Source organism: Drosophila navojoa, chromosome 4 (assembly GCF_054131105.1).
Source record: "Drosophila navojoa isolate 15081-1374.11 chromosome 4, UAZ_NAV_1.0, whole genome shotgun sequence".
Classification (NCBI taxonomy): domain Eukaryota; kingdom Metazoa; phylum Arthropoda; class Insecta; order Diptera; family Drosophilidae; genus Drosophila; species Drosophila navojoa.
Genome location: NC_142892.1, coordinates 22,208,552 through 22,330,447, shown reverse-complemented (window position 1 = coordinate 22,330,447; position 121,896 = coordinate 22,208,552). Strand labels below are relative to the sequence as shown.

Here is a 121,896-nt window from a genome sequence, read left to right as displayed (position 1 = left end):
TACTCGCATTCATTCATTGTTTGTTTTGTTCCACGCATTTGCTGTAGCCGCTGCTGCTTCTGCTCTCTGAACCGCACACGCATCACAGCAACAATAGCAACAACAACAACAACTGTGTCTTATCAACTACCGCACACATTCACATTAGGCGTTGCCGGCGCCGCCAATAAGTGGAAGTGCACAAGTGGTTGCTGCATCGGCATTTGTCTGCGATGATTTTGTTGTTCTCGTTTCCGTATGTGTACATGCCCTATACTCAACACAGGCTTGTGCATGGCATGCTCGACTTGTATTAATAATAATACAGGCGTAATGAATGCCAGTAAATAAAATTCAAGTATATAAACATTATTTAAATAACATACGAATAAACATACCCTTAAATGATCAATATACACACATTTGAAATTATTTACCTTGCATGCACATATATATATGTATGTATATGTAGCGTATTCGTATTTAGGGCATTTTATAGTGTACCCTTCTAGTTGCTAACTGAAGTTCGTGCGTACGAATGTCATTTGCATTTTCATCATTTCGCTTAACGAAACGTAACCAACGTGGGAAGTTGGACCGGACCGTCTGCTCGTCAAGTGCTCCGGCGCCCAGCTGTCCGTCCAGTTGCTTTCGCCTTCCTTTTGCCCGCTGTTCGTTCCAAGGTGCATTCGTCTGCATCTGTGATAAAAATAGAGTTTTCTGTTGGTTTGTCTTGTTATTGTAGCTGCATTTATTTCGATGAGTGTTGGCGTCATTTTCGGTTTTCTTTTGATACCCTTTGTATGGGCTAAAGAGGGGTATTATGATTTAATGTGTAGCTATATCTATTGTTATCGATTTCATGCTCTCAATAAGTATCGATCAACAATACTTGAGTGAATATGTGACTCTACGTAAATATGAACCTTCGAACATTTTTTTTACGGTACATGGTATACCTTAGTGAAGCATTCACTATTTATACATCATTTAACTGGTTTCATCTCTCATTCATTTATTAGGCATATATTTGATGTTTTCGATATGTGTTTGGGACTGTTCGTCTGGTCATTTTCTTTGGCTTCCGCTGTTTTGTTCAAAACTCCATTTCCCTGAGATTTTGTTTCATTTATCACATTTATTTCTGTAACTTTTATTTAATTACACTCTGGTGAATACATCAATTTTCAAATTTAGGTACATATATATTCATATGTGGGCTTTTATTATTTTTACATTAGTTTTTTAAGATTTGTGTGTGTGGTTTTCGGATCGCTTATCTACAAATTTATTGGCGTTTACACATAAAATCACTAAATTATGGATTTTTTGATATATGAAATTTTAGTTTTGTATATTTAAGTGCTTTATTTAAATAGATATTGGCCTAGTGAAATCGAGGGTATATTATTTGTACAGTAATTGAAAAATTTGATCATCGTTTTACTTATGATTGTTAAAAGAGATTTTCTTTTAGCCATTCTAATTAAATTACGCTAAGTCAAAGTTTACCTTATCGTGATAATATATTTATAGATAAATTTTTTTGGTAGATATTTAAGAAAAGATCGTTGACTCCTTATAGAGAAAATGTACATAGAAGAACAAACAAAAATCGTATCTCATTATGTGTATATAGTTTATATATGTGTTTATATATACGACTAGACTTGTGCTGAGATAATGTTATACAATTAGCTAATGCATACATACATATATTACAAATATAGACTGGCTAGCAACATTGATCTCTACGGACTTAGATCTGTATGGTAATTAAATAGTTGTTATATCTATTAGGACACCAGTTCCGGTAGCTAGGTCGACTAAAAACTCGAATACTGGAATTAAATCTACAGTAGTGTTTGGCAATTGATGATCCTTAAACCCAATTGGTGCGCATGCTAGGCTATAAAGCATCATTGTGGCTTTTCGAGATAGTCGTCTCGATCTGATCGATCCGCCGGAATGAGGGCATATAGGTGGAGCTGGCCTGCGTGACTATTGAATTGTTCGACGAGCTCTGCGGGAAGAGGATGAGAGGAAGAGAGCGAGAGATATAGATGCAATTGGAAATTGGCTTGATCAAACAGTAATACCTTTTTCTGTCGATAGGATCGTCCTCGCACTCGGGTTGTGTTACGTCGCACTGGATTAACAGTCGTCGACTTTTGCGACAGACGCACCGAACTGAAGGTGCTGCCCCGGTGACCCCGACGTATTTGCGGAGAGGGCGTACCGGTAGCTGGAAGGAGAGTTAGTTGGTTGGTAAAGATTAAAGAGCAAATAAACTCGTGTTTCTTAGTTATATGAAGACATTCGCTGTTTCTCTCTCTTGCTCGCTCTCTTGGTCTGCATGGTACTCACGTGTGCCGGGTATTGCGGTGCTGCGTTTGGTGGCCTGCATCATGCCGAAGACAACCGCACTGAAGGAGCCATGATGCGAGGTCTGTCGCTGCAGATTGGGCGTCTGGGCGAGAGGGATGCCCGCCGGCATGCGCACAGGTGAGATCAGTTGGCTGTCCGAGATGCCCTTCGGATGCACATAGTAGGTGGTCATCATGCCCTTGCCCTTGACGTTAATCTCTCCGCGTTTCTGCAGATCACCGAGAAGAATCAATTATTTGCGCCACCTTTAGCGCAACAACAGTTCAGTATTTACCACACACGTATAGCCGCGTGAGCAGAGAAACTCCGCCGTATTGGCTGGCACCTGGACGCGCCAGTTCTCGCCCGTGGAGTCCATGCGTGAGGCCACGTTCACCGTGTTGCCCCAGATGTCGTAGACGGGCTTGCGTGCTCCAATCACGCCACTGACCAGAGGTCCGCTGCAGATGCCGACACGCAGCTGGAAGTTGTTGAACGCGTCGCCGTTGATCTCCTCCAGCTTCTTCTTCATGGCGAACGCAAACTCCACCAGGTCGCACACGCTGTCCTCGGGCGTTTCTCCGCGAAGGCGCAAGTGCTCGTGATTGAGTCCAGCTGCAGCCATATAGGTGGCGCCCACTGTTTTAATTTTCTCGACGGATGCAAAGCGTGGCTCCTCCAGCAATTCATCAAAGTCACCTGGGAGGGGGAAGCGGAAGCGGAAGAGCGGGTGAGCCGGGCGTCATTAGCCATTTGGACATTTGGATTTAATCAATCAACTCACAGATAATCTCATTTAGAATGCGTATACACGCCTTGCCATTGTCGATGTCCTCCGAGTAGAAGTCCTGGAAGTTGGGTATGGAGGCAAACATAACGCCGCACAGATTATGCATCTTGGAATAGAGCTCGTCCGTATGCTCGTCGGACAGGTAGTACTCGGCCACGTGGTCCGGCAAAACGTTCTGCGACAGCATTTAAATCAAGCATTTAATTAATGAGTAATCACGGGGAGTGTGCTGAGGGAGGGGGACTGAGCAACTGTTACCTTAATTAATGTGTCATTAAGAGCACGATTCGATTTCATGTTGCTCAGCTCTCGTTCCGCTTGCTCCTTCCAAATAAAGTCCAGTCGGGAGGTAACCTGCAAATGAACAAAGAAATATGGAATGGAAATGTATACAACGAATCGATTTATCCATAGACACTAATGCTCTTAGAACAAGACAGATTCGCCTCTGTTTCTCGGCATACCCTTTATAATCATTGAAATTGGGAAATTAGGGTATATTGGTTTCTCTACGATATATGTAACATGCCGGAGGAGGCGTGGCAGATAACATAAATACGTATATGTAGTATGAACAATCCGGTAAGCTTTAGCGATTTAACGAATCGATCTCAAGACCTATAAGATCTACAGATTTGAAAATCCTTTTGTAGCTGTTTATTTTGATTTCTGTTATATTTTGAATTCTGGGTTTTGGATCTATGTACTTTAAATGATGCATTCGTAGCAAACATACCAGATATTTGAATGAGCTTGCATTTATTTTGGCATGCAGTCAAAGTCAATTATCTAGACATACCTCGACGAGTCTGGCATGATAGCAGACCATGATGAGAAAGGTGATGAGCAATATTAGCATTTGTACGCCCAGAGGCATGCCATGCTGGCGCAGTTTGGCCAGGCTGAAGCTCTCCTCGGTGCTGAACCTGATGAAGATCAGGGTGGTGTAGAAGGCGACCATGCCCAGCGCCATGATTGCCTTGATCAAGTAGTAGAGCTTGAGGGCGGTGGCCAGCGAGACGAGGCAGAGCACCCAGGTGAAGACAATATACTCGCGATGCACGCAGCGGAAGGTGTCATCCGGTGGGATGCTAATCGGATTGCGGCTGTTTCTGATTAGGGTGTACGGTCGATGCGAGAGCTCGAAGGACTCCAGCGGCGAGCTCAGATTGGCAATGGACTCTATGGACAAGCCACCGATAGCCGGCGTGCGTATTGTGATATTCTGCTGAATCGTATGCGTGATGGAGAGCGTCGCCTCCCTGTCCCAGGAGTCGTTAGAGAGCTTCATGTCAGTCGTCGTGCCGTTGTAGCTCGAGGATGGGCAGAGCACCAGGCCGATGGCGCTCAGCATGCACATGGAGACGATGACGCCGCAGATGAAGAGTGTGCGACGTCGACGCTGATGAACCAATTTGGCCGAGTTGATTTTCAGGCAACTGGGCAGGCCTGCAAGTCGATCGAGTTGATTGATAAACAATGTCGGCTGTTAGTAGGCAATCGATTTACCTGGGAACTCCTCGGCCATCACCAGGACGCAGCAGAAGGTGAGCACCACAGTGCCAGCCGCCAAGCAAATGATGACTGTGGTGCAGCGCGGTATAATTATGACCTGGCACAGCACCATAAATATCCAAATGACAAACACACACAGCATGTTGGAGCTGATGGTAGAAATCAATTAGCAACAGTTCATTAATTAACGCCCAAGCACAGACAGAGACAGAGACAGAGACAGAGACAGAAAGAGAGAAAAAGTGAATTATTGGCTACTGAAGTTGACCTTTCACATTCAATCCGCTCCATACGCACCGAAACATGTCCTCGCGCAGCTGACAGAACTTCTGCTCCTGGCTTTTGTCGATGAACTTCAGGGTCCAGGCATTCAGGTACTCGCGCCGTATTTCCTTATTCGAATTGATTTGTATATTCTGCTCGATGAACTCGTCAATCTGTGGGATGCTCGATCAATAGGAGAGCTGTCAACATAGATCATATGAACACTTACCTCCTCATCCATGGGGGTTACCGAAACGCGATGATCAAGCTTGGGGTCTACCAATATGGAGTCTGTCCGATTCAATGTCTCCTCGGGACTGGTTAACTGAAAATGTTGATTGATTTATACTATGCTATTCTATTAAACACTACGATCGTTCATTAATGTGTTGACATTAGCTATAGCTCGTAAGCAGTAACTATTCTAACTCAGTTAGTATGATCTTGTACCTCAAACCCAATTCTGAGCTTTCCTACTTAGCGAACTTAGACTATTTAAATCTGTTGTAATGAATCATTTCCCCTAGCATGAATAGACTTTAACATGCAACATGTCATAAATATCATTCAAAATATATTTATTATAAATGAAATAATTGTATGTTTGCAACATACAAAATTCTGAGACCTTTAAATCTTTCATTATGTGCATATAAATCGGTAAACTGTAATATCAAGTATTTAGTGAAAAGAGAGCTCAAGACTCAACTAAAGATATTGATTAAAATAATTTTAAAAAATTAAATTATGTCTCAGTTTATTAACTGTTAAGCCCATTTATTCTGCCATGGACCTTGGCTGTTATTAAAAACTCCCCCCAAAATTTTATAAATTTTCGTGACTCGATATACTATCGAAAATCCTAAGATCTTAAGTTGCTTGTCCTAGTCTTGTCTTCTATAGTTTATTTTAATCTTTTTAGATTAAACCCTTCTACTTTCATAATCATATGTCCTATAAGTTAAGATCATTCAGATTACTTACATTTCGAAATGGTATTTCCGGAATCCACTCGGTCGTGCTCTCGTCCTCTATGACCAGGCCCTTGGCGCTGATTGAGTCCGCTAGATTCTGTATGCTGGCGCCGTTGCGCGGCCTCAGCTGCTGCTCCAGCGTGCTGGACATCATGGCCGTGGGAGAGGAGACGGTGGACAGGCCGGCAGGGGCTCCGGCGCCACCGGCACTCGCATTGCCGGCGTTGCCGCTGGCCATGCCGTTGCGCAGACGGCGGCTGTCCAGGGCCACGCCCTCGACTACGTTGGGCAGCGAGTTGAGCGAGATGTTCTTCTTCTGCTGCTGCTGCAGCAGCTGGGACGGCTGCACGGCCAGGGAGACGTCCAAGCTGCGCCCGTCGATGCTGCTGCCGTCGCCAATGGCCCCGGCTGTGGTGCTGCCGATGCTGCAGTCGTTGCCGCTGCCGCTGGCCGAGATGGACTTGGGCAGCGGCGCAGTTCCCGGACTGGGGACAGCGGGAGCGGCAATGCTGCTGCTCTGATGCACGCTGCTGCGGGTGCCAAAGCGTCGCTTGGGTCTGTGCGGGGAATGCAGAGTGCAGAGAGTTTGCAGTGCCGGATAAAGGGGATGGCCATGGAGCACTTACCTCAATGGCTCCGTGCGCTTGATTAGGTAGGTGGTCACGTTCAGCTTATTGAGATGATTATCTCGGCTGCCGCCGTTGCCCGGCTCCACCTCGTAGGCGTCGTTGAGGCAGTTGAGAGTCGCCTCCGAGATGTGGACGCGCCTGAAAAGGTGGTGCGGCTCGGTTAGTGGGCGAAAATTAAATTCAAATATTTGTCTACGTTTTCTGCGATTGTGCGTAAAGTTTGCCTGTCCGCACCGCCCTTCACCCGCCCCTGTGTGCCCTTCATAATTGGGATGCCCTTGTGGTCGATGCTGCTGCTGCCGCTGCTGCCTTGCTTTATGTTTATATTTCTGTTTCTCCAGTTCTCTAGTTCTCTGGTTGCGGCTGTGTTGCTCTGGCTCTGGGTTTTGTTTTTGCCTAGGCCACAATTAAATCAAAACATTTTGCAGTAAATGGAACCTTTTGCTTTTCATCTTGTTCGGCTTGTGGCTGCTCTCTGATTTGTTTTGTCCTCTCCTGTTGTTGCCTTTCCCTGCCTCTGCCTCTGCCCCTGTCCTCGTCTCAGTCTTTGTCTCTGTCTCTGTGGCTGGTTTCTTGTGTCTGAGCACGCTGAGCTAGCAAAAATTACGGCAGCAATTGTTGGTTGCTGCCAGCTTTGGACATACCCTAATTGGCCAATTAAAAATGTGGCCAACTTTGAGTTAAAGCCAAGACAGCCAAGCACAAGCACAAGCCTAAGCCCAAGCGCAAGCACAGCCAAAGTTATTTGGCAGCTCGTTTCGGCTTGCAGCAATTCGAGAATTTTGCATTCCGGAATTTTTGCCAATCAACTTGAGCTGCAATACGATCGAAATATAATTACAAGCCAAGTCTCTTGCACAGTTGAAAGCGAAGTATTTTGCCAAATTAAATCCAAAATTCTGCACAACTTTTAGCATCTTTCTGGTGTACCAAAAATATAGCATACTTCTTGGGGCAGCTCAAGCAGAACCTCAATTCGTTAATAAACTTAAAGAGTAGAATAAATAATTGATTTTAAAAGCTAAAATTTACATTTGAAATGTAGTGGATTAATTTCATAATTAAACAATAATAAAAAAATTAATAACAATTATAGGGAATATATTTTTATAGATATGGCAAAGATTTTCGATTTCGTTAAATTATAATAATGTGTCACAGTTTTACTTAAACTGCATACTTCTATAGGTGAATGAAAATTGCATTTGTGACAATTTACAAAACAATCGAATTTGAGGATTACCACAGCTGTGCTAAGGTATTCAGAGGGATTGAGCAGTGCAGAATAAAGTGTAAAGTGTTGCTTCATAATTATAGATTAGCACAGCTTGGCCATAATGTTTATGTTTGTTCTTGTAATCGTACGTCTATCAACACAAACAGACTCCTTAGCACACGCCTTCCTTGCGTGCCTTATTTAACTACTTCTGTATTTTATTCAAAAATTCTCGTCCCGTATTAATAAGGTACTCTCAACAATTTCAATTCATTTAAATTCATCCCCTGTTACAAGTTTGATCATTTTAAAAGGAAAATAATAATATATACAAATATGTATAATTTATAATGAATCTAATATTTTGTTTTGATCTCGAAAGACAGAACAGGCCTCTGAATAATCTCAAAAAGAAAATTGCTATAAGTGGAAACCAAACTCAATGATAAATTCCTTTTCGCTATTACGGACTATCAATAAAAATTGATTCTGTGATTCAGAAGAAATTTATCTTAGATCATCAAGATTTTTTATCTATTTTATATATTTTTTTAATGATATTCAATTCCCATCTGAGCTACTCATACAAAAAAAAAAAAAAAATATTTAAATCAAAGTTATACTTAAATTATAATTATGCCTGATTTCAAATGAATGCACTTGAATACGTCTGATTTTATATGAATATTCTGCGGTTTTTGCTACTGCACTTTGTTTGGCGCACGTGTTGTTGTTGACAAGCGAGCTAATTAGCGAGCCATAGAATTGTTCTTGGTGTAGCTAATTCGTGACTGGACTTACCCGGGAATGCCGCCAGATTCCATGTGATTTGCAATGATAACGTCATTTGACCAGACATCAAAATGCCATTTCTTGTTGCCCAGCACGCCGCACATCACGGATCCGCTGTGGATGCCGATGCGCATGTTGAGGTCGACCTGCAAAATTAACGAACGCAAAATACGCAAATTATGCAAAGCACGAATTTAACTGCAACTGCAACTGCAACTGCAGCTGAAACTGCAACTGCAAAGGCCGCATGTTTTTTTTGGGTCGCTGCAGTCGTCAGTACGTCTGTTGGACTGACAATGCGTCGGCCAATTGTCGTTACTCCACGGCAAGTTTTGCATTCATTAAATGCGCTTAAGGGCCCCACAGGCCGAAGAGAAGCTGAGCTTTTGCTCGAATCACAAAAATATCTATTAAGTTTTTGTTGCAGTTGGGTCATGAGAATGTAGAACTCTTTTCTTGCGGTTGTTTTTTTTTACCCTGTAACGCCAGCAGATCTTTAAAAGGGGGCTCATACTTTTGGATTACAAAAAACCCCACGGATACAATATCTACTCAATTTTATTTGCATCAATATGCAACTCTGTTTTTATAATTTTATTTAAATGCCAAATATGATTACTGTCTTTTTTTACAGGGTATCTGCGTTTCAGCAAACCAAGCACGAGCATATGTTATTGCTGCTGCTGCTGTTGCTTTCGCTGTCATTGGCCGTTTTCGGCTGCCTTTTGCTCTGCTGAGATTTGCATACAAATGAATTGTCAACACGTCCAGCAACGTCCAGCGACCAGGCAGTACACGGACGGGGCCACATAAAACGACGCTGCAGCCATAGCAAAAACAATGTGCAAAATTTGTAAAAAAAACACGCCAAAATGGCTGACGGCTGAAAAATCTGTGGCATTAAATTCAAAAAAAAAAATGTGCCACTCCGCAAACGCTTAAAAGTTTTCAGCAGTTTAACTGTTGACTGTCGCTAACAGCGTGCTGTTAACTTTATTAGTTTAGTTACGCTGACAGAATGGGCGCTGCATGGCAGTTAATTCAACCCAACAGTGCTATGTAGAATGTTGGTATAAATGATGTTAGCAGTGCTATTAAAGTACTATGCCGCTTAACAGCGCTTTGTAATAGCCACATTCTGTTAGTTGTATGAATTTACTGCCTATCGCTCTGTTAAGTCTTTTAAAGTATTTCAACGTCTAACAGTCACTGTGAGCTCAATGCACTAACAGCATTCTGTTAACTTCCTCTGATTTCAACAAGCACCTAAAACTATGCAACAATATGTAAATTCGCATTGCAATCGCATTTACGCCCGCTTAAAAGGCTTACACGCTAGCAAACAAATAAAAATCTGTTGTCTGCCTTCACGCATGAAAAAGCATTCATTAACTGGCAGCCGATAGGAAAGGGGAGATTTCCTGTCACTTACGTGCGTATGCAGCCGTACATCCTTGATGGCTTTTATCATGTGCAGCCCAGTTTCGACGCTACACACCGCATGATCCGGTCGCGTCTTCCAGTTGTCGCTTTCGAATTGCGAAACGCAGTAGTAGCAATCGCCGAGCAGCTTCACGCGCAGGCAATGATTATCCTTCAGGTGGCAGAAAACAATGTGAAAGAGATATTGCAAAGGAGAAGGAAACTTACCTCCGCAATCCGATCGAAGCGAGCGAAAAGATCATTTAGAATCTTTACCAATTGCTGGGCCGAAGTCTTGCTAGCTAGCTCGGTAAAGCCCTTTTGAGGGTGATTTCATTTTTAATTACAGCAATTTATTCACAACACACCTCGCTTACCTTTATATCTGCAAACAATATGCTCACATTGTCCATGGGGTATACGTACAGCTTGTTGAACTGCGTCTCCACAGTGGGGTCCGTGCCCTTGTACATCTCGCTGCGTATTTGATTATTCACAATGTTGGGCAAAACTGCAAACCGATTGATTACACAGATTACAAATTCAACTCGCGTATTGTAGTGTATATTGAAATCGGTATTTAAGTAACTACGTTGATGCCTGATGTCGTTCAGCAACTCAAACTAACTGAGCGAGGCTCAAATCTGTGAATTCTGCTTAACTATGCAATGTTTACCTGCACGCCTGCATAGCTACCTGTGACTGAGTTTTCAGGAATTGAAATTCTCTACTGAGTGTAGCTAATGCAGATAACTTTTGAGTATGTAGACTGATAGAGACATACATATATGGATAATTATATACATATATATTTTTAGATTTTAAAATAAATTTATAATAATTTATATTGATATGAAATATATGTTGAATAAATACTAGAATTAAATATGGAATATCTCAGATTATTCAAGATTAATTGATAATATTATTATAATTCATATTAAAAAAAATATAAATATAAAAAGTTGTAATATTTCAAATATGATTCATAAATTATGAAAATTGACTTAATATATGGTATTATTATTATTTAGTTAATATTTATCAAAATTAAGAAAATGCATAAGTTATTTTATGCTTATTTATGAGTTTCATCATATATATCATATATTATATGCTTAAAAATCATTATATTTGTAAATAAATTTTTTCAATTTAGCTTAGCTAGTTCCGGCAATTATTATTATTTATTTTTTTACATTTTAATTTTTACAAATATTAAATATATACTTGCTTAAAATGCTTTATTGTATTTAAAACTAATAAATTGCTTTAAAGTGCTTGTCACTTACTTGAGTCAAGAAGCTTTTGAGTGCGCTGCAATTCCTTTTCGGACTCTTTCTTGTGCTCCATGGCCTTGTGGGTCTCGATGAAGGCCAGTCGCTGGCCCCGATCCGTCAGGTATTTGGTGTACATGCCAGCCACGTTAATCGCCGTGTACAGAATGAAATTGGCAATGATTTGGAATAGCACGCAGTTCGTGTCCAGTGGCGTCTGCGAATATTTATATTAATATGTGCGTATACACACGCATTTATATAACTCGCAAAAACAATATGGTCTAGTATGTGATTCGTACCGTCTTGTCCTGCAATTTGTTGATGGTGATTACGGCCAGGTGGCAGCTGGCTGTGATTGTGCCGCCCACGACGCACCATTTGAGCGGCAGCGGCAGCATGGCATAGGGCACAAATATGACGAACAGAATGTACCAGACCAGGTACTCCCGATTCTCGAAGCCGACGCCTTCGCTGATGAATCCTGTCGCAGAGGCAGTAAAACATTTATGACGGCCAAAGGATTAGCAAATTTAATGGCCTGCGCATGTGACGCATGATTTATGCCTTATACGAGCCATTCTCCCTCTCCCCTCTCACTCCTCACTCTGCCCACCCACGCACTCACCTTGTATATTGAAGAGCACCCACGTGCAGACCGCCGCCCAGTGCAAATAATTGTTGGCAAAGCAGCGCCAGTACCCGAGGAAGCAAATGGCCAGATTGGCAATGCCACAGCAAACAGACCAAGTAATGGACGTGGCTGTGCTCGCATAGCTCGAGCTCTGAACGGGTTCACACTTGGATTAGATACTATTTGGTCCCTGTTACGGCAGACACTTACCGTGTCTAAGCGATCCTCCCTCGGCTGCAGCATCCAGATGAGCGCCATCACAATCTTCAGCACAAAGTCCACCACGTTCACGATGATGAGCGACTTCTGCCGTTGTCTGTGCGTGTAGGTCAGGTAGCTTCTCTCCAGCGAGCTCTGCTTGAAGGAGTTGGTCAGCGAGGGGCAGAGTATGCCCTTGACCACGTTGCCGCTCTTAAAGGCCGAATAGGTTTCATTATTCAGCGGGCGTTGAGGGCCCGCCATGCTGGCAATCGATTGGCCCGACTCCAGTTCATAATCTATAAAAATTAAAGATATTTGGTCTGTTAATAAAAAGCCAACAATCATGGAAATTATATGAAGTGCTTAAAAATAAAATATGATTATCTAACTGCATCCATTTTGGCTTGACTTGAAGTCCTACAGTCGATCAATGAAACATGACTAAAAATCTGCGATGGCGTGATAATATCCTTTAAGTTTTAATGTCTTTATTTCTTACAAGCATAGTTCACTGGACTCGATTGATTTCGATCCATGTGTAACTTACGTACAGTATTATCATTTTTGAATATATACAGGATTATATAATATATAATATATATTCATTAAGTATTTTCTTCTTATACGTTTTTCCTATAAGTATTCCTTTTACGTATTTCCTTAACGTGTTTCCTTTACGTCTTTCCTTTACGTATTTTCTTTACGTATTTCCTTTATGTATTTCTACGTAGTTGAGCGATCACACACTTCACTTCACTTTATTGCACTGCAGGACTGAGCTCCACCTGGCCTGGGCGACTGAAGAAGACTGAAGAAATGCTGCAGCTGTTGCCCTTTATATAGGGCGACTTTCACTTAAAGCCTACGCCGCGCTCAATTGTTAAGTCCGTCGTCGTCAAGCAGCATTCTAGATTCGTTTTACTCAATATAAATACCACAGGAATACTGCTGCATACACATAGACAACTTAAATGATCTTCTGCTGCTAGTCTTTGTCCATTTTCTAAGGCTGACAGCCAGAGAGACAGACAAGAAGATAGATTGGAAACCGACAGAGAGACTGTTATACAATCAGACGAACATATATAGGAAAAACAGCTGGCATAGTTACACCGGATTAAATCATTACGCTGCTCAAGAATATACATATATGCATTCCAAGGCTAAATGTATTTATAATACTTGTAATTATTCTTCTCTTCTATAGTTCTCTTAAGGACTAGAACTACAGCATGGTTTGCTTTAATTTTTGGCTATTCAATCCCATACGCATTTTCGATGGAGAATGGCTAGACAACTTTCAAATAGGTCAGATCTAGCCTGAAGAATGGTAAGCTAGATCTGTGTTACCACTGATTGCAGCCTCATGAGCAAACGGATATAACCAACTGTTTATTAAGTATAAAATAACTTTAGGTGTATGAAAGTAACCCAACGAACTAATAGAGCATATTTGAACACAGAGATATGATTACATTCAGCAGCAAGAGGAGGAGCCGGTTCCGTATCAATGTGCTGGCATTCCGCTTTGTAATTGCTATGATCCAGCTCAAGTGATACCACACATTCGTATAGACCGATGGGATTTGCTTGTGCCCGCAGCCGAGGCTATAAATAACGATGCCATAAATTGTGGTATTGTCCATGAGGGGACTGCCAGTATCGCCGGGGCAGGGATTCTGATCGATGGTGGTATCCAGATGGCCGGCGCACAGCATTTCGGGCTCGTAGTTTTCCAGCAACGAGCTACAGGTCTTTTGCGTCTGTAGCATTACGTCTATGTACAGGATTTTCGCTGGCAAGAAGCCGCCCTGCAAGCAGTGGGATATGACGTGAGCTCAACCGACAACAAACACAATGAGAGACCTAGTCAGACTAACGGCATACATGCGGCCCCAGCCCAGGACCCTGTACTGTTGTCCAGGAATCGGCGGACTTGTGGGCAACTCGAGTATTCCGATGTGTGGGTTCTTTGAGGGCAGGGCAAAGCCCAGCTTCACAAGCGCGATGTTGAAAGTGTGGTAGAGGGTATAGTTGACCGGCACAAAGATCTCCCTTATCGGAATATTGATGGTGTTGCCTCTAAGCACCCTCAGTCGGTCCGGGGCTCCTGCCACGATCTGCAGGAGTCGGTTACTATGGGGTATCTTGCGTTCGCTGTTGCAACACAAACTTTCTGTAAGCCCTGATCGTTAGTCAATATGGTCAGCATATTTACGTACTCCATAACGCAGCTTGCAGCAGTCAATACGAACACTGGCGATATTATCGATCCGCCGCAGTAGTGATTGTCGCCGAAGTGTTTTACCGGCGTGCGCGACCTGAAGGACACCACGTACTTGGTCAGCTTCGTGTATATTTCAGCATTAAATTCTGGTGAGGAGAGACGCTTTGCTCGTCGCACACTCGACTGGAGGGCGGTGCAGGAGCCGGAAATTAATAGCCAAAATACAAGTAGCTTCAGCACTGGGGGAAACCACATTTTCTTCATTCTATATTTTCGGCCGATTGTCACAACTGACGTCGAGTGAAAGGGCATATATTTTCGAAAACTATTTTTAACAGCTTAAGCTTTGTCGTCGTGGACCTCAATTACACTAAATGAAGTCTAAAATTTATGGATTATCATCAGTAAATCGTCTTCTTCTTGTTTCAGAACATAATGCTACGACAGTGTTATATCAAACTATAACTTAAATGAACCTCTGCCCAATAAACCGAATGCAAAACGGCATTAGCTGCCTCACACTTTTCCTAATATTCAATTTATATATAAAATAAAATCGAAATATTAAATACTTTTTAGATAATTGTATGTACTGTCTAATACAAGTGCTTTTATATTACTTCAGATCTCAAATGCAAACGAATAGTTCAACAAACCATCATAAGAATTTGGCTAGATTGACTGTTTTTCTTCTGAATAAATATTATGAAACGAAACAATTATTAACATGAACAGAACTTATACTGTTTTTTTTTTTCAAGCCCAGGTCAGAGTCCACAACCCATTGCTCTGAATTATTTATGGCCTAGGAAACCTGGAAGGCAGAGACTGATGGAGTGTTATAGAAAGCATCTGATGAAGATGAAATGCATGTATATTTATAGTTGAGTACCCAACTCCAATTCGAACAAAGCTCTTCTGTTTCATTTGATTCAATTTTGCCTTGAATGTCTTTACCTAGCAATATCCATGTGAAAGCTCTTCACTTTCAATGCAATGCAGATGTTACACTTGATTCTTTTCACTGTCATTTGTGGTCTTATAGAGAGACTTGATAAGGACTTGACTGTCATTGGGCTTACCGAAATTACTGTTGCCGAATATGCTGCAGCTCTCGGTGCGTCGCTTGGGTCCATAGCCAGATTTGTCCTCGACGATGCGCACGGACTGCACTCGACGCGGCGTTTGCTTGGCCATGGCTCCGGCGACAGGTCGGTCAACGTTTATGCCGGCGCCGCTGCCGACGCCGACGCCGACGTTGCTGCCAACTGCGAGCATTGCCTGCTGTTTCTTGCGCAAATTGGATAAAATTGAAGCTGCGGAGGCCTGCAGCGAGTGGGGCAGATCGCCGCTGTCGTCCATCTGTGCCCCGTCGCCGGGTAGGCGTGGTATTTTGGACATGTCCAGAGTGGTTGGCGTACACGTTCCGCAGCCGGCCGCTTCCTGCTGGTTTTTTTGTTTCAGTTTAGCTTTTAATTAGCCCTAAGTGCCTCCGCACATTACGCTTACCTCTGCTGCTGCTGCTGCTGCTGCTGTTGTTGTTGTTGCTGTTGCTGCTGCTGCTGCGGTGGTTGTGGCTGTGGCTGTGGCTGACATAGTTGGGGCCGTAGCTGCCATTGTTGCCGCTGTAATCTGCTCATCATTTGTGGTCTGCGCTGCGGGATTGCTCAAGCCCTGGCCACAGTCAACGTCGTCGTAGTCGTTCACGTCATCCTCTTCGTCGTCGTCGCCGTCGCCGTCGCCGTCGTCGTCGCTCTCCAGTCTCAGATCGTCTATTTGTGCCAAGGTAATGGCCCCCTTGTCCATGGCCCGTCGCAGCACCACGCCCTGCTCCGCCTCGCTCTCCGGCTCCTGCACGCTGGGGCCACGCTGCGTCAGTTCGGGTGGCGCGGAGCGAGTCACGCTGTTGCTCTGGCGGCGCTGCTGCAGCGCCGAGGCCGGCGTTGAGCTCAGTTGGCGTAGATGCACTTCGTCCGAGACCAGTTTGTCGTCGTCGTCGTCCATGCTGCGTTCCGGCTCCTGCTTCTGTTCCCTTTCCCTTTCCCTTTCCCTTTCCCGTTCCTGTTCCTGTTCCTGTTCCTCGGCGGTTCTGCAAGAAGTAAACATTTGCCGTGGTTGGTTATTGAAAAACGAGCAAGGGAAGTAAGGGACTCGCATATTCTCAGCATCAGCATCATCATCATCATCATCATCATAATCATAATCATCATCATTATTATCGGGAGGCTTTAACTTTCAATTTACGCTTTGAAGTTGTCAACGATTTTATTCTGCTTGCGTGAGCCGACTCTGATTGCTGGGACCGAACACGTTCGCTATTCCTGGGCCTTTCAAGGCGGCGCCACATCTAATGAATGCAAACATTCCCCCTCACAGCCAACAATCAGACTCGAGGCAGGCCAGGCCAGGCACAAAATGTAAATGGTCTCCAAGCGCCAACATTGCCGCCGAGGCGTGAAGTCATTTGCCATGTCTGCCAGCTCTTGGGCCTTCAGAGGGGAGAGGACGTCATAGATTGACTGAATAGACTCTCCGTGCAAAATGGTTAATACGAGTATAAAGTTTTGCCGAAATTAGCAGCTGTTAGTTCTCCATTCATACGCCGGGACATGAGTATATCATGTCAACAATAATCTTAAAGGGAACATTTAATTGCAATTTGCCAGAATTTTATATTTAGCTTAGCAAACGTTTCTAAAGGCAACCAGCTCTAGCTACAGCTCCAGCTCAATGAAATACAAATTTAAAAGTGCCAGAAATCTGCCTGGCGGTAATCGACTTTGTAATACTCGCTCACGGCTGCAGTATGAGGGGAACTTGTCGTATATAAGAGAATTAGTTCAATTGAGCGTGTCAACTAACTGAACTAGTTCTGAACTTCTTCAAGTTCAACATGAACCATTCGATAGGAGAGTCTCACATTCTATTAAGTTATTGTACTTTCTATTGAATTTCTGTTTTATAAATTAATGAACTAACCAGTTCGAAATCCCCATTTAAATCGAAATTAAATGTTCTCAAATTTTCGCACAGGCCAACTAAAAAGATTTCTTTAGAAATTGCGTTGAAAAATTAAAACTCGTTGGTTCATAGAGGCTATCCCCACGGAGTAAGATATTTGATTCACACCACTTGTCTGAAAAGCTCCAGTAAAACAAAGTGCTAAACGGCTATTTAATGGCTTAAAGTAAGTCTTTTGAAAGTATGTATGTACACATTATGTAAGTACATATATATGCATTAACCGTAGAGACGCTTTTAACGCAGTAATTATATCCGGATTCTAATGTATATTTATTATCTATAAAAGTAGCCATTTATATATGATATATTATAAATGATATACATATATATAAGACCTATGTATATAATATAAATTCTTCTTTGCCACCTGAGAAATTGTTATGGTGCTTTTCATGGCATTGATTGTATCATGGGAGTTTTATCATGACATAGTTTACAAAGGCCTGTAATAGGTGTAAGGATACAAATCGTTTCGGTCTATTGGCCTGTATACACTCTGTATACGTATATACAAAATAAAAATGTGTATCGTATATTAATCAATACTTACCCTATACTTTATTTACATGTATAAAATACAGGGTAAAGCCTAAAGGTATGAGAAAATTGGAAAAGCCAACATATAAAGCAAGTGAGGTATTTCCGGGGGCTCAGCTCTTAAGAATTGCTGGTGACTCTTTAAATAATATTTAGGGATGATGTGCCCAACGTCTCTAGTGTGGCAGTTCACCTGCATCGTTTACTGATTTGTCTATTACTCGATCTAATATTCTATGTAATGTATTCAAGTTAAATTCACAGTGGCCCAGAGGCAGCCCCGGGCTGAGGCAGGGGAAGCGTTGACAGTGAACAACTAGAAAATGCCGCGATGATGTCGTTGTCATTATTCAAATTAGCATTTAGACACACGCGGTTGCACTCACACTTACACTGACACACGCACACTAGCACACACATTGACACAGGCGCACACACACAGGCTCATTCGTATGCGACGTGTAAGGAAATCGTAGCATACTTTTGGGCATAGCAAACACTGCCTCGAATATTGTAGACGCAACAGAAAATTCCAATAAATCGCAGCAGCCAGGACAATGTGTACGTAAGTATGTGTGTGTGTGTGTGTGTATGCAAATACTTTCTATGTAAGCCACGAAATTAAATTTGGCAAATGCTGACATAAGGCAGCTGCTACATGTAAAAAATAAAAATAATCATATTTACTTTTCGCACTTTTAAATACAATTTGGCCTCTATGCTTGCTGTGTGTGTGCGTGTGTGTGTGTGTGTGCGTGTTCGTTTGAGTTCTTTAAGCCGCAACTGGAAAAACAAGTTGCAAAAGTTGTTAAGAAGTTTATAGAAACTTTGTCAAAATATAAAAATAATTATATTGGAGCGAAACGCGATCTATTTCTGTCTCCCTTGCGCAGTTGGCTATCATATAGCGCTTTTCTAGGCGCTGCGAATGTCGCATTATTTTCTATGCTCGAGCTCGATGTTCGTGCTTGTATTGGTGTCTGGCCGCGTTATCAGTTGCCATTTGGCAAATGAGGCAGACAAATGCTGGATAAGGCAAACGACTCGCAATCGCGGCTCGATTAATGTGTAGATAACATGCGAGTGAGTCGATTGCATCAGATAAATAATATGCTATAATGATGAGTACACATATCTCAAAATTCACAATTTGTGTCAAATGGACTCCAAGTATTTGAGCCACATTCAAATGTGTGAACGTGGCAACGTGTAAATTTCTAGTTTATAATTTGAGGGTTTTAACACTTCCACAATGCGTACAATTGGCCTTTGTGGGGCGTATTGGCTTTTGGCGAGTATTGGCATTGTTGCTGCAAATGCACAATCCGCTCTCCACACACCTGATGGCTCGATTCGAGAGACGCGATCTCACATCACATGGCACACAGCCGCAGTCGCAGAGTTGTTTTTGTTTTTGTTTCTCTTTTCATAGGCGATTAGCACATTTTCTAAGTTGATTTTCATGCGTACGCGCCACGACTGAGCTTGAAAGCTGCATTGTATTTGCGGACTAAACCAGTTGGTTACCTCTATTTTGTTAATTTGTTGTTTCTTTTTGATTGCTGATTCGGGATGAGTAATCCGACAGATAAACACACCGAGCACCGAGCAGCGAGCACCGAGTACAGAACAGAACAGAAACGCGCTGTTTATCAAGCGAGCCGCGTTCGGCTCGCTCTGCAGGCAGCAGGCAGACAGCGCGCGGGGGAGAGAAACGTCTAATATAATTATCACTTATATAAATGCGTTGATAATGGCGCAACACTATTCAAAACACAAAACACAAAATCGATTCGCTGCCCTGGCATTGGCCCTGATTTACCGTTGCGGACGGAGTTAGCCCCGAGTTCAATCTGGGCAGCAGCTGTTGGCTGAGCGAATCTAGTTTTCCTTATGGAGCCGTGACTCAGACTAATTTCGGACTTGCACCACTTTATTTGACCAGCAAATATGTGTGTTTATCACAATTTGAATATTTACACATTTATTTATCCGGTATAAAGTCAGGGGAGCGCTCCGCTCTCCACTTATTTCGCGTCTTTCGCATCGAACTGGCGTTGGGCAACTGAGCGCCAAGAGCGCCATTCGACTGCCTATAAAACTGAGCATCAAATGTACATAATATAAATATATAAAAAACAATATATGTATATATGTGTGTTCGTATATTTAGTGTCAAATATGAAATATGACACTCGCATATGAAACAGCAGTTACAGTTCTCATAGAGAGCGAGAAATCTGTTGGCCGTTCGCTAAGCCAATATTTTGCTCAATTTAGCATATTTTAGTAGCCTTTCGCGTTCTCTCTAATTACATAAACAGTTGGCTGTTAACGGCTATCATCAACCTGTAGTAACTCGACTGATTGAAGAGTTGAAGCAATTGAATGCATGACATGAAAATACATAAACTTCTTCTATAGTAAATCGATCTATTAATTTGTTTACTTTACCTTAAAAATAGTTATTTTGCTTTAATACTTGGAGTCTTGTTAGTTTCTGTCATCATGCTGGGCTGGCATATATGAGAGCAATCGAGTCCCAATAATTTGCAATGACGTTAATTTTTAATTCAATTGACGAGGTGCGAATAATGTGTACAAATTCGATTGTTTAATACGTTGAGCATATAATATTTTTGAAATTTAAAACAAGTATTTTCTATATATATTTAATTAATTCGCACATCTTTCTAGTGCCATACAACATTATATAATTATATATTTGTATGAAATACGTTGATTCTTATCAATATAATTATTTATTTATTATGTATTATATGTATGTATTTTGTATATTTCATTAATTTGTTCATTTTTTCTAGTGCCACACAACATTATATTGATTTCAATCAAAATAATTATTTATGTACATATTATAATTATGTTTACTATTTATTATTATATATTATATAATGCATATATAATAAATTAATAATTAATAAATTATAAATTTATTATATTATAAATTATTATTCAGTCTTTATTTTTTTAAATTTAATAAATGATGTAGGGCATTTTTCAAAAATGTTGCCATTCATTATTATTATTTTGCGTTAATTATTACTTTTTATACCCTGAACCCATTGAAAATGGGAAATCAGGGTATAATGGTTTTGTTAAAAGTATGTAACAGTCAGAAGGAGGCGTGGCAGACCCCACAAAGTATATATATTCTTGATCAGGGCGACAAGCTGAGCCCTGTCCGTCCGTCCGTCCGTCCGTCCGTCTGTCCGTATGTATGAACGCGTCGATCTCAGAAGATATAAGAGCTAGAGACTTAAACTTTTTTTTAAAATGTCCGTACATATCACGCGCTTATCGAGTTTATCACTAAAAAACGATAACTCATTCCGATACTTTTTTATCGATAAAAAACCTTATCGAAGATCACTCAAAAAATTATATCTCCTACATCTTTTAAGCTAGAGTCTCCAAATTTAAAATGTATAGTAAGATGTATTTTAGACAATTTCGCTTTTTGTTAAAATTTACCCCCCACCCCTAAATCCACCCCCTCACCCTCATCTTTGTAAAAGTCGTATATCAAATACTAGAGACTTGTGATTCGGTATACACATACATTTTAACATTATGATTACGTTCTGAAAGTTTCATTACGATCGTACGTCTAGAAATTAAATTATTCAACAAATAAGTTGTCATTATATTGCCACTGCAGCGCAACCCAAGCGCAATCGCCTGTATATGTGAGTGTGTGTATATGCGTGTGTTTGTTTGTATGCGTGTGTGTGCGTGTGTTTGTTTGTATGCGTGTGTGTGCGTGTGTTTGTTTGTATGCGTGTGTGTGTTTGCTAATTATTATTGAAATATCAGTTGCTTGTAGGGTTCAGGGGATCTCGTAGTCGAGCTGTCTCGACTAGAGCTTTCTTACTTGTTTTTCTTATATTTATGAATTATAAGCTTTTTAACACATTCATATATTTTTATACCCTGAACCCATTGAAAATGGGAAATCAGGGTATAATGTTTTTGTGTAAAAGTATGTAACAGGCAGAAGAAATCATCGTAGACCCCATAAAGTATATATATTCTTGATCAGCACGACGAGCTGAGTCGATATAGCCCTGTCCGTCCCCGTCCGTATGAACGCCGAGATCTCAGAAGATATAAGAGCTAGAGAGCTTTGTGTGCATACTCGTGTATACCATACGCAGTACGAGTTTGCTTTATTTTTTCGATAACTCATCCGATAACTTTATTATCGAGAATAATCGAAAAATTGATTTTGTTTTTTGAGCCTCATTGGAGTACTTTTAGACGTGGAGACTTCAGATTTACTGTGTATATATATATGATGAATACAAACATTTTGTAATCAACAGATTTTGGATACCACGCCCCCTTCGCCACCAATTTGTAAAAAACGTATTTCAAGTACTAAAGACTTGTGCTTTGGAATGTACACACAGTTTGACCATATGATTACGCTCTGAAAATTTCATTAAGATTGCATGTCTACAAAAAAAGTTATTCATCAAATAAATTCTCATACTATTGCCCACTTCAGCGCAGCCCAAGCGCAGTCGCAGCTTACTGCGCAGTTAGCAGAGCGCGGGCGCGTGAGGTTGGATGCATGTTTATGTATGTGTGCGTGCATAAAATTAGTGCAGAATGATCAGAATATCAGCTTGGAGGGTTCAGGGTATCTCCTAGTCGAGCAGTCTCGACTAGAGTCTTCTTACTTGTTTTTTATTGTTATTATATAATGAGTTATTGAAATCCATTTTATCTAAAAATATGTACTGTATTTAAATATTATTTAACAGGGAAAATAATAATAATAATAGAAAATTAACATATAAAAAACATGTCTAAAATACATATAATTGAAATAATATGTAACAAATTTATATGAGGTAAGTTTTATTTAAATATTATTTAACAGGGAAAATAATAATAATAATAGAAAATTAACATATAAAAAACATGTCTAAAATACATATAATTGAAATAATATGTAACAAATTTATATGAGGTAAGTTTTAATTCGTGTGTTAATAATATTACGAATTATTACATTGACCACTTCCACTTCGATCCCACTTCGTATTTACAAAGTGTAAAGTTCCCAGTTTCTAGATATTTATACCTCTAAAGATGTATTTATGTAGATAAAAGACAGCAAATCTAAAAGTACTTTTAGTTAATTATCACACCTATGTTAAAATCCACTTCCCTACACTTTTAGTCTCTATTAAATATAAATGCTTTAAGTTTGTAATTTGCTCACATCAGAGGCAACGTCATCTGCGACAATTCACCTGTCAGAAGCCAGAAGGAAGCCAAGGGAAGTGAGCTGAGGACAATCAGCCACGACCCAATATATATGTATGCAGGGAGTAAGACATTTAAAATAGGAAATGAGCTGACTTGGTCGATAAATATGTTTGATAAGCTCATTATTCAGAGCTCATTGTTGCGTCCACATCGGAGTCCCCTTGTAATGCGTGTTAGTTGCGTTATTAGTTGAGGCGCCTCCTGTGCCCTGGGTGCAGTTTAGTGTTTCTTTTTTTTTTTTTTTTATGTGCAGGACATTCTTTTTTCTTTGCAATGAGTGTACCTATGTGTGTGTGTGTGTGTGTGTTTGATATTATATGAAATGTCAAGGCATGTCTGCAACGTTCGCTTTTATATAAGTATGCGGGCAGGTGCTGCTGTCGGGGCTAGCTGCAAAGTCGCCAAGCAGCAAGCCAGCAATTCATCCAGCAAAGACAACCAGCCAGCCAGCCAGACAGCCAGCCATTCAGGCATTCAGGCAGTTAGCTCATGGGCCGGAAGGGTATTGGCTCTTTTTATGAGCTTCTGTTGGCTTGTTGAATTTATGGCCATAAGGAACTTGTTAAAGCGTATTATTGGGTGTGTAACAAGTGTGTGTGAGTGAGAGAGAGAGAGCTGTGTGTGTGACTTCTATGAGTTGTGTTTGTTTTTCTTTTCATATTTTGTGCTACGGCGTGTAAACTCTTCAGCTAGAGGCGGAGACAGAGGCAGGCTGCCTTGGCTACTCATAAGTGGATTAAAGTCAAATTTATATGCCGTACATACCGTATGTATGTGTGTGTGTGAGTGTTTAAGTTTGTGCTCTGCGTTAAGTGGCAGCAATTAACACTTGACATATTTATGTTTGGTCCCGAGGCGAAACGTTGTCTTCTCAATTGTGCATTATGCCCTGCTAGGCAACAACAACAACAACAACAACAACAACAACAGCATCAGCTAACGGGAGGAGCAAGCAGCAATAAAAACAACCACAATTACAACAACAACAATAGCAACAACAGTAACAGCAACAGCGACAATTAAGGCAAGGCCAATCCCAATCGATATGACAACAATGTTCCGCAAGCTGCTTATTTTATTTATTAAGCGCTTTAGCCTTGCGGTGGGCGTGGCAACACTTTGAGTCATGTGTCGACCACAGGCAGGGGAGCGGAACAGGGGGGGCTCGGGATAAACGTGCCAAGCAAATATTTAAAGATAATTAACTGCGGATGCCAAGACTCAAGAGGAAGCAACTGGCCGAGATGAAGAGGAAGCAGAAGCCATTAGATAACTAGTCTAGACTGGGAGCAGGGCCAAGCGATGAACATGTTGTATTGGCCAATAATAAAGTGCTACAGTGGCATAATAAAGATTGATTTGCCTATTGCCTTAATAGTCCCCCAGTTTCCATAACATAGTTGAGGAGGCAAGGATTCGAGTGCCCCAGTACCCATAGAGCTTATGAAAATACTTTGCAAAGTATTTTTTTGAACATCCCAACAAGGAATTTTCTCCTATGCAGGCAACTACATATTTGACCGCCTAAGTGGACCCAAAATGTTTGACCATAGAATGAAAAGGCCAAAAGGACGAGCTGAGAAACATTTTGAAGTCCCATTTTTAATTAATTTCAATTAAAAGCCTCAGTTTTAATTAATTTAATTTTGAAATAAAACACCATAAACTCTAGTCAGAGATATTCGACAAGTATATACCCCCATTTGAGCCAGAGCTCTCTAGTTTGACGAATATCCTGACTATAGAAGAGGCTGTCAAATATATCTCTTAGGACAATGTGAGGTATGCTGATTCCCAAAGTCTATTTAATCAGTCGGAGTAATGGGAAGAAACGAGTCTCAAGTTATTTTAGATAGTTGAATATATATCTATATATTATATCCATATATGTATATATTAGATTAGTTACGATCCAGACTGCGAGCTTGGCTTAAGCACGAGTCAGATCCTTCCGATTGTAGCCATTCTCAATGAGAATTTCATGAGTATCTGACTCATTCAGTATAAATACAAACAAATATAAAATAAATCATATTTGTAATATCATATGTGAACTGAATTGCATTCAATTGATGATAGAAGTATATTGGTTTTTCGTGCTGCTCAATTCTTGTTCGCATCCTCGTCTATTTGTCATCTTGACGCTATTAACAATTATAATTAAGAAAGGCCATATCAGCTTAGGTCAGTTGGTAAATCAAAAACAACATTTATTTATTTATTTGTGCAGGAAGATTATCTTCTCAGTTAGATCATTGGCCAGCCTTGCCGTGCCGTTCGTATAAGTCTACGTGGCAACAGAGTACGGCACAGTCGCTTGCCACCAGCCGTAAGGATTTAACTTGGTTTTACGGAAATATGCAATGGATTGATAAATATGAGTAAACATTACGTATACCACCTATTTTTGGTATGTTTCAACTTAATAGTATTCGTTTACATATATTTCTATCAGGAAGGAAACTCGCATTCTCATTATGAGAAATTCTTGACCAAGTTCATTCCTCGAGCATACCTGCGTATATAATCAATTAATGTATTTTATGTAAATGTTGATGATGAGTCGGCATAATTAATTTCCGGCAGAGCCTTGAATGGTTCCCAAATGATGGCCGCAGGAAACGCAGCAGGTGGAAAATTCGCCAAAAAAAAAAAAAATTTTTTTATATTTCCTAGGCTTCTGTGCGCTGTGTGCTCGCTGTGCGGCTGATTCATTTGGCTAAAAGTCTGAGAACGAAACAATAAAACGCTGAAAGAGACAAGCGGGCGAACCGGCGTCTTACGCAGTGCCATTGACCCACGTGCCGAGAGCCAGAGAGTAAAAGACAGAGAGAGAGGGAGAGAGAGACATAGAGAAGTACCTGGTAAAGTGGCCAAGTTCATTGTAGTTGTGCGTGTGAGTGGAGTGTGTGTATATCTTGCGGATTTGGGTTAATGTTGTAACGTTGGTCAACATGGGTGCGCATTTGAAAGGGCGCAATAAAGCAGAAAATAGAAAAATTACTCAGCGGCACACACAGAAAAAAGGGATGACCAAAGGCGTTCCGGTTCACCCTTTCGCTCGCAATCCACGCAATAGATGGCCCACCATTCAGTTCAAATTAGACAAGCTAACGGGTTATTCTAAACTAGTGGTAATTAAATTTTTGACTTGGTCTAGAGTTAGTTGAATGTGTTTTCGGGAACATTTGATGCTTGGACCGGGAGCTAGTACGACTTGGACTTGAGTAAGAAACTCATGCTTGAACCTTTTTGTTTGTGTTACGCATTATTATGCATAAAATGTGCCCAAGTTGCCCCACAAGCCAAGTCAGCAAGCGCTTTGATGTCCTTTGCCAAGGACTATTTCGCTTAAATCAAAGCATTTACATTGGCCGTCGTCTGTTGATTTGACTGAATGCTGAAGTGCTGAGCAGTCAGTCGGGTCGCAAATTCTTGAAAGCCGAAAGCCGAAAGCCGCAAAGAAAAAGGCAATAAGCCGTATAAGTGGACACTTTATAAGGCGCACCACCAACCGCTACCCTCACCGCCCACCAGTACAACAACAATGGGAATAGAAAACAGCCTTTTGCAATAGGCATTTGGTCAGCCATTCAAAAGGCATTAAAATTGATAAATTGCCATTGCATTCAAGTCTCTTAAATCTTGATATAACATTCGAGCAATAAAACTGGAAAACCTCAATTTATTTTTGATATTTGCCATAAGAGAGGTCAGCTCGTTCTCCCTTCTTCTCTTCCTCTCTCTCTCTCTCACTCTATCTCTCTCTCTCTCTGTCTCTCTCTCTCTCTGACTGTAGATTTCAGCAACTGGTCGACCCACGCAATCGGAATGCAACTTGTTTGAACTTTTTGATAAGAACTTTATGCAAACTTCTGTGCCATAAGCGATATTATTTAGCTCACGCTAATGCAAACTGACATTTAATCGGCCTAACCGCTGAGCCGCTAGACCCAGTGCAAAGTTTTCTTTAAGTCAAAATTCACTCTCATAAAGCCAAGCGTATTGCGGACGCTGTCAACAGAGCTAGGAGCAGACAGCGGACGTCGAATAGCGGACAGCAGAGCTAAGCAGTTTAAGTTGCGACGGCGATATACCCTGTGCATACAGCGAATATGTCCACTTTGACTTTTCCGATTTATAGATAAACAAATCGATCATAATGTGGAACATAACTATATTTCAATGATATCTTGAAATCGATGGAGGTATATATGGTTTAACTATGATAGAAAGTGTTAAAGAGCACAGATTAGCATAGAAAGGTGGGACACCTAAGTGCAGCATAGAAAGCTGTTTGCATTCAGTGACTCATTCAGTCACTAACCATAAAACATAATTTTAAGTAAATTGTATCTGTTTTTTTATTTATTTTTTTTTTTCAAAGAGAGAGATTTTCCAGATCTATATAATCCATACATGGTTATCAACGAAGTGAAGTGTGGTGCACTGAGAGAGTTGGGGACTCTAAACTGTAGTTGGGTTTCGAAAAGTGCAAGTCATTCTAGGATATTGCCAAGCCAATCATCAGTAAATATATTAAGCTCCTATTTGCCGCTGCTGTTGTTGTTGGCTTTGCAGTTTGTTGTTTACTCCTCGGAATTAGCATAGCAAAAAGAAATTAGCATAAAATCAAATCAACATTGTGAGGTCTTGGCTGTTGTCTCCTGTCTCCTGTCTCTTGTCTCTTGTCTTTTGTCGTCGGCTGGTGCGCACAGCTGCTCTGTGGGAAATTGTGAAATCGAGATGCCGTCAGATGAAACTGAAAAGTTCACATTTCTTTCACCAGTTGGACAGTTGTTGAGCAGACGAGGCGAGTGACACCTCAGCCCGTACAGCTTGTTGATCTCTCTAATTTATTCAATTGAATTGCTCAGCCACGAATTAAGGCCTGACTGCTCTCTCGTCGATTCGACTGGGTGAGAGTTCAGTTAGCTTGTCAATTTCAATTTGATTATTATTCAATAGCAGTTAGTTAATAGAGACAACAGGGCGTATACGCAATCCAATGAGCGTGACATTTCTGTTGCATACTTTTGGCCGCCACTGAGGTGGCTCCACGTAGCCCGGAATAGAACTGTTTGCCTAAGCTATTTTCGCTTTAAATTCGGTGCCCATTCCCCAATATGGGCGTCGAGTGGCGAGCTGGAGAACAAACACCAACAAATATAGAAAGCGAACCGCCAGTCTGTCTGCTGCCATTTATAAAACATAATTGAAATATGAGATTGACATTGAATAGCAACGCTTTGTTGCTGCTGCTCCATTGTTGGCACTTTTGTTGTGCTCGTGAGCCTTTCACAGTGGCATTGCGACAATATTTTTGTTATGTCTCGGCGCTTGTTGCTGTTGTCGCCAGCATCTAATTGATTAATGTTAATAGACGAACAAACAGCATTGCGACTCTCGCTCATATTTAATTTCTCAGCATAACGACTAGAAAATGAAGGCAAGTGCAGTTTGTTGATCTCGCATTATGTGTGCGTGTAATGGACACTTATTTATCGTGCCCACTGTGTCCCTGTGCCCCGCGCCTCGGGCCATATGTCGAATATGAAGACTAAATACATTAGCTTGAAGCGTTTATTGTACGCTTGCCGAGAATATTTCAATTTTGTTACTTAATGTGTAACGCCTGGAAATAGATGTTGCTGACCTAATAATGTGGTAAGTTTATATTGATTAATATTACTGGACGATTCAATTCGCTGTCTGTCTCTATAATTCTATAAATATAATTGAACGATATTTCTTATCAAATTTCTTCACCTCTCTCCTTCAAGCAGAGCGTCCGAATATTTAGTGAAATTCGTTGGATCGCAGCTTTTTGATATATTTCTATAAAGTAAACATTCTGTGCATTGGGACATTTCCGGGTATTATTTTTGCCCGATGTATGAGTAGGATTTATGGCTACTGCAGTGAATAGGTTGTTATTGTTAAGTCAGTGGTAATAAATAAAAGCGGTTGGCTGGACGCTGTCCTTTGTGTAAGAAGCGCGGAAGAGCTTATGCAGTAGACTGAAAATGTGGTACCTTAATTCCACTCCATTTTCATTTTTATTTTACTTATTGTGTCTCCTTGTAATATTCAATTTAAATCAAATGAAACCGGTTAATAATACGGGATGATTACTTAGAAATACATAAATAATACATATGTATATAACTTTCTAAAAACGAATTAATGGTAAACTTGGTATTGAATTTACTAAAATGCGACTTTGCTATTCAAATTCGGGTTCAGAGCATAATATTTAATGGAAATATTTAAATTGCATCTCTTTGAGATTCAAGGAAAGAAGTAAATTTTCTCAGACGCCCTCTGTTAACTCCTTACGCTTAACATAATTGCGTCCTGTTATGGGCAACATCTCACGATTCTGTGATACATATTGTCTCTTAACAGTGGGTAACAGCTATGCTAAGAGCATTAGCAGATTTATGTTATAAGCACGTGCTTACATGTTATGTCGGCTGTTAAATGATCAAATTTAGTTGACTGCGAGGCGAGTGTAAATGAAATGAAATGGCCAGAGTTCTGCTGTCAGAGGCTTAACTTTAAGATCGTATTATTCCGCTTGCAATTTGGATATTTATTGAATGGCCAAATTTAATCAAAGCCAAGGTGAGAGCTGGTGCAATTGTCAAATTATCGCCAGCTAAAGAACAACAATGCCAGCCACACACATTTAATACACACTCGCACACTCAGCCAGAGTCGAACTCACCTAAGGCAAACACGTTCCTCCTCCTGCTCGGCGTTCATTGTTTTGTACTGTGTGGCGGGGGCCCTGCCTCCGACCTGTGCCCTGGTGTCTGTTTTTTTTGGATTTCCACTCCTCGTCAAGTGCGTGGGTGGGGTGGGTGGATTTTTTCGGATGCCAGCAACTGACAGCTGGCAGCAGTTGAGAATCCTCGAGTTCGACAATATTTGCCGGGCTTTAAGGTGCTGAAAGTCGTTCTAAGCTGTTGTCGATTTGCCTAACACCGCACAGCGACGTCGAGCAGCGGCAGATGAGGTTGTCTATTACATGATTTGGGCGCGGCCTGCAGAGAATTGCCGAGCTGTAAGCAAATAAACAGGAAATCGCATATATTTCATAATACTTGAATACTTGAAAAAAATGACTGTCACAGTCGAGTCTATAAAAGCTTAAAATTCCACAAAAAGCTGTCAGCAGGACTATCAAACGGCAACACTGAGTTGGCCGAGACACTTGCTGCTTGTCTGCTGTCTGTCCCCGTTCCCTCCACTTAGCCAAGCCAAGCCATTCGCATTTAACAATGCCAGTATATAATTTAATAAATAGTTGCAGTTGACAGATTTCAAGTGGAAACGGGGCAAGTGTGGCTGCCACTACATGTCCCCGACAACAAGAGCCACCACGACAGCAGGCCCTGCAACACTACTAACAGCCACAGCAACAACAACTACGCCAACAACAACAGCTTTGACTGAAAAATGAGAAAACAACAAACACAATGTTTCTACAAAGCAATACTCGTATATCAACGACGACAAGTGCAAAAGCGTGTGCAAGAAGTGCCAAGCAAACGGGAGTTTCTAAGCCTAGCCTCGCACCGGGAATACTCTTTTATATGGAGTACTGACATGGATTTGATATATTTAAATATATTTGCAGTCGAGTTGCAACAAGCCTAGAACAATACGCACAACCTTTTATCGCTTTGATACAAACTTATAATACCTAAGTATTCGATAGCTTTTAGTTCCCTTCTTACCCTGTACGTGCCACAAATTGTTCTTTGCTTATTGTTTTTGCTTAGTTTAATGATTTCTTTCTAGTCAAAAGTCAGATAAACTTAATAATGAAGCCTTTGAAGCCAAATTCGTTTCTAAAATGTAAAATCCTTGTTCACTCGAAATAAATCTCGCTTAATAATAATTATATAAAAATAATGAAAAAAGGTCTGATCACATGTCATTTAGAACTATAAAGATTTGAGTTTATACATAATTAGTTATCTAGTAATACCAGTGGCTCTATTTAAATGAGCTTTGGCGAGTCGAACCCGAACGACAGGTTAATACAGCTACTATTGAACATGTTGTGAATAATCATAATGATTGTTTCAATTAAGAACTAATTAATGAATGCCTTCGTCTATAGGAAAATCAATGTTGCAATGGGCTCCAATGGGATAGCCCACCAATTTACTTTAGACCTACATTTCAATTGGCGAAGATCATTAATGATTGATAATTGATTGATAATATCACACAGTCAACAGATGATGATACTATAAACATTTTCGAATTGTACTTGTCCAATTATCCAATGGTAAGACAACAATATCGTTTTTTATACGTCAATGCTTATTAAAAAATATTTTTAGTTACTATTAATATGATAGATATTATAAATTATTAATTATTATTAATTATTATGATAATGAAAAAGACTCAATACATCATTGCAAGATGATTAATTCTTGTATAGGAACATTGAAATACTTGGAAGACTTCGTTTTGACTTTAGAATGTGAATTTTAGAGGCTGCTCAAATTATGAATGATTTTTTTATGTCTTTAAAACTCGAATATCAATTATTTGTTAATCATACACGTTATGTGATAAATTTTGCAGTTTTTTAAGAACCGATAGGTACCAGGTAAATATGCATTAATTTAAAATTACTTTAGTTTCAATGGCAATCCGTGGCTTAATATTCACACAGGCAGCCAGGCAGGACATTGAACAAAATCAATAATACTTGCCTCTTTGTGAACGAATATGAAAACTCTGTTAGCACAACCTTTGTAGATCGAGTTGAAATAATAATCTAATTAATTAGTGCATTCTGCAGTTGGTCATTTATAAAGAGTTTCAGCTACTGAAGCCGCGACTCGTTCGCAGTTTAAAGCATTCGCATGACACGCGAAACCTTAAAGGCAAAATGAATATACATACATGTATGCACATGTATTTTTATATGAATGTATGTATATTATATTTGTTTGTTGGGAATGTGGGGCACTTTGCATCCGGCTTCATGGGCAGAGCAACCAGCAGCCGGCATGTGATTCCCTGCGGCCACATTGCCAGCCAAGCGACATCCACATCAGCTGCAATTCAATCAGTGCGTGCCGCTTGGTGGCCACTTGGCGATGCTGTTTGTGGCGGCCGGAGCTGGGCCCTGGCAGCAGGCGAGCAACTGGGAGCAGGCGGCAGGCGGCAGGCGGCGACATTTACACTTAATTGGAGGGCCGTGTTCTGCGCCTTGGCGCATTATTAAGTCATAAAACTCAATTTGAGGCGCTTCAGCAGGATGCACTTACGCGTAATCGCATTTCTGACGGGGCTGTCTATTAGCCCGTTGGCATTTTGAAGCGATTTTTCATGGCAGTAACTCGCTCGCACTCGCCATAAAGCACCGTTTAAGGCCGGCGCTTGGCAGTCGCAGGGGCACACTTTAAGGCGGGACGCTGCAGGAGTAATCTGCATCCTGTTGCGCGAAAAAAGCAAGTCAAGCGGAAGGTGTCCAGGCGGACAGCTGCGACAGCGCGCGGCGAGGGCGCGCCAAGCAATTTCTTTCACGCATTTCCGTCGAGCTGGTTGACAATGTAACAAGTTTATGAGTGGCGCAACGTACCCAAGTGCCTGGACTGCGCTGTGCCACGTCCTTGCTGTGGCATTTATCCTGCGCTTGCCATGCAGACACTGAATGTGTAGAATATGCTCCATATAAAAGGAGCCATGTATTCTCTATGACAGGGTTTTATTGATTTGTGAGCTGAAAAGCTCAAGCTACCATAAACAAGACTTTACATGTTAGACTACAGCGCAATGAGAATGACCGATCAGTGGATACCCTACTCCTGCCTCAAACTGCATTTCGGAAATGTTATAATATAGTCTTATTAGAATATCGACAACCATCTTAGTTCACATAATATAAAGACTAAATTTTAAAATAAAGTAAAAGATTGTATATAATTTTTTTTTTAAAGATTTTTAAACATTTATACTCCTATACTAGAATCAATTTAGTGTTTTAAACATTTAGGAATTTTGCGATATATTCTAATAACATGATATCTCGTACACAGATATATTTTGATATGTTTTATAGTCTCCCAGTTGATTAACTCTAGAAATTGTCAACAATTTCTTAAAATATTTAATTCATAACTTCAGCATATTATTTTTATACCTACTTGAATAAAAACTCATCTGAATCCACTAAACAAAGCTAAATTTGTTTAAAGCGATAAATAAAAGTGCATAATTTGCCGCACAAATCAGAAATGGTTTATTAATAAGCTCTTATCAGTTGCCGGCGTAAAAGCATAGGCACATACTTCAAATTAATGATTCACAGATTATATTTCACATTTGAAAGATTTATATGTAAACTATTTTATATGTAAAATGAAATTTGTAATAGTTTTATTTATCTTCAGAATATATTTTACATGAGTTTTAGTTGAACGAAAACGCGAATTCGTAATCCGACAATCCGTAAGCCATCTATATAACTAATAAGCAGCATGCCGTTTGAATTTCATGCTTTCCCAAGCATCAACCTTATGGGTTATTGAGAGTGAGCAAGAGAGAGAAAAAGAAAGAGAGACGTAACGGAATTATATGAAGCTCGAATCTTAGACTCTCTTGAAAAAATAATTATATGCCTTGATAAAATACTTTGCTTGACTCTAAGAGAACGATATTACATATAACATCAAAATATAAATCAATAAGGAATATATCAAGTAATCAAAAATAATATTGGTCAACAAGGTTTAGTAAAATTAAGTGAACAAGAATCATATTATTTTTAGTACATGAATATTTGAAAATATTATTATTAATTATTGTTATTTTATGTATATCTTTGCAATAAGATTGCAAAAGTGAATGCATTAGATTAACATGGACAGACATCCTAGATATTGCTAAGATAGTTGTTTAGCGCATTTTGTTTAAAAACTGAATTTTTGTTTAATTCCAAATTCAACTTATTTATATTTTTCTGTTGTCGATACTTAGACTTGTATAGAAGTATAGAATCAAAAATGTCAATTTAGATTTTTTGTTCGTGTAGAGCATCCCACATTCAGATGAAAATTGTATAGACCAATGTGGTAAGTGCTACTTCTTTTTCTTTGTCTATCAGCTCAATAGCGCAATTCAGCTATGCTAATATTTAAAAAAAAGAGCTTTTGGTTCATTAAAGTAGAATATCTTAAGTTTATATGAAATGGTTTTCTTTTCAGCTTTACCAATCGGATTTGCCATGAAGCCTTTGGTCAAGATAGACCGGGGTAGATCTTATTCTTGGTTAGTGAGGGCTTCTGATTTTAACAGATATAAGACACGTTATTAGTCATGATAAACGGCTTTAACTGTTTTATTATAATTAGTTTTGAGTCCATTCTCTCTGCTCTGCACAGAGACACATTTTTATATCCCTTCTAACATCTCTCTTTAAATGGGGAATATGCTAGTCGTGGACTTTTCAGGACTTGAATAAAGCCCAAACCCATATACTATGCTCATCTTTTGATAGGGCAGGAACGTGTATTGAAATTTATGACATTCCTTGCTTGAATATGGTCGAAATACCCTTTCGTTTTGCCATCACACATACACACACACGCACACTGAGGCATACACACACGTGCATTTGGCAAACACGCACTGAAATCCTCATATAATTCGTTTGAGGAAGAATCAAGGAGGGTCTTAAACAAATTGACTGTAAATATGCTTGTTGCTATTTTGTAGCGCTGCAGAGAAGTTGTAAAATTTTGCGAGCTGCGTCAAAATGTACGTTTACGATTTATTGTTATTGTTGTTGCTGCTTCTGTTGCTTGTTGCTTGTTGGTTGTTGGCTGTTGGCTGTTGCTGGGCTGGCAGTGGCTGTGTTGTGTGCTGTGGAATTGTTTGTTTGTGCAAAACATTTTGCCATCGTGCGGCTGAAAATAATTAAGTTTTTGATTCATGTCGACGATGCCAGTCGCAGACAAAGGTGCGCTAACTACACTTGCCACGCCGCAGCCAAGGACATGGCCGACATGCACAAAGGAGCCTTGGCAGCCAGGACCGGCTGCAGCCTGCGACGTGCATTGCTCCTGTTTCTCTTGTTTTCGTTGTTTCCTTTTCTCTTTGTGTTGTTGTTGTTGTTGCTGTGCTGGTGCTGGTGCTGGTGCTGGTGCGCTTTCACATTAACACCGGGATTTATGTAGCCATAGAGCGTAAAAAGCGACTCGGGCTTCAGATCTCAGCCAGCGTCGGTCATTAAAGCGAGCGGACCGTGCGGCTCGAGTTGCTGCCTGCAGTTGTAGTTAACAGTTGAGAGCGGAGAGTGGAGAGTGGAGAGTGGAGAGTGGGGAGTGGAGAGACGAGGAGACTCCTTGGGACAGCTCGCGTTAAAAACTTGTCATGGCCTTTGTAGATGCCCAGCTCAAAGCACATATCAATTAATTTCGCAGTCAGCTGCAGCGGCAGCAGCAGCGTTGTTGGTGTTGTTGTTATTGTAGCTGGGTAATTAGGTTGTTATTAAAAAAAATTGCAGTTATGACTGGAGACATGATCAAATTATCAACCGGTAATTATATCGGATAGCTGTTCAGTTGAAGGCAGGTCTTTAAGTAAAAGTTGATACATATATTACGGTCGAGGTTCTAGTTGCTCTTTTGAATTACTCGGTTTAATCTTCATCTGCAGTTTTTCTATAAGAAACTCGATTGACTATTGAAACAAAATATCAATACAGATAAAGGCAGCAAATAAATAATTAATAGCAAATGAAAAATATTTGGATTCATATTATATTTCATTATACATATATTATAGAAAATGAAATGTTAGTTTTGCAGTCACTGCCTTTACTATTACACATACTATAACTGTCTTCACAAAGATTTTTCAATTGAAAATTAATCTCTCTCCTATGTCGGCTCTATTTATGGTAAATTTTACTAATGGTAACTTAAATCTGTATCTTTGCAGATTATGAGAAAACTAATAAATTTACTTATATGTATATAGCTCTTTCAAGAACGTTATGCTTCAATAACCAGCAGACTTCTCCGCCTCCTCTTCGTCTTGCCGCTCCTACATATATGATTGCCTACAAATCTTATTATTCCATTCTGTATTTATTGTTAATACATTTATTTATATAATTGAATATATATGAATCGGCTTTAATTAATATTGATAAACAACAGCTGAATCGAAAATGAACCAATTTAATTTGCAACAAAATATAAATTACGTAAGCTTTGAGGTGATTCGATTTTGCTATTTTGATTTATTGCCAGAAATGTCACATTTAATTAGCTTTAATTATTGGCCATTTGTTATGCAACACTCACACATACAAAACGTCACTCATTAATTGTTTAATGCATTTTCCGTTTTCCCAAATATGTTCCGTTGAAAATTAAATTGAATTTAAATTGAACTTAAATTTGTTTTCCCTTGCAAAAACCAAAAATGTCTCGTTCTGTGACCTGTAAATAAAAGGGTTTTATTTTCCCTTTTATTTTTCCTTATGCTAACCGAGTTGTAAAGCGAATTGATTTATCGCATCCAGTGATGCGTGAGGCCATTTCTATTTTCAATTTTAGTCTAAGCTCGATATTGCAACTATTTTAGTTGTTGCTGCTGTTAAAATAACGAACTAATTAGTTATCCAACGGACTGCATTTCGGCAAATGGATGTGGTTTGCTCTGATGTGAACGAATGAAATGGCAAATGTAATAATAACTAGCAAAAATCATTTGAAATTTTTAATGAGGCTTCACGATGAATACGCTATATATATATTTGATCTATGTAAATGGAGATATAACTGTAACAGTAAAAAAGGAGAAAATGTTATGCCAATGTTAATATTTCTCTGTCAGTTAAGGCTTTATCAATTCAAGTTCAAGCAATGCGATTAAGTGGCGGTTAATACGTCGATTAGGAAACAAGTAAAAAAAAAAGAAGTGAAGGAGATCATTCTGTATAATGTGGTTGTACCTACTATGAAATAATCCAATTTGTGATTACCGAAAAGTCGTTTTTGTTTAATCTATAAAAGAGGCAGAGGACTTGCAGATTCGTCTATGGCAAAGCGGGCGTGTTCCTAGGCTCTTAGCAGAGATAGAAAGAGAGAGAAACATTTTATTAAGATTCCATTAGTTAAGATTTTCATCCCAACAAAAGCTCACCCGGCCAGATTTCATTTTAAATCAAAGTATTTAATATTCGGTGTGCTGAAGGCACCTATTTGCCCCGTGAAATATTCCGTTACAATATTAATGCTGAATGTACAGTATTTTGGTTTATATCAACATAAATTGTTGGCTAAGTGCTTTTATTTGCTTCCCTGAGGCGCGACAGCATGGAAACTGCATAAACGGGTTAAATTAGAAAATCAAAATAAAATTTGCTGCCAGCGTCGCTTATGGAATGTATAAAATTTGGGATTATTTAAGGGAAGACGTACTCCAAGCCGTAAAACCAATTTAAATAATGACAGCCGTTAAAGAAGAGAGCCCCGGGTATTTAAAGTTTCATTTCCACAAACTCATAAAAACGAAGAAAATATCAGAGAATAACAATGCCGGTTCGCATACATATATATGCATATATAAAACGCAATGCCATAATCCAAAATAAAATAACGTTGCATTGCGTATTGTTTTTCAAAATAAATCCCTAAATATCCTGCACACCTTGACGATGGGTATAAAACGGGTGAAAGGACATAACGTTTACTTGGAGTTATTTCTGTATAAATGACTAAAAGGAATAACTTACTTATAGGGTGATAAATGCAATTTGCCAACGTTTACTTAATACTATGGTAATTTCATTGCAAATAAGAGAGTTATTACCCTCTGCATATTTGTAAAGGTATTTCATAGTCAGTCACCGTTATTTTGAGCTCTTTGGTTTGCATTGTGCCAAAGAATAAAGGAAACTAATAACAAATGCAAAAAAATAGAATAAAGAAAAACTGATCAAATCTGCATTCATTACTGCAGCATTCACTGCACCCGGCCTTGACGGACTGCAACATACCCTGCCCTGAGTGAAAGAGAGCGTGAAATATGAAATTATCATTTTTTTAAGATTAGCTAAGCTGGTCACTTTGGAAGGTCACAAGAATGATTATTGAAATTACCAAATAGATAAACCAATATACCAATATACCCTCTCTCTCTCTCTCTCTTGTTATTCAGTGCACAAAAACAAAGAGCTTTTCATTGGGCGCGTGTGCACTGGAAAATGAAATGCGAGGGGCTGCTTTGTTATCTGCTCTGAAAATAATTGTGCTGTTAAGTTGCGTTGACTTTGAGTGACGTCGAAGCGCATTAAATTATGATTAAGTAGGAGGATTAAGTGAGGGCGCTCGCCCAAATGAAATGGGGTTAAGTTAAAACGAGGAGTGTCCTGCCCCTCCTGACTGATTCACTATTCGACTTCACATTTTCAGCACAGAATTAATGAAAGCTTCAGACACTTTCAAAGCAAAGAATTTAATTATATTCCAACAATAAGAATGTTACATTAATTTGATATACTTGTTGTTACTCGTGTTTTTCCTTTACTTTACTTGCTTCTCATTTCAAGACTGAAAAGTTTTTAAATGCTTAAGTATTAACACAAACACTAAACGATGCTCTGTTGTATTCTATTAACTTTTCTGCATTTATATATGTATAATTTCGACAAGTCTTTCTCTATAAGTAGTAAAATAAGCAAAAATATATGTTAACAATCGAAAGTGAAAGCTTGCATATTTTTTGTTCCTCTGTAGCGGCAGGCTGGTAATATTTTCCTTGTCATCAGTCTTGTTATTGATGTGAATTTGTACTGAAGTTAAATGATGAGTAAGGATAATGATATAATGTGGAAAAATTAACTATGTTATCCGTCTTAGTTAGTCAACTAAATAAAGACAGAGAAGTCGTTTTTGCTTTAGATACTTAACAAAAAATCAACAATATTTTATTTTATTATTCTATTCTATATTTATTTATTGTATGATTTTTACTTGTTTTTAGGATTAAATTTTCAAATTAAATCATTGCAAAGTATCTATGTTGTTTATTTTTATACCCTGAACCCATTGAAAATGGGAAATCAGGGTATAATGGTTTTGTTAAAATGTATGTAACAGGCAGAAGGAGGCGTGGCAGACCCCACAAAGTATATATATTCTTGATCAGGGCGACGAGTTGAGTCGATTTGGCCCTGTCCGTCTGTCTGTCTGTCCGTCCGTCCGTCCGTCCGTCCGTCCGTCTGTCCGTATGTATGAACGCGTCGATCTCAGAAGATATAAGAGCTAGAGACTTAAACTTTTTTTTAAAATGTCCGTATATATCGCGCGCATATCGAGTTTATCACTAAAAAACGATAACTCATTCCGATACTTTTTTATCGATAAAAAACCTTATCCAAGATCACTTAAATAATTATATCTCCTACATCTTTCAGGCTAGAGTCTCCAAATTTAAAATGTATATTAAGATGAATTTTATACAATTTCGGTTTTTGTTAAAATTTACCCCCCACCCCTAAATCCACCCCCTCAACCACAACTTTGTAAAAGTCGTATATCAAATACTAGTGACTTGTGCTTCGGTATACACATACATTTAAACATTATAATTATGTTCTGAAAGTTTCATTTCGATCGTACGTCTAGAAATTAAATTATTCAACAAATAAGTTCTGATTATATTGCCAACACTGCAGCGCAACGCAAGCGCAATCGCCTGTATATGTGCTCGTGTGTGTGTGTGCTTGTGTTTGTTTGCTGCCTGTGTGTGTGTGTGTGCTTGTGTTTGTTTGTTTGCGTGTGTGTGTGTGTGCGTGTGTATGTGCGAATTATTATTGAAATATCAGTTGCTCGAAGGGTTCAGGGGATCTCGTAGTCGAGCAGTCTCGACTAGAGCTTTCTTACTTGTTTTTGTATTATTTTTTATCAATACATATTACTAATATTCACAATTCTGAAACTGATATCTGAAGATGATATGCAGCATTTTAGCTTGTGTTCAATTTTCTGGTTGGGAAACATTCTTGCCTTTACTCCTCATACTCCGTCCTAAATTTTTTATTTTTTTATTGCTTCGCATATTTCATTTTATTTTTCAGGCTGCGGTACAAAGTAGCTTTACGCCTTTACAGGAACAAGTAAAAATGTAAGTGTGATGAAAGTCGAACTTTAACAGTAACGTAACTGCACTTTGCATAGTCCACAAAGTCATTTAACAGAGATAAAAGTCACTAACAATTTAACTTGGGGTAAAACTAAATCCAACTCGACTTCCAAGTTGCATTAGAATAACAGAAGTTCAACAGTAATTGAGGCTCGTCTAAGATTGCTAATAGCTGAAGTTACATTTCTGCAGAACATAACAAAAGTGCAACAGTAGTTAAAATAAGTGTGCCACTGTTGAATTGGTCAGTATTTTCAATTGTGAAATTATATGGTAAGTGACTAATAAGAATTAATTGTCAAATAAAAAAGAAGAAAAAATTTGCTGACATTCACAAAAAGATATTAGTTTTAATTAATATCAATTAATTCCACATTAATTTCAATACGTGTTAATGCCGTTAAGCGTGTAAGACAACTAATAACATTACATTCTCCTGTAATTTAAAATTTCTATTTGTTCTAGACACGCTTGAATCGCCTCGATTGCTAATGTTATCTTTAACATGCTACTTCTCTGTTAAGCATTCATTGCTGCTACGCTAACATTATTACGGTGCGAAGTTTTATTAGTTTTTAATTAAATTACACATTTCGGTCAATTCAGTTTACAACTTTTAAATAAACTTTTAATTCCAATTGTTTTTCATTGACCTCTAGATAGTTAAGTTTGTTTGGTACACTTCTTGTATGCTTACAATATTTTTATTGTTATTGTTATTTTATTTGTGTTCTATTTTTATTTAATGTTTGACGATAAATCACCAAGTTTAGTAGTTTTATTGTTGTTTAATTTTGATGCCAAATTTGTCTTATGCAATTTATTTCGGGCGTGCGCTTATCAGTTTTTTCTCGGTCTCTTGTTTTTTTTTTTTTTTTTTTTTTTTTTTTTTTGAAATGTAAATACGTAGGAAATTAATAAATTTAGATGTGCGCTGCCTGTATAATTAATTTCTCAATTATGAGGCCTTAACTTGTGTTTATTTTGGCCGCCCAGCGCTAACGCAGCAGTTGTTGCCCCTTTTTTCATTGAAGATACTTTAATGCGACTTTTATCGGTGTTTTATCAAAAGCCGTTGCAGAACTGTTAACAGACAGCGACGACGACGACGACGACAACGGCAACGGCAACGGCGAAGGGGCCGGGCAGAAGAACCAAACAAACAAGCAGCAAACGAACAAGCAAACAACTCGCACAGTGGGCCAAAAGCACAAAGACAAAGAAAATAACAATAACAAACAACTATGAGTACTTGGGGAAGTTGACTTCTGTCAGTGTTTGCACATGCACTTTGCGTGTCTTTGTATGTATGTGTGTATATATATTTATATGACTATATATATTTGTGTTTGTGTGTGGCCAACTGTAAGCAGAGATGAACAAACGATTGCCACAAACAAACGGACAAAGTGAGCAATGCCAAAGGATTTGTCCTTTTGGCATTTATAAAACCGAGCAAGTGTCAGTTCATAAAGGGAATACCTAATGGACCTCATCTGCTTTCGGTACATTAGTCTTATAACTACATACAGTTGGGCCTGTGTGCCTGATTCAAGCACACAAAATAATAAAACTTCTGTACGTTTTTACATGGTATTAAGTTTAACTGTATATCAAATTAAATTAAAAAAAAAAATAATAATAATAAAACTTTTATTAACTGAAAAATAAAATAAAATGCAAATAATAAATTAAGAAGTAAATAAATATATATAGCATGAAGTAAAATATTTAAACGAAAATATAATTCATATTGAGGAAATCAATTTGTTTGAATTATTTAAAACATTTGTTATACTATATTTGATATATTATAGTATTACAGAAAATATTCGTACTAGGCATGCATGACTATATGCACACACTCGTATACTCAAGTTTTATAAACACATTTGCTCAAACTATATATTTTTATATGAGAATCCGAAAAGCTGCAGAAGTAAACAATCGTTTTCTATGAGCGCCAAGTATTTGACAAAATAAACAAATCACAAAAAAAGCATTTTTGTTGTTGTTAATATTCATGATATTTGCGGCACTTGAACTACTCGTTGGTCAGTGCTCAGACTTCGATAATCATATACCTATTCAGGCTATTCATGTTAACTAAATGTTAACTTAGAGTAAAGCGCTGTCAGTAGTTCACCTTATGTTGATTGCCAATAATGCAGACAAGTAACGATAACTATTCCTTTTATATACTATGAATGGCATACGAATGGTTTGCAGTTATTCTTTGTTTTTTTTTTTATTTGTGGCTGCGTTCCCGTGATAATAGTCGTCTCTGCTTCTCGTGTACTTTCAACTTTTTAGTTACTTGGCTAGACATTGTGCCCACCCTTCCGAGTGCATTTACAGTTGCATATTTCTTGGCTAGTCTTATGCGTGGCCATTGTCTGTGGGTCTCGGGCGATTTAAGCTCCAGCTGCTCCTCCCTGGGGCACTTCATATAAAATGCTTTACGCTGCGGCGAGTAAACAGACAAAATGTATTAAGTGAATTTTTATCAGCTGGCAAATAGACAACAACAAATTATTGGCAATGCCCCATTGAATACATTTCGACCCGCCCCCAGCGCCTCCTCCCACATTCGGTTCGCAAGTCGTAACCACTTTTTCGCAAATATTTTCATGTGTTTTCTTTTTGTATGTGGGACGTGAAGTTTTGCTTAATACATTTTGAAAATTGAATTCGAAATGCCACGCATATGAATGAAACTGTTGTTGCTGTCGCTTGGCCATTAAAACAGTGGCCCGAGATAAACAATATAAAAATGAAGCAAAAGCCAAAACACATATTTGTATAGTTGGCGATAATATAAGGTATCTTATGATATAACGAAGATAAATGAGCGCCTTCAACAAGTCGAATTTTATATTCCCTTAGTGGAATTGGTTCTCTAATGATTTTCCTATACTCTATCGATTGTTCCCAAAACTTTAACTTAACTTAATATGAAATCGAAGTCGGAGGCTAAGACATTTAATTCATATTTTATTCTCTAGACTTTTCAATTAATTCTGGTGTATATATAGACCAGCCGTACTGCATATACATATATCATTTTTCTAATACTCTCTCTATGGATATATACAGCACGGTGCGTGTTTACACAGTCAATCAGATTTCGTATATCTATAAAAGTTTATCTACACACAGTATATCTATAGTTTCTAACTGTGCTTACTTTTCGCCTATATCTGAGTCATTCGCTGATTTTTATGACTTTACTTATAAGTTGGTTGCCTCTAAATGGGGATCCATAAGCAATAAGAAATACTGCAGTTTGCTAATCTAAGCGCTCAATCAAACACATCATGATAACTATATAAACACACACACACACGCACACATTCCTGCATATCTGAACTTTGCTCATCTGGCACACATTTCGTATTTGTTTGTGTATTCCGTGGGGCTTAAATGATTTTGGGCATTTTCATTAAAGTCAAACTAATTTGCTTAGTCGGCCGACTGCATTTGATGCGCCCAAACAGCACAAAGGCAACAATTTTTGATTGCCAAAGACCTCGTAAAGCCAATGAAAGTTTTTGGCCACAGTGGCTCTCTTTCTCCCTCTCTCCCCCCCTCTCTCTTTGGGCACTTTTTTGCTTTTGGCGGAACTGCAACCTTGACAGCAATTCGACAGACAGAAGTAAACAACAACAAAAACGGGTGAATAATTTAGTTCCGTGCACGTGCCGCAGACATTCATACTCCGCTGCAGTAGAGATAATTTGAAGCGCCACTAAGTTTTCGTTAGTTTTAACTTATAGAATATCTCCTTCAATAAAAGTCAATTTATGTGCAAAGAACATAGTTGAATAACTAAAGAACTTGCACTTTGACAGTTGATGGAGCACATAAAAATTCTGTGGAGCAATTGAGAGGGGCATTTACTAACACTACAGCGAATACTATCATATTGAGTTGAGAATTACGAATGCGCGATATATTTCATTGAAGAGAAGGCTGTGAAAGGAAAGATTTGAAATTAAAGATGTGTACTCTTCAAAGACGAAGTCTTGATATCTAAGAAACGATATTACTTGAGACTGTCAAACTTTGAGATCAGGAATATATAAGCTTGGGTTAAGTATCCCAGATCAAAAATATATTTCATATAACTCATTCTGTTACTGCTGCCCTTAAGTAAGACGCCCTCAGCTGCAATATTCTCATTTGTTTTTTGTATATTTTTGATCACCTACTATTAGCCTATACCTAAGGTCTGCTAAGATTATTTTTCATATGATGCAAGAATGTAATATAATATAATCATTGACGATATTTGTATTTTGTATTTGCATTTTTAATTATTTAATTTTAATTTTATTTATGGTCTTCAGAACCATAGACAATCATTGCAGCATTAGATTACAGTATTCTTGACTCTAAATCAAATCAAGCAATCAATGCTTCTATCGTATATCAAAATCCTTTGCTTAAATTTTATTTTTCAGACCCTATAAGATGCAGTGAATATTTCACTTGTATATTAATTAAACCAAAAGTGTTTGTTTCTGTTCCATTAAATATAATTAATTGTCTCAAATTTGCTCAGGAGTTTAAAGCAGCTTTTTATGGTAAAAAGACAAACCACTAAGTCAAGATCCTTTACTGCGAATACACTTAAGCACACAATGAGTTATGCTGAGCGAAGTGTGGAGGCAAAAGGCAAAGAGGATATCAGAGTCACATGTCTCTCTGTTGAGAACTAGGCTATCAAACAGATACGGAAAAGCAACTAATAACGCGGAGTCGAAGAGGAGAAGAACAACTATTGGCAAAGCAACTATTGAGTCAGACACTTTCACTGGCAAGCGAATAGAACTGGATGAGAGAGAACATCGCGTTTATGTACGCCTGGGGAGCTCACTCGACTTGACTGTTGCCATAATTGCTGTTAGTTGTTGGCCAACTGGCCAGCTGGCCGTCGGCCAAGCAGCCAACGACTCTAACTTGTTTCAGTTGGAAACGTAATTTAGAACGGCAGAGCCAAATGTGATCTCCCATCATGACAGTAAATTAATAAACGTGGCATACTCCAGTGTTTATTATCATATATGCAGGGCATCTCTTACAGCTCGTGTTGCCTGTTGTCTGTTGTCTGTTGCCTGTTAACTGTTGCCTGTTGCGCTGAGCTGCTTAGCGACACGTGGCTTATGAGTCTATGCCATACGATACGCTCAAACAGCTTCGCTTCCAACATTGATGCCTGGGCTGATTTCAATGCACATCTGAGAGGCAGAGGTTCCATCTCCCTCTCTATCCCTCACTCGCTCCCAATATATTAACGATGTCGAATTTCAATGCTTTGTGCTTCAATTGAGCAATGTTTAATGTTCGAGTTGCTCTTGAATTGAATTAAATTGCGTGTGATTGGTGCGTGAATGAGTCCATTAAGTGCTCTCGCACATTGTGCTCATATTCCCGCAGCTGTGGCACATTGGAAATGCAGTTTGATCAGTGCTTTACCCGTTGAGGAATTTGCTCAACAGGTTTTTTTTTTCGTTCTTTTTATGAGAGAATGAGAGACTCGTTGCCGGATCAACCTTCGCATTGGCCTGCAGCCAAGTCCATTTGAGTCCATTTCTTTGGCCTTCGGCATGCGTCTTATTGATTCAATCATGGGAACAACAGCAGCTTGTTCACGAATGGCACGAATGAAACATATTTCATTCCCCTCTCAACCATCCACCTCAGCCATCAACCATCAACCCATCTTCATCCGCCAACGCCTCCGCATTGGCATCTCGCAAGACACGTCAATGTCAAGGCTGTTCGAAAATGTGATTGTGACCCTGCGTCACGAGTGACGGATAATTCACCCCGAGTCTGCGACTAGTGACTGACACTTTGTCATGCACTTGTCATCCGACAGAAACTACTTCTAAATTCATAAACATTGATTTATACAGCTGAATGGCATATTTTAGCGTCAACGCCTCAAACTACTTAAGACTCGAGTTGCAGAATGTGTGTAGAATCGAAGATGTAGTTTTCCATAGGTGAATAGCTGAGGGAAACACTTTTGATCTGTATATATTCATAAGTGTAGCGATAAACTGGACAGATAACTGAGTTAATATAGTGTAGATTATCATTGTCTTATTTACCAAGTGTAACAAAAATAACAATAATAATATAATAAGATTTTAACATCCCATATTTTATATCCATACATCTATAAGCTAAGATAAGCAAAGATCTCAAGCTAGGAAAATAAAAGTCTAACCTTTCAGTTTAGATCGACTTGCAAACGAAGTAATGTTTGTGGGAGTATTACGAATCTCTCCCCAATACCATGCTGGGTATCTTCTGGTCAATCGCAGTCAAGCGAATGCCATTTAAACGAATCATGAGTCTAGCATTTAATAAAGCTTGACTGGCGTCTGCTCGTACACGTTTCGTGGCAGTTGATTATGTAGTCCGAGCAACCCCAAGGCTCAGTTCGAGCCAAACTAATCTCGCAGGTGTTCTAGTTTATGCGATTACATGCCTACGACCGACATAATGCGCCAAATGGCTAATTAAGAACTGCAGCAGTCGCATTTGAATTCTTGTCTTCCCGATTGCTAGTCATAGCCATTAGTCATTCGACAACAGGACACAGGACTTGCGTGTTAAATTATTGCTAGGCATTCATTTGATTATGACATGAAGCCACACACACACACACACTCTCTCTCTCTCTCGCTGGCATACATACATACATCCACTTAGACAATTAGCCAAAGGCGTGTCCGCAGACTTGGCCTTTATTGTGTTTTTTTCTTCTTCTTCTATTTTGGGTGTTTCTTTTGAGTTTCGCATAGCTGCGACTTGTGGGAAATGTTTCTTACCAACTCAAATTAAATGGCATTACAGAAAACTATGAAATATAAATAAAAGCATATTTATAAATATATATATGTGTTTATATACATTGATTAAATAAACTTTTCATAAGCCGCATAAACTATTAAGGAAGTCGGAAGTCGGGCTCAACCAGCTGCCTAATTCTCGTTCACATCTCAAAAACAACTAAAGCTGAAGTATTTTTATATTATTAGATTTCCTTTTGTTGTCAAATTTTTTTTTCTATTTGTACAGACTGACGGGTGTTGACATCGACGAATAAAATGATAAAATATCGGCATAAAATCTCTTTGTTAGTTTGATTATAATTAGAAGCATTTTCAATATATTTTGAAAATTTTACGCAGCAAATTTTTAGCGCAGCTTAAAAATAATCAAGGAGTGGATGATGGCAAGGCAATGTGCCTATTTTTGGACACGGGTTTGGGGTCAAGAGCTGGACAAGAGTGGTGAATCCTCAGCCAGACGACATAGTATTCGCATGGCATCGCATCGCCTCGCCTCGCCTCGCCGGCCAGCCCCCGCGGCGCATTGTATTTAAAAATTGAATGTATTTTCGTTACTGCCAAGTTTGCCGGGTTGGTCGCTGGTTTTGGGGCGCAGCGAGGCTGCAGTAATGCGCATTGATTTTCATTCGAGCCCATCCATCGATCCGGCGAGCTCTGTTTAATGAGTCAACTAAATCTTTGGCCCAAACTCAAACGGGAACTGGAACGCGAACGCGAACGCGAATTCGGACTCATACTCATACTCGGACTCCAGCTAGATTCACGCTAAAATACCTGCGAAAATTCTTGATTTGATTTGGGCGCGTTGAAAGTTTTTAATTAATTGCTGCGAGTCCGAAATGTTGCTGTAGTTGCTTAGCTTCTGGTACATACACACACATACACACGCATACACCCAAACCTATACAACTGGCCTGCGTGTCTACGGATGTGCAAGTCTTGGCTACTAGAGGTTGGTTTCCATCATTTTGTTTGGCCAAATGTCAAACGTGACCCAAAAGTTGTTAGCTCTTCCCTGGCTCCCACCGGACGTGACAGTAATAGGTCATGCTTGATTCGATTCGATTTTTCCTACGGTTGGGCAAAAAACTTTTTTTATTTGATTTTGATTTGATATTTTTTATCGCCCGAATTTTCGGCAAACAAATTTATCTGCAAGTCCGTGTTGAAAACTGTTTACTTTTTATGGTTTTTGGGTTACTCAAATTTTTGCAAGATTTGGCAGAGAACTGCAAAATTTCTCAGAGTGCGGCGAATTCGTTATACTTGAGAATATTCAAATGAATATTTATAAATAAAAATACTTACTTTGAATCCATAGTATATGCGATTTTCCGAATACTTTGTTGTAATTGATTAAATCATATTTTTGATATATGTTTTATGTGTACATATATTTAAATACTAACTAAATTTCGAATAAATCAACACTCTTGCATTGCACTTGTATTATTTTTATTTTGCAAATAATTATTAATTTTTTTTTCACGAGTATTTTTCAATTTCAAATAAATTTTTATTATTCACTCTCTACGCTTATTTAATTATTTTTCATTTATTTTATTTTAATTTGCATACTGAGCTACTTGAGCTCTCGACGGGCTTCTCAACTGGACAGATAATTAGTTTTTAATTCAATTTGTCAAAACTTCACTCATTACATTAATTTCCTTAATTATGCGGACGATTTGAATTCAGGCTGGGTGTTGCGGATAACGCGCGCACATTATTTCGCTAGAAATCCTGTGCACGCACATTATTTATACATTTTGTGAAATAAATTAAAACGTAACCAATTAACACCTCGCGACGCCAAGGAAAGCCAAATTTCGAAAAGGCGCGCAACGCTCTGGCAAGCAGACATCAAAGTTATTTCAGGCTAACTTTGAATACGAGGCAACGCGTCGTATACACAACTTCCTGCCGCACTGCGACGCGTTCTAACGGCTACTGAATGGCCGTTCGGCGTTTCGCACGCCGACAGCCAAACAACGACGACAAAGATGACGACAAAGACAACACAGGCGGCAATATTTGAAGCAACAAGCACTTGTTCAGGAGCGCCTCGCGGGCTGACCCTAATGGTAAATGATGTCCATCACTGCTTAAGTAATGACATCATCTTTATATTTTATGCTAGCGTTTGTTTGGCAACTTGTTAACCGCACAATTAAATGTCTGCTTAATCAAATAAACTGTTTTATCTCAGCGGCCTGTTAACATTCACGACGTCGAACCACCTGTTAACAGCAGCAGCAACTTTACTATTAACAGCAGCAAGCGCTGTTGTATGAAAGCTTTTGTTGTTTACTGTTGGTAAAGCTTTTAACCGTTTCTGTAGCATACATTTTTTAAAATACATAAATAAATATCAGTACATATTATATAACCTTATACCACTTATACCCACAATTAAAAAATTAATAAAAAGCAACTTATTATCTGTGGCGATTCATTGTGACTATCCATGTACTCTTCAATAATAAATTCTGAGAGTCTTCTCATCTACTATATTAATATTACTTTAATAATATATTAAAGAAAAACAAAATGTCCCAAGGTGTGCTTTATCCAATGATGCCAATATATATTAATTTCTTAAGTTTGATGCTCTACAATGATTTTAGTATATTCGGAGTACATTTTAAACGACATGTTGAGCGCGTAAGTCGTCAAAGCCATTCATCTTTTTATGTTATCGATAAGTATTATAAGTATCAATAGATATCGATGTTGCGCTCGTGTACGGCTGTTTTCTTTTAAGTTATTTTAAATGTTTGAGAAGGAGCTACATTCTAGACAATCCATGAATTGAAGAATAGATAATCCATAATTCTTCTCTTGTCGCTAACCTACCTATGGTGGTGCTGCCCTTCGCCGCGTTCCCTGCTAGCTTGGTATTTTTCTTGGCGATCTTTTGGTATATTTGCAATTGCAGTTTGCGGTCACACTGCAGCTCATTCTTTGAATCTGATTCCTCGCCACGCCACGGACGGCCAGAACGTAAGTGAGAAAATAAAATGTAATTTTAATTGCGTAAGAGAAATAAATCACATGCTCAAATAGATAGGATATTTGTGTTCAAATTTTTAGTTTTCATTGAATTGAGAAAATGTAAGCCAATTGTCTCCAACAAGCAACCATTGATACTTAGATGTGCATGACACATTATGTAACTCGCAAGTGAACGGTGAACGCTGTGAAAATTCGCTAATCGCGCAGAAGCAGATTTAATTATAAAAACCTTCTCTAATTTTGTACTTTCCTGTGTTCTTTGCAGCTCGGACGCAATAGTAGACACAAAAAAAAGACAATATGTTCTCGTCTTTTTTTCAAGCCGCTAAAAATTCGCCATTCAAAACGCCATTCAGCCAAGCCCAGTGCGATGAGGGCAAAGCTGTCGGCCAGTTGTCGGCTTATCCTAAGGTAGGTCAGCCTGGCCCCGTTGTTGGACGTGAAATCGCGGCTGCAGCAGCAGCGTCAACGGATTCCTGTGAGTTTGGCAGCAACAAATATTTTGCGCTGTGCGGTATTGGTGGCATTTTGAGTTGTGGTACCACTCACACATTTGTGGTGCCATTGGATTTGGTCAAGTGTCGCTTGCAGGTGGACCCAGCCAAGTATAAGAATCTAGTTCATGGCTTCAAGGTCACGGTAGCTGAGGAAGGTGCTGTTGGTCTGGCAAAGGGCTGGTTCCCAACTTTGATTGGATACTCGTTGCAGGTAAGTGTCTTGACGCTTACATAACATCAATAATCGTTAAATCACTCACGTGCATTGATTTAAACTTTTCAGGGTCTTTGCAAGTTCGGTTTCTATGAGGTGTTCAAAATTAAGTACGCCGATATTCTTGGCGAGGAGAATGCATATTTGTATCGCACCTACATCTATCTTGCCGCATCGGCATCTGCTGAGGTATTCGCTGATATTGCGTTGGCTCCGTTCGAGGCGGCCAAGGTTAAGATTCAGACAGTTCCCGGTTATGCTAACACATTCCGTCAAGCAGTACCAAAGATGTTGTCAGAAGAGGGCATTGGAGCTTTCTACAAGGGTTTAGTGCCATTGTGGATGCGTCAAATTCCATACACCATGATGAAGTTTGCGTGCTTCGAGCGTACTGTGGAGCTTCTCTATAAGTGAGTAGTACAATCTAAACGTTGGGAATTTTTTTGAAGTTACACCCTTTCGTTGTGTTTTGTAGATATGTGGTGCCCAAGCCACGTACAGAGTGCTCTAAGGGAGAACAATTGGTTGTTACCTTTGCCGCTGGTTATATTGCTGGCGTGTTCTGCGCTGTTGTCTCGCATCCAGCTGATGTGGTCGTTTCCAAGCTGAACCAGAGCAAGGGTGCCAGCGCCGGAAGCGTTGTCAAGTCGCTGGGCTTCATGGGCATGTGGAATGGATTGACACCACGTATCATTATGATTGGTACACTCACTGCCTTGCAATGGTTCATTTATGACGGCGTCAAAGTAGCTTTGGGTATTCCCCGCCCACCACCACCAGAAATGCCCGCTAGTCTGAAGGCCAAGGAGAAGAGCAAGTAAATGGCTCATAATTACCGAAAACAATGAAAGCAAACAGCTAAATCTTTGAATTAAGGCTAATTCAAATTCAAGATCAACCCAATAGTATAAAACGGGACGGCAAATCTAAATTAATGAGTTGGCAAAGATAACATACCATATATTATGTACTTTACTTCACAATGCGTGTGCATTTGATTCGCATTTTATTTATAATCAACTTTCGGCTATTATGCATTCCGATGTTACCAGTTGAAGATTTTTCATAATGATTCCAAGAAAACTAATTATTTATCTAAACTAATTATAATGTATTCCATTCCAAAACTACATGCATACTATTAGTTGTCATATGTATGTTTATGTTGATAAGCCTACATATACTCTAAAATGTCTTTTGTATTTGATATTTGATATTTGTATGTTGTTTTTCCAAACTCAATGATAATTACCGATTAACAGGTCTCAGAATATGGTATGTAATAGATAATATAATTCAACGCTTAATTGCCGCATAGAAAATTCCACAGACATTGAATAAACTAAAAAATACAAACAACAGTAAATATTTGAGTTTCATTTACGTATTTTGCAATTGCATAAACGAAACGCAGTTTGTTCAGTATATTAGACAGTTTCCCTTCCAGATAACCCATGAACCTCACCGGAAATACTGCTGATATTTGAAGTTGATTTATTGGATGCAATGGTTTTCCTTATAGTCAAAATGTAAAAGAACTCCTTCAGAGTGCGATCTTGAAATGTCGAAAATATCCGAGTACCAAAGACGAACCTCAAAGCAGAGGTGGGCATCGGCTGGGATTTTGTCGGGCACCCGCGGGTATGGGCTGGAAAATCGAGTTTCACTCAACCCGTTTTACCCAAAAGAATTTGGAAATATGAGCACGCAATGGTGAAAGATTTACATGTTTTCCATTTTAATTGCAAATATTTTCTTTTCGTTTATTATCGATTACAATTATCATCAGCATCCAAACATATTTTATGTATCCGTTTTTCCGTCATCAGGTAAAACATTATTTTGTAGCTTTCGGGTGCGGGTAATATTATTATTATTTTTTTTTTAATATTTCCGCCCATGCCCAACTCTACCTCAAACATTTACATATGTAGGTGCATATACATAGATTCAAAGGTTTACTCTCCTTCTTCAACAAAAATACTATGTGGTACATACATATATTTCAAAACATGCATACAGACAAAGCGGAATGAATATATAAGCCTGGCTATTATTGTTGTTCATGAATTAATATAATAAGTATTAAGTATTAAACTGCGGTTATAAAAATCTCTGAACTTTGGTATGGCATATATGTATGTATAAGTACTTAGTCTTAACTTATATTATAGGCAATATTTAAAATGTGAATACTCGTAAATAGCTCACCAATTACTAGACCAACGCCAGGAATAGTCTACGATCTGGGTGAAAACCTTTGAAATAAATACAATTAATTATGCCTTTTTTTTTAAATTCATATTTAATCATTGAAAATAATTATGTAACATAATTTTACTGTGTACACATATTGGGTTGTAGTTGGCGTTAAAAACTAAATAATCATTAAGCTTTCTAGAAGAGAATTAGTTTTCTCATCAGCTGTTAAGAAGCCGGGAAGTGGTATTGGGGCTTATAATTAAATAACCGCTAGGCCTAGAGCTAGATTTTGTACAAAACTAAACGCGTAGGTAATGTATAAATGTATTTAACAGGCAATTTTCTGGTGCATGGCTTATCTATATATTTTATACACACATCTGTTAAAATATGCAGATATAGATATATACGTTCTATGTACAGATCGCTTAACTTCTAATTTTCAAAGTCGGGATGACACGCATAAAAACATTTAGAGACACAGATCATTTATTATGTGTGATGTTTCGAATCATGTTTTGACTTGTATTATGTTTATTATTTTATTATGACGTGTTTTTACATGAGGACGTGTTTTCCATAACAAGCCATTTCAGTCTTAGAGTTTCAAATAACCAAAATAATAATTTAAAAAAAAAATATATAAAATTTTCCGTGCAAAATCTTATTTACTAAATTTTTGTATATTCTTTTAGAGTTTTTGTTTTTCTGTTTCTTTATTTGCATATAAAGAGAATTTCGAAACAATGGTTTGCTAGGATGACTCACGCTTTTCTGTATAGTTTTTCTTTTTTAATTTATTTTTACTTGAGCTGTTTCGTTTTTAAGCTAATATCAGTTATATGGTAGACAATCACACAAGCATATAGGTAAACATAAGAGTACAGAAAATAAAAATTGATTTTGATATCGTGACACAATCAAACGGACTACAACATATATTTTGGAGATATGTATATGGGCTACAAGGATATGGATCTTGAAATTCAATGAGTTTATACCTATTTTTTTCCTCGTTTCACCAAACTCATTTGTGCTTAAGATAAAAGTAGTTTATGTTTGATTGTATGTAGAGAAAACCTCAAATCAATGGCACCTTACTAGATTCTGGCTTTTGAAAGTGTATGAGGTGTGGTACGATAAAAAATTATGAATTGCCCCCTCATTATTGTAGGACGTAACACTCAGAGGCGAATTCCTGGGTGGAGTGCCGCTTGGCATAGACAGTAATCGAATTCCACGCGCAACCGAACACTCGGAAGAATCACACTTGATCCCAGTGTCCGATCCAGCCACAGACCTGCTCAGCTATACAATTAGCTTGACCCTCTATACTATATTTAACTATGTATATAGATGTATATATCTTCTACCAATATGGCGTATTTGGTTCCTGGTTCCAGTTCTTCTCCTGCGCTTTGGCAAGTGCATCGGTTAAAGTGGATCGCATTTGCTGGCTGGAACTACGATTTTGTCCTTTATCATAGGGCGACAGGGCATTGTAGTAGAAGGGCGACCGTTTGCTGATGGTATAGTTTTTGCCCTGTTAAGAGATATAGATGAGAGAGATGTTACTTGGATAACTCTTGGATTTAGTACCAGGCACTTACATCATTATTGTCCCAGAATTCTTTATCATTTGTGCGATAGCAAATGCAGAATTCCAGACGCTTGGAGGATGGCGGCAGCGTGATTTTGAATGAGAATGTATCGAAGACAACGTGGGCGCAGGTGGCGGGGCCGTAGGCCCTGGCATATGTGCAAAATATGTCCTGCTGGCTCTTCCAGTTGTCCCAGGTGACGCGCACAATGACTTCCTTAGCGAAATCAATGTTCTTAACCTTGATGGTGCCCACCACAATCGATTCCTCATCCTTTACAATGACGTTCTCCAGCGAGACAAAGTCACGTTCGATCTTTTGTCTGTTGAGCAAAATTTTAATATGTGAGTTTGATTAAGTTTTATTATAAGCGGATGTTTATCTTACCTGAATGTCAAATAGTCGGACGCTGGCTGCTTAAAGTCGACGGTCCACTGATCCGGCGGATGCGGACTGACTAGACCCTGTGTGATCTGCTCCAAGAACTTCATGCTCCAGTATGGCGGCACATTCGAGGGCTCGGACATGACGCGCACCTCCGTCAAAGACAGCCCCTCGTCGTCAGCGAAGATCACATGCTTTTTGGGCAAGTGACTGAAAAGGCAAAATAGAGAATTCGATTAATGAGAGTGACTAAGAGACTTCTTTCGATTTGTAGCTGAAACAATAGCTCGAGCTGGTAGATTGCCAATGTTCTCAAATATTGAACTAATTGAGAGAGAGAGAGAGAGAGAGAGAGAGATTTTGCATTGCAGCCTTGAACCTATGCTTATCAGCTCTCGTGTTTCGGACCCCCCATCTCTTACGATTTACTTTTATGGATCCAAGTTTATTGTCTTCTTTTGGAAAGCATATTGAAATTGCGACGTTGCATTTGATTTGCTTTTATTTCTTGCTTTTATTTTTAGCAAATAGATGTTTAAATTTGACAAACACAAAGTCAATTGAGATATTTCTTTTTTGGGTACATTGTGACCTGCGTTGGCTGAGAATCAAGCTAATCGGAAGCTGTCACCGCCCATTGCCAATAATTTGGCATTTAAACATTTTGTTTCTTTCCCTATTTGAACCCAAAAAAAAAAACATTTAAATTTATAATCTTTGTGGCAGCCTTGTATACTATAAGTCCTGTTCAGCCAGTATTGGCGTCTAAACGGATTATTTGTATTTCTTTCCGTTGCGCAATGTAGACAGATATTTCATGTTTATTTTATTTTTATTTTATTTTATTTTTTTAATTTTGCGTCACAGTTTTGTAGGCGCATACAAAATATTTGTGTGTATATGTATTTTATATATATTGTGCTATTTTGGTAGCCACGTACCAGGGTTTTATCCAGAAAATTAAAAACAAATAAATAAACGGGAGGCAGCATATTGCCTTAAAATATCTTATTTTATGGCAGGAGTCAGCACATTTCTGCTACATATGGAACGAAATAAGGCATACCCTTTTTTTCGTATACCCCTAAAAGTAAACTCTGGTAAAATTTATAAGCCCTTCCTATTGCAGCTACTAGAGAAATAAGTATATATATAAATTTTTATTTATTAATATTAAGAAAGAAGGCATGTCTATTGCAATGATAAGATTAATATATATCAAGCAATTTGTTAGGCAATTGTTTGTTGTATTAACGTTTGTCATTAATTGAGCCCCATGGAATCTCTAAGAATTGCATTTCACACAATAGATATGCTGAAAGGCAATTAAACATATTTTTACTTTAATGAAAAGCAAATAGAGTAAAATGTTTGCTTGTCCCTCTCGCTGTGTGTGTGCTTGCTTTCTTATAGTAAATGTGGCCAACAATTGCTATTGTGGCTATTTGCTGTGTTAGCTCTGTTTATTAGTCTGACGCCAATATCAAACAGCCGGCTGGTCGCGCTGCTAACATTTGCTGATCGCCGACGCCGATCGCTGATCACGCGTTGAAGGCGTGTGCACTAGTTCGCCTGTCTGCTTGCCTGCTTGCTGCATTTTCTTCAACAGGTTTGGCTTTTAATTTTTTTGCTCGATGTTCGGGCGATCGATTCGATCGTTCGATCGTCTCTAGAGTGTGTGGGCACCGCCTCGAAATCTTGTTTCGTTTTTACGCGTTGCCAGTGTCAACTGCTGAATTTGTGGCTTTGGCGTTGTTGCATATCAAATTTAATAGATTATAATTTTTCCGATTTTCCATGTCGTTGCCGGCCGGGCTGGTTTTATAGGCCAGCTTGACTTGAGGAAGCAACGAACATGGGAACGAGTTTACATTCCTTTCTTGTTTTCCCTTCTTCTTCTTCTTCTTCTTGCAGGTATTCATTTACATATCCATATATATGATCGCATTACCCCCAAAATAAAAACAAAATAAATGCATATGGGTCCGGTTGACGCCCAGGCACAATAAAATAACGTGCGACTGCTTAATATGCGCTACACAAAATGGTGTAAGAGAAACAAGTTTTCCAAAACAAAGAAAGAGAAAAAGGGATTACAAAAGCGCCTCCAACTGAAGAAAATGATAAGACAGGTATTTCAGGTGAAACCTCTTCCGACCCATAGTTGGCTTATCGACAGTCCTTAGGTCCACTAAACAGACATTTATATGAATATGACCTTCTCAGATTTGGCGTCCGACTGTCCGTCTGCAGACCTTTACATACACCCTTGTCCGAGTCTTGAACTCATAATTACGACAAGGTGGTTCCGTCTTTAAAGTCTCTGCGCTCTTACTTTTACTTACGCAAATTGTTCACACTTTGTAGAGAGCGCACAAAATTAGATTTTACGTGGGTGACACAATAATTAGTCGAAATCATAAACATATTTATACACATATATGTATGTATTATATATGTGCATAGCAGCGTATTACATTCAGAACACACATTTACAGATTTCGTTTTTGAAATCGGTTCGATGCTGTAGCAGATCGGAACACGTGAATGGCGCATGCACAATCTGTCTATAAATATTCACTGGCTACATCTACATCTTATGGACCCATGTAAGTTATTTATGTACAATATGAATACATGGTTGTACATGTGCATGTGTGTTTTGAAATATACTTTTTATATAGCCGAAAAGTCGACACAGCGCAATTATCACATTTTTAGTTTTGTGGATTCTGTCGTCTATTCTGTGGCCTTGGCTTGACCTGCCCGTGTCTGTCTCAGTGAACTAATTAAAAGTGTGGCATGTCTTGACAGACTCGTGGAAGGAAGTGGAATTCTGATTCTGATAAATGACAGCAAAATTAACGGGTGAAGGACTCGCAATATTTTAAGAGCTTTCAATCAATAATCGTCTTTTTCATTACAAATATGTAAATGTAAATTTACCTTAATGAATTTTTATGACATTTACTTAACTCACAGCATCAACACGCTATGCTTCAAGTAACTTACTGAGAACTGCAAATTGATGTGGAAGGTCTCTCAGCGAGATTCATATCGAAATATCTATACTGAAAGCAAGAACTATACTAATCTTTATTGACCTAGAAATTCTTCACAATATTTCAATGAGATTAAAGCGATCGATAAATATCGATTCCAGAATATAAAAGTATCTCTATTGAAATATATAGAAATATCTTCTTTATATTGATAAATTCATATTAAGAGCAAGAAATGTGTTGAGTTCTATTGACCTAGAAATGTTTTTCAGGCTTTCTATTACGATCGATAAATCGATATTGACAGCAAGAAATATGCCAAGCTGAAATGGCCTAGAATTGCTTTACAATTTTTCCATGATATGAAAATGAACAAAAAGTATTGACTATATAAAATATTGTTTATAAAAGCTTATGTTAGCCCATACCAATCATTTCTCATACATAACTGCTATTAAGGTATTCAATTTTCTACAGGGTATCTGCTATTCAAAAAATCAACACCTGCCGGTGGATGTAATTAGTGCAATACGCAATCGCAGGCACACTCACTCAAAATGTATTACTAACACACACATGTGTGTGTGTTTGTGTGTCTAGTTTACATTGATAATAGGCATGCGTGTGTGCGTGTGTCGCCATCGCTTTTAGGTGATATCAGCTGGTGTTTAGCCTCGTCTAGACATGGCCTCACCCAAAATAAAATCTCTATAAAATGAGCTCCAACTGATGTGTGTAATTGCGCCGTTCATTTTGTATTTATAGCCAGTTCTCAAAGTGCTGAATTCAAGTGCATTGCGAATGGAAAGCGAAATTGTAAATGTATGAATTAAAAGCATAACAAACACTCTCTGACGCTCTCAATTGTTTGGAAGATTAAAGATGGTAATGACCGGATTTGTAAACCCTCTTCCTTCTGTTATCTCATTTCATATTTTGCTATCAGATATTTCGAGTACATGTTTGAGGTTATTTGCATATGTCGCATCTAGTATATCTACTTTTTTTACGTACTCTATCTCGGCGTCATGCGCGCGCTGTGACGTCCATGGGATCTATAATATTTCGATTTGTTTTCGATTTGTGTCTTGGGTTCTCTTGAGTTCTGGCCAAATTTGGCACAAACGTCTTGGCCAAGTCTACATTCCTACTATTGAATTTCACTTTTAATCAGACTCGCAGTTCACATGCCCCCAACCGCAATCTAGTTCAACTTGCGGTCGGGGGCGTCAAGCAAGTCGACGGCGCCATTGCGACGTGACGTCAAAGGGATCGAGACTCGGATTACCGAGACATTATGCAATCTGTTATAGTCAGCTTACCTCTGCTTGCAGTTGGCCAATCCGTCCGAGTCGCTGCTTGCGTCCGTTGGCTCCGCACTCTCCGTTGGAGCGGCATCTGTGCTGGGGAGCTGGTTGGCTTTGTGCAGGCAGGATTTGCGGCTGAGGCACGATTTGGGCTGCGTGTTGAGCGCTGGGGCAGAGACCATGCGCTCCAGGTAACTGCGGCCAGAGCGGCTGCCCACGCCGAGGGGCGTGCCACCGGTTTTGGCGGGCAGCTGCTGGCCCTGGGCAGCGTTGGATGCGTTGTTGACCATGGCTTTGGAGGCCAGAGTAACGGCTTGAGGGCGGCAATAGCGCGCACTCAGGCTGTTGGGCTCGTCATTGTAACTGCAATCAGACCAAAGATCAGAAATTTCTACATGAGTATTTTATGTTATGTGCGTCAATCATATCTGTATGACGGTTCTATAAATACAATATATGTATGCATATACATATATCCGCACGGGCTCTTAATGTGCACATTATAGCGGCAATCGTACGAGCTTGGGGCCATGCGGCGCTCACGTTTACTTTCTTTTTATCAGCTTGATAAGGCTGTCTTTATTCTGGGTCCGTCTTTTATTTCAGTGAGATAATAGCATGGCATTGTTCAGTGGCCACATACATATTTGCATACCTACATACATACATATACACACTACACTATCTATAAAGAAATAGCGCCAGGCTTCTGCTATTATTGATAAGCGCAAAAGTTGTTGAATCTATTACGCACGACCTCTGCTCTTGATTTGAATAGTACCCCGTGGATAGGCTTTTGCCTATATACATATGTATATACATATACATTATTGTCGAAACATATTTATATATGTTTGTGTCTATTTAAATTTGTTTTACGCTCTAGCTGTCATGATTCATCATAGGTTTTTATTTTGGAAACACCATGGGTTCGTATTAAACTGTTTGCAATTTTTTCGTTTTCTGCTGATTCATATCAAAAGTTTTATTTCGGCTAGACATAAGTGAACTATAAAGTCAATGCCTGATAAGCCAATTCTTTCGATTTTTTCATCATCTATGGAGCTAAACTATAATTGGTTCATTGCCAATTAGAGCTTGTTACTTTACAGGTGATAACAAATATCTTTTTAGTGCCAATTAATGATACGAATAAATTTACTATTGTCACTGTGTGGTAAGTTTAATCATATTAATGCAAACAGCAATTATAGGAATGATGATAATAATGGCAAAAAATATATATGTATATCAAAATATTAATTATAATAGCTTTATCCATAATAATACCCACAGATCTGCTTGGAAAAATAATAACAATGCAATTTTTGAATAAGTTTAGAGTAACATAAATCATTTGAGAAAATGCCAGATCTTTTAGTTCGACTGAGATAAAAAAATTTATATTTGCAGTAACTGCGTAGGTTTTTTTTAGGCCAGTTGCTATTTATATTATCAATTATATGTTGTTTCGGACTATTTTAGAATTTTTATTATTCATATATTTAGCCCGAAATTTTTTTTTTGACATATTGTATAGCTGTATAGCTACTAAAAAATGTCAGCTGATTGATGCAATACATGTCTGCGCAGCAAATAAAGCTTCTGGCCGACGATCGAGCCTGATTCACTCTGCTCCCACAGACCCCCCCAAACAGATAGACACAAGCAGATTTCAGTCTCTCATAAAACTTTTATTTTTTACTCAAGCAAAATTCTCGCTGGCAAGTTTTACTCTCGAGACCTGGGCAAAAAATAAAAGTTTGTTTTGATTATGTCATTGCCTTGATATTGAATTATTTTCAAATGCTGTTGTCAACCAAAGCAACACCTAGCATAGTTTATTTTGCGGCATATTCGTACTGAGTCCTAACTATATGGAGAAAATTTCAATAACCCTTTTGCACCTGTTGCAGTACCTTATGGCGTAACGAAAACTGTAGTCTGTCGTTGATGCGACCTTAGTAATACTTCTATGTATTGTATAAGTGAAATATCAATATTTATCCATATGAACAATCAGACAGAGACTGAAAGGTAAACATACATATTTACTTTAAATACTGTATAATGCAATCGCGCTCATTGTTTATATTGTATTTTAGGACTGAAGGTATTTTGTAACGGCTTTATTGAGTCTGTCAAAATGGAGACGTCGAGCTTTCAGCACATTTTCATTTGAGATTATAGAAAAAAATGTATGTATCGATCAACAATTTCCTTGCATTTGTGTTTTTGTTATCTTAAAAATGTTTTTCACTTGGGTAATACTTTTTTATGGTAGGTCTTACTTATGTCATAAATAATATCGCATATTATTCTTTGCCATTCGTTATGTAATTTAATCTATATTTTCGACCTGAAAGGAATTTCTTTATTATTTTTGTAATACACCATTTATCAGAGATTTACTTAATCAATTTAAAAATGTATTCATTCGTTTTCTTTTCGTAAGACACGTAGGCAAATTTTGGAGTACTTTTCGCTATCTACTGATAAGGGAAATTCCAGAATTTATTTTTATGGCGTGAGGCTAACTCGGAAGACGGAGAAAGTTTTACTTTTAAGAAAATCAAGAATTGTTTTTAGGTGTACCTACACTAAAAAAAAAAAAAAAGAATAAATAAAATATAATTAAAAACAATTGAATTTTGATTCGTTGCCGAAACTCGTGTATTCAATTGACTTCAATTAGTCAACCCAATTTCTTTTCATAGTCCGAAAATATATTTGTATTTTATTTTATGAAACTTACTTCAGGGTTTGACGTTGATGTCCGCTCATATAGTCCGATAGGAAACTAACGGGTGGACTGTGACTGAATATGGGTGGACTGTGCGAAATCATTTTATAGATGGATTTTCTCTATAGATCTCTAACAAGGAACTCTGATTGATTGTAATTAGCAGCAGGGCCTGTAAAATTAAAACAGAAATTGATAAGGTAAGCGGAATCGTTCAGAGTCTTAAGCGAAGCGTAAAATGTTAATTGGAATTAGCTATAAACAAAATGCTTGAATGCGAACGTTTATAATAAGCGATTCTAATTAGGATTGCAATGGAATATTTATTATTTTATGGCAATATTTGTATACTTTATACAGTTTGTTTATGTTTCGGCGAGCTGCTGATCAATATGGGTATTGCCTCGAAAACTTACCGTTGCTTTTTTATGACTTTGTTGTGTATTGCGCTCTCGTTCCTTCTCTCTCCGTTCCTCGCACTCTCTGTGGCTTCTCCTGCTCTCCGTTTATATATACATGTATATCGATCTCTCTGTATTAAGGAACTTTTTCTGGTATCACTTTTCTTTTTTAGCCCAACTTCTTCTTAGAGATTTCTTTTCATATGTGCATCACGCGCGCTGTTCATGGATTTTGGCAACGCGCGTCAGACAATGAATTTTAGGTTGTGTAAGGATAAAATTTGTTATTTATTTTTACTAAAAATTGAAAATTGAAAATTTCCAACACACTGGCACACACAATTTTGGCAGCACCGCACAAAACAAAACGACAAAACGGATTAACAATAATTTATAATTATTGAATTATTTTCCCCTATTCTTTAGGAAGTAAGAATTCGCGCGTTTTTGTGTTATTTTTTATGTTATTTTTATTTTTAGTAATTTATTTGTGCTTTCAACGACACGAGCAATTAGGACCGCATCGCGTTTTGTTGTTGCCAGTTGCACTCCGACTGTGAGTACCGTTCGCTTCGACGACTCAAAGACGAATAACTGATGTTTTCAGAGCAGCCCGCCGCCAAGACTGCCGGTTGGGCCTACCCGATCCAACGCGATCCCAGAGAGCGCTGAGCGCAGTCGCCGTATGCTCTGGAAAGCGCTCGCTCTCTCTTGCTCTCTGCTTGTGCCGCTGCCGCCCTCTCTCGCTGTGTCCGTTATTCTCGCTGTGAGCGTGTGGCTGCATTTTAATGACAGTGCAGCTACATATGGGTAGCTGCTGTTGTTGTTGCTGCTGCTTTTACTGTTGTTGCTCTGGCGTTCAGTTCAGTTTAGTTTAGTTTAGTTTGCTTCGTTTGGTTTGACAGCGAATTTCGTTGGGTTTAGGCGCCGCCACAGAGCCAAAGTCACTCACTCAATCAGTCAGGCTGAATGGACATGATCACCGACAGCAACGATCATTAGCTCGTGCGCTGGTTTTCGAAACTTGTTTTATTAATAAATGCGAATACTCGTGCAACTATTCACACACATCGCAACACATTCAGTCGTTATGTCAAACAACTTTCCATACTATTGAGAGTGCCTACGTCTGCAGTTTTTGGCCAGCTGTTTTGCTTTTTTCTTCAAAACGTTTCATTTGTTTTTGCTCTTTCATCCTTTCCCCCAGGTCGATAAATAAAACAACAAACCAAAACTCACCGAACGAGTACCCACTCAATCGTTTGAGTGCCCACAACTACTTGCTGGCGTTCCAATGGTTCGAGTGGTTTTCCTCAGTAGGGTCTGGGGATTACACATACCTCCATGCATTACGAGTTGGCTGCAGTCGTGTAACCCAAACACCTTTACGGCCTACGCTTTTCTTTATGCAATTTATGTTTGTTTTACGTTGTCTCTGTCGACTCGACAGCTCTAAATCAATTATACTTTTTTGGGGGAATTGTGTAAAAGTTGTCGCTTCGTAATCTCCTCTTTTCATCGACTTTCTCATGCGCTGCGTCCAGATGCAGCTGGCATATTGATTGTGCTACGTGCATGACACAATTGTAGTGCTTAAAATTTTAACAACTAAGGCAATAATTACGTTTATAGCCGTATCAAAGCATACACCTGGAGTACGATTAAATTAAAATAAATTTCAAACATGCATTTTGAGGAGTACACATTCTATTTATAAATTCAATTAAATATATCATGCGCTTAATCACAAGTACTGTTCCTTTGTGCTCATAAGAGCCAACTGTTGAATCACAATTGTCTGTCCAGTACTTCCATTAAAATTCCATTTAAAATGACTTAGGAGCGTTCCATTTTCTGATTTAAAATACCCACATCATTCGATGCATATGTATGTACATAGATGACGGCGACAACTCTGTGAAATTTTCGACGTTCTCTGCCACGCATCGTCGGGGACTGAAACTATTTCTTGTTGCAGTGCATAGAAAGTGACATAGAGTGAATATGAGTGTGTGTGTGTGTGTGTGTGTGTGTGTGCGCTGTATGTATGTATGGGTATTTGGTGGATGGCGTGCGTGACTCGTTGACATTCAGAAATGGCGGCCTAGGTCTTAGTCGTGCCTAGGTAGTCGACGAAAATGCTCTCACGATGCGTGATCTTTCAAGTCTCTAATGATAATGCAGTTTTGGTGAGTTTCATGCGAAGGGCTCTAACAAGTTGTTTGATCAAGTGTTTCGATCGATCTGTAACCACTGTGCCACTTTCGAGAGGTGTCGCACACGCCGCCCCAAGTCCAAGCGACTTATTTGCTTTCGAGCTCCACAGCATCAGCAGTCTGGTTCCAGAGTGCACAAGCCGGCCGGCTGACTGCCTGGCTGGCTATTAAGCTAGCTATCTATGTAGCTGTGTGTCTGGCTGTCTGCGTGTCTGGCACTTGTTCACCTAGTCTCCTCCCCTTACTGACCACCCCCCGATCGCCTTTGCTGGGAGCCGGTTTAGCGATGCATCGTTTCTGGAGTCGTCGCATTTTTGCCGGCCACTTCATCAGCATTCGCCTATATACCATTCCTATATGCAGGCCGATCTTCATCTTCCTTTCTCTATCTCTCTGTATCTCTCACTGGTGCAGTGCCCTTTGAAGCGTTGGCCATGAAGTACACTTGAAGCTCTGCATATATCATATATAATATAGCCAAGCCAGCTGGTTGTCTATTTCTGTAATATGTATGAAAGTATGTGACCAGACTCTTAGGCGCACAGCGGATGTGATGCATTATTTAATCGACGACTTTCCATTTTTGGCCTGCGTGTGGGACACAGATCCACTTGATATGCCATAGTACAGATGATATTAGCTTAAAACTAAAACTGAAAATTATAGTATCTAATACTATAATTTTCAGTATTAGCACTCCTGATAAGAAAGAAAGTTACTCGAAGTACCACTTTGAAGACGGCAAAAGATTACAATAATCCGAAGAATAACGATTGTACATTCTGCTATATATATCTTTATCTGCATATACCTCATCATAGGATTGTTCGCAGAACTCAAATGTACTTTGATATTGATATTTGACTGCGTAAAAGGCAGGCAGCCAATAACCGGTGCTAACACACATTTCTTCACTGGAATCAAAACAAGAGCCACGTTGTGCCCTCGAAAGAGCCAATACACTTGCAGTGAATAGAAAAAAATATATACAGTACTGTAGAAATAATGTCCACGTCGTCTGGCAAAGGGTCTAGACCCGAACGCCCAACAACCTGCTGATGAAATCAGCCGAGCCGTCAATATCAGCAACATCAGCGGCGCCATTAGTGGGATTAGTGAGGTGATTGTCAGTGATTATGTAGCCTATTAAAAAATGGGCGTACCTAGAGCTTATTTAGCTGTGGAAATGTGTAAAACTGTAACGTATACTCTATGCCCGCCCGAAAGTTTAAATTTAGAAGCGAGGCGTGTGACTTGGCGCTTATCAGCTCTTATCAATGCAGGCAGAGCGCGACATCTGAGGTCGAGTTGGGGCGGGCGCAAGGGTAGCTGTTAAACTGCGCAGCATAAACTGAGCACAGAATTCATAAATATAGCAGCATTTATTTTTGGCCGAGGAAAATCATGCCGTAACTGACCTAGAGCACCTGATCGGGGCGTGATCAATTATTTGGCAACAGATTCTTTTCTCTCTCTGGCATAGCGGGAAATCGAAATCGATTTGAGTAGCCAGAGGAATTGGTTACGACTACATGCATGCAATTCGCATGAGAGTCGTGTATGTAACGCCGTTTAATCATATCAAAAAACGGTTATCGTTGGCGTGAGGGTCAATGGAATAGGCGCTTAGAAAATGTAATCGTCGATCGATTAATATGTGTGTTATTTTTTGCAGTTTTGCTTCTGTTTTGCATCGCGTAATATTGCCTCGTAATTTTCCATTGTAGCTCTCGCTCGAAACTTAATTATGCGATTTATTATGCAAATATATACGTCCATATGTCTATATGTATGTACATATAAACAATTCAAAGCAAGCGTCGCAAGTCTACATCTATTTAAAGACGCGGGCCTTGTTTGTGGTTTGGTCGAAGCCACGAACACGAGCCGATCACGTTTTTCACTTGTGCTCGATCGACACCCTCGATCGAGTGGAGCAGAGTAACGCCTAAGTAAACACCCAGAGCAAGTAGTTTGAAAATCTGAAAAATATGTTTCATTGACATCGCAGAGACGCGACGCCTGCCCGTAATTATGATACCGCCCATAGCGGCCCATTGTGTCTGCTGATAAGCGAGCCAACTCCTCGCCGAACTATGTAACTGCCGAGACCTAAAAAGCAAACTCTTCTGCGCGTCATGTCCATAGTCGAGCGAACAGTTCGTCGCCTTATCAATAGACAAACTATTGAAATCATGTATACTATATATGTACATACATCCATATATATAGATATTTGCTTTATTTTTTCGGAATGGGGCTCTAATTATAGTCTGCAGCAATCCAGACAGAGACTAGCCACAATGTTTGCCCATATGTCTGAAATCTGTTTGCTCAGCTATTGACAGACGCGAGCAGCAAATTGAGTTTTTAAGTTTTGTTTGCTCAGATTAAATACATTCTAAGTTCAAGTAGTAAACAGGTTTTCTGACATTTCAATATTAGTGCTATCATTATTAAAACCAGTGAATATTAAAACCAGTCAATAATAAACAAAAATATATGCAAATATTTATGCTGTTCCTTTGACTACTTCCTTGGAGCCTTCTACAGATCTTATAGAAGAAAGAAGAATGTCGTAAGTAAAACAAACAATTTAATATGATATTTCAAGATCCATTTATAAATCCTTGATTTATTATATTTAAATAAACTTCCGTCTTTCTTAAAAAAAAAAAACTATCCAAACTACGATCGGGAAAGATAGTTATTTATAAATATAAAACTTATGCTCAGCATTCGCTTTGAGTTTCATTCCGGTTCCGGTTTAATGGGACATTAACATAAAAGCGAACGAGGCAAAAAATGAGAAAAAATAAACATGTTCGAGCATTGCATTCAATGCTACAGCCGTGCAATGCACTGCACTGCACAGATACATAGATACAAATGTATCTGAGAGCTGGCGAGTGCTAGAAACGCGTAGACTAGACTCGCCAATGCGTCACTCGTATAAACAATTTACAAAGCGTGTTGGGGCAGGTAAATAAGTTTACAACACACACTCACACACACTTGCATATATTTTGCATTGACTTACTCAACTCGCAAATATTCATATGAACTGAATAAAACATTAACCTTAAGTTGTATATGAGATATATCGAATCACTAAATAACATACCGTGTCAATTTGCGTAGTTCATTGAACTCTATTAGTGGATGGTCCCCAGCGAGGAGCTTGCAGTTAGTTTGTTTATTTCCCGTACTATTTGCATGATTGGCAAACTTAATTGTTTGTTTGAACGCTGGCTGCGGCATTGTATCTTATGATTCGTTATGCTCGTTATCACGTGAAAAGTGAGTATATTGGCTTTTAACTATGTACTTATGAGCAAAGGCCTTTCATTTTGGCTGGCGACTTGAATTGCATTAGCTTGGCAAATCTAAATGGTTTCCTTGATACAGAATGGGTTGTTAAGTGTGCCAAATTGGCTATATATAATATAATATACGTGTTTACTTATATTATTTATAGTATATATTATATATAGCCAATTTGGCAACAATCTCCAATCCACTGCTTCTTGAAGTTGTATTGTCCCGAAACTTATGGCTTTATGGGGAGAATATTGGTGGAAAGTCAACTTTTTTAGTTTTCAATAAACAATACATGATATATATGGAATTTTTACTTTTGTCAAATGCGGCTTGAATACTGTTCAGGTCAATGATCTTTAGTTAAATGAGGATATAAATATAAGTGAAACGCGAACACGTATTGTGCAGTCGATTGTGAATAGCTCAAATACTATTATTTGTGTTTTTTTTTTTTTTTCTGTTTGGGGTCTGTTGCTAAAAGATATAAGTGCATGCCTAAGCATCATCATAAGCACTGATGCCCATGCATAGAGTAACCACAGTCTCTGCCATGTGATTTCCCTGTATTTGACATATACTCTTAAATAGCTGGTTTTTTGTAGCACCCATTCGTCTCAACTGGGTCACCTTTTGGCTTATCAGGGCCATTAATGCTGATTAACTGATGATTATATTGGCGTCTTTATAAAAACGTTTATAAATAACTACGGATAGGAGTGCAATTTCCTTCATTTCAATTAATTTCCATTATCATTAAATGCGAGTAAAGAGTAAAGCGAAATAAATAAACGAAATTACGATCTCAAATAGAGACATCTATAGTATAATCTCCTTGAAAACAGCTTTTAAATGGCGTTCGATCGATTGCGACGCTTGTAAATCATTTTATTACTAAAGTAATTATAGATTCTTAAGCGATAACAGTTTATTTTTGTATCAGAAACTTTTGATTAGGCGATTAGTTGATTGATTACTCGTGCATAGAATGATGCAGTCAAATGTTTAGTGCATGTGACTATACAAGTATTTATATGGGTTTTCTTCTAAAAAATATATTATGAGACTTATGTTTTAGTTATTTAAAGGCTCCGAAAGACTATGTCCACTATGGCCAAAGTAAGCTCTTCATACATATAATTTTTCCTATTCCTAAGCAAAAAAAGCTTTGTTAATGCCTTGTATGCATACGTAAATATTTTGTATATATGTAAATATAAATTTGAAATAAATATGTAAATAAAGAAACATGGAATTCTATAATCTCTATCCATCAATCAGTCAGACAATCAGTCACTCAGTCCGCACAAAAAGTATTGAATTTATGTAATGCAGCTAACTGTAAACAATTAAAAAAATATTCCTTTGCTTTTTAAATCCATTTGATGGAAATTAGTTAAGGTTAGCACTCTTATCTGCCGAATGTTACAAATTATAGTGAAATATTGTAATATTTGCCTTTATGACGTCAATCGAATAGACTCGACGTCTGAGATTGTCAGCAACGTGTAAGAATAACGGGAGCATTTTTAAATGTAGTGCATTCTCTGTATGCATGATTATATGGATCTGGTGTATATTATATATTAATAAAGATCAGCTTGAAGTACATAAATGAAAGGTTTTGAAGGATATCGATTGGAATAATTAATAATCCTATATATATATTCTCAAGTTAGGACCTGAATGACTTTAGAAAATGAAAATTCTGAAAAAGTTTAGTACATGGAACATTGAAGTCCGATATCATATTAAACTATTTCGTTTAATTGCAATGAGAGAGGATATTTAATGGGATTAGCAAAACGAACGTTAATGTTTATAGATGGTATTTAAATCAACGATAATTTGTGAAAAGTTTTCCATTGCTTAAATATTATATCTAATCGTTAGCTTATCAACTATATGTGGGCCTTATCAGGGAAATGTTATGTGAGGTCTTTTGGGTTATTTATATTTTTTATTTTTATTTTATGTATAAATTATTGTTGTTGCTAGCCAGTCGCGCGACTAGAAGCACTATATAGTATATATGTCTTATGATTGGCCATTCACCTGCTTTCTCTTCCAATGTTAAGTTCAATGACTAAACTTAAACGTGAGTTGTTATTGTTGCCGATCCCGGGAGATGTTTTATATAATTATATATAAATATATAGAACCCTCCGGCATCAAAAAGTAAACAACAAATATATATTTATACAGAAAACAATAAATATAATATAATTAGATGAAAAATAATTATAAATTATAAAACATATTTAAACATATATATGAAAATGATAAGAGTTAGGCAAATATATTCAAATATTTTCTTAAAAAAAAAAAAAATTAATAGAAATAACATTTATGCTAAATACGAATGTATTAACATATATGTATATGTATATGTATATAAATGTATACACATTTGTTAGCATAGATAATTTACTAAGGTTTGTTAGAGCATTTATAGAGTATCCGAAAGTTGGGGATTTTGGACTATTAAACATTTTTATTTCTGTTTGACTATGTTTAATCAGCTGCTCAGAAATGATGTTATCAGTTTTATGTTCATGTTGCCCTAGTTTATTATATTTGGTGTGATGGCCAAACTCTGGGGTTTCAAAGATGCGAAAAGCAAAAAGCGATAAGCATATAAAGATGCAAGATTAAGAATGTATTTATACTTATAAAAGTAGCTGAAGCCTTTTAGATTATTAAATTTTATTTTTATAGAAAATAAAAAGAAAATAAATAATAATATATACTCAAAGTGAATCAACAGCTGCTAGAGGGTATTTGCTAGCTTGGCTTAACAATCTAACTTGTTTCTTATTGCACTGCGTGACACTTCCCCTACCCTATTCGAGACGTTCTCTGAAATGTTAACTCTTATTTATTTCGGTTTTCGTTTCTCATTCGAAATCTTTGTCGGTATTTTTGTATTGTTTCTCGTTTCCTTTGTCATTTGATCTTAAATTTTTATGAATATATGCATTAGTAGATGCACCGTAATGCGCTTTTAGCTACACATCATAAAAGAAAAAACCCGCATTAGTGTTGATATTTATTATTTATGAATAAATTGGAAATTGAATCGACTTAAAGTGATTACGAAACCTTTGTTTGATTTTTATTATTTTGAGCATTTAAAATAATTTTTGAATTGCCTTTTATTAAAATAAGTAAAAGTATCCTGTTGAATTTACTAAAAAAAAAAAAAATTTAAATATATATATATGAGGTGAGGTAGACCCTGCATAAAATTTTATTATACATTTCATGTGTGTTTATTTTGTAAAAATTGATACGCTTTTTTTTTTTTTTTTTTTTTTTTTTTTTGGGCGCATTTAAAAATTTAAAAAAATGTGCTCAGGTCTTGCCTGCATACATTTGCCTAATGAGTGACAGATAGCCCATGACCGGGTCTTGACTCAATTACGGAATTACGGGCCAATGGGGGAATATGGGAATATGCTATGCAGGAAAGCTGAAAAGCTGCTGCTTGGGGAATGCAAACGACCTGATTAGGCTTGATTAGGCTGAGACTTAGTTCCGCAATTAGATTGCCACGTTTGAAAGGCTCGAATAAGCAGAGTTCATGAGTTCAAACACTATTTTTATAAATGAACTCTAGTATACGTTTCAGAGGCTTACAGATTTGATAACATATTGAAAAGAGATAGTCTTTGGAAAAGTACCATCAACTGAACTGAAATTTGTACATACTTTTTTCTAATTAAAAAGTATATCAGGTGATTTGTATAATAAACTTTACGTAGTAATTACAATCCCAAGTCTTCCTATTGATCAGCAATAATTCAATCAATAAGGAAAACAGTCAAATATATATTTATAGTATTTATAGAGATTAGGACTTGTTAATCATAATAATTCACCTGTAATCAGCACTTTATGTCCAAGAAAATCCCCAAGCTTTCACAACAGCAGCTGCTCAGGTTGGCATCTCACATCTCCCATTTTGACTTTTGCGCAGTGTAATTAAAATCAAAAAAAAAAAAAAAAAAAAAAAAAAAAAAAAAAAATGGGGAAAGAAAAACGTATACGTTGTAACTCATTTATTTGTAGTTTCAATTTTTTTTTTTTTTTTCGATTATCAGTTGGTTTAATGATTTTTCGAAATTCAGATTTGCGGCAAGGCATAAGCGAGATTAGTTAACATTTGTTTTGAGCGTGTTCCCAGCGCCAAAGGCTTGTGCGCTGAACCTCAGAACCCACGCGAGATAATTTAACGCACATGCAATGTGAGTGACAGTTGCAGTTCATCTCATCAATTCGCTCCTCTAGGTACGTTCATAGTATGTGGGTATTAATAGACAAGGTTTATGGGTTGTTGTGTCGTGTCGACGACCAGGCACCTTCAATCCGTTTTGGACTCTGTCTATCATCATTTGAAGGCATCCTTATCGCAAACGCCACCGTGCACTTAAGCGAAATAAAAATAATTGCATTTATTTTTAGATCGAATATTTTAAGACAACAATCAATCAGAAAAGGGCGTGTTTGGACTTGATAAGTAAGATTCAAATTCAAAGATTACAACAGCTTGTAGTCGAGTAGTTAAACTAATTAACATATAAACATATATATGATTGCAACTATTGCATTTGGCAAAATAAAATCATAGAAATAGTTCTAACAAAATATTTAATTCCAAAATGGTGTATAAAATATTCTTCGAAATGAATTTTGATTGCAAGTTATTTGAAGATTTGAAATAAGGCGCCACAATGCGTATCGATATACCGTATAGAACCATGCTTGCAATCTGTGCTGCCAGCACATGAGCTGCAACTCTGTAAATCGATAGATTTGAGGCGGTCGTCGATAGCTGTGCATAGTTTCTCATAAGAATAAACAAACATCCTGAACAATAAATAACACAATTGCACAAGGATGGTGAGTAACCTCTCTCAGCAATATTTTTATTGTTATTGTTGTTAAATATTTAGAACTAGTGCAGTAATTAATTGATAGAGTGACATTTCATACATATCTGGAACGAAGTTGTAGATGGGCGAACAAGAGCTGATTACAAGAAATCTTTCTGATTAATATAAATTGTGTTCCATGCCTGCTCCGGCAACGGCATCAGCCAATGACAGCGTTGATGATTGGTCTGGTGAGCGCTTGCCGCCCCAGGAGTGGAAGCGCTGCTTCTTGCCGAGAACCACTGAATTGCGTTTGTCATCCCTCTGGACCTTGAGACGACAGCGCTCGATGACCGCGTCCCTAATGATGGAGGCAAACTCTAGGTCATTGAACTGTGCCATTAGCAGCTTGAAGAAGGCCCAAATCTCGCCGCGTTGCGACGTTGGTGATGGCGCATATTGATCAAATAGCCAGGTGTCGGAGGTGCCGGGGCCATCATCTGGAGCCAGGCGTCGTGAGTTGTAGGCATCGCACACATCCTCGAAGCTGAGTATGGCCTGCAATATAAAGCGACGGTACTTGCCCAGCTGCAGCTCGCAGGTGCTCAGCTCCAGATCCGTGGCCGTGTGTGTGGGCAGAGCATAGAGCGGGCTACAAGTGCCGAGAAGCAGCAGCAGCAGGCGCCAGGTGGACAACATGCTTGGATTCAATGTGCTCGATGGCTAATCCGTCTGCAAGCGAAGCGCGTGTGTGTTCGCAGATTGGCAAGATGAGCAACTGTGCGCTGGATGGCCACTTGCACAGGCTTTATATAGTAGTCAGGCAGCCCATCAGCAGCAGCGAGCTAGTCCTGCCCCACTCTTCACAGACAGGCGACTGCGAACTTTGAAGTTCATAAAATAATTATAAAACGTTTCTCGTTTACATTTCTAAGCCGTTACACACGGCTAAAGAGCGAGTCCTAATAAGCAAATGGCTTGGAGCGGGGGGAGGCGCGCACTTCGTTCAGCAACAAGTGTCATAAATTTACGGCGTGCTCTTAAGCTGCTAACGGCTGCTCATTTGTTTTTTACTTTTAATGTAACTCTCCCACGCTGCAAATTTATTAATTCCGGCCATAGATAAACGTGACATCCACTTGAAGCCGAGGCGCCACTCGCAGTGGCCTTTATATGCACAAGCTGCTCATTAGCTTGCGGGCAGCCAGTAGCACACGCCGGCTACCCCTTCCCTCCGCCCATCTGTCCATCCCTGCTGCAAATTGTGCACCCTTTGTCGGCAGCCTTGTCAGGCAGTTGTACAAATTGCTCGCTGATTAGCAGGCAAGCGTATGAAATTAATCATATGCAAATACGAGTGTGCGCTCCACTTTACGCATTTCATTCAACACTCGACTCGCAGGCGCACTTCCTCCTTGCTTATTGTGGCCGCCTGGTCTTTAATTTGCTTGAGACATGGCGAATGTTGCGTAGGCGTGAAGTAAGGGCAAACAAGTAGCTAGTTGTGAGGGCGGTGCTTAGTCCTTAGTCCTTTTCTTTTTTGAGGGCCTCACACATATGTATCTATATGCTATATAATAATTTTCGCTTGCCTGCAGAAATTTCGCTTTTGTGGCGATGGCGATTGTCCTGATTGGGTTCTGGCCGAAATCATATCGACGCTTTCGAATCTGAGCGTCGACAATGTGGAGCAACTGGCGCAGCTGGTGGCCAAGCGCATCTGCGGTGAGCCCTTCGAAGTAAGTAGATAAACAATACCTGGGTAAATCACATTTAATTCTATATTCTATATTTTGTTATAGGAAGCGGAAATCAGATCTCTAACGTCGACTGCCTCAAATGATGGCAAGACAGCCGTGGCCTGTGTGCACTACATGCTCACCAACGCGGCGCGCTACAGTTGCACAGAGTCAATCTTCAATGAGGAGATACAGCAGCTGGGTCTGCCCAAGGATCATGCAAAGGCCATATGTCGCGTGCTGCAAGCAAATGCGACCGCTATACGGCAACAACTTATAGATAAGGCATTTAGAAGTAGGTATTTGCATACATGAGCATCGCGTGAAAAGCCTGTGATAAAATTATTATGGGGTCAGCTATCCCAAATTTAGTCAGTAGATGATTTTTTAGTCTGTGGTAAATCTTATAGATAATCTATTTCGTGATCATTGCATGATTTCATCAGCATTATTATTGATGAAAAGCGTGTGATTTGCATACATGATATGATATTCCACCATTTACATCCAAATTTAAATTATTTTAACTGAAAGTATTTTCATATATCATATAATATTTATTATAAACTTATATCATATGCTTCCCTTCTCCTTCAGTTAACGAGCTGCAAAGCATACGAAATGTTACTTCACCTGGCGAAACACCTCCAAACTGTGCCACCTTGGAACTGAAAATCTCGCAGGAACTGGTCGACGGATTGCCCAAGGATACCACGCACATAGTTAATATAGAGTGCGCACAATTAAGTGCACTGCTCGACGAAATGAAATTGGCTCGTGATATTATGCTTAAATACGAGAGTAAAGAAAGCGGATAGGAATAAGTAGCAAAGGTAAAAGAAAATGGGGATTACTTTAAACTGTGTTGCAGTTGTCTATTGCAAAAGTCTGCACAATTTCGCATTAACCTCGCTGGTAATTATATGTTGTGCAAATCATAACTAGCAGATGTAATTAATTAAGTAAATAATTATTGATTAAGCAGATATATTAAATATTCAATATACAGAACTTAAATATCATTCGCATACTATTTCTATATATCTGATCTCATTGATAAGCTGGATTTATCTAAAATAAAACATCGAATTCCTATTTCGTTTCCTAACCTATATAATTTTCGAAATTAAAATGGTTGCTGTATATGCTACGCATGGTTTGTGTCTTTGCTAGCGCTGCCAACCATTTCGTTTTTATGTTAACCTGTCGAATATATGTTAAAAGTGCATAGACTCTGTACAGGAAATGTAAAAGGGAAAATTGTGCATTAAAATTAAAATTCAATTTATATTAGTATATAAACATTTGAAAAATATCCATATTTTAAACTAGAAAAATGCAGTTAAATGTTTAAACTGAACTTCAAGATTTAAATAATTCAAAATTCTCATTTTTTAATATATATAATTTTTAAAAATCAGTTTAGTAACTTTTACTAATTTTTTAATTAAAATTAATTTATTAATTACAATAATTGAATTTAATCTGATTTAAAATTTTTTTTTTATTATGATTTTATAAAACTGAATTTAATGTTAAGCTTTTATTGGACAATCTAAACTGTTTTTAACGTAACATTTATGATTGCTTTTTGTGTGAAATACATAAACTAATGTATTCCCGCAGAATTGATATACATTTCATACACACATGTATAAGCAAATTAGGATTCTGTATTCATTTTTAGATTTACCATTCATTGATTTTGCTTAAAGCGCGTCGCTGTCTTATCGCCTACTCCCTTATAAATTACACTCGTAAATGTCACCAAAAATCAACCACAATTTGAACCCTTTTGCCCCTTTTGCTTGACCAGACTGCCACGCCTTCCCTTCGTCGTAAACTGTGTCAAATTTAATCAACTGGCGTGGAGCAACCTGCGCCGTAGAATCCCCTAACTGCCTTCTTCCAATTATTAATTATAATAACGTAACGTGCGGCGTGAATAAAGTGAAATTTGTTAATAAAACGAAAGATGGGCAAAAAGTGAACCCTTTTACCCCCAAAAATGTAACCTTTATTTTTCTTCTTCTTCTCCTCCTACATCTACTTCTACTCGCACGTTGCTCCATTTTGCCACTGGCTCGGCCTTATCATCCGGTTTTCCACGGCAATTACCGGCGCATCCGCCGGACAGGGCGGGTTATTAAAATTATCTGCAGCAGCCAAAAAGAGAAGTAAAATGTGAGTAAAACTGAAAAGAAATTTCAATTAAAACAACGCAAAAAGGAATAAATTAATATTGCTTTTTTATTTTTTATTTTATTCTCTCTTTTTTTTTTTTTTTACTGCTTCCAATTCTAATTATGAGCAGCTGCGCAAGCATCAAATGTCGCACTCAACATTTGAATTGTTGATTTTTCTTCTTCTTCTTCTTCTTCTCTTATTATATTATATATATGTGTATGTATATATGTATTCATTTTTTTCAATTAAACTTGACCATGTCAAATAGCGAAAAAAGTCGCGAAGTTCTGGACATTTGAATGCCCTAGGATCGCTGCATTGCAGGATATGTTGATTTCATTCAAAAAGTATATATGTATGTAAGTAGCTGCAACAGACATATATTTCTATATCCTTCCATCTGACTTTACATAGGCTAAACACTTGATAGTTTATACATATCTACTTTTAAATTAATACACACCTGTTTACTATTCGACTTATGAGCTCTTCAACGTTCGCTTCACGTCAGCAACAATCTTAACATTGCTTTCAATTGTAATAAATTTCAATCAAACTCACACATTTTTAAAGAAGTGGGCCATAGGATATCTTATAGTCGGATATTTCTGACTTAGGCATTCATACTTGTCGCCATTTCACTTTGATTGCGGCGCAGTGCTTATTTCTTTAGCTCAATTTTTTCTCTTGACTGCCACATGTTGCCGACACTTGCAGCAGTTGCTCACTCCTCCTCCTCCCTCGCTCTATCTCTCTCTCGCTCCCTCACACACTTTGATTTATGATATGCCTGGGCAACTTGCAGCACTGTCACCTGGACGCCTTAATTAAATTTCAGCTGGAGCACTTCCAATGAACTATCATCGAGCTAGGCGAGTGTTTCCCATAGGTAAATAAGTGCCCCAATTACTGGGGCAACTATTTGCCATAGATGTCGATATTTGCGAAAAGTGATATCTAAACATTGGCTGGGCTGTCCTTTGAATGGGCGGCATGTAAATGTAAATAGAACAGCAATATAAACAAATTGGGCACGTAACACTCGTTCGGGTGTTACAAGTGGGCTTACGTAACCAGAATATGTCTGATGACCGCCTCTGAGATACAGTGGGCGGAGCAGAGAGTTTTTCTAATTAATTAATATTAAATTATTTAGAAACTTTACATTGGTTCAGCAATAAAAATAATTATATTTAAATAAGTAGAAAAATAAACAATTTTTTTTTTTTTAATATCAGTCTAGCAGTCTCTATATCTTCATATATAAAGAAATAGTAAGACTGGAAAAAGAAAATGTATACAAATTGAATTCGAAGTAAAAGTTTCATATTTATTATCATTAAATTAATGATCTCTCAAACACGTTTTTTATTTTTCAAGTGTAAACTCTGTTTCTCTTTGACCACCCTCGTGGAGCATTCAAAGCGAGTGAGCTACATACGTCATAGCCCCATCCCTTGAGAAATTTTAATCAGGCGCCGGCAACGCCTAAACATGTGTACCCTTCATCTATCTGTCTCTCACACCCTCTCTCTCTCTCTCTGTCTCTCTGTCTCTGTCTCTGTCTCTCTTGCTCGCTGCTGTAACTGGAAATGCTGTCACATTACGCGGCTGTTACCATATCTTTACAACTGTATCTACAGATCGTCCTCCACGCACTTATATGACAAAGCACAAAACTTAAAAACCTTATGCATGTGATTTGAGGTTGACTCGCCGAGGGGTTGACACCCAGCACAAGTGTCTGCCTACTTATACCCCGTAAATTGGCGGAGTGAGTGGAGAGACTGAAGGCGCTTCATTTCATATTAACTATAAATATTAAAAATAAATTTAAATATGTATATATCAACATATCTCTAAACAAACAATCTTTAAAGAAATTTGAGCATAGTAAACTCAAGAAATTCTCTATCTCATTTATTTAAAATTAGAAATAAGATATATTATAATGATATGTTCGCACATTAAGTATATTTCCATAGCTGCAATAGTAAAATCCCCTTACAGGGTATCTTTTAGCTGGGCAGCCGAAGCAGGTAGTTGTTACTTGTGTTAGCCTGCTGTTCTGGTAAGGGTTTATTTAAATTTTTCTGCTGTTTTGGGCTGAGTGAGCCGCTTGACGGAGTGTTCGGTGGTGGGCTTCCTGGTTGTTTTGTTGCTAGTACTTCCGCTACGGTTTTTACTTTAGCCACGATGCCACCCCCGGTGGGTGGGCCACTTTAGCCTCCCCTCGGCTTTTGTTTGGTGCGCCCGACACATTTCTGACTTTTTCAATTTGACTTTTGTGCAGGGCCACTGCCAGGCCAATGCAATGAGTGCTGCGGATGCTTCCCCCTCATGCGTAATAATGAAATAAACGTTTCGCTAAATGCCTGCGTATTTGGCTTGATGCAAGGGGGTCTGTGGCAGGAGCTGGGGCTGGGGCTGCGAATCGTTTAATTTGATGAGCTTTTCTGGATTTTTGTGGGCATGAGAAATCTGAGAGATAAATGCTTATATAGCCATAGACTAGCGATAATTCTTCTTTTATTTTCAACTTCAACTAAATTTAAAGCAAAGCTTAGTCTATAATAACACACAGCCTTTTTTGGGCCCTGTTTAATTAGGAAGAAATCATCTTAATTATTTTGCTCATTTACGTCTATGAAGGCACTAGCAAACAGAATTTCGAGATTCTGTGGTCGCTCAAACTCTGGGATTCATGGGAAACAGCTGCAACATTCCCTCGCAGGAGCAATTGTTCCTTGGAGAGGGTGTCGAGCCTAGCATATCAAGAGCATCAATTAGCTCCATTCCTATTTTGGGTAAGTAAATTGTTTATTATTTTAATGAAATTATTTATCGAGTAGCCGAATATTTATTTGCATTTTTCGCATTTATAAGTGTATTTGTATATGTATATGTTTTTATTTCTCCTGTATTAGCAAGATAGATTAAAAAGCCTTCGTTGTGCTCAAGCACTCACATGTTTATTATAATTGGAGAAAGGCTCGTTATGATATACAAAAAACTACTATATAAGACTAACTCACTTACGACTTCCTATAGATATACTAAACTTAGCTCAATTTTATTGCAGACTTTAGAGTTCTCTCACTGGCCAGCCCAATATTTATATGAACTTTCTGTGCTGGATGCTGCAAACACCTGAGCAGGAAAACGTTACGCTTTACCGTTGCCAATGCCGTTGCCTTTGGCTTTGCCACGCGGCTCTGTTGATCGACTGCTTCGCATTAATCAGCGCATAAATTTAACGCATTATTATTTATGTGCCTGCTCTCAGCGTATTTGTTGTTGTTGTTGTTGTTATTGCTACGGATTTCATTTCGAAATAGAAATTGTTTTACAAATGTCACGCCCTTGAACCAGGGCGCGGGAGGTAGAGCAACAAGAAAATAAATGGCGCTAAAATGATTCAATTACGCGACAACCCCCAACCCCCAACCCCCAACTCCTGCTCCTGGCCCCAACCCCAATCCCAACAAGCGAAAAAATGAAACGGAAACAGGTGGCAACTCAGGCGACAAATTTTTTAGAACTGAAGCTGGGCATGGGTAAAATTTGTAGACGTGTTTATTGACGGCGCCCGCAGCTGCGTTGCGCACGAAGCCCAAGCCCAAGGAGAAGTCGAAATATAATAAGCGAAAATAAGATTTTAATTGCCACTTTATGGGTTCCGTGGAATGCCATTTTAATGCCAAGCGCAACACCTGCGAGTCCCTGCCCCAATTCCGAGGTAGGGGCACCTCCTCCCAAATGTCGAGCACATTGGACTACACTAATTGCTGTGTGCTCATCCGAATTCCAAATGCCTATTGCCAATTACCAATTGTCACATACCGATTGGATGCGAGCGGCTTGATCAGATTTGCATCCTGCTCCTGGCAGCAGGAGTGGACATCCAGCTTCAGCTCTGTGTCAGCTTTGGATGTTTGCTATTGCGCATTTGCTGGACCTCTTACTTACCCAAGGCGCGCTAAATGCGCTATTCCCACTTACCCACTCAACAGCTCTTCCACTTCCACTCCCACTTCCACTTTCTCATCCTTTTCACGCTTCAGTGAGCGCAGGCTGAGCGAATTTTTAAGTGGGTTCGCCATGGTCTGTGGGTCCAGTAGGGTTATCCGCGCTGTTTCACTTTATTTAATGTTGTTTTTCTTGTCATCGCGAGTAAATCAATGCTGTCGTCTTAATTTATGATTTCATTACTTAAATTGTCTGCAAATAAGTGTGAGATATCCATAGAACACTATTTCACAATTATAAGTAGTACAGGAGTGGAAGAGAGACAGCGATATAGAATATAGAATATGGAATATGGAATATAGAATATAGAATATAGAATGTAGAATGTAGAATATAGAATATAGAATATAGAATATAGAATATAGAATATAGAATATAGAATATAGAATATAGAATATAGAATATAGGAAATATAATATAGAATATAGAATATAGAATATAAAATATATAAAATATAGGATATAGAATATTAATTATAGAATATAGACTATGGAACATAGACTATAGACATAGAATATAGACTATGGAAATTTTATTGCTTATTTGCTTATCGATTTAAGTTAGCTTTGATATTGTTTTCAATAGTTGTTTCATTAAAATTGTATGTCTGTGTGGGAGGACCTTTTTTCAGTTTGAAATGTAAGTGCATTTTTTAAATCCCGACTTAGAGTTTGATTCCATTATTAACGGGTCTTTGTTTACTCTAGACTAATGATGAGCGTTAGCATTAAAAGCTGAAAATTGAGTTTTACAGAGCTCGGCTTTATAGCATTTGTTTGCGATAGTCCAGCAAATCATCGCAATCAGTAGCTGATTGCGATGTGTATGAAGCTTTGTCGTTTTGGCTGTGGAATTCCAGTGCCGAGGGCGTGTTGTGGACCATGTGGACAGTGCTCATTTGGATGTGCAAGATGCTGTTTTACCTGCTGTGGGTTATACCCAGAGAGCTTTTGCGGTCCCTGCAGTGAGTCCTCTTTCGATCCAGCTTGGTTCAGCTGGCTGGCCCCAAATAACTGCTGCAATCGGTCATGCTGCTAAGCTTATTTTTGCTGGGCTATTGTAAATATTAGGCCAATGGACTTTTAATAAATCTCAAGCAATAGACAGATAAGAGTTGATCTAAAAGTCGTATTGGGTTCAGCTGAGCGCCAAGTGTGTTCGGGTATGAGATGCTATGTATAATATATATGAGGCAAAAGTCTCAAAATTCTCTCCATCTTAATGATATTATTTGCGAAATAGCTCAATACCTGAACCTTAACTAAAATCAATCGTAAAATAGTAATAAATATTTATTGTTGCTGTTACTGTTGTTGTGCCCTGGTAACACATGTAAAGATTGTAAAAATGAATTTTTATTGTTGACCACGGCAAGGCACGACAGTGCCAATGCCCGTGCCCGTGCCCTGGTACGCTCCTCAAATTTTAAAATCAGGAATTGACGATTATGCAAAAATCCACAATACACCTTTATGGCTGAGTCGGATTTGTGGGCAAGGGCCTGGGCCTGGCGTGGTGCGACATATGATTTCTTACCACCTCCTGAGTATGACATTTGTTTTATGCCTACTTCAGGCGGTGGACGCATAAGGCAACACATGAGAACGGCCTGCGATAAAAGTTAAATATGCAAAAAGATGAAAATCTATAATTTTTTATGAGTTTTCCCTGCGACACCGGCCGAGCCGAGCCGGGAGCATGGATCAGCCACAGAGTGTAAAAGGCGCAGGGCAGGGGCGGGGCAGGCGTGTTGCCACATTATGTCGCATTTTTATGTTGCTTACTCGCGTGTGTTGTTGCCACTAATTTGCCACGCCCAACCCCAATGCCGCCCGACTTCGAGCCGACTGAGCCGCAATTTGTTGCGGTTTTTCGGCATTGGCGAAATTTGCGCAATTTTTACGATTTGAGATTTGCACGAATTATATATATATTTTTATAGTTTTACAATATGTCGACCCAGTTCGATCATCAAAGTTGCATTTGCTGTTGTTTTGTATTAAATGTATATACATATAAGAATTTATGCGTCTGCCGTTGCGTCTTTTCTGATATAGCAGTATACAGGATGAGTCTAAAGGAGTTTGGATGAAGAAGGTAAAACAAAATTAAATTAAGTGAATTGTCTGGAAACGAGCTCGTAGCTGAGAAATTTTATGCCACGTCTCTGAATACATTGAAAGAAGTCTTTGGGAGAATTATAGTGCATGATTTATAAGAGTTTGATATCGATAGAATTACTATAAATTAAAATTTTCAATTATTATAGGAGGAAAGCTGATGTCGTCATGCTATTAATTCCTTTATATTTAGCATGCCATTCATCTGCTTTCTTCTATCATCTTAGTACATACTGCTGATTTATACTTCATCATCAAAGTTTGAACGATGTCGCGTAGATTATATTAGCAATGGCCAACAAATATATATTGTAAATTGTCAGATATCATATATCAAGCCTACAAAGTCCAAACGTTAACCTATGTATATTGTTATCATATTTGTAATTAAAGGAATCTTGCTTGAAGATTCAGAGGAGGTTTATATCTAACATTTCATGAATACTTAGGCAGCACGTATATATGTGTATTAGTAGTTTATTTCAATAAAGAGAATATTTATAATATTTAACTATTTTATTGAATAATTGGTTTACCTCTTCCAGTTGACTTTTTTTTAAGCTCAAGTCAATAAATTGGTAATGCTCGCTTATGGTAGATATTCTATGATATCAGCTCGAACATCACCACAAAAATTGTAGCACGTGTTTGGGCTGACGACCCAAAGAAGCAATCGACTCTTTGCCGCATCGGGGGTAAAAACAACCCGCGCTTTGTTTTGCCCACTTTTTATTTTAATGAGTGTTGCCGCAAAACAAATCCCACGGCTTGTAAACTCTGTAAAATGTTATCTCTAATGCTTGGAATTTAAATTTTTGGCGCATAATTTACATGAGCATTAAACGAGCAGCAAACAGCGACATCCACATGAATGATGAGGCGTCGGCACGCGACCAACCGCAGATATCCAGCAACAGTGCCCCGCCCCCTTGTCAGAGGCCTTACGCCTTCCGGCTTCCGGCATCCGGTTTCGGCTTCTGCCTCCGGCAAGCCGTGGGATGTGCCAACAGGCAACTATTAAACGGCTAATGGCGATTTCATTGTATGGCCAGATATTAGTTACCCGATAGCCAAAGCGAGTCACGGCCACATGTTTTGCTGTGATTACATGCGAGTTGACACGCCGCTGTTCCGCTTTGCCGCTTTCCTAGGGTGTCTCAGCCACGTGACCAGGTCACGTGTCGTCAATTCAGCCACAAACAAAATGCTACAAGTTATTCTGCTCCCCATACTCTGCCAAGGGGCATATCCACTCGGAAAAGCATTTAGAGCTCAGTATTATTATAATAATTTAATTAATGCCAATATAAATGTTTTGAAAATATATTTTTTAATTATAAGCATTGCAGTGTGAAGTCAAGATATACCATTGCAAAAAAAATAAATGAGAAACTGGCATAAATTCACGGTATTAAACTAAAATAAGTTAACAAATTTATATATACAAATATATATACATATATTAATATAATAATAGCATATAAATAATAGCATTTACTAATATTAATTATTGTTTTAATTACCTGAATGAATTAGACTTTGAATATAAATTGTTTTATTTATATTTAAAATGTGCTTTAATATATTTTATTAATATATCAATTCAATTAATATAATAATTATTATAATGACATTTATTTTCAATAATTTAATAATAATCTTTACAAGAAGTTTGCATATTTTAAAAATAAAAATATAATATTTACATAAATTATATACAAAATGTTTTTTAATTTAATTTTACTATTAATATAATAAAAGCAAAGTTAAAACAGTTATAATAACAAAAATAATAATAATAAATAATAAAACAGTTATAATAATAAAATAAAACAGTTATGAGAATAAAATATTTGCATATCATTGATTTTATTTAATAAATAAATTTCATAAGAAGCTTTCAGCCACAAGGTGCTTGAATGAAAATCCGATTAATAAATTAATAAGAGTGTATCCCAATCTGAACAACATAGTTTTCAATGATTTTTTTCCCTAGATGGATAGGGCAAGGTAACGTATGCCGGGTCGGCAAGTAATATATATTTTGCTAAAAATTGTATATGGCTTTTGTATAGTACAGTATAGAAAGACATACATACATACATATGTATATACGAGAATTATTTTATTATTATTAATTATATATTGCTGTTACCATCTAATCTAAGTCATGATCTCACTACATTACATTAAATTACATTACATTACACAACTTGCATCTCGGTAAGGGTATTCAAGCGTCGCCTTGGGCTAGTTTTTGTTATGGCTCTACTTCTAATATTTGTGTCTTTTAATGTAATCAAATTATGAAAATAATATGAGAGCGTCCGTAAGTCAAGTTGCCAAAATGTTGAGTGATTGTTTTCGCACGGCATCCCTCTCGCCCTCACCCTGTCTTACTCTCTGGGCGTCGGCCTAGGGCCGCCTGCTGAGATTCACTTAAGCCAGCCCTTTGGGGGCGACCAAATAAATTATATTTAAAATGCTAAGCCCTGGTACCCGTACCAGTCAGTCAGCCATCTAGCCATTCAGCCAGTCAGCCAGTCCCTCGTCTACATACTCCTCCCAGTGGGTGTTTCTATTTCAACACTCGAGACCCACTCAGAGCGCTCCAATTGGATTTATGTTTGCGCTTAGAGGCCCACCAGGGTGGTTGAGCGTTGGGTTGGTGGCTTTGATGGGCTTCGTGGGTCGCTGGGCTTTTCGGTAGCTCGTTAGACCGCCCACGAGGATTTGCTTATTGCTTTTAAAAACATTAAACTCTTGCGCTCTGCCACTCTCGTGTTGTTCTTGTAATTACTTGAGCTTGAGCCGACCCACTGTTTTTGTTGTCCTCTCAGTCGTCAAAATGACACATCACGAACTTTTTTAATTTGTTTATGATAATTTAAGTGTTAGACAGGGTTCGTAGTCATGTCTGGCAGTCATTTATTATGAGGAACGAGGTGAGCGTGAAACACCTGTAAGAAAATCATTGAGAAAATGGTGTGATTGAAAATGCGATATGGATTTGATGATAACTCACGAGTTAGTTCAACTGCTGCTCACTTACATTAAAACTGCATGAGATGGGAGGGGACCAGATATACTCTCTTCAAATTGGCAGCGGGTATCTAAGCTTGATTCAGTTCATTAATTGATAAGCATTTATCGTAAAGTAAAGCGGCAAGCGCAGATCCTTGAAGCCATTCAACTTGCGAGGGGAATCCTTCAGTGGCGCACTCAGTGCAATCAATCTCCGATGCGGGCTCTGCTCAAATGCTGTGCGCAATATGCGCAGATTAATTAATTTGTATTACATGCATAGATATACGCACACACACACACACTTACACACTCACGCGCGCAATAAGTCAAGCCGTTGTTGTACAATAATTAATCAAATCAAATGCATAAGTTTCGGTAATCACATGCGTTCCATTTGTAGCAACAACTGGGAAATCAAATCAGCGCCCGAAATGCGCTTAACTTGCATGTCAATTACAGCTGGCGAATAACTGCCCCGCCTCTCGCCTCCCGACTCCTGCCTCTCGCGATTTACGCCTGCCCCCACCTCAGCTAATATTCAAAGTCAATTGGCGGAACTCATGAACTTATCGCCAAGGGTTCGCATGGCTCTCCATAGATCGGGGTTTGAGGCGCGATTATTCATGCCGCACGCACAAAATGCAAATCGAATGCGAATCACTAAAACGCGAAATTGGCAACGGCGCGCTGCGAGCCCACTGAATATCGATACGATTTTCATTTCAGCCAATTTCATGCTAATATGCCGCCATTTGCGTTTAATAGTTGATAAGCCCGTGGAAGCGGGCCGCGACCAAGATGCAAATTCAAGCTGTGGCCGCGACCAATTGGATTACACTTGCCGGGGGCTTCTCTAGGCATGTCATCTATTGGGTAATGAAATAATTCAATTGAAAATTCAATTTCGCCTGATTAAACTTATTTGGTATCATCCTAAAGATCAAAATCTATTTGTTGAGAATAGCATAACTATTATAATTATTTTTTGTTGGTTGTCACATTTATTTCTTCTTTAACTTAGATGGATAATCAAGAAAATTATGCATTATTCCATTATTCTTATTATTATGTTTGTCAGATTTTTGGTTCCTTTTTTTATTTATTCAACAAAATTTGATAATATGAGATTTTAGCAGGGAAATTGCTTATATAGGTCTAATCATTCCATTTGAGCACAAACTTTTGGCTACCATTAAGGTTAGATATTTGGTATAGTAAAATTCGGCATATAATCTAGGGTATTTGATAAACTGTTGATACTTTTCTAATTCTAAAATTGAATAACTGTTGTTGAAAATGCAGAGTATTTGTACTTCCAAAACAGATCCATTTTTTAAATCTAATCTAATATTCTAATATTTCAAAATGGATTTTATTCTTGCCATTCAGTCTATCACTAACTGAAGACCAATCAACGACTTTAAATGGAATACAAAAAATATAATATAAATAATAATGATATAAACCCATTTCTAGGGATTTCCATTTCTTATTGCTCTTTGAGTGGATGGCTTGAGCTCTTGGCTATGCATGAGACTTTTTTAATTTTTCGTAAAAAATGCATTGTCAGAACTGTGCCGAGATTTATGCACACGCAGCTGTGTGTTGTAATTTTTAGCATAGATTCTATATTCATCTTTTTTCAGTTTTATTTCGCGTCTTTTATATTTTTTCATTTTTAGATTCTTTTGCTGCGGCCCGCGATTTATTGTGCGCAATTTTTTCTATCTTTGCGCGCTGGACGCGCACATTGAAAACGAATCACGTGAAATCTAAATAGCATCATAAATCAGAAAACGACGGCAGGTTGCTTTCGCTGTGGATTCGCAGGACTCGCTGAATACGCTCGATTCGCTGGCTGGACTTGCTGGAATAGGTTGCACTCGGCTTTGGTCTGCCCATTTCGGCCAGACAATGATAAATGTTGAAAAAACCTCCCACAGCTCCACATTCGCTTCCCCCCAAAAAAGCCGAAAAAAATGGCGGATGCGTCGCTTGACTCTCATGTGTATGAAAATGGCAAATCGCTAGACGGCCTTTGATTGCGCGAAAGTCTCCCATTCCTTCGACATCCTATGAAATTTGGCTACAAATAGAAAAGAACAAAAAAAAAGAAAAAAACACCCGAGGTAGCACCGGTCATTTGCTCAGCCTGTTCCCCAGGCGCTGTAAATGCAAATACAGCAGCTCGGCGGCTGCCCATAAATATAGGTGTGGGCGTGGCATGTAGTGGGCGGCTAGTTTTGTCCTTGGAGAGAGCAGAACGGCAACGCTAAATGGCAAATGCCGTCCGTATTCGAATGCCTTTTGTTTATTTATTGACGCCGTGCAGCTTGCCAATTCTTATAACTTGTGTGATAGTCCTGCTTCCTTTACTGGTTTACTGGCTTCTGCTTTTGCTGTTGTTGTTGTTGTTGTTTCGTATGATTTATGTGCGATGAAGCGATTGCCAAAAGTTCACTTCAGCCAGTGGTTTAGGCAGTTTAATGAGGTTTTAAAATAAATGTAAATACATATATGCCAACAGAAAGTAGTTCGAATATATTTTGTGGGCTGAGCAAAATTTACAATGTCAGCATTTTATATTATAATAAACAAAAAAATATTATTTAAGAAGAAAAATAAGAAAAATAAGTTATTTAATAAGAAAAAACGGTTTTCAGATTGGAATTAAGTTAAGAATTGGGACATATATGTAAAATACTTTTATACTTATTATATTATTATTGGAATATGTAAAACACTTTTATACTTATTAGAAAAATCATTGATGTGTTGGGTGTATTATGAAACAATAAATTTATATATAAATATAAAATAATAATAAAAAACTATATTATACACATATATTATATACTAAGAGTATTTTGAAAACTTTGTAAATATATTTCAACATATAAATAAAATTAAAAGAACAAAAAATACAAAAGTATATATCAAAATATATTTTAATATATGAATATATAAATGTATGAATGTTAATTGTGTATAGAATGTAATGCATCGATTATTAATGAAATAATACAGTATTGAGAGTATTTGAAAGAATTGAACTTGAACCATTTTAGACAACCTCAAAAAACTGTAACTGTTTAAACAAGATTTATCCATGTTCTCCTCAAACTGTTCTGCCCGTATTTCTACCATCCTGATAAGATTGTGTAACCAGGCAACCAACCACACCGCGTCTTATGCAATTTTACATAAATATACACACTTGAATGAAAGTAAAGGTACACTAAGTACAATTAATTAACTGAAATTTGATAGGTTATTAAAAAATTTAAAAATTTAAAAAATAGTATATTGAAATTTATGTAATCACGTAGTCAATCAGACTTTTAACTGTAACCTCTAGCCAGGGAAAAGGTCTAATTGTATTTAGTACATCAAATCTTATGGAATTTCACTTCCTTCTATGCGACTTTGCTAACTCCCATTTTCGGGCAGCGATGCCATTAACATTTGAAGCGGCTGCCAAAGACATTCAGAGCTGGGACATGAAATGGAATTGTTTTTAATAACAATAAGTTCTACGAGTATTACTCGCAATTACTTAGTCACACCCGGAACCCGTCCTGCAAGTGGACTGACTCATTTGGCCAGCACATAAGCAGATTAATTATGCGACTTTTGCTACATATTTGCCGCGCACACAGATTTTCACTGATGTGCGGGGGCGTCGCATGTGGTTGTCGATGTCGATTGCCGGGGTGGGGTCTCTCTTTCTCTCTTTCTCCCTCTCACTCACTCTCTAATTATGCGATAAGCACAAATTGACCTCCAGATGGGGCACCCCAAGCATTAGTATATTCGTGTCCATGTAATGTTATTGATACATAAATCTGAATATTAATTTCGCCTCGCCGTAGTCCTAGTCGACCGAATTGGATTATGAACTCTCGCTCTCGAACGCCTCTGGCCGGGCCATTTATAAGGCTTTCGCTTTATTGTTTGTAATTAGAATTAGAAATTTTGTGTGTGCATTGCGTTTTCCTTTTATGGCCGTTAACACATGCGCATATGAGGCCATTATTTAGAAAAATCAAATGCTTCCCATTCGTAAGCACAAAATTAAACATAGTTCTCCATAACGGGGTTCCATTCAAAAATATTGGACTTGGACTATTTTTGCGCCTTATGCGCGCTACATTAAAATTGCCTAATGACCGGGTCACTTTCGATATAGCAAGAGGTATAGCAAGACGAAGAGCTAAAAATCTATACGAAACATCTGTACTTGCAAAGAAATAGAAATTTATTTTCATTCCGAATTTATTACCTTTTGAATAGGTTATACTTCGAATATACAAGCCTGTGTACTGCACACATAGTTTGTATTTATTTAAGAGCACTAAGGAGCTCATAGCCACAACTCTATTTTGGAAAGAGTTGTAGTGCCAGCTCTATTTATTTGCCTATTTTGCTTGAATCTGGCACAAAAGTTTCTTTATGAACCGCAAAGAAACAAACAAACGCAATTTTACGAATCACTCTCCAGTATTTCTGGAGGAAGGGGGTTTCGACTAATTGCTATTAGAAGCTGATTTACTTAATTTGTTTACTTTGCGGTGTCGTTTACCCAAAGATCTGAGCCAAGTTTCGGAATTTATGGATGTGGGTAGATTTTTGGCATATTTTTGCAGAAGCAAACTTTGGACATTTGCGGTTTACTCTCATGCAGCGTGAGCAAGAAAAATGCTCAGAAAAGGATCGGACAGGATAGAAATGATTGCAAATTTATGACATTTTCATATGTTGCAGAAGCCCAATTTGCTAATTGGGAAATCTAAAGAGATAAGTTATACTAGAGGAAGTAAATTATAATACTTTATATGGTCTTTACCCTGTATTTAAATTGTAGATGCTTAAATGAGGTGTTTTTACTTCTTTTTACTAGGTTGATTGATAATGTATTATAGTAATATTGAAATATACATTTTACAGACAATAGCCTGAACCTGAAAGTCATAATTCAAAGAAATCCCTGCATCATAATGTATAGTCTATTCTATATATTTTCATTTTCTGAGGGAGTATGAAACACAGGCCAAACCCAAATCTGATCAAATATGATAATCAAGAAGCAGACTCAAAATTTAAAAAAAGCTTCGTTGCAATATCTTAATATGTTTAAAATTAAAAACAAAATGTTAATTCCAGGAAATAAATTTGCTAAATTATATTTAAATATATTTGTTAAATTTTTAGGATCTGGACATCATATACATATCTGAAGAATCAGAAAATAAAATTAAAGGGATATTAATATTAATTATTATTTAAATATATTCATTAATTTTTTAAAGTATGGTGTTGGCCTAAAATTTTGATATTCAATATACCTATTAAATTATGAATATTAATTAGGTAAGCTTTAAATTTAATCACCAGTGGTGATCTGTGTAACCCTTCTCGACATTTATCACAAGCCTGCAAATTAGCAGCATTTGTTCAAAATATATCCATGATTTATGCCATGTCGCTCTTGGCTCAACTCAACTCAACTCAAATTATGATCAAGTATATATCATTCAACCAACTACTAAATAACGTGACGCTCTGCAAAATTCTAAGTAGGACCATATATCAGAGGCAGTGACGTATCCATGCATTACCACAACTTGCCGTGGCTAAAGTCGCTGACAAAGCTTTTAGTGTCACTTGAAGCAATTCTGTGAATGCTTTTCCCTCTGCCAAGGACCTCCCATGGCTGCCCGAGTGATAATTGAATTAGAATATGGCGTCTCACACACACACACACACACACTCATATGTACACACACACAGAAGCACTTGGCTATAACTTTGCTGAAACAAAAAATACAACACATGTGCGACATCATTTGGACTGGTTTCCAGCTAGAGCACAGGCTGGAGTTGAGGTTGAGGTTGGACTTGGCGTAGGGTTGGGGGTTGGGTTCGGGGCTGGGCTTGTGTTTGGGGCTGGAGTTGTAGCCAAAGAAATATTATGCTTTTAACAATTTTAGCATTTTCTCCATTTACATACATCTTAATTATTTCTCAAGATGGTTTTTGTGTGGATTACAAAAGCAGAAACACCCTACACACACATACACACATACACACACGCACATTTGGAGGGTATGACATGTGTGTGCCAGAGGGTTGTTAAATTTAACTGGTAGCATCCTTGGCGTCGTCGTCATTTATACATTTGCATTGCCAGCTAATTTGCTTAAATATTTTTAGGTGCCCCGCTTAGCGCTCTGGAGCTCCGGAATCTGCTGCAATAATAATAACGTGCGACTTTGTCGTTGAACATATTTTTACGATTTCGTAGATTACGACATGAGAGGATTTCGCTAATTACATTTCCTCTCACAGGCAGCGAGCCAGCCAGCCTGATGGGTAGAGGAGAGCGTTTAATTAGTGCTGCGCATCATTAGCGTCCCATATTAATTTTCATATGTGAGTCAGCTGAGCTCTAACAGAATTAATTGCAATTTAAATGCTGGCGCTGAATTTGAATTTGAAATCAAATGTGATTTACTCGCTGGAAAATGCATTTGAAGTGCATCGGCGTTAATAGAAGCGATTCCAAGTTCCGCTTCGCGCATTCGATTCACACAAATTTTGGAAAAACCTCACAAAGTCACATGAAAAGCTACCCCTAATTATGTGCTTACCCTAAATATGATCGGTTAATGATAACATAAAGAATGAGCAGCGACAGTGAGAAAGAGAGAGGGAGATGGGACGATCATCGGTGTCGTCAGGGGTTGACTCTTTGTATGCGAGTGTATATATCTAAAAGTCAATTGGGAATAATTAATTTGGCTCAAATCCTTTTGTATTCTCCATTCAGCCGAGTGTTTTGCCACGTTTTTGATGAGGGACTGACAGTGGCTGTGAAAAGTAATTTGTGCACTAATAAGGCTTCCCTGTGTGACAAATAAAATACACTGCAAGAAAAAAATTGTTCAATATAATATTACTAAAATATATAAATTAAATTAAAAAGATATGAATTAATGATGTCTATAATTCAATTCGACAAGAAATATATAATTCTTTAAGAAAATGCAATTATACTTAATTAATTGATTATTTTTAAATATATAAAAAGTGTCAAAAAATATTAAAATAAAAACACTTATCACTAATCTAATAAATTCTATAAATGAACAGATAAAATCGTTATATATTTCTGTGGGATCTATAAATATTTGAAATATTTTAGGGCATAGAAATGAGTTCTTGAAAATTAATAACGTTTTTAATAAGTAATTTAATATTGACAAAAATAAACGTATTTTATATGCAACAAATGTATTGAAATATTTCTGAATAAATATAATAATTAATATTACAATGTGATCATAATTTTACCGTATGTATTAAAGTGTTTGAGTAATTATAGCAAATATCTTGTACAGTGTATTTGCAGCAAGGACGATATTTCGAGCGCATTCGCTGCAGAGAAATTGCAACTGTTTATATCCTCACACTCATATACATAATCGCATTTACACTAATTGGCTGACGGTGATCAATCAAACACAAAGAAGAGAAAGAGAGAAGGAGAGAGAGAAAGAGACAGAGAGAGAGAGAGTTTCTCTCTTTGGGCGTCGGTACATTGTCAAAGCAACAATCGTAGCCTGTAAACCTGAAATTAAACTCAATGAACCAATATCCGGTTGTGCCTGCGCGCCGAGTACCTGAACCAGATTGTGCATTTGGCTCGCCTGGCCCTGCACCCCGTCCCTGACATTAAAACGGAAGCAATGCGACGCAGCTGAGTTGACTTTTGGCACGACCTGGATGGACTCTCCCCATGCAGTAGGTTTCAATGCTAGGCAGACAGTATGTGTGTGTGTGCGTGTGTGCGTGTGTGTTGTCACCGCTGCCATTATCCTTGCTAATTTCGCAGCTCAATGGGTCTTTTGAATTGCGTTCGCTTCTATCAGTCGGATGATCTTTAATTGCGCAGCTTGCCAGCGTATTACAAGCAAAACGGTACACCCGATCGCTGTATAAAGTGTGATATATGGGTTTTTGAATGGCACGCAAAACTGAAGTCGAGGCTGGGGCTGAGGCTGAGGCTGAGCACGACAGGGATATGAGTGTAGCATTGATATAATCTGTTATCGTCTTCTTGTTTGTTGTTTATTAATTGATTCCTTTTGTGTAGCTTCTGTGATATGTTGATTCTTATCACCAGCTGCAGACTCTCACCAAAAAGTGCGCAATGACGTCACTGCTTCTAGATAGAACAACTTAACCTTGACGTCGTATTCGCATTCAGTCACGCAGAAAGCGCCATGCAGGAAAACCAAATGGTGTGGAAAAAAATGTAGTGAAAAATCAAATGTATTTCCGCAAAAAAAAAAAGAAAAAATCATAACATCTGCAATTAATCCGGCTGTCACTTCGCCGATTTCTACTCTGAACCCATAATGTCATTTAAGGGCTAAACTGTCGCGTGAACACGAAATTGATTTTTATAGATATTTATAGATTAAAAATTTCCACATAAGCACCGAAAAAATGGAAGCAAATATCTGCGAAGCAGCAACATTTGTAGGACAATTTATTCGATTATTTCGATTTGCTCTTTTTAGCTTGGGTCGCTCGCAACCCTCATATGTGATAGATTATGAACTTGAATTGGAAGCAGTAGCACGCATATCCTTGTGGAAGAGAGAGATAGCGACAGACAGGAAGATGCATGGATAGAGAGGGAGAGGTAGAACATGTGGCTGAATTTCATGAGTCCGCTTTCGCAAGAAGAAGACAACCCACCCGAAATTGAGTTACTTGCCGCTAAATGAGGGACAGTTGCCAGCCCAGGCCAACCCGGGGCAGCCCAGCCCAACCCATTAAATTAAAAGGCCATAAATTAGTTGGCTTTAATGTCAGTTGAAGATTTTCGCAAGCAGTGTGAATTGCATCAACTCTTATTGATTGTCATCCGGCCTTTGCTGGCCACTTTATGGAGTTCCGTAACTATTTTATGAGTCTTTCATTGATGATGTTCGGCTTCCCTAAATTTCCACATGGTTTCTTTCTTTTCTGCTGCACCATCGCATTGTTCCAATTATCGTGAACTGATTTATTTTCATAATCTTGAATGCCAATTAAATAATAAATTAATTAACTTAGATACGTCCTATTGCTTTAGGTTTTATTAGTAAATCGAAAATGTAGTTAGTAATAATACTAAATTAGAAAAGTTTAAAATTTACTTTTTGTAATTATATTTTGCTAATATTGCTGCACAAAAAATTTTTATAAATCAATTAAAATAAAATGGTAGATATTTGAATAGCAATTTCATCTAAACATGTAGGCTAACATCATAGATCTAAAATAAATAAAATAATGCAAAAAAGAAAAGGTAATGAAAGTGCACGTTTTGATTCTAAGCCTTAGAATACAAGGAAAATATTAAAATGATAATTTTAATTAAATTAATAATAACCAGATAAAGTAAGTTGAATGCACATCAGAGCAACATTTTATATTTTGCCCATTGTAAAATAAAATGGGAATTCGGTGCTCATATAATCCGATTGGCCTTGGTGCTAATTATTTTATATCCAACAACAATTTATTTCGTAATATAGTTTGACGATATGATAGGATAGGATATGCACTCCTTTGCCTGTTGCACAAGAATATAGAGAGGGTGCAGGGTGTAGGGTACAGAGAATAACCCGAAGTCGATTCGTTATAGTCATATTTAAAACCGTCACGCCTATTAATAACAATAGATGTCTGTCTGCTACCGATTCGAGGCATAAAAATGGACAATTAATAAACTGTGCCGTAGCTCATCGGGCGAGGTGACAAACGTTTAAGCAATAGAAATTGATGAGATCCTGTAACGCATGCATTATATGGCAAATTAATTGTACTCCCCGCGCTGCCAAATTGTCAATCAAAGAGCAATAAATTTAGCAGCTGGAGGCTGAACGCCAATGAATGAGTAGAGCATCGCAGCAAAAGAGAATATTGTTGGCTTATAAATAACAGAGGAACAGCGAAAGAGAGGGAGAGAGAGAGACAGATAGTGAGAGAGAGATGGAAGAGTGCAATGAAATAATATAGTTTGGGTAAGTATAAAGGAGAATAAAAGGATATACGCTAGAGCTAAGTAAGTAGCGCACATCAAGCAATTACAAAAAGAACAACAAAGATACAACTAAAAGAGATACAACTACAAATGCTCACACACACACACACACACACCATCCAATATATATATAAATTTATATATATGTATGTATAAAATGTTCAAATCATCAAACAATAAACTCAAAATGGACTCCGTCGCTTGTCGCACGTTTCGTTGCTCATTTTCATGTCGAGCGCGTTAAAAAGCTAGCTCCCCACAACTCACTCACTCGCACATCGCTCTCTCTCTCGCTCTCTCACTAGCTGTATCTGTCTCTCTGTCTCACTGCTTGTGTGTTCATCTTGTGCGCAGTTTCTATGCAACGAAATGGAATTGAAACCACAGGAAACCGTTCGGCATGGCCATTTTGGTTGCAACCCTGCGCATGACTCAGTTCTACTGGGGGCGTGGCCAGCCACTCGCAGCTCCCACTCAAAGACTCACTCGACTTGAGCGCGTGTGGTGAAGTTAATGAGCTACGTTGAGCTCGTCGCCTTGGGTTTGATTACATTTTGACCTTCTCTATACTTTTTCCTTCTTGGCTTTGTTTTTGCCAAATTTGGTTTGGTTTCTTTTCCGCTTGCGACGTGTTTGTTGCATTTTTAATAGGCTACCGAGCGCCCCGAGGCAGCTCATTAACAGTCCAAGTTGATTGAATTTTCTGGAGATTTTTAATTAAAAATTTTGATACAAGAAATGTCGACAATAAACAAAGTTATAATTTGATGGCTTAGAATTATTATTAAATTTTAATATTGTATAAGATATATAAAAATAAAATACAAATATTTATTTAAATTGAGTGTAAATGAATTTCAGCCTATACAGTACGAGAAATAATATGATAGCTCTCTTTCTTTAGAAATCGTATATTATAATTTATTTTCTTTCATTGAACGCAGAATGTTCCTAAGCTTTGTATGAGCAGTGTTTTTATATGAGCTCGCTGCTCATTAAAAGCACATAGATACATTGTTTAGCTATAAACATAAACAATAATTCAATTTAATGTAAATCGGAAAAGAGAAAATAAAAAGGAGCCAGCAAAAAACGGAGCATAATCAATGTCGTCTGTCTGCAAAAAACGGCAAGAGAGAGCTCCACTCACACACACACATACAGAGACACACACTCGCACACACACATGTATATAGACATCCCCAATATAGACAGCAGCAACTTGCAATGCTCGTATATCAGCATTGGAATCCACCCAGCAAACCCTAACAACGAAAACAATTTGGTAAGTTTTCGAAAATTTGCTGCACAAGCGACTGCGTCTCTCACTGTGTATGTGTGTTTGTGTGCATGTATTTGTGTGAGTGAGTCAGTGGGAGAGAGTCTAATCCTTCGAGCGGGACAGCAATACATTTTGGGAAGTCCATGTACAAAGCTTAGAAATAGACAGACAATAAAAGCTTCATGAAGCGCCATTGCCGCCATTTGCCGTTTGCCACTGTGAGTGGGAGCGAGCAGGCGATAGAGCATCCATGAAGTTTCTGTTGATTTTTATCATTTATCGATTTCGAATTTGTGTCGAGGGACAATTTAGTAGATCCCATACCAATTTCGTGTGTCTATCTATGTATGTGTGTGTGTACGTCTGTCTATGTGTGTGTGTATGTGTGTCTCTCTCCCGGACATTCATGAGGTGTCAGTCGAATAGGCGGCCTGCAGTCCAAACAATTTGATGGCCAACTCCACTGGCTGACTGGCTGACTGGGAGACTGGCTGTGTTTTTGGCATTGGCAGATTGGTGTAGCTGCCCCGGCCTGTCATTGTCAGCCTAAATGCCCCGACAGCGGAGTAGGAGTCCATTGTGGGCTGGGCTCGGCAGACGGCTAACGAGTATATATTGCTATTTATGGCTATCACATATCCTCGTGCACGGCATCCTTCACGTTCCCCCAGGGGGCGAGCTCTCGCAATTTATTGATCGCTGCACAAGTGGTAAATGAAGCTGCGGAATTAGATCATGGAGTGAAAGAGGATTAATTTGTTGGAGCACTATACAAACTGAGTATTTAGAAGGTAAATCTAAGTGTCTTTAGGTTTGATATAAATTGGAGTTAAAACTAATATGATAATTCGAATTTTATCAAATTTTATAATCGTATATTGAATAAAATCTATTGAAGTTGTTGTAGGAAGCTGGACACATTTACATAATGTATTGCAACATGCCACATTCATTTAGGTTATAGTCTGTTAAAGTATTTTCGAAAATTATGAGAGGTTTAAGTTGATATTAACTATCGATAGAAAATAACTAGAAACGGCTAGATCGATGGAGAAAAGTTTTTTCTTTAACATAAACGTATGAAATGCAGCAAACATATCAAAAACATATTTTGTATTGTATATGCATATATCAATATAAGCTCGGGCTGTATAAATAGAATAAAATATAGAATATGACAATGGAAATTTAGACCATAAAGAAGGACTCTACCCAAATTTTGGATAACAACTGGTTTCTAGGTGGGTGACAGCCAAAGAATTAATAAATAATAATATTGGGTATACATACATATATTTGGAAAATCATATCAGGCTAGACTCTAAATTATGATAAATGCTTACTTATTTTTTATGTGTGTCAGATCTTATTTAACTAGGGCTATAACATTTTTTCAAATTAAATCACTAGAAAGAAATCAATAAATGTTTCTACTTGAAATGTATTATAAATACATTTCCTTAACCTATGCTACTAAATGTCTCTGGTTACTAAACATATTTATTATAATAAAAAATAAATCTATAAAAACAATTATTTTTATTTTACACACACTTATTCTATTTTGGCGGCAATAAATAGTTTCTCTGGAATGCAAAGACAAGCTTCGCTGGCATTTAATAGATCACATTCGCCCTTCAGATAATCCCATCTAAATTTTATGCAATTCCATTCATTTCATTCATCTGTTAGCTCAACAATTAAACAATTAATCAATTTTATTGACGTGCCTGACCCAAACAAAGCAAAGCCGAGGCTGAGGCCGAGGCCGAGTGGAATTCGCAAACCAAACGACCCGCAGCAGCTTGCAATTTTTCAGCAAGCGGATTAACAAGCAGATCCTAACTCAAAATGATATACACTAGGGACACGTATGAGCGGCCGACCGAAATTCCGAATTCTATTAACCTCAGGCTCAATAAGCAGCTTAGGCGGACTTACCTGAAGTCGACAACAGAGCCGAGCTGAGCCGAGCCGAGTAGAGCGAAACCCCGATTCGGACACGTAGGATCTGCGCCTGCGCATGCGTCTGCGCAGCTGGAACGAAATGCCAAATTCAATAGCAATTCACACTCGATCGCCAATTGCTGGAAGTTGACTCTGGGCGCGTACGCAAAACAAAGGCAAATTTCGGCTAACCGAAGGCAGGTCTGCTCGCAGCGGAAGTGTGCGGAAGTTGTCCATGAAAAGAGCTGCAATGTAAAACGTGATCTTTGCTCTTTGCATGACTCGGCAGATTGCCTCTGAAATGAACAGCAAACTGAGAGTGATGCTGGAGAATGGAGAATCGAGACTTGTGCCTCGCGACTCTGAGTCGCATTTAATAATTGATGTTTGATCTGGAATTTCACAACGTAATACGGCGGCTGTTTACTTTAGGGCGTACGAGTCCGCTAATGGCTCGTCGAGGCAATTATCGGCCGTATGCTAATGGTATTTTGAATAGATCCGAGTCGGGTCAGTCCACTGGGCCCATTGTTTGCACACCATACACTAGAGGAGAGCTAGAAAAACTTAAAGCATGATAAATGTGGCTCCATTAGGCATGGCCCATACACAATGCGAGCGAGTTCGGTAGTTGCAACAGCCACAGCCACAGCCACAGCAACAGAGTCGTTAGCTGACGATCCTAACAAGCCCAAGAGCAGTGAATAGAGCTCGACATCAAAGTGCCTCACGGAGTCAACTTGTTGTTTTCCCTTAGATATTCCAAGTCGCATGTATTCCCCATCTGCCCAAAGCTTAGGCATTCACAATTTGGTGCGGCTCATTGTTGCAGCAACCTGTTTCAATTTCATTCATTGGCTGTGCAAGTTTTTGTTCAACGATTCTGTGATTGACAGTTAATCAATCTTTGGATTTTCGTTGATTCTTTTCACACATTTCTCTATTCATTTCGGTTCCGTTTTGTCTGCACCTTGTTCGCCGCAGATTGAAACTCTTTGAGCTAATCCTTTTGACTGCAGTCAAGAATATTTTTGACAGATTGCCTGACTCCCTCACTGACTTACTGACTCAGGCTTAAGCAGATTTCCGGTCTGTAATTGTTATGAGCCCTGAGCCCTGAGCCCTGAGCAGCAATTGTTTAGCTCTTGTGGGTGTTGCTGAGCCGATTTCAGCGTATAACTAACGAAGTCTTATGTATACATATGTATGTATATGTAGAGATGATCTATCCACCAGTTCAAACACATTGTCTCATTTATTATTTATAATTTTATCATTTTATTCTTGATCCATTGGAAATAATTAAAATTAGCATTAAATTTAAATAAACTTTACATAATTTACTGCAGTATTTTTTATTCAATATAATTATTAGTTAAGGTTTCTCGCATTCCATTCTAGCTTTTTCTTGAATTATTATTAATATTTTAACTGATTTTTTTTTTCCTTTTTTAATATTTTTCTCGGGTTGCTTCAACTTTGTGTTTGTCACAAAAGAAAAACTATGAAACTAAATGTACAATATGTAATAAATTCAGTAAATTGTGTGACTTAAGACGACTTAGCATTTAGAGCCCGGTTATCAAATACAAAATACCTAAGTTCTATATATCTATGCACTTGGAGAATATTTACACACACATTTGTATATGTGAAACAAGAGGGCGAAATCGAGGAAGAAATCAACTTGCGTAGCCTTAAAACTGACGTCTTCAGAAGACTGTAAAGTGGCGGAACCTTCTTTATAAATGTGGTTGTTGTTGTTGTTGTTGTTGTTGTAACTAGCTAATAAGAAGAGGAGGAAACGCTCGACAAATGTCGCAAGCCTTTCGCTGTTTTGGAGTTTATTAGCTCTCTCATTTGTTTTTCTTGTTGTTTGCTTTATGTTTTACGTTTTCTTGCATTTATTCATTTATTTATGCTTGTTGCCGTTTTGGTAAATTCGTTTTAATGACGATAATTATCCTGTGGGTGCTGCTGCTGCTGGGAGCCCGAGCCGCTGCTGCGACTCCTTTTGCTCTGGGCGGGTGCCTCGCCCATGTCCAGGCTCTCGTTGTCGCTGTCCATGGTCTCGCTGCAGTCGCCGTCATTGTCGCCACCCATGTCGTCCTGTTTCCGCTTGGCCGTTGCCATTTCCGCCGCATGACGCTTGCGCCATTTGGTGCGACGATTCTGAAACCAAACCTGCAAAATTCACAAATTGAAATGGTAAACTTTAGACTTTGCTGCGAATATACATGTGGGTGAGTGTGTGTGTGTGGGTGTGTGTGCGGTTAGGCAATTAAAGTTTTAAGTAAGCACCGCCCAAACTTTCGTATGTAATTAGCCAGTCCAGCAGCAGTAGCAGCAGCAGCAGCAGCCCACTGAGGCACACATTGTCAAAGTCATTAAGTCGAGGCCCGTCACCCATTCATTCAACAATGCCCGTCTCACAGCCCATAAGTCGCATCATCAACGCCGGTTAACCCTCAATTAAGACAATATTAAGCCCTGGACAGCGTTTGTGTTCCCAATGCCATTGCCGCTGCCGTTGCCGTTGCCGTTGCCATTGCCATTGCCCAACAGCAGTTACACAAAAGCCAACAGCAGCAGCAGCAGGAGTAGCAGGAGTAGCAGCAAAAACTATGCAAAACCATGACTAACATCTTTGGTTGCGCTTCATTTTCCATTTTGCAACCGCGCGCCTCAGCTTCTGGCAACATATGTTGCATGCCCCACCCTCGCTTGCGCTCGCCCTTTTTCATCCTCTCCGTCTCCCCCCCCCTCTCTCTCTCTCTCTCTCTCTCTCTCTTGAAAGGGGATTATTCTGCATAGGCCTAGACACGTTTTTTGCCTTGGGCTGCGGCGTGTTGCGTGTGGCATGTGCTGCTGCAAAATCGAGCATAATTTCTGCATTTGCTTGATGATGGAGCACTTTGCTCAAATCAAGCTAATTCATCTTGTAAAATAGTGCAAGATATTTACAAAATATCTATAACATTATATACACAATGAATATTATTTAATTGTATATAAATCAACTGATATTCCAGACACTTTATGAACAAATATTTTTTATGAAAAGCAATTAGCTCTGCTCCATTTCAATATAAATAATAAATATGTATGTATATATATGCAAGGGCCGTTGCCATTGCCATGCCGTGGCATGCGAAAAATCAACGCTCGGAACGACCCAAAGGTGCAATTAAACCAGATACAACATAATTTACAGCTTCATTTGCACATTTGTGTAATTATTATTTGCAACATTATGCGAAATAAAAATACAATTATTATTTTTTCTTCGTGTGTTGCCCCAAAGTGCAGATTGGGGCTTCTTTTTGGCAAAGCGAAAGACAGAGACAGATAGTGAGAGAAAGAGAGAGTGAGAGCGCCACAGACAGGCTGGCTGGCAGGCTGGCAGGCTGGCAGGCAACAACATTAGTTGGCATCATTAAGGCTGCTTTTCATGGTCATTATTTTTTGGTAACAGCTGTGTCCATGTTGTTTGGGATTTGCTTGGCCAGAACGTGAACTTCAGCCCGCTTGCTTGAGGGCCTTGAGTGAATGTCCTCTCTCTCTCTCCCTCTGCTTGTGTGTGCGTGTGTCCATCTGCCCGCCTGCGACATCATAACGATGTTGTATGCGTCATCTAGAACCCACTAAAGCATAGTTTCCAAGTGGAGGCAACAGACTGTTGAATTCAAGACTTGTCACTAGCTTGCCGCATGAATTACACGCTTTCAAATTTAAGGGAAAAGATCCTAATGTTATTATATATATAAAACAAAATAATGCTTTGAGGAAGTTATGTTTATGGTAAGCAGTTTTTTATGCTAATATCTGCAGGTAACATTCATCTGCGTTAAGAAATGAGCTAGGCTACGGTTTCGGCTGCCTTAAGAAGAATAAGTATTTCCTTAAGCATTCCAACTTGGAATTATGCAGAGTTCATTTATGCTTCTATTTAGGAGAAATTTTGCTAAATTAAATTCTATCTAGTTCGCAGTTAGACAACTAACTTAATTATTATTTTAGGATTTAATTATAGTTTTTTGTTTAAGAGATACAGAGTGCTTCTTTATTTATGATGGAATATCAGTTGAAGTAGCTAAATATTATGCTTTGACATGCCCACCTAGAGCTCAAAATAAATTTCAAACTTGAGATATTATATATTTAATACTCACTGATCTTTTATAACTATAAAGATAAACTCGAAAAAAAAACAAAAAAATCTTTTTGATTTGTTATATTAATTTATATGCTTAAACCAAATGCAGAAAACATTTACCAAATTAAACGATAACTTATCCTTGATAAACAATAATATGTACATTTTTAGATAAGAATAGAATGGAATATGGAAATTTCTTCAGAATTTCTCCAGTAATAATTATCTTTAAAATTGCACCAATTTTTTATTCAGACATATATTGAGTCTTGTACTTCTTGATTAGCACTATGACGCCAACTGTCTTTTTAAGATGATTAATCAGTCGCATTACTATATTCATGAGCAACTCCAGTACTATATCTAAATCCATAATATAGTAACTAACTAAAGTTCTATACAGTCAAATAAATGTATATAGCCTCTTTGAGGCAATAAATACTGTGCTGGCGATCGGACCTGCACCAAATGCTGCCTCGGATATGCACATTCGGTTTATTATGGCCACCAAGCGAGATCAAGATCGCCTTAGAAGTGGCAGAGGTAAAACATTCAAGGAAAGACACACACACTCACACAGAGGCACACATACACTAGGAAATTTATGACAGCCAACATGTCAAAGTCAATCAAATATTGTGGCAATCAATTTGACGTGGTGTCAGCGTTACGCTCCGATAGCTGGCGGCATGCAGCAAGGGGAATGCCATATTGGATTGGTTTGTGCATTTCGGGCACACGGATTTATTTATTGCGGCCAGGAGGCAATGCTATAAAACATATGCCAATGTTTTGGTCAAGCGGTGTCTGCTGCTCTGTAGTTTTTATTTTTTGTTGTTTTTTGGCACCGCTGCGGGGCATCCGTCAGGTGTCGGTGGCCAGATAAGGATGAAAAGCGTTATGTAAATTTCATAGGAACGGATGGATGGTTGTCAAAATCAAAAACCTTTTTATTTTGCCGGACACATACACTATTATGCATTTTGTCTCGGCGCTGGCAAATATATGACTCTGGCCAAATTGGAAATTTATTTGTTTACGCACGTCCTGTTCGAGCTGGCTTCGTTTCGTATCGTTTCGTATCGGATCGGATCGGATCGGATCGGATCGCCATGGGTACTTAAAACTCATGAAAATTTACAGCATGGCTGCGCACACACCTTCCAAACCCCTAGACCTTAGCCCTCAGCTGACAAGTCGGAGCTGCGCTCGTTTTATTTCCTATTGGTTAACAAACAGTTGTTGTTGTTGTTGTTGTTGTTGTAGTTCTGCTCTTTAAGAGTGGCTCGTAAATTTCAGTTCGAGCCACAGGCTCACCCTTCCCTTTTATATGCGCGTATTCGTATAGGTATTTATGTGAGTTTCTGATTTATTTGCATTTTGTGGGCCATTAAGGTGCCGTCTCAGCGCCCATAAAATCCGCTTCTATTTGACTAATTGTGAGTCCAAAAAATGTCTATGTGTGTGTGTGTGTGTGTGTGTGTGTGGAGCAATGGCGCTGTCTTCGATGAAAGACCTGCCCTGTGTCTCTCTCTGTCTCTCTCTGTCTGTCTCTCTCTCTCTTTCTCTCTCTCTCTCTCTCTCTCTCTGTCTCTCTCACTCTCTCGGTCTTTTGAACTCTGTTGGGTGGTTCTTCATAGAATTTTCATTCCATTCATTAACACACAATCAAATCCATTAGCAGGCAACAATGGGCCAGGCAGCTGGCATATTCCATACGATTACCAAAAATCAATTAGACAATATTTCACATATCTGTCATAAGTTTTATGACCGGCCTGTCCCATTGTCGACTTGTCGTTTCATTGCCTGATGCCTTTGACACTTTAGACAAACGCGTCGAATCGATTTGGTCCACAAGCTTTCGATATAAACGTGCTAATTATGCGGCAGGAAAAAAACAATATGAAAAAATATCTTGAAAAATAAAAGAAAAGCCCCTGCATGACCGAAGCTCATTTAAAAGATGTCCGAAACTTAAGTTCTATTCGAAAGATATATCGAAATCTCAAATTAACCTTTGACAGCTGCTCAAGCTGAGTTTATCTATATGTGAAATGTACCTAAGCAGACCCACACAAGAGTCGATGTCCCAATGATTTGGCTGTCGCATGTGTTTACATGCCTGCATGCGGCCATCCAATCATTGGGGAAAATCTCATACATTTATGCAAATGCTAAATCACGAAAAAGCTATAACAACGAATCATGCAATAATATTATGGCTTCTACTAACTACGCAAGTCCATAAAGACGCAGGAGCAGGAATGTCATTAATAATGGACGCAGACGCTATAATTCACAGAGCGAGAGCGAGGGGGAGAGGGAGAGAGTTAGACGGCGTACCGTTATAAGAACGTACAAAATGGCGACCATTTGCATTAAATGATTGCCAAAATGAAATGTCCCCCATGCGGCTGTGGGCTGAGTCCGTGTGTGTTGTGTCCAAAAACGGTTTTAATTATGATAACAGCGCAATTATTCTTGTCAAGATCATTTGGCATACGCCCAGCTGCAGACACGCCCACGCACACACACAGCTGCATGCAGAGAGGGCGAGCGACTGTCTCTGACTGTTTTGCATTTTGTGTGCTCGTCATATTTCGGCTGGCTGTGTGCAGCTCTGGTTCTGTTTGTGTTTTTGTTTGTCAATTTGCATACTATCATCGTCATGGCTGTTTTTCATTTTCATCTGGAGAGAAGCTCTATCCTATCCGCCCACGCAAACACACCCACACACAACGACGAGAGAGAGACACCAACGCACACTAATTGAATATGTATGAAGCTGATGTCGTCGTCGTTGCGTCCTTGCACAGAATTTAATTTACACTCACCCAAAAGTCATGCAGTCATTTGGCATGTCTATCAGACAGAGGGCAACCCAATCCTGCTCTGCACTCATCCATCTCAGTGACCATTTGTACTCGTCATCAGACGCTTTCCATCTTTCGCTCTCACTCTCTAACTGTCTCTCTCTTTATCTCTGTCTCTGTTTCTGTCCCTGCACAAATGACGCATATTTAGCTGCAGCTCAAGCCATCAATCCTGCGCCCTGCTCCCGTTCTCCTCCGGAGTCTACATAGAAATTTGCTCGTTCCGTATGCCTCGCAATGCCAACGGCCTCATTCATTGGTAATTAATCATTTTACTCATCATAAACGTGATTTCTTATCACTCTGCCTATCTCGTAATCCAAGGACCTGATTTGCGCACAATTTGCCACCGTCCGACACATTTAAGGGCTGCTCTCAGCTAAGGGGGTTGTACTTATTAAGCTCTACAAATTGGTTGACAAATGTTACCATCTAACCCACTAATGAAATTGCAAATTACTGAAACTAAATTTATATTGTAGTTGGCAAAGAGCTCTCTGTAAAACTTAAAGAGGATGATCTAAAAGTTTATGGCTGTATTAGATGGAATTATTGGGTGACTCAATTTAAATATTTTCTACTATAATTAACAATAATTAGTACAAATTTATTAATTACTTTTTTCAATTCAACAACAAATTCTGATTGTATTTTATGAGATATTGATATTGGATCAAGTTTTTTCTTTTTCTTAAAATAAATCATAGAAATAAAAGTATTTTCTCTGTATACTAGTCTACGGCAATCGGATGATATAAATTACAATTGTAATCTTTTGTCGTATTAAAATCAAAGCATGTTCAATACAAATTAAATTCATTTTGTTTTATTTTTTTTTTTTATTAAGATAATTGTTTAAATTTCTATAAGATCTGTATAGAAATGAGTGTACCTAATACTGTTTGAATATCGCTTTCCTTAGCTAATTTCTTCCATGTATGTAAATACGATATTCCCCATCACATATTTCACCTATTGCCTAAACAAAGCTAACCGCAAAAGCAATTAACTAGCTGGGCTTAGGGCTAATTTAAATTACAAACCCCACGAGATCCGAGAGTCGCGTCACACACGCGACTTACGGACCACGGCAGTGACACGTGCGTTTCTGGTAAGGATTACAAAAACGATGATGGCAATGGCAATGGAGATGGAGATGGGAAGGGAGATGGGAATGGCGATGCCGCTCAACAAATTTGACGACACGAAGGATTTATATGTTGATAACATTTTACGGGCGGTTTGGGTTGGTGGGGGAGCAAAAAACCGTCGACCTTTTGCAGCAACTTTAAAATGTCGCGCATGGAATGGTTTTTTTTAAGGGCGGCTCGGACTGGCTTGAAGGTGGGGCAGACATGTGAACTAAGCCTTTAGGGCACAATCGACGGGCGCACCAAGGGCCAGACCATTGGCGCCATTTTGTTTTGCGGGCTTCGACAAAAAATAAACCAAAAATCCATGAGCTTTGCGTTTCAATAAAAATGCAAATTGCCACAAAAGTTAAGGGCGGTGTAATGCACAGTGGGCGGGGCTACAGGGGAAGGTTGAGCGTATCTTTTACCTCATGTTTGTTTGTTTTTTGGCAGTTGGGCAGATGGGCATGGGGCAGTTTGGCGTCCTGTCGCCATTTTATGAGCATTTAATTTGCATGAGCGAAATGTGGGGGGCGCTGCTTACCTTAACTTGCGACTCGGACATTCCTAAGGCATAGGCGAGCTTGGCGCGCTCCGGCCCAGCCAGATATTTCGTCTGCTCGAACGTCTTCTCCAGCGCGAATATCTGCTGACCACTGAATGTTGGGCGGGTGTGTTTCTTCTTGCCATCCTTGTCGTTGGATGGATGATGCTGATGGGACTGTGAAAGATTTGCAGACACTGGAAAAGATTAAAAAACAAAACAAATTTAAGTTAGAAAATGTAAATTGAAAATGTGAAATGTTGGCTGATATAAGAATATAATTTAGTATAGAAAATGTAAATGAAAACTTATCTAAGAATTGGCGATATTTATAAATGATGACTATATAATGCTGATCTCTCTTAAGTATACATATGTAGTTATAGTGATATTAATGATTGATCAGCATAAAATTGAAATGTGACTGATCTCTGATTTTTATTTTTTGTAAATAGATGTAACTTTCTCTCACACAACAAACTGTAATATCTTATTATTGATATACATATTAATAAATTCAAATACTTTTATATCTTGTAGAAATATTGCCTTCATTTCAAACGGGAATCCCGCAGCGAAACTTTGCTTTTATGGCAATAATCAATTCATAAAAACATTTCACTTCCCAAAACTTTGTTGAATTTACGTCTAAGAGTCGTGTTTACAAGCTCCAAAAAGTTGGGACAATTTGAAATGATTTAATTATGAAACAATTTCATGAAATTTATCGAGATTATAATGTCCTTAAAATAAAGTTGGCAAGGTAAGAGAATTGCTCTTGTTGCTGTTGTTGTTGTTGTTGTTGTTGTCGTTGTGGCAAAGTTTTTTGACATTTATTAATTGTTTATGGCGCGCGCATTTGGCGACAGCTGCGAGTTTTGGAGCGCGGTGGTTGAGCAATCGTTTTTGTGGGTTATTGGGGTTGTTATGGGACTTGATACATATATATGTATATATAAATACATTTAGATGTGTATAGGAATATATATCTTTATAAACGCGTTTCTCAGTGCAGGTGGAAAATATAAAAGCAGTGTGCCCAATGGAGAATCTAATCTAATTTGTTTTTGGCAATTCATTTTTGCCAGCTCCGCATAACAATTAGACACTAATTACGCTCACAACTAAAGAGTGGCCCACGTTGTGGGGCCTGGGCACACGTTGCGACAATTAACAAACCCAAATTGACCACAGAATTTATGGGAGCCACTGGGCGTTGGGTCCGTGGGGCCTCGGGCTTTCATTAAAATCAATTAGCCAAAACGACAACGACGCTGACGACAAGAGGCCAATAAAAGCTGGGACCACGCCCCTTCCACTAGAGCATGAACAACCCACACCCCACCACCCAGAAGGCTCGTAAAGGCAGTCAAGTGGACAGAGGCTGGGTGGTGGTCATAAAATTAAACGGCAGCAGTAGACTCACTCTCTCTCGCTCTTGCTCCCTCTGTCTCTTTCTCTAGAAATGTGAGTGGGTGGCCTGAGCAGCCCTTGTGCCGTCCTCTTTGTTTGGTGTGTGCCTCTGTGTGCATGTGGGTGTGTGTGTGCTTTCAATTAATGTCACCCCATTATTAAATGATCCCTAATTATGTGAAATGATTTGACTAAATATGCACAGGGCGCGCCTGGCGCTAGGTAAAAAGGTGATGCCCGAATTCTACACCAGCCTTGTGGGTGGCATTGCTGAGAGTGTGAGTGAGTGTGTATGTGTGTGTGAGTGTGAGGGTTGAAGGGTCTGCTTTTGTTGTGTGTACCGCTTGAGACTAAAATTTACATCAAATGTACGAGCTGGACGCTTTTTATTCTGGACTAGTTCTCCTGAAACTTGGGCTCCCTTTATGATACTTTGGTGCATTATGTCTAATATTATCAATTTAAATTATGACAGCTTGACTGTGGATATGTGTGTGAGTCTTTAGTGTGAGCCCAGTAAGAGATGTGGTTGAAATGACGCGCAATACTTCAAAACCCTCTGAGATTAAACCCAATCAAACCCAAAATTTCAATTAAAACTAAACTTAATTATTAATAGAGCTGAGAAACACATTTCATTATAAATTAGTCAATCAAATACATATTATTATAAATTATTTTTATATTATATAAATTACTATGTTTTTAACTCTTGCACACATTGCATCCACATTGATTCTGGCTTGAGTTCGAATTTATTACATCTCAAAATTCTTTGAATTGAATAAAAAATGGTTTATTTCAACAATTAAGTTAGCAATGTGAAGGCAGGAAATCAATGTTTGGTAGATCGGTAGATGTCGATTCGAATGTATAGGCATCAGTTACTTAATTACCAAATATTAAATAATTCTTATTATTTTATTGTATGTTTATTGATTCATCAATATTTTTCATGCTCATCATTTGACTAGTCCCAAGACATTATCACCATTCAATTGCCGTATCGAAAGACGTGTCTCTTATAATATATTCACAGCTTTTATTCTTTACATTCTTAGCTCAGCTGCAACTGCAGAAAGCAATTGCAATGCACAGCAAATAAAAGAGAGAAAGAGAGAGGGAGATAAACTAAACAACATCGTAACAAAATAAATATGAGCCATAAAATGTATTTCATACTTCTTCACAGACAATTCGTAAGCTTAACAAGCTATGAAAAACTTTTGGAGTGAGAGGGTGCCAAGGAACAAGGCCAAGCCTGGCTCGTAACAAGCCTAATCCCTAGCGGCGATATGGGGTTCGTGTGGCATATTGAATACTCTTCCCAATGGCTTTTTGTATAATGGAAGATAACTCTCTGAAGATATCAAAGAAGACTCAATAGTAGTTATAGTAACAATATATACATAGGATACAAGATCAACTTGAATTTCTTTAAATTAATTAATGTGATATTAAATTCAATGCATTTTCCCAGAGTATTAGAAAATCTTATCATTGATAATTTTTCTTTTTTTCGGTTGTTTTGTTTTTGTCGCGAGTTTCGCTTCTCTTTCACTCTCGCGCTTGGCGCTTGTCTCTTTTTATCCATCCATTGGCCCTGCAGCTGCGTCCCAAGAACCCTCATAAATAACCGACAAATATGAAGCGTTTATTTGCTCATGTCCGGGCCCTCACGCAGTGCAACAAAACGAAAAAAATGAATTGGCAGTGGAAATGGCAAAGGCTATAGCAATGGCAGCAGGCTCGCCTTCTAGAGCCCTTGTAGCTCCCCCTGGCTGTTGCCTTAGCCTGTGCCAGTTGTCTATAATCGCATAAGTCACCCTGTTGCCAACGCTGCATTTGCACTTTTCTGCTCGTATTCTTTGTTGTTGCTTTGTCCACGTCCAAATATTTTTCGCCTACTTCTCTTTTTTCTTTTTTTTATGGCATTAATATTTTCGGTTTGGGATTTTGCTTTTATACGCTATTGATATTAATAATGTTGGACGAAGGGGCGCGATAGGTGGGCGTGCCATGTTTTGGCTAACTGCTGCTGCTGCCTTATTGAAAATATTAAAAAGTCATTTGTAACGGGCGCGTGAGAGCCGAAGCATGTGCAGAGGCGACAATGGCAACTGTTGATAGACAAACAATAAAATTGCAATAACGAAACGAACTGAAAAGAGAATTCACATACATGGGTTAAATTGAAGCACAAATGTATCGGATATTTATGAAGAATAATGCCTGGTTAATGAAGAAAATAAAATTCCTTATTCATATACTGAATATACTTCATATATAAAATATATTTAGCTTGACATTTTAATTCGCTTACACCTCATCTGATAAATTCAAATATTATATAGACACAAATATGTATTATTTAGTTTTAATCCAAGACCTTATATCTTTCCTTACCCTACTTAAAATCATATCAGATATCAAATACTCATTTTATGACATTTGAAGACAGAAACCGAAATCATTTTATACCGAATTGTGTAGGTCAATTTAGACAGTCTTACTTACTGCTTACTTAACCAGATTCGGTATAAACCAAACTCTTTTATACATATTACGAATGTCAATTCAAAAATCAACCATGGCGATCCACAATATTAACTAACCCACCCAAGATATGCATATTTACCCACTTAGCGCGCTTTGGCAATCTTGTAAAATGCCTGTGCCAATTAGCAGAGTAAACATAGCAATGAGTCCTTATGTTAACTAAACCTCGTTCTCTCCCTAGTTAGCATCGCTCATTAAGTGGATTCGTTCTGCATTGTATATTGCGGCTTCAGCTTCATTGCATTGTTTTATTGCCTGTTTTATGGGCGATTATATGCTTAAAGCACAAGTTCTTTGGGCAGCGATTAGGCGGACGACAGCGACGTACAAAATGCGCCACTTGAATTTTAATTAAACGCAACAGCTAGCAAAAGGTTTAAGCGCTGCTCTTGACTATCTACCTATATCTCTCTCGCTCGCTCTGCCTGTCTCTATCTGTCTCTTTCTGTATTTCCCTTCTGGCAGCAGCCGTAACTTTTTATTTGGGCCTCGTTGCTGCTGTCTTCATTAAGCTTAATGAATTGTGTCAAATGTAGACAGCGCTTTCAGTTGGTCATCCGTTGGTTAACTTGGTTTTTGCTGTCTTTCCCTATATACGACTAGATAGCTTATCTGACAGCTATATAACCGGCAGTAGTTTCAGCTGCTGCTACCTTTTATGATATACTTGAACGCATTTTATTTTGTACCCCATATTTACTTTTTGTATTCAAGTTAATTATTTTACTGGCTTCCTCTGAGAGAGTGAATCCGATGAAGAAAAGAGAGGGCGAGTTGGGTGACAAAATGTTTGTGAAAACTATCTAGTATCTAGTATCTAGTATCTAGTATCTAGTATCTAGTATCTAGTATCTAGTATCTAGTATCTAGTATCTAGTATCTAGTATCTAGTATCTAGTATCTAGTATCTAGTACTAGTATCTAGTATCTAGTATCTAGTATCTAGTATCTAGTATCTAGTATCTAGTATCTAGTATCTAGTATCTAGTATCTAGTATCTAGTATCTAGTATCTAGTATCTAGTATCTAGTATCTAGTATCTAGTATCTAGTATCTAGTATCTAGTATCTAGTATCTAGTATCTAGTATCTAGTATCTAGTATCTAGTATCTAGTATCTAGTATCTAGTATCTAGTATCTAGTATCTAGTATCTAGTATCTAGTATCTAGTATCTAGTATCTAGTATCTAGTATCTAGTATCTAGTATCTAGTATCTAGTATCTAGTATCTAGTATCTAGTATCTAGTATCTAGTATCTAGTATCTAGTATCTAGTATCTAGTATCTAGTATCTAGTATCTAGTATCTAGTATCTAGTATCTAGTATCTAGTATCTAGTATCTAGTATCTAGTATCTAGTATCTAGTATCTAGTATCTAGTATCACTCGCTCTGACTTTGCTCTAAAACAAGAGAAAAATCAATTCAAAACAAATGTTTCACTCGCTTGTCAATGGTTTTTCCTCATTGTTTTCACATGATTTTTCAAGCCGAAACATTGTCATATATTCCACATTTTCGGCACATTTACATAAAACACAAAATGATGGCTCTGTGTGCGCTTATTATTTACATAAAAATTGTATATTTATTTATTTATTATTTGTATATACATATTATGGCTGCCCGCCGATGTCGACGAATATGCGACAGCTGCTCAGCCAGACAGAGCGAAGGGAGCAAAGAAAAACTTTTACCGGAAAAAGTGAGTGTTGTTATATCGCTGGCTGTCTACGGCTGCATGTGTGTGTGTGTGTGTGTAGCTCTGCGTAAATGTTGGGTATATATAGTATGTGGCTGTGTAGGTGGAATGGGTGGCAGATAGGCACAAGATAAGGGCAGACGCAGACGCTACAAGAATATGTTGCCACATTATTATCTAGACGAACCTACAACAACATCAACAACAAATGGAGGCTGAGCAGTATGCCAAAACGGGGCAGCTGCGAATGTGCGCGTGTGTGCGTCTGTGTGTGTGTGTTTATGTGCTTGTAGGCTGTCATGTTAACAAGGCAGCAAAAGCTTTATATGTATGGGTGTTTGTGTGTGTGTGCGTGTGTCTGTTGTTTTATGCGAAAGCTGCGCACAGGACATCGCACCGAAAATGGCGGCGGTTGAGTTTCACTCATTTGAATTTATATGAGCGCACAAAAGTATGCTATGCGCTCGGCTATGATTTCTTTATGTCGTATTATTTTGATTGTTATTCGTTGTATGTGTTAACACTTAAATGAATGTTTCGATTGAAAATTATTTTAGGTTGAAGCTATGTATTCTATCGAAATATTTGATTAAAAATATGTAGTCATTATTTGACTGATGATTGTTTAAAATTCTTCAATTTGATTTAACTTGTTTTTTAATTTTAGTATTAATATTAATTTGTATACAGGTTTTTTAATTTATATGAATATTCAATATTTGTTATTTTATTTGAATACTTCACACTTATGTATTTATTGATTGGGCCTATCACAAAGTGAGTTTCCCTACCACATTCTTTTATGACAAACAATTGCTCATTTGCCTTTATCGCATTTTATTAATATTTGCAATGCAATTCATTGCATAATTGTGAGTTTCGACGACGACGAGTTCATTGCAACTTTTATGGCCTGGGGTGCATATGGTTTAAACAGTCACCCATTCAATCGAATAGAACTTCATATAATGTCATATCATACAACATTAATAAGGTCTCTATCAATTTTATCTATCATATTGGAAGCCAATTGGGAATGCATTCGGAAATATCATGGGTAAGGTTAGTTATCATGATTTATAATATGGGTAAATACAACAATCATTATCAACAATATCAATAGGTAGTAGAAAAAGGAATTAGATATTATGAATTATTAATAAGGGGTCGCGAGTCGGTTGTACTATGTTTGGCTGATGCGTATGACTATAGACGATATATAATTGTTATATTTTAATAAATAATATAAAGTTTTTTATGAATTAAATACGCTGTATCGGATTCCCAAGTCGAAAAATATTTTGACAACATATTATTAGGGATATTAATATTTTATTCTTTAATAGTTATCTTACTTTTCAGATCTGGGCTTTGGTATGTAGTAATTAATTCATTAAATTATAAAAATCTAGCTAATAGCACAGCTTTAGTAATACTAAAATTCAACTGATATATACTCTTAAGCTGACATTCCGCATTGCTTTCAAAAGAAGGTCATTGAGATACGACTTTATGCTGCTCGGCTGCTGAACTTGATAGCTAGCTCGCTCTTCAGACTAGAGCTCTACACTGTTTGGCAAATCAATTGAAACAATATTTACTTAATCGCAGCAGCTACCAAGCATTCCGAGATACACTTCAGAAATCGAGTCGAACACAAGACAAACATTTCTCTTCTGTAGCGCTCTCTGGCGATCTCGTTACTAATTCAATAAGAAAATTATGTTCAATTTCCGACTTAAGCCCGGCTGGCGAAATGTGCACCGTCACGGGCGCAATTAAAAGCCAAACAGCAGCTGACTCCGCTGACTTCTCAGTGGCCTGGCAGTAGCCACAACACTAAATCAAATCAAATCAAATCAATTGCCATTGCGAACGATCATTAACCGCCAGAGTGTGTGCGAGAGCGAGAGCGAGAGAGAGATAGTGAGAGAGGGGCGAATGAGCGGGAAGGGGCGTTTAAATAAATAAACAATGTGAAAACGAGTTCGAGCTCGAGTTGAAGCTGGAGTTGGGCGATTACTTAATGAGCTTAGGTGTGAAGTGTGGAGCAGAGCAGACGAACGGCAGCGGCAGCGGCAGCGGCTGCGGGAGTGGGAGCGGAACCTTATAAATAGATGTAATAATGAAGTAACCAGATCCAGAGAATCGTTACTCCAACGAGGCTGAACGATGCTCGATGCCTGATGCTTGATGCTTGATGCTCGAAAGCGAAAGATGCGAGTAAATTAATTTTTCATATGGCTTTTCAGTTAAATGAATTCTTCTTTTATGTGCAGTCATTGTCAGCTGTATGAATCGATCGTTGGATGCGTCCGATCTCCGATCGCTGATCGCCGATCGCTGATCGTGTTAAAGTGATTCCCTTTATTTGTATTTCTCGTCTTCTGCTTTTATTTTTGCTGCCAGTTCTTTTAATGAGCTCGACAATGCGCCATGGGCCGTGGGCCATGCACTAAGCACATTGGACGCGACGCATTGGTAATCACTTGAGTCGCGATCCATGATCATTAGGGGCAGCTGCCTCATTCGCTGCGCTTTGTTAACGGTATCAACAGGAAGTCGATCGGCCCTCAATGAAGCTCGAGGTGTGGCTTTCATTGTTGACAAATCATCGGCCTGGCCTCGCCACAATTGTAACCAAATTACGTGCTACCGCACCACTGAATGCACTGAATAATTGTTCAACAGTTCCACACACACACACTCACATACACACGTACATATATTATTTCTGTAAAGTGCTTGATATGTGCAAATTAGTGCACATATTCAGATATTGATTCATTCACTTACTTGTATTCGATAGACGCTCTCGCCACGCTATCGGATTGGCCACCAGACCCTGCAGGCCCGGCCAGTACAGATGCGTGCGATCCACAATGTGCCCGGCATGCGTCTTCAGAGGCGCTCCTTGGCTCTGCGACAGATATTGGGCCATGCCCGCCGCAGCAGCGGCTATGGAGAAACGTGGAATGCCAGCTGTAAGAAGCAATTATTTCAATAATGTAAATCAATGTTTTGTATTTACTTTATAAATAAAATGCAGATTTTTTTATATTTTTTAATAACATATTATAACGAATTATTGAAACATTATTCTTTTTAATGACTATGAATACCCTTTAAGACTGTGCCCTTAGAAATAAACTAAATTATCATTTTTAATTTGGTAATTATATGTTAGTTAAGTTTAGCTTATTTTAACTTTCAAGGCCATTAAATTTTACATTATGGATGTTTTTATTCTTGATTTTACAGTTGAGTGTACCTTAGTTCTCCCAGCTTACAAAAATGTCTATATAAATAAATCATCGTAAAGCTATCGAATAAATATAAACATTTATTTAACTACATTTGTAACCTTCTAAATATAAGAAACTATTCATAAAGGAATTGAAACACGAAGACCCCAAATGTCTCAGCCATTTGGCAACTCATTGTGCTTAGAACTTGAAACATCAAAATGATTTCATCGAATGAATTCGATGCTATTAAATAATTTGTCACGAAGAGAATAAAAAGATTTGTGTGTATTTTTTTTTTTTTCTTATTAACAATACAAAACTAGCAGCAAAATGAAATGAAATCACATAAACGCCCTCGTTAAAATTAATTAAAAGTTTTATGGTAAATTGTCAACGCCCTGTCGCATAGGTGCCCGCCTCATCCGCCTCCTCCACCTCCTCAGCCTCCTCTTGGCCAGCTGGTGGCCCCTGCCTACTCGCCTACACCACTTTTTTGATTACGAACAAATGTTGACCCACTCCTTATTGGTCTGGCTGTCGGTCTCGGTCTCGGCTCTGTCATGCCCCACAATTGGGCTACATTTAACTGTCGAAAAATTGAAATCATTTCAATGAAACGGCAAAGTCATATATGTATGTATGTGGCATACGCCTCCCCCTCCTCCTCTTCCACCACCACCTCCTCGTTGTCGTTTCGCCCTGCTTTTCGTGTGTCATTTTGATTTAATTACAAACAATTTGACAACTAATTGCTAAACGTTTAAGTATCGCATTATGCTTTGCGTCATTTTGCAATTTCGATATTATATGATTTTTGGGAATTGTGTCCAATAAAATGCTCTCAGCTCTGCCATCTGCTTAACGTTGAGGGGAAAGGGTTGGAGGTGCGCTCAATTGCTCTTGTTGTTGTTGCTATTGCTATTTTATTGTGGAATCACGTCAAACCGGATTCATGCAGAAAAAACAAAACATTTTTGGCTGGAATTTTTCGTGAACGAAACAGCTCCTAAAGCGTTTCAAATAATTTTTGGGGCCGTGCATAATATCTATTCAATACATTCGCATTGCATAATGATGCACAAATAAGTATATATGTGTATATTTGATTACTGAATTTTTAATGGTTATCAAATCTATCGCTATGAACAGCATAGAGTCGTAGTTAGGATCTTCTTGGAGTGAATAAAGTACATAGATAACTCTATTGACGCCACATATTTTAAAAGAAGACTTTTATATAGAAAAGTGAGAATGAAGCATTTTACATAATTTTTTTTTAAATTATCTATTTTTTTTATACCATCCTCATAACTATTAAAGATTTGATTTTATTATTTCAAAATGTAAAATTTGATTAGAAGAATATTGTATTTTTTTTATTAACTAGTTTTTAGTTAATTAGTTTAGTGTTCAATTTGAATTTGGCTTTGATATTTGTTAAATAATTTATTAATTCCGTTAACTTAAATTTGCTATTAGGAAATAATAACATAGACGTATATGCAATTCATCCATTATTTTATGGGTTTTACTCCATTAAATAAATTTATTCCTATTATGAAAGAATCACATATACAATACATATAGAAAACATCTACATTACATTAGATTGAACATAGAATGAGGCATTAGGTGATTAGTTTTGTCTTTGCTATACTTCAGATGGTAAAAATTATATGGAAATCAAATATTATAATATAATAAATTAATAATTTCTAATACAACAGACCCATCTCACTCTATACATAACTTCAAAACTATAAATTAAATAGAAATACATTATACATATAGCATTCAAAAACTGAAGACATATGTGTTATATGAGAAAAAAAAAGAAAACTACTCAATTAATAAACAATACTGCATAGATCTAATACTGAATAGATCCTAAGATCAATAGAAATTAAGTTATATATGTATCTTTTATATGTCATTAAAAAACTTGAGAGCTTCTCTAACTTACCTCCCGTTAAAGCACTTAGACCCGCCGATGTAACGGGCGGCGGTTTCGATAGTATCGTATCGATGCCATGAGGATTGGCGGCGCCCTGTGTATTTGTTGTCGTCGAGCTGCTCGAGCTGGACGAGCCCGTCACCCGCTCACTGATCAGATGCGAGTTGGGACTGTGTCCATAGACCAGGCCATTGCCAGCGGAGCCGATGCCGCTGCCGGCGCCAGAGCCGACGCCTTGTGCAGTCTTCATTTCTGTGGTCATGGAATGCAGCGCCGCCAGCGGCGGACCCAAAAAACTCAATGGCAGCTTGTGCTCCATGTTGTTGTTGTTGTTGTTGCTGTGGTTGTTGTTGTTGGGATGGCTGCCACTGTTGTTGTTGTTGTTGTTGTGCAGGCTGAGCGGATTGAGGCCACTGCTTGGATGCTGATACTTGCGACTGGTCAAGTTCTCCGGACTGTAATCAGATGGCGGCGGACTGGACCCGCTGTTCTGGCAATGCTCTTCGCCGCCGCTGCTGCGCTGGCTCAATGCAAAGGACTTGGCGCTGTCGACGCCGGGACTGGAGTTGTGCTCGTACCGCGGCGAGGGCGACGACTCCGAGTGCAGACGCGACGAGGCTGGCGGCGGCGTTGTCGAGGGCGAGTCCTCAGCTGAAGACTTGGCCTCCGTTAGCCGTGCACCGACTCCGCCGCCGTGCGCCGCCTTCAGCAGCATCAGCGGGCTGTTGTTGTTATTGTTGTTGTTGTTGCTGGCATAGGCAGCCGCAGCGGCCGCCGCACTGTGGTAGTCGGCCAGCTGCTGCTGGTAGTCCGCAGCGGCCATCGCATGTGCATGAACGTCGGCGAATCCATTGCTCAGTCCCGCGGCAGCCGCTGCGGCCAGGTGATGGCGCTGCGCCGCCGACGGCGGACTGCTCTGGGAGGCAGCGGCGAAGCTGTGATGGCGCATGTAGGGATTTATCAGATCCATGTCGGGATCGGTGCTGGGCGAGGAGTGTACGTAGTCGAGCGAGGGCACGCACTCCGCTGCGTTAACCGGATTCGGAGCGGGCACGTCTGTGGGCAGGCGATGATAGAAGCTGGGCGGCAGGGCTAGATTGAAGGCCGAATTGGCCGATAGCTGGAAGGTTTGGGCTAGTTGCTTGGCTGCCGATGCCGGCGTGGGCGATGGGTTGTTGCTGCTGCAACTGCCACCCGCGGGCGTAGCGTGCAGGAATGGACTACCCAGCTTGTTGTATTGTATGCAAAACGCGTCACACTCAGAATAAGTTCGGCTAAGCGACCTCTATTTGGCTGACTGTGCTCTCTTCACGAACAGTTTGGTCGAAACGATCACACAAGGTAAACAAGCTTTAATTAAATTTTTCTGTTCAAACTTTTCTTTCAAGGGGTTCAGTTCACTGGAAAACTCTTAGCACTCGGTGGCCTGCCTTGGCTCCATTTGCGAACACGAGTTTCCGCAATTTCTGTCAACTTTGCGTGGTCATGTACGATATTGGGCTTAAATCGAGAGAGCCGCGCGCGCGTGTCCGCTTGTTTAGGCCTAAGACTAACGAATGATTTCGAAATTGACTCGAACAACTTCACTTCACATGGTGACCCGCACGCAGCGCTGGGCAATCTCGGCGGCAGCAGCAGTCGCAATTGTCTGAGCAACCCTGTTGCGGCCCGTTGGTTGCTCTTTTCCACTCATTCGAAGGCAGCATCCCGCACGAGAGAGCAAGACACAGATACCAAACAAGCAGTCGTATTGTTCTCTCCTTTGAAAATCAGTGTGCGAGCAGTTGTGTGAGTGTGTGCTTGTTTGAGTGTGTGTGTCTGCTTGTGCGTTCCACAATCAGTGTAAACATGCAGTGAAGCTGGAACGCATTGGCATTGGCACAAAACGAATGGGAATTTTATTATGTACATCATTAAAATCAACTATTTCGGATTGGATTGGAGCTGGAACTGGACTGGTTGTGTTTCAGCACGGGCTGTGTGCGTGCGTGTGTGTGTGTGTGGTACATGCCAGAGAGTTACCCATGTATGTGTGTGGTTGAGTGCATTTGCACTGTTGTTGCTGTTGGTGCTGCTGTTGGTGGGTGTTGCTGCTGCTTCCGCCTCTGTTTGAGGCGCGGCCCGACTGTGAATGCTGTTTATTTGTTTAAAAAGCTATAAATATTAAATGAAGCTGTAGCTGGCAGGGATTGAGCAAAGGTTTTTTTTTTTTTTTTGCATTGTCATGCTCCGACTTTATTCATTAAAATAATTAAATTTCGTGCATCGCCATAATAAAATGTAATAAATATAAATTAAATGCTGAACTCAAATAAGGGAAAATAAAAAATATTAAAATTAAAATTAAATAGAGTTCACATTAAAGAAATAAATAAATAATATGACAGTTTATATACATATATATAGGAAACATACATATATGTATATTAGTATTAAAATTGCGGATTTGCACATTCACGCTTAGTTTAGCCTTTAATTTATTTAAGATTAATTGTCTGCTCGCGCATTTACCGGTACATAAATGCAAACAAATAAAAAAATAACTTAATTAATACGCTAATTAACATTTCAATATTATTATGTGACTGCTCCAATGGAAACGATTTACAATTCCCATATGCATATGCATATATACACATACATACGTATATAGCCATGCACGTACACTACGCATAGCAAAGATACACATACAAATACAAAAATGCGCTTCATTTAATAATAAACTACACAATTTTAATTTACTCACACACAAGAGCGCAACAACAACACCAGCACGAGCGGAACGCAATGGAATCGGGAAGCGAGGCATAGGCCACACCTACCCACCAAGCACAGTGAATGTTTTGAGCTCACGAGCACGAGAGTGTGAGTGAGAGCGAGAAAGAGCTGAAGCCGCC

At 38.5% G+C, this 121,896-nt stretch overlaps 6 protein-coding genes and 1 long non-coding RNA gene across 10 annotated transcripts; 3 read left to right on the top strand and 4 right to left on the bottom strand.

The window, feature by feature from the left end:
* Positions 1 to 1,097: 1,097 nt before the first annotated feature.
* On the bottom strand, positions 1,098 to 48,711 carry Ac78C (adenylyl cyclase 78C). 2 transcript variants are annotated; one of them, XM_018102147.3, is made up of 24 exons: positions 48,520 to 48,711; positions 29,880 to 30,216; positions 15,797 to 16,376; positions 15,370 to 15,733; positions 12,070 to 12,356; positions 11,854 to 12,010; positions 11,528 to 11,709; positions 11,241 to 11,442; positions 10,326 to 10,459; positions 10,177 to 10,266; positions 9,959 to 10,120; positions 8,536 to 8,672; positions 6,516 to 6,656; positions 5,900 to 6,446; positions 5,145 to 5,240; positions 4,949 to 5,088; positions 4,646 to 4,800; positions 3,936 to 4,585; positions 3,395 to 3,490; positions 3,131 to 3,311; positions 2,642 to 3,045; positions 2,347 to 2,575; positions 2,079 to 2,224; positions 1,098 to 2,002 (listed from the first exon to the last, which is right to left on the bottom strand). In XM_018102147.3, exons 2-24 carry the CDS (start codon positions 29,915 to 29,917, stop codon positions 1,889 to 1,891), a joined length of 5,232 nt encoding a protein of 1,743 aa, XP_017957636.2. In that variant the 5' UTR covers positions 29,918 to 30,216; positions 48,520 to 48,711; the 3' UTR covers positions 1,098 to 1,888. The 2 variants fall into 2 exon arrangements, with proteins under 2 accessions (XP_017957636.2, XP_089116700.1); XM_089260574.1 differs by having other exon boundaries at positions 15,370 to 15,730; positions 15,791 to 16,376; positions 48,520 to 48,710.
* On the bottom strand, positions 13,448 to 14,621 carry LOC108652088 (putative trypsin-6). The gene is made up of 3 exons (XM_018102154.3): positions 14,283 to 14,621; positions 13,941 to 14,217; positions 13,448 to 13,871 (listed from the first exon to the last, which is right to left on the bottom strand). Exons 1-3 carry the CDS (start codon positions 14,597 to 14,599, stop codon positions 13,500 to 13,502), a joined length of 966 nt encoding a protein of 321 aa, XP_017957643.2. The 5' UTR covers positions 14,600 to 14,621; the 3' UTR covers positions 13,448 to 13,499.
* A 1,370-nt stretch (positions 48,712 to 50,081) lies between the features above and the next one.
* Positions 50,082 to 52,303, top strand: Mpcp2 (Mitochondrial phosphate carrier protein 2). 2 transcript variants are annotated; one of them, XM_018102486.3, is made up of 4 exons: positions 50,082 to 50,214; positions 50,492 to 50,934; positions 51,007 to 51,347; positions 51,413 to 52,303. In XM_018102486.3, exons 2-4 carry the CDS (start codon positions 50,527 to 50,529, stop codon positions 51,756 to 51,758), a joined length of 1,095 nt encoding a protein of 364 aa, XP_017957975.1. In that variant the 5' UTR covers positions 50,082 to 50,214; positions 50,492 to 50,526; the 3' UTR covers positions 51,759 to 52,303. The 2 variants fall into 2 exon arrangements, with proteins under 2 accessions (XP_017957975.1, XP_089115443.1); XM_089259317.1 differs by having other exon boundaries at positions 50,198 to 50,325.
* Positions 52,304 to 53,921: 1,618 nt separating this feature from the next.
* Gbs-70E (Glycogen binding subunit 70E) lies at positions 53,922 to 63,184 on the bottom strand. 2 transcript variants are annotated; one of them, XM_018102419.3, is made up of 6 exons: positions 62,593 to 63,183; positions 62,189 to 62,348; positions 59,449 to 59,796; positions 55,128 to 55,334; positions 54,750 to 55,062; positions 53,922 to 54,682 (listed from the first exon to the last, which is right to left on the bottom strand). In XM_018102419.3, exons 2-6 carry the CDS (start codon positions 62,278 to 62,280, stop codon positions 54,509 to 54,511), a joined length of 1,134 nt encoding a protein of 377 aa, XP_017957908.1. In that variant the 5' UTR covers positions 62,281 to 62,348; positions 62,593 to 63,183; the 3' UTR covers positions 53,922 to 54,508. The 2 variants fall into 2 exon arrangements, with proteins under 2 accessions (XP_017957908.1, XP_089116702.1); XM_089260576.1 differs by lacking the exon at positions 62,189 to 62,348 and having other exon boundaries at positions 62,593 to 63,184.
* A 9,835-nt stretch (positions 63,185 to 73,019) lies between these two features.
* On the top strand, positions 73,020 to 75,746 carry LOC108652471 (COMM domain-containing protein 4). The gene is given in 4 exon segments (XM_089259576.1): positions 73,020 to 73,715; positions 74,584 to 74,724; positions 74,788 to 75,019; positions 75,322 to 75,746. Coding segments are annotated over 4 exon segments (771 nt in total). The 5' UTR covers positions 73,020 to 73,538; the 3' UTR covers positions 75,543 to 75,746.
* A 5,744-nt stretch (positions 75,747 to 81,490) lies between these two features.
* On the top strand, positions 81,491 to 82,074 carry LOC115565772 (uncharacterized). The gene is made up of 2 exons (XR_003980903.2): positions 81,491 to 81,579; positions 81,648 to 82,074. It is a non-coding gene; the product is annotated as an uncharacterized LOC115565772 (long non-coding RNA).
* An 18,799-nt stretch (positions 82,075 to 100,873) lies between these two features.
* Positions 100,874 to 120,630, bottom strand: HGTX (HGTX homeodomain transcription factor). The gene is made up of 4 exons (XM_018102520.3): positions 119,009 to 120,630; positions 116,594 to 116,779; positions 108,125 to 108,321; positions 100,874 to 101,599 (listed from the first exon to the last, which is right to left on the bottom strand). The coding sequence occupies exons 1-4, from the start codon at positions 119,967 to 119,969 to the stop codon at positions 101,363 to 101,365; spliced, it is 1,581 nt and encodes a 526-aa protein (XP_017958009.1). The 5' UTR covers positions 119,970 to 120,630; the 3' UTR covers positions 100,874 to 101,362.
* Between the last annotated feature and the right edge of the window lie 1,266 nt (positions 120,631 to 121,896).

Bases quoted from the DNA above. Each gene is read 5' to 3' on its own strand.
- LOC108652088 (XM_018102154.3), bottom strand. From the start codon at position 14,599: ATGCCCTTTCACTCGACGTCAGTTGTGACAATCGGCCGAAAATATAGA. The intron at 14,218-14,282 runs GTACGTAAATAT...GTGTTGCAACAG, and splicing joins GCTGCAAGCTGCGTTATGGA to CGAACGCAAGATACCCCATA. The intron at 13,872-13,940 runs GTTAGTCTGACT...CACTGCTTGCAG, and splicing joins GCTGGGGCCGCATGTATGCC to GGCGGCTTCTTGCCAGCGAA.
- Ac78C (XM_089260574.1), bottom strand. From the start codon at position 29,917: ATGAACGCCGAGCAGGAGGAGGAACGTGTTTGCCTTAG. The intron at 5,089-5,144 runs GTAAGTGTTCAT...AGCATCCCACAG, and splicing joins TAACCCCCATGGATGAGGAG to ATTGACGAGTTCATCGAGCA. The intron at 2,003-2,078 runs GTATTACTGTTT...CTCTTCCCGCAG, and splicing joins GATCCTATCGACAGAAAAAG to AGCTCGTCGAACAATTCAAT.
- Mpcp2 (XM_018102486.3), top strand. From the start codon at position 50,527: ATGTTCTCGTCTTTTTTTCAAGCCGCTAAAAATTCGCCATTCAAAACG. The intron at 50,935-51,006 runs GTAAGTGTCTTG...TAAACTTTTCAG, and splicing joins TGATTGGATACTCGTTGCAG to GGTCTTTGCAAGTTCGGTTT. The intron at 51,348-51,412 runs GTGAGTAGTACA...TGTGTTTTGTAG, and splicing joins ACTGTGGAGCTTCTCTATAA to ATATGTGGTGCCCAAGCCAC.
- Gbs-70E (XM_018102419.3), bottom strand. From the start codon at position 62,280: ATGATTTCGCACAGTCCACCCATATTCAGTCACAGTCCACCCGTTAGT. The intron at 59,797-62,188 runs GTAAGTTTCATA...GTCTGATTGCAG, and splicing joins CATCAACGTCAAACCCTGAA to TTACAATGACGAGCCCAACA. The intron at 54,683-54,749 runs GTAAGTGCCTGG...ATCTCTTAACAG, and splicing joins AATTCTGGGACAATAATGAT to GGCAAAAACTATACCATCAG.
- HGTX (XM_018102520.3), bottom strand. From the start codon at position 119,969: ATGGATCTGATAAATCCCTACATGCGCCATCACAGCTTCGCCGCTGCC. The intron at 116,780-119,008 runs GTAAGTTAGAGA...TGCTTCTTACAG, and splicing joins TCTAAGTGCTTTAACGGGAG to CTGGCATTCCACGTTTCTCC. The intron at 108,322-116,593 runs GTAAGTGAATGA...AATCTTTTCCAG, and splicing joins AGAGCGTCTATCGAATACAA to TGTCTGCAAATCTTTCACAG.